Below are 144,179 nucleotides of genomic sequence, written 5' to 3' on the forward strand. Positions count from 1 at the left end.
TATTTGCCTGGACCCTTTTTTGGAGATGCCAGGGATTGAACCTGGGACCTTCTGCTTCCCAAGCAGATGCTCTACCACTGAGCCACCGTCCCTCCCCATGTCTACATGAAATCTTAGGAATCATACTACCAAGGTAATGCAGACAGATTATGAAAGCTAAGAAATGTGAGGCCAGCGAGCCTTTATGTAAAGAACCATTGTGAAGAGTCATTAAGAAAATCAAATTTATTACCCTCCCAAAAAATATTATTACAAAACGGAAGTGGTTAAAATTCTTTTAAATTATCCAGTGCAAAATGGGAGCACTCAAGAGTCTGTCTGATGAAATCTTCTAGAATTGATCTACAATTCTGCTTGTCGCAAAAGTAGTAACACCAGCTTACACCATGTCTGAGTACAGCCAGCATGGAAGCTGAACTGCAGGTATCTATGAAACAGCTACTGGCTCTCCCAACTAAAAGGTGCAAAATCAGGATGAGGCTCAATGAAATATGCATATAAAAACAATATATCTATATACATTAAATACTTTATTTGTAGCCACAGACAGTTAAGTGATAGTTAAAAGGGAAGTGATTTCCCAACATTATTTCTTTTGAGAAGGGAGAAATAGTCCACAAACAATACTTTCATCCTATTTTTCTCTGATTTCTCCACTGGTTATAAATACTAACTGACACAAACGACCTGTATCTACATTTTTCACTTTTACACTTCAATTATGTCTTTTGTTCTTTGCTTTTTGGAGAAAAGGTCACATTATAAGGCTGTCTTCTTTTAGGACGGGAGCAGGGAGCAAAATCCTCTTTTATGTAACCTTTAAAAAATAAAAGAAAAATTTTATCACATGGCTTGCATACAATATAAATTTTTAGCAGAACTTGTTATTTAAAAATAAAGCACATCAACATAGTTAGCTGTTTACACACCATAAGGAGCCTTTTATTCAGTAAGCAGTGTTAACTATGTTGCTTTATTACTCTCCTCCCCCCCCCCATGAAAATAAGCTGTAAACAACTATTACGACAATTTTGACAATGAGTTAAAGGCTGATCAACACAGAAATTATTGGTTCAGACCTAGTAATAAGCCACTACATGAAAAAGCCATATAAGACTGCATGCTTCATGCTTCCTTTGCACACCACAAATCAATTACAATGCAGTCCTAAGTAGTCTCGTATCCTTTGAAGCCCACTGACTCCCATGGTCTTAGAATGGCTAATGCCATTCAGGATTTTGTTGTGAACAACTTTTAACTTTGATTTCTGCCACATCTAAAATGGCCAGCTATGGTTGCGTTTTTCATTCACACCAGGATTTCCAACCTGCTTCAATTAAAATCAAGGAACAAAAGTAAAAATGTAGGTTGCTAGTGGAAATGGAGCAGAAAACTCTGACTGATATGAATCTGAAAGTTACTAATTTATTTTATGGACGTAAGAATGGGTGGCACAGGAGTTGTTCATGTAACACTAGCACATGATTTGGGATTATGGTTAAACCAGCAAGCAATTTAGGTTAAATTTATGAAATTATTTGCAACCTGTGCAAACTCTTTGATTATAAATGGTTTCTTTTAAAACTTTTGCACTTGGTTGTGAGGTGGCTTATATTTATAAAAATAAAGAAAACTTATTATGTGCCAATAGAAAAAAACATTTTTTGATATTACCCTGTCTCAAAATTTCCAGGATTTTGGTAAAACTTTATAGTGTTTTGTGATTAAGAAAAGGAGTTCTAATGATAAGTCCCTGCTTTGATTCTTGCCTCAGCTAGGAGGCACAAAGCTCGGGCATTATTCAGCCTTATCTCTGCATCTGGCAAGATAGTAATACTGTCCCACCTAATAGGGCTGTTGTACGTATTTCAGAGACAATGTTTGTGAAGCCCTTTTAGAGTTAGGAAAAGTGATAAATATTAAGATCACTTCATTTTTATAAAATAACTAGCAGTAAAGCCTGTTGTAGGAAGAAATACAAAGGGCCCTAGAAAAAATATTCGAGAGGGGAGTGATGAATGTGTAGGTGGCAGAAAGGAAGGAAGGTAGACAAACAGAATGAAAGAGAGAGAGAGAGAAAGAGAGAATGGTAGAGAAAAGATGGGGAGAAAAGAGTGAAAGGCCCTTTCTCCATTCAGCTGTGCTCCAGATCTACTGAGCACTGAATCCACCTGCTACAAACTCACATCACTCAAAATTCTTCTACATTTAAAACTATGCTCCTCACCCTTTGCAGAGTTTTACTTCTATATCTGAAAAGAAGGAAGGCCCAGGCAAGAATTCCTGCCCCTTGCGTGGCAGTGCAAACATTGCTGCCATGCATCGCCTTTTTCACCTGCCTGGGATCCAGGCAGCTGAAGGGGATGGCAGGGCACCTCTCCGTCACTTGGAGGTTGCCTTCCTTTGCCACCACCTCTTTTGCCTGCCCAGGACCCTGGCAGACCAAGTGCTAGGGTCTTGGGCACCCCAGGCTGGCACCTGTCCTGTGCTCTGCAACTGCGCCTGCCCTGCTGTTCCACCCATGCCCACTGGGAAAGCAGGCGCAGCCGTGTGGAAGGAGGAGTGGACAGGCTCTGGCCGAGCTGGGCCTGTGCAGTGCATTCTCAGAGGCGCAGAGCACCTCTGAGAATGCACTGTGGAAGTGTTCTCCACCGAGTCATGCTCAGAGAAGCCGCGCTGATGCCCCACCTGGCTGCGTTCACCTTGAAGGCAAGAGCAGCCAGGCGGGGTGTGTTCTCCTCTGAGTTCGGCCACCTTTGCAAGGAAAGCCCAGCTCAGAGAAGCTGCACAGCTGCCTTGAAGGTGACAGCAGCCAGGCAGGGTGCATTCTCCTCTGAGCTGGGCTTTCCTTGTGAGGAGGAGAGCACATGTCAACACAGTTCTGAGCAGCACACCTAGTGACTTTCTGAATCAGTGTTCTCGCAAGTGAACAATGGATGGGGCTTTGGGGAGGAGTTTTAAAACTCGGAGGGGAAGTTCTACAGTTACAAACTTAGATCCACATGTTCAGGAAAACTCCTGTTCAAAAGTACCCTTGAGAACAGAAAAGAGGTATAAAAATGAGGGGGAAAGAAGTGAGAGCAGGAGTCATTTTGTAGAAGAAGAGGTGCCAGAGCTCATTAGCACCACTCATTTGCATAACTCTTTCCATATGCCACACACCCCTGACATTTCCGGAAGGTGTACTAATTTATATCAGCTCAGCACTTCCTTTCAACATGCTTCTTGAATTATAATTGTCATTTTACTCCCATCATACTTTTAAAATTACATTCTGCTATGTGAATACAGTGGCATGATGAAGATTTCCATCTGTCTGTTTTATATGTTTTAGTCATTTCCCTATTTTTTGTGGGGAAAAATATTAGAAAGTTTGTCAAATCTCCAGCACCCAGTTATTCAGTACATATCTAAGACAACAATGATGCAGCACACAAAGACATGATGCTGACATCCATCAGCCATGTTCTTTTATAAGCAATAAGTAGACTAATGGCAAAAAGAACTAAATTTCTAGTGGTTCATCTGCTGGGGATGCATTAAGTACATTTTTATTTTGTTGGAGAAGCTGAGTTTGGACTAGACTCAAGAGTATTTTAAATGCTCTAATGCTTCTTTTACTATCCTACAACTAATACAGCTTATTAGCAGGGTAAAACTAGTGTATATCCTTAATATTTTTATTTTCCCTGCCCACAAAGCTCAGACTGGCTGACATGGTTGGTGGTCTACTTGTGCACTACATGTGGGGAAGGCCTGTGCCTTACCAGGGTAGATAAAGGAGAAGGAGGAGGAGATTGGATTTATACCCTGCCCTTCACTCAGTCTTAAGAGTAGCTTACATTTTCCTTCCCTTCCTCTTTCTGCAGCAGACACCCTGTGAGGTAGGTGGGATTGAGAGAGCAGCTCTGAGAACTGTGGCTTGCTGAAAATCACCCAGCAGCTGCATGTAGAGGAGTGGGGAATCAAACATATGGCATGATGGGAGATAGATCACCTTGCATAGAACAACATCAATGTAAGACCAGCTCTGCAGACAATGTGGATGATGCAATGCTATTTAGGTTGGCATGTCTGAACAGGCAAGAGAGAATCTCTTCCTGACTAGACAAACCTGACTGCTTCCTCTTCTGTGTCTCCTGATAAGTAGCCCATTTTGATTTTAAAGTGGAATAACAGAATATTTTTAAAACAATAGAACAGCATTCTGTCTATATTACTGTCTACTGTTGCTTCCAGTTTAATCAGGCATTTACTATCAGAAGCATCCATGAAACCTTTAAACTGAATATCAGGAAGCTGATGACCCCATATTATTCATAAGAGAATGAAAGCAGTGTAGTACTAATCTGCTGGAAGCTCATTTTGTGCCTGGACTGCATACACATAAATCATCAGTTCATATAATTTCAACTACTCATGTTGTGCAGCAGGTTCTTTATGAGTTATGGACACCATGCAGGTTCGATATTTGTATAACTCCAACTCTTTCGACATGTAGAATTCTCTTTGGATAATAATATGCTTTCTCCCCCCCTTTTATGCAAACTATCAATAAATCTCACATTGATTCTATTTCCCATTCGTTATCTCAGGGGAGCTTTTGTTGCATCTTTGAAGCACATGACACTTGCAGTTGCTATAACTAAAAATGTAAAGCAATTGCTTTCCCATTCACTTAGTAGCAGATAGTTTAACATTTCAGTTTCCTACATCAGTCACGGTCAAACAACTTAACAAACAGCAGACAAAACAGAGCTCTGGATCTGTTAGTTCCCCACTTCACTTTTATACTATACAGCAAGGGGTGGCCAATGGTAGCTTTCCAGATGTTTTTTACCTACAACTCCCATCAGCCCCAGCCATTGGCCATGCTGGCTGGGGCTGATGGGAGTTGTAGACAAAAAACATCTGGAGAACCACAGTTGGCCTCCCCTGCTATATAGAACAGTATATAAACGTGTCCCCTACCTCTTTCAACACACATTTGGGTGGAAGGAAATCCAACCTCCCAGAAGTTCTCTGGTGTGTCAGGAGGAATGTAGCGCGATCGATGCCTTGAACAGGCAGCTAACTTCTTCTCCTTCTCTCCTTCTGGAAAATCTGCATAATACTAAGGTACATTGCAGAATCTTTGTATCAATAAACATATACAAAGCTGAATTCAATTCAATACATTAACAGTTGCTTCCATCAAGAACATATAACAACAAACAAATCACTACAAGTGCTGAACCGTACTTGCGAACTTTTAGGTCTTTGCCTTATGGCTGCTTTGTATATTACATTCTCCCCACCCCCGCCCCCTGATGCAGAATAAATGCTGTGCATAGTTCCATTGTCTGGATCCTTACATATTTTGAAAGAGTTAAGAATAACTTTGAATACTTTAAATTCATATAGTGCTAGTGTACTTGTATCATTCTAGATCTCTTTATCAGGACTAGGATCTGGAGCACATAAAAAAATTGCATGCACCTTCTTCTCATGTGTGAATCCCTCCCCAGATATCATATTGCAGTGTTGTATCTGTCCAATGTCTGCAATATGCTTCAGTTTTAAAAGCAATTTTAAAAGCTAAAAATAGTTAGCGGCATGCTAGCATCCATGAAGATGTACTGCTGCTCCTTAGTCAGCTCCCAAAACCAAAAGACCTAGGTTTTCACATTCAGGAGTGAGGAATGTGTGCAACCCCCTGCCCCCCACACACACTCCAGCTCTCCTAGCCATAGCTAGGAGAATATTGTGTCTGTACCAGATAGTTTCATTCATCTTCTGCTGTTGCAACATGAATAGTCTTGTTTTTAGTACTAATCCTTTAAACCAGATGTGTTGAACTTATTTGTTATGAGGGCCAGATCTGATATAAATATCACTTTGCCAGGCTGGGTCATGTGTGCCATAAAATGAAATGCCAGGCACCAGAGATATTTTACCACTGACCTTGACCTACATTCCTCCTCAGTACCTAACTAACCACCCTTTGCTTAATATGCACAAGACGTTTTGCACAGTACAGAGAGCTATTGTCTGATAATCATAGCACAACAAGCAAGGACACTTGTGGCTCTTTAAAATCTAACAGATGCTTTTGATGAGCAGAAGCATGAAGTGCTGCATTCCATTGCTGCAGGTGCAGCAGCCAAAAACAGGCGGCCAAATGGCATCAACAGGGGAACCCAACAAGCCCTGTCTTAAAGAAACTGCTGCAGGTAACAGATTTTGGGGAGAGGAGTGAGGCAGCCACATAATGCCTCACTTCTCTTTGTCAAAGTCCCAAATTCAGCAATGCGTGTGAACCACAAGGGGAATTGTGATGCTCCCCAGCACTATAAGCAAGCTTCAAACACTGCCACTCTCCAAAGATGCCAGCTTCACTTGAATTGCATTTTGCAGACTTTTATTTCCTGCCAGCTCCATGGCATTATCCAACCACTCAATATATGAATGTGCGTATGCATCCAGCGCCTGCCTCTGCTGTGTACAAACCCAGCACGCTTGTCTGAATGTCTGCTCCCATCCTAATCACTTCCATTCCGACTGTTACATAAATCAGTATTTGCATGAAGAGAGCACAGGGAGTATATGTGCATTTTGGTTTAGCTTATTTAATCCTGCCTGTGCTGCCAAGGGAGGGAAGCAGAAGAGGAGCTTCGTACATTTGGACCAGTGGGCTAGCAGGCTCCAGCTCACTCAACTTGGTGGGCTTTATTCCTTCAACTCTTGGCATTCTGCATGTGCTGCATCCCTTACATAAGTGCTGGGCTTTTCTTTCTTGCCTGGGCTTCTACACACAGTGCACCCAGTTGAGCCAGTCACTCTGTTCACACACTCACATAAGCAGGCACATTTGATGAGCTGGCCAGCGGCTTTCCACAAGTGCTTGCACCTGTGGCTGCCTACAAGTGAGAAGGAGGTGAGGCTAAAGGGATTCTGCCTGAAACACATGAACAGCTGGCCATCTTTCCAGCAGCCCAGGTGGCACAGTCAGGAGGCCAACATGCTCTGGGCTGGAGGAGGAAGTGGTGTAGGAAGGCAGTGCATCCCAGCCCAGTGCCTTGGCCAAGGGCAGCAGGCAGGTCCCGAGGGAACACAGAGCTCAGGACCAAAGCAGTCCTCCTTGCCCCTTATACTTGCCAACTCCAGGTTGGGAAATCCCTGGAGATCAGGAGGAAGACCTCAAGGAGGCCCACATTTGAGGAAAGAAGAGATCCCAGCAGGGGGTATACTACCCTAATATAGGCCCTTCTGATCCACATTCAGACTGATTTCCCTCCAGTTGCTCATGGGCTGGATAAGAGCCCTAGATGGGCTGGTTCTGGCCCCTGGGCCATATGTTTAACATGTTTGCTTTAAACATTAGCAAGTTGATCTGGACTCTAATTTGTTACACTAGGGAAGAGGTCTATACAGTATCTCTGGTATTCATCTTTTAGTTATTCCCTTTTGAGTGTGGTTGACCAAGGTTGTTTTTAGTCAGGCAGAGTGTAATACCTTCATGTTCCCATTGGTATTAAGTTATAGTTAAACCACTGTGATTGGTGTAGGTACATATGAGATAATTTTCATTCATTTGTTGTTGGGAGAGCTCTCATTAACCTGAGATACCTGAGGTTTGTTGATGACATGTATGTAGGCACATAAAGAAAGTGAAATCTGAAAACTTTCAGATGTACTATTAAATCTTTTTATGGACTTACTACCTGCTAAAGTCTCCCATGAATAATTTACAAACTTCAGACTATAACTCTTCAGGGAGACTTAAAGGAGGCAAACATCACATCTCATTTCACATGAAGAGAGTTGCACATATGCACTGGCCCTTAGAACCAATGTTTTCTCTCCTATGATTTATTTAGCACTTCCCCAAATATACAAAGTGCTTTACAATCCTTTATAGAAGTGTCTGTATATGAAATTTTCTGCTTAGGTACAAGGGCTAGATGACTTTGAAACAACAGCTGTGAGGCCCTTAAAATGTATCTTCCCCACGGACCTGAATAACAGCATGTCCCTCCCCCACCCACAGCTTACTATAGAAGCTCCAGAGTACATTAAAGAAAGTATTCTAATCCTCTTTGCTGACGTCTACTGGATAATATGCTGTACTTCTAGCCACAGTCTGTATACCAAGTGTATGATGCAGACATTATACAGTACCACAATATTTATGCATCCAGAAATCTCTTTCTCAAGGGTAAATTCATTTTTTTTAGTTTGACTGGAAACTTGACAAAACTGCAAGCTACATACACTAATTTATCTCAAATAACAGCTAACAAATAATGCCAGAAGAAGATGAGAAAACCAGTCTGGAATAGAATCACACTAAGCAGAAGTATAGTTAGAAAAATATGGGGTGACTGGAGCTAAATTTATATGTGCATGTTCTTCATGTGATGGCTGCAGTATCAAGACAAGTGCAAATTTTATTTATCTTATTGTTATTATATCCTACCTTTTTACTCCATATGGTAAATAATATATAAATTACTATTCAGGGTTTTTTTGGAAGACACACAAGACACATTAAAATAATTAAATCCAGCAGATAGCTAACATATAAGCAACACCAGAAGGACCCTCAGAAACCTGTCATCAAAAGATCTTAAAAACATTGGCTAAGCACTAAACTGAACAAAGAATGGGCACCAAGAGAATATAGTCAGTCACCTATAGGTTAACTATTCCAGGTGCCACTAAGAAACACAGTATGATTCTATATCCAAAGCACCACTTAAGATGACCACTCAGAAAATGGCCAGGCTCGCTATGGGAAAAGACATTAATCTTCTAAGCAAATGACCCCATAGAAAACACATACTAGAGACTGAACTTTCACACTGCTCCCAGCATAGCCCTTTTCTATATGGTTAACTCATACTTTCTGCTTTGTGCAGACATGCATGTCAACTGGCCTTTAAATGATGCTTTTCTCTATTACTATGATGCCATTAACAGAAAATAGCTGACAAAAGAGAATGAAGGGAAAGAAGATGTTCACTTCCTGTAAATTTCTACTGTTTGATGAGTACAGAAGAATATCCAACGTGCTCATCCCTAGGAATAGGATTTGAGGAAAAATTAGGCAATGCCATTTCCTTAGACCTATTTAAAATGAACTGACCTTCTGAAAAAAAAAATGCACGCTCAAACTACCACTATCTCTTTTTAAAAGAAAAAAATAGTTAACAAATTAAAACCCAGACTGCCAGACTCTGACACCCTCTAAATGAAGGTGATGCTGCAAATTAAAAAGAGGGACTGGTAAAAAAAACTAGTTTAAATGGTATCTAGGAACTCTGAAGAAAGAGGAGGTTTTTCTAACATTCTTTTAAGAATATATATTCATAAGGATACACATTTTTTTCTTGTTCCTACAGCAGACTCCTTTACTTGAGACAGAGATCTGTACCATTTTTTAAAAATTTAATTTTATTAGATTTATAATAAAATTTGTCTGCTCAAACGCTCTCCCCTTAACAGGCTCATGAAGGCACTGATGCCAAAGTTCTTTCTGCAGACCATCCTGTAGAAATTCCAGAACACTTAACAGGATCACTTCAATTGGGATTGCCAAACTGTTTGCCTGCTGTGCCATTTCATAGTCATATTCAATATACTGGATACATTTCCGGAGGTAAAGGTGTCCTCCATCCAGGATTGCTAGCCTGCCTGTGAGGCAGTGTTAACAGAGATCTTTGATAATGATTATGTTTACATTAGCTGCCATGCACCCAGTTTTGGACATCTGAGGGCTACCAATTTCTTGAAGTTTGCCTGAGATTCTACCTCAGGTAATTTGTTCCTGAAGGTGGACACTCAGTCAAAGAGACTGAAACCCACATAGATAAGAATCTTTTGTGGTTTCCTGAGAAGTACCCTCTGGGCCTGTAGGTAGCCACCAATCCAGGGATTATGGCCACTTTCTTTGAGTGCAGACTCTGATGTGAGTCCGTGTTTATTTGTGACAGTTTTAGCTCACCTTTCTTCAAACAAATAGTCAAGGTTAATTTAAAAATGATAAAAATAAAAGAATTCTTATATAAACTGAACAAGCCAGAGCATTAATAAATAAGTCCCCCCCCCCCCCCCCGCTCCCCCCCTCAAAAAATTCTAAATTGCTCAGCTTTGCATAGCCTCTGGAAGAGGTTTTGTAGTTACGGAGCGAAAAGATTTCTTGCTCAAAGAACAGTGAAAAACCAATAGGGAGATACAAGGCTGAGCATTACAGCCATTCCTCTAAAAGTCATTTTCTAATTCCTAAGTATAAAGGAAAGGATACTACCACCACACTGAGTGGGTGTGTGTGGGTGTGTGTGTGTGTGGAATAAACAGAATGTAAGGAACTTAATGTAAGGCTCTGTAGAGTTCTGCCAAAACTCTTCTTCCTGCCTAAAAGAGATGGAAGGTCTGGGAATGAATAGAAACTGTTACACAATGAGGGGACAAAAGAGTTCTCTCAGCCCCCCAAATAAGTCCAGCTTACTAAACACTAAAAAAGCTAGAACTTAAGGCTGCCAGACAATCTTCAGATCTCATAGCTATACTATACTACACACATAGTTATACTACTACGTATTATTATTATTCTGTTGTCCTTTTGACTTGGCTTGTAATAATAATAAGTATTATTATTATTACAAGTCAAGTCAAAAGGACAACAGAAGGTAATCAACAGCTGAAAAACAATGACCACACTACATGCTTTCCTCATGAAGTTTAGATATTCTTCTAGAAGCAGAAATGAATCTTGGATTTAAGAACTGTGTCCACAGCATGCCCATCTTGTCTTTAAAGGCATTTAAAAGAGAAATGATTTCACTGGATTCCCCCCCCCACCGCAGTACATCTCCAAATTTCCAGTTTTTTTCCACCAGCAAAACTGAGGGAGAGAGTGTCAGAGGGGGGGGGGGGGGGAACCTTGGGAAAAAAAGTGTTGTTCCCCCCACTCACAAACTTTTCCATTTTTTCCCTGGGCCTCCACAACTACTTATAGCCGGGGGGCAGTGTGCTGGACCACACACAGAGACTGGCGTCTCTATTCCTGGTACAGATGATCAAAGTCAAGCAAAGTGCAACACACTAAATCCAAGCATACAAGCTGAAGCAAACAATGATCTACAGAATCATCATGCTATAAATGGATGTCATTAAAAGAGCACAGAGTAACAATAAGGAACACATAAGTTCAACAAACTTGATATTACACATCCATATTTAATAGGTCACCAATGAATTTGATAGGTACTGGGTTTGGGCAGACAAATGAAGTAGTCTTTCACAAAATGTAAAATTAACTTACAGAATTTACTACTGCAAGTGAATTATGGCCACTGCTGGTTGAAATGCACCTGTCTACCAATGGCTATTTAACTTCAGAAGTAAAATGGAGACAGTATAGTTCTTAATACCACATGTTGAACTCAAACAGGGGAAGGCTGTTTCTTTCATTTTCTGCTTGCAAGCTTTCCAGGGGCAGCTGGGTGACCACTGCTGGAACAGGATGCTAAGCTAGACAGACTGTGGCCTGATACAGCAAGATAGTTTTTAATGATGCAATATAGCTTATCACTTCTATCTATTTCCCCAGATGCTTCCTCATGCTTTGTAGACAACATTCAGAGCCACAAGTGTTAATCAAAATATTTTCATTCTAATTTAACTTTCCCATCTAGCTGGACCCTGATTTAGAAGTCTTCTGTGTCTCATCTCACTGTTTTGGTAAAAATACTTTACTGACATTCCATATATTTTTGTGAAACATTCTTCTTGGATAGTTTATACAAGAAGTTTTTTTATAAACATTTAAAAAATTCTGTCTTTATTGAAACTTTTCCTTATTACAAAAAAAGTCTCAAAATGTTTTTTGACCTCACAGTTGCCAAAATGTAACAAGAACTGAGTTCCTGGAGAGGAAAAGCCCTGTACTGTACACAGACAGGAAATTAAAATTGTTCACACACAACTCTTGGCACAAGACACAGAGCTGCTTTTATGTCCTGTTTTTATTCAAAGCTTCTAAGTTTCACATATTTTGGAACAGAGAATTTAGTTCCACAGTGAGCTATAAATTAAGCTATGTACAATATAAAAAAGTCTAGCTGAGATTTTGTTAAGCTTTTCCTTTTAAAGGTTCCATTTCAGAAATACATTAATGTGCTCATTTTACATGAATAACATGAAAAAAACAAAAATGTTAAAAATGGAAAATTAAAAAGTATTAATGCTTCTCTGAAAGACAGTGTGGTAGAAGACTGATCTACACAAATTGCTCTCACACAGTTATTGGGTGCATTTTATATTAGTTATCTGAAGTAGTGCAATAAGTCAAAGGCAAGAAAAAAACATGCTAAAACAAGGAAAGTATTTGCTAATACATTATTCATATAACTTTACCACCCAAATGAAGAATTACAATTGCCATGAAATACACTGGCAGTTTAAATATGCAAGTACTGTGAACAAAGTACAGATGCAAATCTTTGAGAAAGCAAGATCCAAAATGATCATGCAGCTTGTGTCAGTGCACACACTTTGGACTTCTGAAGTGTCCTTTCTCTTACAGTCAACTTACATCAAGAGACCTTCCATCCAGGATCAGACCATGCAGGTATAGGTTCAGCAAGTATTGTACCCTGAATGCTCACTCCATACTCTGAGACTCTATGGTTCCATTTGGATACAGTCCTCTCTGTATTTTGTCCCATGCAAGAATGGGAGATAATCCTTCAAACGCAAGCCATGTTGCACATGGCAGGTAGAAAATTCTATTGAATTCTACTGAAAAAAACATATTCAGACTCATAAAAGCAGGGGAAATAATTTACTTACTATTTCACATTCCTTACAAGTATGGCCAGGTAATTTTCTTCTCTCATCTCTTTTACGAACAACCTCAACATGAGGAAAATCTAATACAGAATTCTTTCTGGAAGGTAAAAAGAGATATTGCAAGGACTGAAACTTGATGCTGCAAATATTATTATTTTTTATTCTGAAACTATATTTGCTTAATGATGCAACATTAAAAGGAACTCTACCAGAAGTGCCAGCAATCTGATTTAACTATTGCTTTATTATACATATAAGAGAAAAAGGTTAGATCTTATCATCATCATGGCAGTAGCTCTAGTACTGTTCTTCAACTTTGTTTATTGTTATCCTTTAAGTCTATTAAGACAGAAGAATATAAGGTCATCGTTAATTATTATTCAAACTGCATAAACTTCAAGGTGACTTGATCACAACAGGTGTCCAAAGATATTATAAATGCTGCTACTGCATCAACTCCAGTCATTTTAATAGGTTATTAAACAGTTATAATGAACAAAGCTTGAGCAAGTAATCAGCATCCCAAATGATGGTAACAAGAAAAGCACTGCTTTGCTTTTTATCTTTCTCATTCCTCATGTGGAGAGCAACCTCATCTACACAGTCATATTTTCTTAAACTGACAAGTATTCCAGACAGATGTTTGTATTCTTTACTTTCTTTGTAAATGTTTCCCAGGAACAGACTTCCAGTTTTGCAATGTAATAACCTGCACAGAAAAAAACTCAATAGTATTTATAGTGCTGAAACAACATTAAAAATATTTACCTTTCCTCAGTTTTAAAATAGGGCTCAACAAAAGCCTTCTGTTTGGTTTTATCTTTTTTGTCTTCATGTGCTGAAAATACATAAAATATTCCTTAAAGTGAAATATTGATTACAATAACATGATATTGTCATAAATTTATCTGAAGATATTTGATTATAGTTATCTATCAATTTATCCACACAAGATATATAAACTTTTCCATGAATGAAATCATTAGAACATAAAAAGAAAATGTTAAGGATCATCTTCGTGCATTCCAAAAAGAAGTTGTACCATCATGCCATTTATATAGGGTATGCTACAAAATGAAAATAAGTACTTTGTTGGTTTTCCATTAATGCTGATAATGTCTTATTTTCTTCCCCTTGCTCTTGAGACACCTCTTCATTGTTACATGCTGGAAGATTATCATCTTCAAAATAGGAGTTGTATTCTTCATATGATGTCCGATCAAATATTTCTGTTAAGGCACCATTCTTTCTTCTTTCACTTTCTACAAACATAAATATACAGGAATTACTAGCACCATTCTTGACAATTTAGGTTACTAATGCAGCATGGTTATATCAAATATTTGCTTTATTCATCTGCAAACAATCTTGTGCCTGTTTCTCGATTTGCTCTCAGTATGTGATATCATGTTGGATAACATGCATCTATTAATAAAAATGTGCAGAAATTTCAAGTACACAAATTGTTCTTGTAACTAATTCAGGATAGTGATAACGCCTATAGTTCAACATGTGTCAAAAGAAGGGATTTCACTATTATGTTTCTTGAACCTTACTTAATAAGGACATAAAACTATCAGGTAAAGAACATAAAATATTAACTATCAGGTAAAGATAAAGAATAGGTTTGGAAAGGGCAGATTTAGTATGTATACTCAGGACAAATTAACTTTCTTCAGGCTACATGTAAGTGCCACAGATTTAATTTAGAATTTTACTTAGTTTTTTAGCCCAGAAGCCATCACACCTGCTACAATAAAGCATAAAAGTAAAAAAAATTCAAAATATAAAATATCAAGTACAGTTTTATAATCCATAAAATTAAAGGACAGTGCTGTCATTTAAATGACTGACATAAAAGGTTTCAGTAACCATTCATAGATGCCATAGCTTATTGGATCAGAGGGGCATTCCAAAGTGTTGGCAGCATCACTGAAAAGCCTCATACCTAGCAGAAAATATTTTGTTGATGACAGTGATGGTAACTAAATAATCAATATCCAATTTCCTGGGTAGGTGTATACGGGAGAAAGCGCTCCATAAATTATCATAGATCCTACTGCTTAGGACAAGCAGCTTGAGTTAACCGTTAGCCAGTCAAGATTTCTGATAGGGTTATGTGTGTCCAGCAGCAACTAGCTCTAGATAGAAGGAGAGATGTCTTGTTCTGATCTGCTGAAGTACTTTCCAAAGCAACCTGCCATGGACTGTAGTCGTCCAGTTAACAAGTTACTAGGGAATGCAAGCTAGTGGGGTTGGATCAGTTCTATCTAAAAATACATGCAGCTGGTAAATAAGCAAAAGCTGAAACATAAAATCCGGCTACAGCTGTCACTATAATAATAATGCTGGGTTCAAATGCATCTGTAACTGTGAGCCTGCTTCTCATGTGGGGATATGATCCCAAAGCTCATGAACTAATCCATTTTATCTGTTTGCTTGTTTAAAACATTCCGATGCTGCCTTTCCATCCAAGTCAGGCCCCCACATGGCAAACATTAACACATTTCAAACATTAAAGCAGTGTTTAAAATCAACTGTATATGAAATATTTAAAACAAAACATACAAACCCAAACAGGGAGGAGAGCTAATAAAAGCATGGGAACACTGAACCACAAACAGCAACAACAAAAGTCTTTGCACACTGGTAGAAGACAATAACAGAGGGAGATAGATGAATCTCCCTGGCAAGAGAGTTCCAAAGTTTCAGTGCCACAACTGAGAAGGCATTTTCTTGGGTTGCCACCTGTCTAATTTCAGATGGGCAGGGCACCCTAACCAAGGCCTCTAAGGACAACCTGAGTGGTTGGGAAGGTTCTTATGAGAGCAGGCAGTCCTTAAAATATGCTAACCCCAATCTGTATAAGGCTTTAAAGATTAATACCAGCACTTTTTGCGTGTTGCAGTTTCTTCTCACCAATTTTGCACTGACTATGACTTGACAAAATGCTTCAAGGATATTTTCTTTGCCCTTCATTCTCTAAACTGATTGTAACCTGCTGAGTTTTCTCTTTATATCTGCTGTGATCCCTGGGTTCTGGTGATTTTAAACCTAGTGGACTGTTCACACGCTGACCCCTTGTTAAGTACTTAACAAGCTACAAGCAGAGTCACATTTATACAAGTTATTGGTTGATCAAGAGAACTAAATTTCACATACTCTTATGGATTTCAATAAAAACAAAACAACTTACGCTGACTGCTTGCTTTCTGTTCCTGATTTTTCAGTCTTAATAGAATACTTTCACTGACATATGTATGTTCCATATCTACTGTCTCTGCTCCAGTTCTTGATTGGGTACTTTCCTTTTAGACAACACAGTTACAAACCAATTACAGCAGCCACACTTAAAAAAAAGAACACCTTAAAAAAGAGAACTGCTTGACTCCTACCATGTGTCCAAAGTACAAGCACTTAAAAATGTTTAGACTGTTGGTCACATGTAGCACCTGCCCTATGAAACCTACAAGGTTCTCTTGGAATCCTAAACATTTCATAGATTGTTCATATATTATATTTGGTTGCTTCCTTCAACCTTTAATGGAACCTCTGAGATCTCAGCTTCAAATGTCATGATTTCTAGGACCTGGAAACTGGATTGCAACTTTGTCATTATGTTTAAGTACAGTTTGAATTTCAAAATATACTAAATAGGAAATTACATTCCCAATCCTGAATCTTCAAAAATAAAAGACATTAGACACAGTTTCTATCTGCATACATTTTAATTGTAAGAAAGACAGGAGGACTTCAGGTCTAATGTTTCTATTCACACAAACATAAAAGGCTTTCAGTATAGCCTTCAGGATAGAAAATGTTGCCTACTTGTGGCCCACACTACAACATTTCAGCACATTTCCCCATTTAATGGGTCATGGTTTCAGAATAATTTTAGCATGACAGAGGAACAAAAGCTTGCTATTGACCTTAATAATAAAACTGCTTGAGTTTTATTGGGAAAAACTGCAATTTATTAGGAACATTATATTGCTTTTGTAAACTTCCACTATAAGACCATATTTCAAAGTGTTACTTGAAATTTTACAAACATCTGGAGAGACAAGATGATCACATATATGTTTCAAGCAGATAAGAAAGGCAAGCAAGATGTTTGGGCTTTTAAAAAACAACGTCAGCAAAAGTGCAATTCTAAAAATATATTCTTGAGAGCAAGCCCAATTTAACAGGTCTGCTTAAGATTTGTCTCTGAGCTTCTTTCAATGCCATGAAATCTGATATCCCCTTTATAAGATCAGAGGACAGAGGGTGTGTGCTGGAAAATGGAAGTACTGGTTCTCTGACATATTAACTTTCCATAGTTCGAGAAATTTTGATGTAGAAGTGTTTTCAAACAACCAGGTCCCAACAAAAGTTCAGTATCTATATATTGTTACCCAAGAAAACTCTCATAAGTCAGCAGTTGCATATTTGAATTGCTCAAAGTATTTGCATGACCAGTTTAAATTCTCTTCCATCTTCTAAGTTTTGGTTTAGGTATACAGCAACCTGATTTTTGAAAAATGTAGTTTTGCTTTATCTTGAACAAACCTATTTCATGAACAGCAACAACTTTTTTTTCCTGGGTGAAGCAACAATTGAGAACTGCTTACTTTTGTGTCTATCAGAGTTATATCCATTTTATACTGGGAAAGGTCTGCTCCTGGATCTATACTCCACTGCACACTTTCCAAGGATGGCTTATCTTCAAAAGAAAAAGAAACAATGGTAAAAGTAATTAATGTCTTAGCAAGCAAAACACTCTAAACACATACATACACCAATGGCTACTACAGATGGTGGGAGTCACATACAGACAAATTTTAAAAGGAAATTTTAAAGAAGCAAGGAGGGCCAGCCCTGATTAGTACTTGGATGGGAGACCACCAAGGAAATCCAGGGTCGCTATGTGGAAGTAGGCAATGGCAAATCACCTCTGAGTGTCTCTTGCCTTGAAAACCCTACAGCAGGGGTGTTAAACACGCAGTTTGGGAGCCGAATAAAGCCCCCAGAGGGCTATCAGGCCCCTGAGCAACTGGCTGTCATCGGCTTCCTTCTCCCTCTCTCTTGCTTCGTTCTGCATAACAGCATAACAGCTTGCTTTGCAAGGCTTGCTCAATTGCACAGGAGCCACAGAGCAAAACCTCTATTTTCTCCATTGGCTGAGGCGCCTCCCTTGGGGAGGAAGGGGAGAGGAATAGCTTGCTTTGCCAGACTCTCTCAATTGCACAGTGGAGCTACTGAGCCAAGCCTCTCTTCCTTCTATTGGCTGAGGCTCCTCCCTCCCCCCAGTCTCCTGGGGAAGGAAGGAAAGAGCCAGAGCTTCTTTGCCCAGTTCCCAGGATCCCATAGGAGAAATACAAAGAAAGCATCTTTAAGACCATTGAGTGCTAACTTTTTAAGCATGTTTTAAGTTTTTAAAAAAATATATTTGTGCTTGTCTGTGTTCTTTATAAAATTTGTCTCTGCTACCTATTCTTTATAAAATTTGTATCTCTGCTACTTAAACTTAAATAGGTACACACATGGCCTGGCCCGAAATGGCTCAGCCCAACCCGACATGGTACAGCCCGAGAAGGTCTTATTTATGTCAGATCCGGCCCTCATAACAAATGAGTTCGACACACCAGCCCTAAAGTGTCACCATAAGTCAGATGTGACTAGCTGGCACTTTCCATCACCACCAACATCTCAATGGCCAAAGACAGAAAACATAATGCAAAGTAGCAATTTTAACAGACCTTGCTGATTGTATTGCTGCACAGTTTTTGTTAGTCTGCAAGGATTCGGTTGTAGCACTGATGCTGGTTCACCCACTCCAAGCCGTGTTCTTATTTTCTTAGTGGTTGGTTCACAGACCTGAGCAACCTAAAAACATAACCATGGTTTAAATAAATTCAGTTTTATTTCTAACCTGTTCAAAATTCTCTTTAGACACTTCTATCTATCACTTGGCCTCCTAGCCTACATGCCCAAGTAAACTACAGGAAAATTCCTTATACATATGTTTTATGGTCTTCACATCAGAAAAACCCTTGCAAATGCTAGTCCTCACCCAGAACTACAGGGAGAAAAAAGTTCTGACCAGTTAACTTACTGTCATGTCTTCAGAAAGTTCTGACTCAAGGGCATCATTTTGCTGTACATTACAAAATGCAAGGTTTTCTCTTTTAATAGATACTTGAGGTTTAATCTCTGGAGGTGCTTTACTCAGAGATTTCAGGATTGCTTCTTGTACACAGGGATCCTCTTCCAAATCCTTGTTAGCTGTGTCGTTAACACTGATACTTTTAAAAGATGAAGTCTCTTTCCCTAGTGGTTGAAAAACATCATGGAGAGTTGCCTGTCTCAGCCTGGCTTTGGAGAGCTCAGAAGATGCATGACTTTTTTCCTGAGACCGAAAACAAGCAAAACGATCAGACAGATCTAGGGGCTTGTCAGTTGCATTATCTCTGGTGGCAGCAGAAGGAATGTCTATTTGGGCTGGGAGGGCATTTTCTTTTCCACAGCCAATTATGTGCCCATTTTTCTCCTCAGATTTCTTCCTTTTAGTGCTTCTGCTTACTAGTAGTTTCTGTGGTGCAAGAAGGAAATCACGCTTGACATATTCATCTTTATCTGAATGTGTGTTAGTGACACACGTAATGGGCTCATCTGAATTCTGTTTCACAACCCCTTGCCGACTGGTTGGAGCCTGACTGATAACAGAGGCTAATTCAGTTCCAAGGTTAAGTGGAGCAACAAAAGCAACATCTTCAGATTTTGACCTCACTTTCTCAGAGCTCAAGTAAGAAGAACTGTCAATGCAGCTGACTTTCAGATTTGACTTCTGTCCCACTGCTAGTACAGAAGGGGAAAGACTTGTATTCACGCCCAGGCTCTTCTTCATGTTAGCCGATGCCGAAGCCCCCAAAATGGGAGAGAGGGACTTAGAATCCCAATCTGTAGATGGAGGAGTGTTTTCCAATGCATCTGAATACCTGAGCACAAATAGAAGTTTAAAGAAAAAGCACACATACCTTGTGAAAATTGGAAATGTCAAAGGATCGCTTTGCTGAGAGAAGCTACATCAAACATTAAATGAGAAATATTGAAGAACAATTAAACAATGGGCAAGCCTCAGCTTACTGAATGTACAGTCAGTTACTACAATATAAGGTGGTTTGGACGTATTCCTCAGCAAGGGTTAAGGTGATACCTCAAGGCGGGTCCACTAGGGAAAAGACAAGAGCAATGCTGACAAGCAAGGAGCTCCGTTGGACCCAGATGCACAGAATCTACTAGGCATGCATTTCTGACGCCTTAGCAGATGATACTAGGATGTTTTAAACTTTTTGCTCTGCTTACACTGACTTTTTAATAGTTCATGAAATATGAACCCTGATGAAAGGTTCGATTGTATGTAACAATAGTTAATTTTAGTAATGATGAAATGCATCATTGCATTCTCTATATAATATACACACGCCATAGAAATTTATTACTTTTATTTTTACAGTAAGTTAGGGAAGATTCCTATCTCCGGCCATTTTTTTGTGGTTTCTCTATGTGTGATTAATAACAATAAGTTCAGAACTGGCCCTTAAGATGGTATCAAGCAAATTACTAATGAATGTTTGTATTCAGAGGATATACCTATTCACAATAGGATAGAGAAGAATTTTGGAAATGGGAAGAGACTGGTAAATGAGATCTTCCCCATTTTGAGCGGACCCAACGTGTCTCCAATCCTATATCAAAATTCCATCTCCATTTGTGTGGCTCAGCATAAGACTCTGGTGTGCCAGTTTCTCCCTCCCCCCTTTCTTTCCAACACTATTAAAAACTTAGTCATTAGTAGAATGAAAGTAGGGGAGAGAGATAACAGCAGTCAAGGTTGGTTCTAAGCTGTTCCTGTGGACACAAAGTGTGGAAGTGTAGGTTTTCAAAAATTTTCTCCTGACTCATTGACCATGAAAGAAATAAACTAATCCCAAGAGTTAAACCAGTTTCTCAGTTCTTTACTCTGCACTGTAGACATCTGAGCCTGCAGTGCTAAGTCTCTTTTCATCATTCCTAACATTCATCAGAAGGAACAAATTACAATGAATGCCAGAGTTATAGTCCAAATATGCTTGGAAGTCCCTATTAAAGACATTGGGAACCTTAGAAGCAGACTTCAGCTTTTGCAAACCCTTTTTTCTTTTCCGAACTTCTGCAAAATGTGATACAAAAAGATGGATGCACATATACAGAAGGGAGCAGCAAACAAGAGGGCTAGCTCCCTGGGCTGGAAAAAGCCTGAGCTTTTCTTAAGATTCTGGAGTCTTGGGGAGTCATTCACTTTGTATTAGGGATGCGCGTGATGAATCAGCTCGCAAGCCAAAATTCAGCATGAACTTGGGCTGGTTCGGACTCCTAAACCATGTTTCCTGGGCTTTTTTCCAGTTCTGCTGTTCAGGACCATATAAACATTACCCAGGCTTTTGTCCGGTTGTGCTGTTTGGGGCTATTTAAACCAAACAGCTGAGTGATGTGGGTCTGCAGTTGAGTTGTTAGGTTTAAAGGCTGCAAGCCATTTCACCTTAAGAGCTGATGGGCATACCTGCCCTGCTGGTATGTTGAAATGGCTAAAAAATGGGGGGGGGGGAGCCAAATGGGTTAAATGGCTACCAGCCATTAAACCCTTCCTGGGTGATCCCCTCCCTTTCTCTTGGTCCCAGGAGAAAGGGAGAACTGAGCTCACCAGACCAACTTGGGGATACTTTTGACTGATTCTGGTTTCAGCTCCAGTTCTGAGGCCACCCCAAACCCCGAACTGGACTTCTTAGGTTTGTGCCAATCTCTACTTTGAAAGAATGAATTAAACCATTATTCAACCAACCATCCCCCCATACTCCAGAAACCTTGGCTTTTTGATGAGTTATAACAATCCTAAGATCACTCTAGCAATTGCAAAATTTTCTCAGTCCTTTTAGCTCTTGCATCAGAAAAATAAGGAATAATGGTCTTCTGCTGCTCAAGATTTGTGAATCAATGGGTACAGAAGGAGAAGAAAGGAAGAAAGAATGTTTCACCTGTAAATGATAAAACCATTTAAAATATTATGGGTCAGATACAGTTTTTTTCTGAAGTATCATATCTGATTAACCATTTAACCAAGTATAGCATATCTGATTAACCATTTAAACTGAAAATTAGTTTCTCAGAAACTAAAATAAATTTATGCTATGCATGTTCATTTACATTTCTATTCAAAGCCTTCATTTATTAATTTTTTTTTTTTTTAAAATCCAAGACTCACCCCATATTGTCGCCATTGCTTCTTGGTAATCCATGAGCCATCTGCTTTCTAGAATCTCTCTGTTTGTTCTGAATAATATATGCCACAAAAATATTGCATCAGAAAGGAATAGTTTTATTCCTAGTTTGGCACTTTTTGTTTTTTATATACTCCAACTATATAGACCCACTCTGGTTTAGTGGAACGGGATAAGATTCTGCCCAACATGCCCCAGGGCACTACATTTTTCAGGATTTCAGAATACTACCTGAATGGCACACACTGCCCAGGGAGAAGATAAACAAACCAAGGCAGAGAAACAAACCAAAGCAGAAAAACAGACTCCTCCTTTTCCCCACTTACAATCACTAGCCAGTTTGGTGTAGTGGTTAAGTGCGCAAACTCTTATCTGGGCGAACCAGGTTTGATTCCCCACTCCTCCACTTGCAGCTGCTGGAATGGTGTTAGGTCAGCCATAGCTATCTCAAAGCTGTCCTTGAAAGGGCAACTTTTGGGAAAGTTCTCTCAGCCCCACCTACTCCATAGGTTGTCTGTTGTGTGTGTGTGGGGGAGCGGGGTAAGGTAAAGGAGATTGTAACCCGCTCTGAGATTCTGAATGTAGGGTGGGGTATAAATCCAATATCATCTTCTACTACTGCCTTTGTCATCAGTTAGAGGTCAAATGGTGGTAGGTGACAGGAGAATCATAAAAAACATCTGGTAGGTTACAGATGAGTTTAGACCATGTAGGAAAAAGATAATTTTTAATGAGTGTTTTCAAGCATTGCTAATAATTTATTGGACTTTTCCTATTTGATACCTGAGAAAGCCAAACTCTTGCTACTAATTATGTTCTAAATCTATAACCAAAGGATCCAGTTTTAATAATGGTAATTAATTCAAATTGACTCCTAGGAATTTGCTCTTCAGTAAGCCAAGCTTCTGATTTGTTTTCCCTAAAACATGATTTTTATGCAAGTATGGCTTGGAGAAATGAAGCTTTTTTTTTAACCCAGATTTTATTTCTCATAATGAATAACCTCAAGAGGAATGTTTCATTTTCGGTATGTATGTTCTTATTTAATTTCTGAGGCAAGAACTCATAAGCAGTTGCATTATAAACAACCAGTTTCTTTACATGTGGCCATTAACAGCTGGCAGTGCTTTTGTGCAGTATTGTAAAAATAAACAAAAATGAGAGGCTACTTTCCCTAAGACGATTAACTCCCTGAACCAGAATGGCTTTTCTGACAAGACAGAGAAACTCTGCACTTACAGGATTATCAAATCCAAGTGTTTCTGCAACAATGGCAGCCAAGTCAAAAGGTGATGTTGTGGCAGGGACATCTGTTCCTTTTTCATCTGTGCAGATTGAAAACAAAATCAGTAGTTCATACAATGCATGGCAATACTTTTGTTGGTACATTGTATGGACTGAATTAAAATGGAAACGGAATAATAAATTAACAGCTGTTAAATTATAGAAGAATGATTTCCTTTTTGAAGTATAAAATTTTGAAGGCGTTAATTATGAATTCTTGCTTATAATATATGTGTATGTGTATATATGTGTGTGTGTATATATATATATATATATATATGTATATATACACACACACATATATTATAAACAAGAATTCATAATTAACTCCTTCAAAATTTTATAATTCAAAGGGAAATCATTCTATAATTTAACAGCTTTATACAGATATAATTTATATGTGTATATGTATATATATGTATATACACACACACATATATTGGCCACTGTGTGACACAGAGTGTTGGACTGGATGGGCCATTGGCCTGATCCAACATGGCTTCTCTTATGTTCTTAATAATGAAAGAATGAAATAATGTACACATATCCTTTTCACTCTTCTAAAACCAACTCACAGAACATAACATAAGAACATAAGAGAAGCCATGTTGGATCAGGCCAACGGCCCATCAAGTCCAACACTCTGTGTCACACAGTGGCAAAAAATTTTATATACACACATACACTGTGGCTAATAGCCACTGATGGACCTGTGCTCCATATATTTATCTAAACCCTTCTTGAAGGTGGCTATACTTGTGGCCGCCACCACCTCCTGTGGCAGTGAATTCCACATGTTAATCACCCTTTGGGTGAAGAAGTACAGAACATATCTGATAAAACCCATGATCCTTCAGATTTTATGCACTTTAACTGTTACAGGCCTATCATAGAGGAAATTTTGGAATATTCATGATCAACGTTTTTTTAACTGTCCTATTCCTCAAATGTTTAGGCCAGATAACATTTTAGATAAGTACACAGTATTTGAATAGAAAGTTTATAATGAAAAACTAATAAAATTGCCTAGCTAGCTCCTTATGATGCCTTATGAGATGTCAGCTTTCCTGTTAAGAATTCCTGAAACATCCTAGCAAATAATTAGTTTCCTAGTTTTGTGAAGGGAGTCGGATATTAAATGGGCAGGAATCACACAATTCCACATGATGGTGAGGTATTTTGACCCACATGAGATGCTACAGTTCAATTATTTTCAATGCACACCGTAGTAAATATATCTTATATGTTTATTATTTAGCTTATATAAGTCAATCAACTATGAAGCACTTGTTTTATTTTTATTCTTTAGTATTGGAAAGGAAAGGTCTCCTGTGCAAGCACCAGTCGTTTCCGACTCTGGGGTGATGTTGCTTTCACAACGTTTTCATGGCAGACTTTTTACGAAGTGGTTTGCCATTGCCTTCCCCAGTCATCTACACTTCCCCCCCAGCAAGCTGGGTACTCATTTTACCGACCTCAGAAGGATGGAAGGCTGAGTTAACCTTGAGCCAGCTACCTGAAAACCCAGCTTCCACCAGGGATCAAAGTTAGGTTGTGAGCAGAGCTTAGGACTGCAGTACTGCAGCTTTAACACTCTGCACGACAGGGCTCTTTTTTAGTATTGAGAGATAAGCAATTTCTTTTAGAACAAAAGTTAAACGGTTGTGCAAGAATATATAAACTTTACATATTTTACAGTTGAAAAAGTAAATTTTACAATTTAAAATCATATAGTTTCCTTCTGAGTATCCTAGAAGCACATCAACAATTTTGCCTCTAGTCACAAACCCAAACAGAAAAATCATTCCACAGAATGAATGCTAAGCACAACTCCCTTTGCTCCAATTAAATGTATCATGGAAAAACAGATCATATTTACTTGATACTGGTGAACATTGTGGATTGCAGGTATCTGCCACCAATATTTTTTTGTTGGAATGTACATCATTCTGAGTTGATAACAAAGCAACCTTCCCAAGCTCTAGAAAGGAAAAAGAGGCATTTCATTTATAACTGTAATTTGATACAGGTTACAACCTCGATTTGCACTTCTGTGATATCTTGCACTCTGAGCCTAAGGAATTTACTGCTTTTTATACACTTGAATTCTTGTTTGTTTCTACAGAAGCTGATTATTCCATGTCCACATGATAAATGGTGTAGTGCAGTATCCTTATGACCGAGCTAGAATACCACTTGTTCAGCTCCTCTTAGTTACCAACTTACTCATACCCCTTAGACAAGCCATTATTCGCTCTACAATAATGCAGTGTTTTTGTGGGTCTTACAGGACTATTGCTGGGACTGTTGATAAGAGGGAAGCTCTGCAGCACTGTCTTGTGGATGTCTTATGTCATTGAAACTCTTTCCCACCTTAAAGTGAATGTATGACTCTGGCTGACTTTTACTTGCCAGGGTAAGCAGTTGAGAGGTGTAAATTTAATGTGGAAAACAGATTAAAATTAACCACTCAACTGCTTACTCTGGTAACTGAAAGACAACAGAGTTGCATTTTTACTCTAATGGGGCATTTTATTATATTATTATATATATTATGTTGCCTGCTTCAAACAGAGCATGGGAAGAGGTGGTAATAACAAGTAAAGCAAAATATTCTAAATTGAAAACACCTAAATGTTTATTTGATTATATGTAATTCAAACCTAGAAGCTGGAGACAGATCTCAGAATTTAGGATACAGGTATATATTAGCCCTAGGCATTTTTTTTTGTTAAAAGTGCAAATATACAAATATCCAGTGAAGAATATAAAGAGTCCTGCTGGATCAGACCAGCGATCCATCTAATCCAGCATCCTGTTTTGCACAGCAGTCAACCAGTTACCCTGGAGGACCAGCAAACAAAGCAGAGAGGCCAAGCCCTGATGTTGCCTCCTAGAAGTGGGTTTCAGTGGTTTGCTATCTCTGAATATGGAGGTTCCCTTTACAACCATGGCTAGTAGCAGCTGATGGGCCTATCTCCTCCATGAATCTATCAATGAGCAATCACAACCTCCACTGGCAGTGAATTCCTCCATTTAACTACTCATTGATTAAAGAAGTATTTTCTTTTGTCTTTCATGTAGCTATTTATAATCAGTTTCACTTGGTGCCCCTGGTTTTAGTATGAAGGGAGAAAAAGCTCCCTGTATCCATTTTATCCACCCTATGCTTAACTTTATGAACCTACACTATGTTCTACCTTAAGTAATATTTTACCTAAACTGAAGAGTCTCAGACTCTTTCCTCACAGCAAAGATGCTCCAACCCAAGTTTCATTATATAATGAAACACTTATGAACTTCTATCAGATTTAGTTCATGACACTATACAATTTCTCATGTATACACCTAGTTTCACAACATGGATAACTACTGTATAGACTCAGTGCCCAAAACAGTTTTAAAGAACTTATGTAAAGGTTACATTTTTACACAATTAACAATTTGAGAGAGAATCATGAAAATACTGCTATTTTGGCAGATGAAAATATCCATCTAGTGACTGCATATGAAAATATGTTTAGAGGTACTTTGGATACATTAATTCCTTGCTTAGAACAAATGGCAAACCATTTCATCTATATTAATAAATTTCCTCCAATACCACAGCTGGGCAAGTGCAACACAGTAGAGCAAAGATTCTAAGATATGGGATACAAATCATACAATCCATCTTTGAGGACATAGTTGTATCTCTTGAAAGGGATCAGGATGTTATAGATAGCTCTTTCTGCCTCCTCACAAGCCCTTGATGATGGGTGCAGTGTGCTGTTGTTATTGTGCAGCTTTCACATACAACTGCTTAGCTTTTCCTTCCCCTTCCCCTCCCAGATAGGTTCCTTGAATAAACTTGTACTTGCTGACGGGTGGCAAGCAGGAAATGATAGCTGGATGTACACATGGGATGTGCATGCATTTCTTGTTGGTTGGCATGAAGCAGTGCATAAGCATTTCTGGCTAAGGCTGTCTGGAGAATAGACCACTAAGTCCTATGTAGGAAGTGGGGATGGAATGGATACTGGCATTTTAGATTTCATTAGCTGAATAAAGCTTCTTATTTAATATCTATAAACCCAGTTCTAAAGTGTGGCCCCCCATCTGCAGATACCATCTAGGCAACACTTATCCAGGACAGATTTTTCTGCAAACTTTGATAACTCCCCAAGGTTGCAGAAAAATCTGAAATTGTGTGTGTGTGTAGGGGTACAATGGAGGATTTAAACTTAATTTAAATTTCCCCCAAAATTTCCAGCAGTGGCAAAACAGCCTAGAAACTGTCGTGAACCCAACAGCCACAGCAAAAAAGTTTTGGGGGAAATGGGATTCCCCCCATGAGTCTTGCAGGCCCACACTTGTATGTAACAGTTTCCTATTAAATGTATTTGTATTTCTATGTTCTTTTTCAAAGTTTGAGTCCAGTGGCACTTTTAAGACCAACCAAGTTTTATTCAGGGTATAAGCTTCCATATGCATGAATACCTTGAATTAAAACCTTGCTGCTCTTAAAAGGCACCACTGGACTCAAATTTTATTTTGCTGCTTCAGGCCGACATGGCTACCCACTGCTGTTTTCCAAAGTTATAGCCGACATGGCTAACATGGCTAAGGCCGACATGGCTAACTGCTGTTTTCCAAAGTTATAGCCAATATCTTCTTTTAAGATTCAAAGAATTAAAAGACAGCCATATTGGCATTGCTGAAAGTCAAAAAGTTAAAGATTTAATGTATAATTCATATTGTTTTTGTGAATTTTAGTATCATTTCCATACAAATAAGTATTAGGCAGGGCAGAAATCCTTCCATTGCCCACTAGGTGGTGGTATTCAGACAAGGAAGCACCAGTTCAAAATTTTCAAATCTATTTCCTAGAAGAAAGATTCTCAAAGACTGGGGTTTTCATATAAAAAAGATACAGATCACTAGCCAAGCAATAATATAATTTGACCAATGCTTTTTATATATTCATCTTAAAAGATGGACATTTAGAATTGCCTACAGTCTAGCTACCTCCAGTCTTACTTTCAACCAGGGCTTTTTTTGAGCAGGAACGCACAGGAACGGAATTCCAGCTGGCCGAATGTGCAAATGAGTTCCTAATGGGCTTTTATGTGTGAAACAATGGTGATGTCGGGGGGGGGGTGCAGCCTAATATGCAGATGAGTTCCAGCTGGGCTTTTTCTACCCAAAAAGCCCTGCTTTCAACAATCATCATTCCATGCTATTTCAGGGGAAAAATATTTTTAAACAGCTTACCATTAGTTCGTCCTTTCTGTTCTAATTCCGTACACTTCTGTTCTGTGTATCGTACATGCCCATTCTCTCTTTTTCGGCGCATTCGGCTAACCACTGGAAGCTTCTGAACTGGCGTGCCTGGTATAAACCCTTTCATGTCTTCATCATGCTCTCTAAAAAAATAAAAAGAAATAAAATCTAATGTAAAATCTGAATTTCTTTCCCATTCAAGTAGATTTTATCCTCTAGGGTCCAGGGGCCCTGAATCAAAATAGAAGTGGTGTATGTTTATTCCTCTACATGTATGTCAAGGGAAAAAGGGGAAAGGAAATACTGAGATTTTAATAAATGGCCAATAAGCAGGGATGAGAAAATAACATGGTAAGAAGAAATTTTTTAAAAGAGACAGGATGTTAGAATCATCATGACATAAGTGGAATGAATGAAGAAAAAAAATCTTTGAGAAGATGGTAGTAGAGCTGGAAATAGGAGTAAGGTGGAAGGATCTGGAAGAAATGAGAAAAGAGGAAGCTGGACAGAAGTGGTTGATAAAGTGAAGAGCAGCATGGTTGGGAACCTCAGAGTTCAACTAAGACAGTGGAGATGCAATAAGCAATTATGGAGTCACTGGGACCATGTGTAATGGGGGAAAACAACAGGCATGTTCCAATATTTTTCAGCCATTATCAAGAGCCTGTAAGTGTTGCCTAGGAAGCATTCATCTTATCTATCATCCCCTAATCACCAGCTACTAAAGAACCTGACAAAGGATGAAATCTGTAATATTGAAAGACTCACTGCTTACATCTGCTGCAGCTCATGTGGCTTTTCTACCTGCTTCAGATCTCTCCAGTGCAACATTAGAAAACCTTGAGAGAGAATCATGGTCTTCAGGTTGCATACAATGGACGTTTTCATCTATTCTATGCAAATGGACATTGGATGTCCAAGAGGAATGAATATTTGCCTCCGGTGAGTGGATTTATGGAATCTTGGTTATCATCACCAAACACTTTTGGCACAGAACTATATACATCACTGCTTGCTTATGTACACAGAAAATGAAAAATACTTACTCTATCTTTTGCTGCATCTGCTGAAGCTGTTCAGAAATTTTTTTATTTTCATCTTGTAAGTTGTTTCTTTCATTCACTGAAATATGTAACACAATGCAAATATGAAGTAGTTTCCAGTTACATTTTGTTTTTAAATGAAATGATCATCAAACTTGCATGAACCTGTATTCCCATATCTTTTATTTTCAATCTAAACAAAAGTATTCTAGTCAGCCAACAGAGCTGCTTCAGAAAGTAATTTCTACCTTAATTATATTAAAATCTAGTAACAAACAATTTACTAATTTATATTTGCACCACATTATATGTTTTCAGAGAAAGTATAAAAATAATTGCCGTAAAGGAAAAAAAAATGAAAAAATGTATATTTATCCCTCTGACAAATATGCAAGGAGGGGCTCTCACTCTTTCCTGATCAGTGACACTGAAGTGAAACACAGGATGCCATCTTTATTGGTGGGCTTTCTTGAATTGTACTCCTTTTTCAGGCATCCAACTAACACTATTTGAAACTTTTAATTCCATCTTGAAGGCTGCTGATTTTGGGTGTTGCCTCATGGATGACAGTAAAGGTAGTCATATGGAAAACATTACAGAAACCTATTAACTGGAGTGCAAGGCAGCAAAATCTTATCAGAGTTTCAATGAACCCAAAGCACAGATCATGAGGCTCTAGCTGGACATCCTCCTCCATTAGAATACAGAGCAGAACTGAAGGACAGAGAACCTGTACAATGGTATCCAGTATGATCACTACAAGTCCAATTAAAAACAAAAAAGTCAAAAAAGTCACCCATCCGTTTCCTCTGCCTTACAATTTTTATGAACAGGAAGTTGAACCTGGGTTGGGGATTGGATTTTTACCCAAATGTGATAATTAATACTATGTATGAATTAAACCTATCTACCGAGTAAATCAAACTGAAATGTTCTTGGAGAACAATTCAACATCACCCAAATCCTAGCTGAATTTATGCCAATGCATGACAGCTCATATCAACAGGGAAAAAATCTTATTGTGTTTTAGTACTAACAGTTTTGAAAACAACATTCACAAGTTACTTCAAAATTTAACAGGCTCAGCTTGCTTGGGAGATTAAACTACCAGTGGAACTGACAGAATGCTGTGACAAAGCATATATAAGGATTTCATGGCCTGCGGATGAGGAAGAGAAAACTCACTCAGTTCAGTGATCAGTTTAAGATTCTGTTGCCGGATATTTTCAAATTCCTGCTGTTTCTTCTTCATATGCTCTTCAGTTACTGCACAACGATCACATAATCCAGCTCTTAAACTAGGGAAATAGAAAGATGTATTTACCATCTGTTGTTAGATCAGCTTAATAAATAAATACTCAAATACACACTAAATAGTAAATACTCAAATACACACTAAATAATGCACCTTCAATCCACTTTCTAGCTGGATTTTACTGTATGAACTGGCAAAATCCAACTGGAAAGTGCATTGTTTAGTGTGTGTGATCAAAGCCAAAAATTCTAGCCAACATAGAAGAGTTTATGACAAAATTTATGGATTAGTATTTGTTATTCTTCCAGTTATTTAATATATGTAAGTAAAGTTGGTTTGTCAAATATTTCAGCCAATTCCAACTTCTGACTAAAACCACATTTTTTGGGAGGACCATTTTTTCATACATATCCTTAACTAAGGGACTCTGTTTTTCCAGTAAAAATTACTACTACTTGTTTGGAAAGAAACAGCTGCACAAATCAATGCAAATGAGAATATTCAAAAAGTCGTATACAATATTGCAAATTACAGCACAATCGGGTGCTCAGGGAGCTGACTATCCAATGTTCCAGAGTATCTCCAGAATATGCTGGTGTGAGCAGCTTTGAACAGGTCTCTGAAGAATCAATCAATCAACATTTTATTTATATCCCGCCCTCCCCACCGAAGCAGGCTCAGGGCGGCTAACAACATCAAATACAATAGATTATACAATAAATATTTAAAATCAGTATCTAGCTTTAAAACAGTCTAATTTAAAATTAACATTCTGGTGCTATTTCCACTAAGCATGATGGCGAAGATCACTTAGGCGAGTCCCTCTGTCATTTAATCAGTAAAGGCCATCCCAAAAAGGATGGTTTTGCAGGCCCCGCGGAACTGTTCAAGGTTCCGCAGGGCCCGCACTTCTTCTGGGAGCTGGTTCCATAGGTGTGGAGCTACGATAAAGAAGGCCCGCATACGAGTACTCTGCAGTTTTGCCTCCTTCGGCCCGGGGATGGTCAGTTGGTTCTTCCCTGCTGACCTCAGTGCTCTCTGGGGTTCATATGGGAAAAGACGGTCCCTCAGGTAGGCATATAAGTGTTTTAAAGAAGTGGCATATAAGTGTTTTAAAGAATGACAGCTAGATGGCAACTACACCTTGACCGTTTTCGCACACAGCTTACCTCACAGTCACAATCCTGTTCCCTCTGCAGTGTCTGTCGGATTTCCCACCATCTGCGCTGGAGTTACAGGAAGTGCTGCGGCTTTTGCATAGCAAACATAAACTGAGTTTTAGTGGTTTATGTTTGCTACACAAAAGCTGCTGCACTTCCTTTAACTTCGGCGCAGATGGTGGGAAATCTGACCAGACTCTGCGGAGGGAACAAGATTGACTGCGAGGTGAGCTGTGTGCGAAAACAGTCCTTATGTTGCAGAATTAGGGCTGGATTGAGCCTCAGTCATCTGCCTATGCTTACACATATGCTATTTCAGTCTCTATAGTAATTAGCTTCAAGCTGAAACTTTGGTTCTGTTTCCCAGGAGGCTTTAGAACACTTCAGGTGATGTGACAATCCTGGTACATATAATGCATATCATCTTTTGCCTCACATGATTATATACGATCGAATTCTAAACAGAGTATCAGAACTTACCTTCCTGGGACTCTGTTAGTCAACCTGGACTCTTTGAGTCAACTTAAACCCTGCTTTCCTTGGCCTTCTTGACCCCAAGAGATAGAGAGAAAGGGCTGAGCTCTGTTGTGTATGACAGTGGGCCTGACGACTGCAGCCCCAGGGCTGGCAGGGAGGTAGCACCCAATTTGGCCTCCCCCCGCCCCCATGGCACCTCCCCCCCGTGTCCTCCTTTGCCCCCCACGCACAGGCTTGCCACTGGCCCCATGCAGCCTCGCCTCCTCCCGTTTCCTCCTACGCAGACTCACCACCTCTTAAAGGTGCAACTTGATTTCTACTTTCTTCTACTGCTTCAGACCAACACAGCTGCCCACTTGGATATATCCTCTCCACCCCCCATTTTCCTTCCCATTTTCTCCTCCCTCCTTCACCCCACTGCACAGCCTTGCCTCCTCCTCCTCCTCCCGTTTTCACCATTTTAAGGCTGGGGAAGGGGCCATGAAGCTTCTCCCAGGCGGCCCCTCCCAGGGAAGGAGGCAAGGGCAGTGTCCTTTGCCGCCACTGTGGCAGTTTTCCCGGCCAATCAGCTGATCAGCGGGGAGGGGAGAAGGTTGACCTGGGAGGTGCTTCACAGCCCCTTCTCCAGCCTTAAAATTGTGAAAACAGAGGGGGGGGGCACCGCATGGAGGGGACGAGGCTGCACAGTCCATTGCAAACAGGCTGTGACCCAGTACCGGTCCCTGGCCCGGGGATTGGGGACCCCTGGTGTATAACACTGTCAGATGCTTGCCATATAGTTGATTGGCAGTTACACTAGCTCCTATGGATGGAAAAAAGGAACTTGTGTTAATTTAGTCTTGTTCCTGGTTGTTCTGATCAACCACTCTATTATGGGACTTGACAGAATAACCAGGATATATCCTTTTAAAATTCCAGTGCACTCTAATTGGGTATATAATTAATTTTGTATGCTGCATAGCTGATTCCTATAGGTTTTAATGAATTTACATTTGAAATTGAAGTTAAACAAGAGGTTTTTACAGGGGGGATGGAAATGCATGAAAAGGCTTCTGAAGTCATTATTTACCCAACACCTTACGAACAAAAAGGAGTTATTCCCACTTACCGATCTTCTAAAACTGTAATAGTGTCACACAGAGATTTCTGTTGCTCTCTAAGCTGCTGGTTTTTGGTGTAAAACTCTTCAAGCCTCTCTGCATCCCTGAATATAAGGAGAAATTCTTTACACAGAGAAATTGTACATGTGACAGCTGTATTTTCATTAATCTGAAACTGTTAAAGTTAATAAAACAGCTACATTTTTAAAGTTCCTATGTCATAGGAAATGGACTACTGTTTTTACTAATAAACATTTTGCATCTAATCAATTCTTACATGTGACAAGCAAGGCTCTATATTAGAAGTGGGTTCAATAAGAATAGTGTCAGCTTCACGTATTTGAATGAGAAGGTGTTTCTAGCCACACAGAAGCAATGGCAAGAGTAAGAGAGGGAAAACAAGGAACCCCAAAGGAGAACAGCTTCTGTAGAGCATCGCAAACAAAACAGAAGAAAAAAAAATAACATTGTCAGTGCCAAAGTAGATGTGCAAGAAGGGCTGTGTATTTAAAAAACAAAACAAAACTCCCATAATCACATAAATAGAATGGAGTGTGTGAAACTCCAATTCAAATAATCAAGAAGGTCACAGGTACTTGCTGCTTACATCACTGTAAATGATCTCCCCACTGACTTTTTACCCAACTAAGGTGAAAAGCATCACAGCTTGCTAAACAGAAAAGTGCTTGAGCAGAGAAAGGTACGTAATTTATGGGTGGGAGTAGAGTTCTGTACTCCTCTATGTGGCCCTTCCATTATTCCTTAGCCTCAGACAAGCTATTATTTCCCCCTTTCACCAGTTATATATAATAATGGAATAATTATATTGGGTACCTTATAGAAGTGTTGTACCACTAGTGCTTTGTACAATTAACCCACTACACAATACTAAATAGGGTTGTTCTTGTTAATTTCTGGTAAACAGAATGTTAAAGGTTTACTGCTATGCTAGAGAAGGTTTTCTCCAAATTCCTGTGTCTCAGGTTTCTGTTAGAGGCATAAGAGCAAGGCCAGAAATAAAGGTGATCACCCTAGCATTAAGTCAGAAACACTCAAATGGTGACCCACTCAACTGGATCCGCTATGTATAAAAGCATGGCAGATACTTTACAAGTCTCCTGTTACTGCTGTCTACCTAGAACTGCAAGTGACGGTGGGGTCCAGCTTCTGATGCATCATAGTCATGGACTGCATTTCACCAGTGCAATTACAGTCCTGCATAATTTGTGACCAATCACACAAGAGAAAAAACCCCCACATAGCATTCAAATCTTTGTAGTAAAGTTATGTGTCAGTGAAACTAAGGCCTTTCCCTCATGCTTGAGTTACCTCTGATGTGCTTGGGAGTCGATCTGTAAGCACTGGAATCAGTTTGGGCAGGGTTCTTCCGCATGTCTGCCCTCCCTGTGCATTTTTACAGTTGTGAAGTCAGTTTATTTTCTTCTGCATGTGGCTTAAATATTAAGGATTTTCAAGGGAGGGTGCTGTAGTCACATATCACTATTGGTGATGTAATAGCATCTCTGCCCTTATTTTTTTTAAAAAGAGCCCTAAATTATTGTTATAATGACAGTTTAAGCAGGTTCTATGAATTTTCATATTTTATATAAAAAGTAAACATCTAGGAGTTGGGATGGGTTACAGAATTCAGAGAACCTGCTTAAACTACCATCACAACACTAGAACAATATATCAATATTTTAGGACCTTTAAAAATTGAAATCAATCATATTTGGGGTGGGGTGGGGGGTTTAACAATAACAGTAATATGGTGGCTGGAAGTGGATGGGACCAAGAAAACCCAAAGAAACACTAGGAAAAAGCTAATTCAAAATTGGCTTCCAGAAAAAAATCAGGGTAAAAGTGGTCTCAAAAGAGCTGTGGAAAAAAAAGCAGGGCAGGAAGGAACAAAACAAAAATCAAGTGAAAACTAAAGGCACAAAGATGCATACAGAAATTAGGGATAAACTGAAGCGGTGTGGGGCCAGAACGGTTGGGATAAAATGCATTAAAGCGCAAAGGCTGCAACCTTATTCATACCTCTCTAGGAGTAAATCCCACAGAATTTGGTGGTACTTACTCCCAAGTAAATATGCAGGAATATCAGTGCGCAAATGGTTGCAATCTTAAAACACTAGGAAGAGGGAGTAAACAAAGTTATGAACACACTGAAAGTGCACTCAGATTCTAAGTACAGAACAAGGAATAAGAAAGGAAGAAAGGTTTGTTAGTGTCCTGAATATGTTGCTTTACAACACTGTCTGGATTTTTGGCTATGAAAACAGTCCTCCTAATGAATGGTCCCTGACCCTGCATTTACAAGACCATTAGCTTCAGCACTGAACTAGGGTGCAGCATAAGGAGTTCATTGTCTGGCTGGTTATCAGCTCTGAAATATTAAACCTCAGGTATTCAAGAAGAGTTAGTGAGAACAAGAACTCCTATAGAAGACTATTGTATCTACAATACAGTGCTTGTAGGATGATTCCAGCAAATAATAATTAAGTCATTTAGCTTGGTATGTATTAAGTCACAACAGAATGTCATCAATAATACCTATCTACCACTGACTCAGAGCTAACTGTGGATGGAAGCTTTGAAAACATGAACTTGTAATATATGCTTGCATGTTTCTAATAAATCATAACAGGTACCAGATAATCCTATAACATAAAATGAAAGTTCTGAGAAATTTTTTTGTTCTCTAGAAATGAACATTTTTTTTCAAGTTAACAGTAGCAAGCCAAACCTTTGCATAGTTACTTAAAAGTAAAGTCTGCTGAATCTGATGGCACCCATTCCCAAGCAAGTATATTTAACAATGCATTTTTAATGTAACTACAAATTAAACACAGCAAGAAACTACTTCAAATTATAAGAGTCTTATGGTATTAAAAGGTTATAAATGCCTGTTATTACCCACAGCACAGTGCTTAATTTTTAGAAAAGGATGCTAGTGCTCTGTCTGGAAAAGCACCATGTAATCAGGTGCATCCTGACCTGGACAGTTCAGTCTAGCTTGATCTTATCAGATCTCAGAAACTAAGCAGAATCAGCCCTGGTTTATTCCTGGATGGGAGACCACCAAGGAAGTCAAGGGCCATTACACAGAAGCAGACAATGGCAAACCACCTCTGAAAATCTCTTGCCTTGAAAATCCTACAGTCGCCATAAATTGGCTGTGACTTGACTGCACTTTCCACTCACCACCACCAAGCTGGAAGTCCTTATGTAGCCAAGAGGCACTGCCTAACTTATGGAAGCACCCCAACCTCAATAGGGTCCCAAAACAGGCCAAGCGAGGACACTCTGCTTAGGCCTGGAAACTAGCCCAGGCTTGTCCAAAAAGGTCTCTGTGTAAGGCTGCAAAACAGCATCCTCAAGGCTAATTCCAGTCTCCTGCCTCCCCCCCCTCCTACAATGGAATGTCTGAAACAATGGGTTCTCCCAGGTAAGTATCTATATTTCTAAAGGTGTCTGGCAACATCTGCCTAATCCTCTCTTGTCTCCAATACCCCTTCCTGGCACCTTTCGTGTTACCCTATGCTAATGTGCAAACCTATTTGCACAAACCTCCTCTCCTTCCTTCCTCCTCCCTAAGAATACTAAAGTAAAATTAATCTCAAACATTAAACTATTATGGCCCTTCCTGACAGCCATCAGGAACACATTTTCACCTTTTTATTTTAAACTGGAAATCTATTCAGAATACCCAGGAAGGCCCATCAACGATCATTAACTCAATCATATTCCGCCCCTCCAAATACTATATAAACTGAGAGCAAATCACACCCCGTTCAATCTGTGGGCACACAGACAACTCTAGGTAATGGGCCTCTTAGACATGGCACAATAGCTGTGTATGTCCCCATCTTTAATTTCTACATGGACTTCTGCACATCTGGACAGGTAAATATCATTTCTGTAATAATCCCTGAAAGTCTTTATTCTTCACCACTATTTTCCTAGCTTCTTCATTGTGTGTATTCTGTAAACTGTTTTAAATCTGGAGTTTTCTTTCTGATACTGGACATCTGTATTATTGGTGAGAGAACCCCGCTCCTCCTGGTCTGCCTCTGCTAATTCCACCCCCCCCCCCCAAAAAAAAGAAGAGACCCCAGCAATTCTGATAACACGTAGCAATTAAGGTAACAGTCTTCCTGACTGGGGGGAATGCTCAGTAGTTTCTCAGTGGTGGGGAATAAATAGTCGTTCCTGCTTAGCACTGCTATTATTTATTACACTTATGCTCACATACATCTGGCTACTCTATCACACACACTTTCACAGATACATATAGATTTAGGTATTAATATATGTAAATGTGTTCTTTCAAAAAATATTATTGCATACGTGTATATACTTACAAACACCTTTCCTTTTTCAGTTTGGAAACCTTTAACTGTAATCCTATACGGAAAAAGGACAGAAAACAAAGTGTCTTTAAACTTTGGATGGATATGTGAAAATTCAGACTTCCTGTAAGCCCTTGCCCTTACATATCTCTAATACCAAATTATACCTTTCTTCATTAAAGAGCTGGTGCTCACTTTTAATTTGTTACATTCTCAAAGCAGAAGTAACAAAAATGAAATAATTCATAAAATTGCAATAATAAAATGTTAAATATTAATATTGCAAAAGCAAAAACAAACCCCTGTAAAATCACAACACTTCCCAACTTTAATAATAGACCAAGAGCTTAATAAAAAGAAGGCAGACAGACATGATGGCGCATTTTTAACAGAAAATTGTACAGATGAGAACCTATCTCCAGGAAATTATTCTACTTAGAGGTCAGATTTACTTATGAAGGGAGTTTCACAAAGATTTCCTCAGCTGCTTATTGTATTCAGAAACATGGCTACTGTGGGGAGGGGAGATGGGCCGAGCTATATAAGAGTCCAGGGACCAGGAAAACATTATAGGTTTCAGCAGTATACATGTCTCTAAATGTGAAAATATCTGGCTGCCCCATCCAGGGCATTTTTCCAGACCAAAAGATGAACAACCTCTGCTTTGATCCCCCCCCCCCTTCACCCTTATACTGCCCTGCTCCAAGCAAGCACTGAAGGCTGTGATGAGTACACTTGGTTCAGATGAAAGTAGAAACAAAGTGGGCCCATCACCATACTGATGGCATTCCAAACCACTAGACATTGAGGTTTTAAGCAGCTGGGATATAAGACAGATCCCTGCAGGACAATTCATAGGGGAAGATCAGAAACATTCTGGTACATGATGCCATGGGCACTACAAGCTGGACAACTGGAAGAACCAATAGTGTCCATGTCGCCCATTCACACCCTGGTAAGGTATTTAGTCAGGATAACCAAGGCAGGTTCAGTCCTGAATACCAGAAACAGACTGGAATAGGTCCGTGAGTGTCATCCAGGTGTATCTGGTGGTGACCCTTGGCTTCCTTTAAATAAATGCATTTTAACACATTGATTTATTAAGCAACAGTCATACAAAAAATGAAAGTTAGGGGCTTTTGAAAGACTAAAATAAAATAGAAAACTAAGAAAACTACCGGTACTTCACAAGAAAGCTTTTGGGACATTAGATGATTCTAATGTCAGAGAGCCAGTTTGGTGTAGTGGTTAAGTGTGCGGACTCTTATCTGGAAGAACTGGGTTTGATTCCCCACTCCTCCACTTGGATCAGCCATAGCTCTGGCAGAGGTTGTCCTTGAAAGGGCAGCTGCTGTGAGAGCCCTCTCCAGCCCCACCCACCTCACAGGGTGTCTGTTGTGGGGGAGGAAGGTAAAGGAGATTGTGAGCCGCTCTGAGACGCTGAGATTTGGCGAGGAGGGCAGGATATAAATCCAATATCTTCTTCTTCCCTAACTATCACTCAAAAACAGAAAGGCACTATGCTCAGTCAAGTAGATCAGCTGATAAATAAGTTTTCTTTAAAAATGTTTACTATTAGAAAAGTCAATTAGATGTCTGCAATTAAGACCCCTATAAAATGCTCCACTTTAATCCTACTCCACACCCATAAGGAGGAATGAGGCTACACAACAAAGAAGCTCTTGCAAAAAGAAGTCATCTGTTTGGCAAAGTATTTGGCCGTGTAATGCTAGCAAACTAAGCCACTAACAGAAAGTGTGCTTAGAAGGCTGAGCTATAAGTTCCTAAAAATTCCTAAATTCAGGAAGAACTTATCAAAATGCCTCAAAAATCTTTCTAGAGCAACTATCATAAATTAAATCCAAATGGTGGTTTCCAGTTTCTTATATATTATTTAAGGATGTAAGTTTGCTAATGTTACAAAAAAAATTCCTTTTCAAACGAATAGAATCTTTTATCATTCTTCCATTGTTCTCCTTCAGTACAACTGAATTATTCATAAAGCATATTCAAATGGTAGCCTACTTGTCTTTATCACTCCATTAGGACTAATTTTGGGAAACAATTTTCTGGAGGCCACAGCCACTAAAAACATGAGATAAGGACAAGAATTCCATTGATGCATTGTGCAAGTTCACTGTACAAAACAGCTTTCAACAGGGTTAAACAATATAGCCAAGAAAAAAATTTAAACTACTTTTCTTTGTGTAGTCCTACCTAAGCATAACTAGCAGGAATATTTCTAATGCACTACATTGTAGTTTTAATTATCATACTTGCTTGATTATCCCCACTCAATGCATTTGTTATAATATAAGGTTTGTAAGCCACCTTCCAAGGCAGGGAGAGAGACAAAAAATTGTGCTGCTATGAAGCTGGAAAATGGTATCTCAATTTGAATTCAGGACAGGCAGCACCACAGAATATTCTCTGCCTTTTATATGTACTTCCATCTGTCAAATCCTTTAAATTGTTAGGAAAAAGTTACTAAAATATTTTTCTCTGCTAACATTTGGATGATGTGTACAGCAGACACAGAAAAAAATACACAGTGTAACCAAAATAGATTTTGGACACCTTATTTTCTTATGTAAGATATATTTTGCTGACGCCTAAAATTAAACATTCATGAGTCAGTTTTAATTTTTATTTATAGACTTCAGAAACAAGCAAAGTCCAGGCAAGTCTCCGTTTGATGTGTCTTAAACATCATACAAGATTCTAGTAAAGGATCCCCACCTTTAGCAAAATTAGCATCCTTGAGGCATGTCTTTGATGCAATCATACGGGATCTAATTTTATCAAGCCTTGTGTGGGTCATAGTAACAAAAGTTTAGGCATGAAATAATCTGCCTGCAGCAATTCTATATTAACACACCTGTGGCCAATCCAAAACCCATGTTTACTTAGAAGTAACTTACATTGATTCCACAGAGATTTACTTCAATATATATATATATATATATATATATATATATATATATATATATATATATTGTCTTTGATGCAATCATACAGGGTCTAATTTTATCAAGCCTTGTGTGGGTCATAATAACAAAACTTTAGGCATGAAATAATCTGCCTGCGGCAATTCTTTATTAACACACCTGTGGTCACCTGTGGTTACTTAGAAGTAACTTACATTGATTCCACAGAGATTTACTTCAAAATATACTCATACGTTTATGACTGCAGCCCTAATATGTCTTGAAAGTTCCCTAGAAGTTTTTATTTTTCAATCTTCCAGAGAATTTCAGAATTCAGCGCAATCCAAAGACACATCTCAAAGCTTTTTCTTCAAAAATTTAGTTGTTTAATTATTTGACTCCATAAGAGACAGACACTTCTTAGACTCCAAAACTCTGTTGCAAAGGTGCCTGAGCACATACTCTGCTGATGACACCCTGCTCACTATAAAAACTCTCCTGATAAATGAACCAAGCCAAGAAGAATAAGAATTATATTCTAAGGCAGAACAGAGTAAACACTTATATTTCATACCCTGCCCTTCCAGCAGCACACTGGTGTTTCCTCTAGTTTGCTTAGAAGTTTTTGTATCTAATTACAACAGTGATGTTTTCAGAATGTATTATTCCTAGGAACTTTATCACAATTGTGACAGTGAAATAAAATAACAGGGTGGAAAAAAATCTCAGTCCTGAAAATTGTGGGTTCCTGGGTGTTTTGTTTTTTTGTAGTATGAGTTTATTTGGGCTGCTTTGTTTGTCCCTGCCAGGTTACACAGCAATTTCTGCAGTAAACATAAAGGTAACAGAAGCTCCCAAAATCTGGCTGTGCTTGTTCTTTGGGGCTTCTTTTATAGCTTCCAAATAAGTCTGCCTATAAAAGTAAACCTGAGGAAACTGGCTTCTGGTTCTTTTCCTGCCCACTGCATCCTATTATTGTGTCTGAGTACAGCTGCCATTCCTTAGATGTGGGCAAGGCAACAGAAGTTCTCTCTGTGTATAGTAATGCAACTGTATCAACACTCCTTGCTGTTGCTTCCCTACTGTCTTTCTCAAATAAGTGCCTGGGAGATCCTCTACTGGGGACTGTATTAAAGGACTTTTGAATTGAAACAATTATGTCTATTCAATTAAGACTAGTCACCTGGAGTAATCATAAATTATTCATGCCTGTCCATCACCTGATCCCCATCTTGCTTTGTTCTCCCGTACTAGCTGAACACAAAAGGTGCACACACAAAAATCAGCTGATACAGACCAAACTTTGATGCGTTTGCTTGGTAAACAAATGCCAGCCTATTAATATTCTTGGCCCCCATATAATGAACAGAATAAGAAAAGATTCTTAAAATGCTGATTTAGTGAATGGCAGTGGTTAAAAAGGCAAATTCGGTAAAAGTTATTGGGACAGAGGCTGAAAACAGCCAGCCAGTAGCATAACGCTGCTACAGCGCTCTATGGTGCAGCCACATTTATGTACAATCCAGGTCCGTATCTGTTAAAGAATACTGTAGCACTAGAAAAGGGGCAAACTCTCTTACTTCTGTTATAGGATTATAATATATAGGATTATTGCATAAAAACATCCCTACCCTCTAAAGATACTGATTTAAGAATGATCCATAGTTCTTGGCACAGTTTTGTCAATTAACATATGTACAGATCAACAATCCTAGTACTACCTTTCACTTCTTTATCGTGACATTCTTTCAGTTTGGACCACAGTTCCTTGAAGCAGTCTGCAGCAGGTTCTACAGAGCTGGGACTTCCACAGCTACCTCCAGAAGTATTCATCTTGTCTTGCACTTGTCTGTGCTGATTGCTGTATAACCTTCTTTTCAATTTATATCACATAGTTATGAGGCTGTTTCCTAGACAACTGGATTCCTGCAATGACAGGTTCACAAGGTTTACAATTTATCGAAGTATGAGTTACAGCAGCGGATAAAATACATAGCTCTTCCTATGCTATCCTCAAGATTTACAAGTCAAAGGTACATGTTATACAAAGTTCTGTGCAATTCTTTTCCTACACAGTTTTTATTTGATAAAAAGTAGCTCTTAGAGGGTGCAATCAAGAGCAGAAGTGCTTAACCTTTTCACACCTAGCTATTACTCTTTTCAAAACAAATTAGCCTGAGCTAAGTAGCCTTGCACAAACTTACTTTCCTTGCCCTACTTCCAGCATGTGATTGTACACATTGTTTTTAGTACATGATACATAATTACCATTTATAGTTTCCTTATGTAGTATAATTACTTTATATAGTAGACGGTTCAGTGGTCAAGGCAGAAATCAGTTTACACTTTGATGGTGGGCAATCTTCATGTGCTGGTATACTCAAGGGGCTCAGTGACATTCTATGTACATCTAAAGCATTAAGAGCCTCTGAGTATACTACTTATAGAGCTGGGCATTAATGTCAATGTGGGGGCTTTCCACTTTCACTAGATTTCTTCCCAGCTGAAAGGTTTACATTCCTGAGAAAAAGAGAACCAGCTCCTTCTTAACTTGTTTTTTCAATTCCCTCCCCTTTTAAAGAAGATGATGATATTGGATTTATATCCCGCCCTCCACTCCGAAGAGTCTCAGAGTGGCTCACAATCTCCTTTACCTTCCTCCCTCACAACAGACACCCTGTGAGGTGGGTGGGGCTGGAGAGGGCTCTCACAGCAGCTGCCCTTTCAAGGACAACCTCTGCCAGAGCTATGGCTGACCCAAGGCCATGCTAGCGGGTGCAAATGGAGGAGTGGGGAATCAAGCCCAGTTCTCCCAGATAAGAGTCCCCACACTTAACCACTACACCAAACTGGCTCTCCTTTTTAAATGTGATTAGCTGCAGTACTGAAGTCTTCAGCTCTGTTCACGACCTGAGTTTGATCCCAGTGGAAGCTGGGTTCAAGTAGCCAGCTCCAGGTTGACTCAGCCTTCCATCTGCAGAGGGACTCCTGAATAATTATGAATACCCCTATAATAATAATAATTGAAAATATGGTTTTGCCTTTAACAGCAAAGAGAATGTCTGATGCAATATTTGAAGAGCTGTAATTGTTAGACAAGCAGGCAGTCCAAAAGGGTGTAAGACACAGATGGGTACTGATAGAGGCCCTCTGAGGAAGCTCCTTAGAGATAAGCAGACCTGCTGGAATAAGCAGACTACCAGGGAGAAGGGGAGGAGAGAAGTGAATCAGATAACGTGTAAGGCGGGAGGCTGCAGGCTGGCTTTTGCTTAAAGCTGATGTTTTGAGAAGGGTCCAGGGTTCATTATTTTTGGGAGCCTAGATGCTCAAATGAACCTGCTTTGATGTCAAAGTAAAATACCTCGCTTTTCAATCAGTAAGTGTGCGCCTCGCTTATTCTTCTGCTACACATCCTTCAGGGTCGGTAAAATGAGTACCCAGCTTGCTGGGTGGAAAGTGTAGATGACTGGGGAAGGCAATGGCAAACCACCCTGTAAAAAGTCTGCCATGAAAACGTTGTGCAAGCAACCTCACCCCAGAGTTGGAAACCACTGGTGCTTGCACAGGGGTCTACCTTTGCCTTTTTTTTAGTCTGATTACAGTATTTGTAATTGGCTCTTTTTATCTGGCAACGTTCTCGCATCTGTGAGAACTTCTGGGGAAGCAGAAATTCAACTGAGTCTTTCTAATCCAGACACTCAAAGTGCCCTGCAAGGAAAAGCGGTTGAATATTGCCTGTAATGTAGGTGACGAAGACATGGGAGCCGGCCAGAGAAAAGTCAGAGCGCCTAGACGAGCCATTATGTGAACACACCTCCCAAAGCAAACGAACCCTCCCTCAGAGAGTTAGTTGGGAAAGGGCGGCTTTTTCAAAACAGCGAAAGACAAAGGAAGATCATCCTCTTGCGTCTCAGACACAACGGGCGCGGATCCCCCGCTTCCTGACTTTGGGAAAACGGAATGACCAGTCCCCTAAACAAGCTGGAGGAGCAGCTCTTTTCCAAACGGGTGTCGCGTTCGCGTTACCACAGAACGAGGAATTAGAAGGGGGCCAAAGGAATTACCTAAACCCGTGACACGCGGAAGGAGGACCGAGCACTGCGAGAAGCCGAAAAGTCCGCTTACGGCGACCTCCTTCCCCGGCTAAAGAGGGCGAAGGAAGGAAGACGATTCTGTCTCGCTGCCAGAGACGGCGGGGCAGGGAACGCGAGGGGAGGTACATGCAAGTCGAACACATTACTACCTGACGGAAGATTAGTTTCTGTCAGCTCCCTTTAGCCGGCGCCAAAGTGAAAGTGAGAGAAGGGTGTATTTTATTTTCTCCCGCCCGACAAGCATGCTTTCCCAAGCTGCCTGTAACCGGAGAAACAAGCAGCGTGGTCGAAGAGCTTGGCGCTGAGCAGCCCCTGGTGGCCGGAGGCTGTGGTGACTGAGACTCCTCCGCCTCTGGGAATGGGAAAGTTGCTTTTTTTTTTTTTTTTTACCGAAAAAGATTAGTCTGTCTGTCCTCTTTTCTCGTCCTCTTCCGTTTTCTTTTTCCTGCTAGAGTTTAGTGTGAGCCTGTATTTAGAGATGCTATATGCTACTAGTCCGGTGAGGTACTTGTAGGGAGAATAGTTCTTGCCTGGTCTGCTTCCTCTGCATGGCTTGTTTTCTGCTTGTTGGGCGTGACATGCGGGAGCATTCAAACCTGTGAGTTTCTCTCTCTCCCCCCATCCCGCCCCAGTCTGAAGCGGTGCAGTCACCTTTCCTTCAGCTCTCCCTGCGTGCCAAGGAATCTCATAGCCAGCTCTCGCTGGATGGATCATATATGCACAGATACGGGGGAGGGGTTGGTTTCCACCCATACATAGACCCCTTGAAACTGAGCCTTACTTCACTTTCTGTGGGTGCAGTGCATGTGCCCAGAACTGAGGCACCTGGGTGGATCCATGAGGCATAGTCCCAGAACTCTCCAGGCTGAGCAGAACTGTGGCTATGTCACATGTTCTCCAGAGCAATAACCACCCGCACAGGCTGATGGATTGCAAAAATCAGGTACATGTCCTTTGGCAACAAGAGTAAGGGTGCTTAGGCAGGATAAGAAGCCCTTAAATAATGTAAGGTGACAAAAGGGTAGCGGGAGCAGGAAGTACTTCAAGGCATGGGATTTAAATTTTGAAATCAGGAAGTGACCTCAAAGGAGGGATGATGATGATAAGATTTCATTAATCACCCCATCCTAACAAAGGCCGGGCTTTCGGCAATGGGTCGGGGATGTAAGGAAGAAATGACATCACAAGAAGTGACAATTTGGAGTATATGACCCTGAAATGCCACTTTGGAATGTGTGAGCCAGAAATCACATGGTGCTATATACCACTTGACCTTTGAACTAGTAGTGACATCACAGCACATGGAGTCACAATATGATATCACATCCTTGCTAAGCACCATCCCCCCAAATTTCCAGGTATTTCCTGAGTTGGACCTGACAACTCAGTTCTGCATCTCCCCAATTTGTATATTTCCCTTATTAAGAATTACTATGCTAAGGAATCACTTGTCTTCTGTGGGGAAAAAATTCTAATGTTAGTTTGGCCATAACAGGCTATTACTTACCTAACTGGAGATGATTAAAACTATTGAAAAGACTGTTCTGAATGCGTTCAACGGTGACAGCGAAGCTTACTTCAGTCACTTTTCCACAAGCAGTAAACATCCACACCTAGATAATAAACCTGTGGGAAAGGTTATTACATTATTGTGCTTGAAGTCTGTCTCAAACTGTGAACTCATGGCCCAATTTTAATGCAGTATGTAATATATAACAATGATGAATAATGAACAGGGGCTTCAGTTGTCTAGCTATTAATACATAGGATTTAGATACTGCTTCTCACACTTTTTCTTATAATCCTCACAATACAAAACCTGAAGTAGTTGCGTTCAAACATATTTATTTCAGCACTAATTACTACATCAAATTATTGAATTGCACTGAAACATACTACTGTGTAAAATTTAGCAGTGACTTGAAATAGTCACTTGGCACAAGACTGAGGAAATTGGGGGATATATTATAGGTTGTCCTATTGCTCTTTTAAAAACCAAACTAGCATAACTGAAAAGGCTTGTCAGAGCTTACAGGGGCTTCAGCAAACCAGGCCTTTGAGTGATTGTAAAGTTGATCAAACACTTTCACAATGGACTCACAAAAACTTCAGTTTTTGAGCTGTTAATTATGAGCTGTTTCTGGAAGAAATTCGGTTATCTGTCTAAGTAGAAAGAGATGCCCATGAGACATGCACTTTGAAAGAGACACGTGCTGAGGCACGTGCTAAACAGCGCACTGGCTCTTTGCCAGAGAATAAATATGATCAGTAGAATTTTGCATTCCCTAATTCCTCTTCCTGACAATGGCAGCTGTTCATTAAACCTCATTCTTTTGAACGATTGCATCTGTTTCTGGCTCCAAGCTTAAGTGATCAAGTACCTTCTACCCAAAGACTGGCTAACTAACAATTCCTATACAGTCTCAGGGCATATACTATATTATTTTTGTAGATTAGTTTAGCCAGGCACTTGTACTGTGATCCTGTAGGTAGTCTGACTGGATAAATCTCATGGGGAGCTAAACAGTGTGTGTGAGATTAGAGCACCAGCCAGTGGTAACCATAGCTCTGCTCTACAATATTAGGAGGAAATGTTCTTTGTAACTACCAGAAGGGTTACGCAATTGCCACTTGCATTGGGTTGTTCCTTAAGCCAGCCTCCAAAATCAAAAGCATTAACAGTACAATCCCAAGCAGAGCTAAATCCATCCAAACTCCTTGACTTCAATGCACTTAGAAGGGTGTAACTCTGTTTAGGGTTGTATTGCAACTGACAGGGAGCATTGACTTAGTCTATGCATTACAAAGGAAGATTGCAGAAATTCCAAATGAAACAGTCTCTGGTTTGGAGTACCTGCCTATGGCAAATCACTATTCCTATTTTATTATTTTAAAAATGGTTAACTATATAATAAAGCAGATTAATAAAAATCCACCGCCTTTAATGATATCCCAAATTTGCATCCTAAAAGGACTGTCTTATCTCAAAGAAAACCGGTCCTTTGAGGCCATTTATTAATAGATGCTAATTATTTAAATGTTGCATCAAAAATCCATTAACTGTCATCATTTAACATGTAGGAAAATTGGACTGCAGATAACGGACAAGGCTATAGTTCATGTAAACAGCATTCAGAGTCACATTTAGTGCTTTGAGCACAATGAATCAACATGGCTTGCTGAATGACTTGCATCTATTCTAGGCAGCACTGTGGACCAACTCAAGTACAGGGTCATCTCAGCTCAAAATTCTTGCCTCTTACTGCTTGTTTGTTGTAAGCAGTAGAAAACTTATGTGTATGGAACTGACCATCACAACTTTCTGGCACATACATGTGTGTGTTACTCTCCATGTCTATAAATAGTGATATGTGACAATTTCATGAACCATCTGCCAAAAGTCTGCAGCTTTTTCCAATTTTTCAACAGTGAACTATAGTAGAAAAATCTTAGGTTCCATACACCTAATGGTAGTCAAGCTGTTGAAACTACTGGATCAAATTGTGTTTAATGGGATTTAATTCTAATTAATTTACAATGGATTGGTTAACAGGACTATAGTCTCTTACTTGGTGGGAAGAAAAAATTGAATTCAAATTAGATTTACTTTCACCATAAAATGCATAACATTTTAGAAAGTAAAACTGAATTATTCCTTTTGCATGACACATTATACACTAAAAATAGTCATCTGCCTTATTTTTTAAAAAATCCCAGCCTGGATATTCATACTAAGATGATTCATTTCAAATTTAAGATGATGTCTTTCAGATTAGATGAAAATCTCATTTAACATACTCAGTTCAAAAACAGCTCACTAAGTACCAATATTTTATGGTTAGGAAAAAGATTCTACATATGTTGTCTAAAATTCTGCTAAAATTAGCTTAATGAGGGATGGAAACCACTATACAATGTATATTTTTAATCTAGTCAAATAAAGGATAGGAATAGTCACATTCACTTTAAACAAAAGTTATTTTGTCCTAACAGGCATGACAAAACCTGTCTTCATTCCTTTCTATTCAGCTCAGCCAGTACACTGCTTAGCTTCAGTAGTTAATCAGTTACCAGATTCCACAGTCTTTGTTTTCTGATTCTTAGTTGACACTCTACTTGCAAATGTACCAAGATCCATAACCCAAGGAGTAACTTTTAACACATTACGATGGTCTTACAATTTTGCTGAATTCTTCCACCTTCTGGATGCTGCATTAGTACAGCTGCTTTTTTAAATTGCTCAAAACAAATAATGGATTTAGCTTTTAACCTCTTATATGTTAGTAATGGATATGCTGTATCAAAACTTGTGAATGAAATTTACTACCTTAAATAATGTGCATGCTGCAACATTGCTTATGAGCTTGAATTACAATGCAAAAATATCATTTTCCTAAGCACAACTTTTTCCTTTGTCATACTGCTAGTGCCTTCAGTAACTATTACACACACCTATACGCAGAGTTAGGAAAATTAAGTGACTCTCCAAAATTTACAAAGCAAGACAATAACAAAACTCAGGTTAAAAATCAGGGACTCCAACTTCATTCACTGGGCTGTATTTCTAGTCATGCACCTGATGAACAGTTAGTCAAAGAAAGTTCAAAATGATGTCACCAGTAGGATAGGGTACAGCAGTGATAGATAAAACATCAATAAACACTGAAGGAGACAACCATGCATAACATACAAGTTCTGGGACAAGGTCTTAAAAACAAATGATATGTTAAAGGAAACTTCAGAATCTTACCTCTATGTCTAAAGTGTGAAAGGTTAGCTTGCCCTTGATCAGCAGTGGTGATTAGTTCTTGCTGATTCCCCCTCCCCCCTGTCTATAAACAACAAGCATGTATAGGATGAGGAAGCCTCTGTGGACCACACCAGAGAATGCTCAGAAGAGCTCTGCTGCACCTAAGATATATACAATGTGCAATGGATAACCTAATATGTCTTTCATTTAACTGGCTGGGCAGGTTTCTGCATTCTCTGGAACATGGAATCATACCAGAATTTGTTGGCATAACAGGCCTGTCAAACCGGTTCCTCAGTAGATCCGGAACCTGCTCAACCAGTCTGCATCAAAGGGCAGCTCAACATGCTGTGGCTTAGCTCAGCTCTGAAGCTTCCTAAGCAGTGAGTTATTCACGCCTTCACCAACCCCAGCAGCAAATGTTGTAGCCTCCAGCAAAATAATTTACCAAGGGGCTGTATCCATATCAAACACAGCAATATCCTATTGTTCCAAAGACTTCATTATTACATATCTAGATGGAACAGTTGATAAGACTAACATTTCATTAATGAATAGGTTGATGTGGAAGCATGTCCTTTGAAACAACCAGAAAAAGTTGTGATGAAATGACATTTAAACATTATTAAAATGCTACAGACAATATCTGAAGCTCAGTCTATTTTTCCCCAGCTGTGGGTAATGAAAGCGGTGCTAAAGAAGTTTTACTATTACGTATTGATGAAGATGAAGGTTGGAGCTGCACTCAGTATTAATTATAGGGTTTGGTACAGAAAGTTCAGGATGCAGAAGCAGGTAAGAGAGGGATATAGGTTGGTGCATATATACGAAGTAGCAAAACCTGTTGAAACAATATCATATACAGATATACTGGTAAAATATTCTCTCTGCCTTGCAATAGTGCACTGCAAGCTTTGTAAGCAGTTATACCTTATGGCATTAGTGATAATCCATATTCCTTTAATTCTGACTGCAGGTAAGGATCACTTGCAAGTTGCGAACTAAGCACTATTTCCTCATTACCCTATATTATCAGAATTTTAAAATTTGTTGTTGTTTTTTTTAAACTTTGTGTGCATTTGTATGCACGTGTCTGGAAGTCATGGGTGATTGGCCTCTGTATCCTGGCTCTGGTATTTCAAGGAGATCTCCCATCCAAGTACTTGCCAGGGTCAGCTTTGCTTAGTTTCTGAGATCTGATGAGATTGGGCTTGCCTGGTCTATCAAGATCAGGGCATTATCAAAATTTTAAAATGACTACATGATTTTCAGTGATCCCAGTGGTACCCTGCTGCTTCCATTTATGAGACTCCTTGAAATTATCAGTTTATTGAGCAACCAAAGCACCATAATTGTTGTTTGTTATATGCTACCCAGATATCTTTTCTCAAACAAGCACTTTTTTATTCTTTCTGTGTCATTTGAGTTGTAATAAGTGAAACTTCTCCTCCGTTTGGTCTGAAGCAGCAGAACAAAATCTGAATCCAGTGGCACCTTTAAGACCAACAGAATTCTACTGTATGTTTTCATGTGCAAGCACACTTCTTCAGATACATCTGAAGGTGCCACTGGACTCACTTTGTTCTCCCTGCACACAGAGCTATCCGCATGCTGAAATAAGGCTTGCAAATAGATATTAGAAGAATATAAAAGGTTACAAAGCTTGTGTGTGTGTATGGAGAAAACTGTCACTTGTCATTAGCCAGGCATATGCTTGCTTAAGTGTATGCTGAAACACTCAGGCAACCATAATTCAGATAATTCCAAATTGCAATAGTTTCAACTACTGGGGGAAAGAAATACATTTTACCAGAACAATTTTACTTACTATTTAGTTTTATATCCTGTCCCATCCTGACAGCTTATACATGTGATATTGCACAAATTTCCACTCCTGTTTATGCCATTTTACAATCCTTTTTTGTTTTTACAGATAATCTATCTGCTCTCAAATAACATTACAGAATGTGGATAGCTTTGTATGCGGCAAGTCAAGGTTTAGAACTGTGTGAAGGTCTAAGGCATGAATTGAATAAGATCCATGTCAGAACTAATGAGAAGAGACATTCTTCTTCCCACTCTTCCTCTGCCTCCTCTTCTAGGGGTAAGGGAAAAGTAAATTAAAGATTGCCATCCTTCTCTTTTTGGAAAGGCTGCTCTTAGGCAGAGCCATCGCAAATACCTGCCAAATCCCAATCTTGAAGAGAAACACATATGCACTGAAATAAAAGAGAAAGCAGATAATGCAGGAGAAGGGAGAACAGAGAAGGGAGAACCAGTGGCAGGGCAGAATGGAAGAGAATTTCTCATGTGTTCTAACTTGTTCTTTATTTAAATCTGAGCAGTCTCCTGATGTATCATTTTCACTAAGGAATATGCAAGATTCTCTTTAAAAGGGGTAATGTAAAAGTAGCCAATAGCAGCACCTTTGTCTGCCCCGCTACAATTTATGGAAATTTTAACAAGCTTATTTGATTTAAAAATATTTCCTTCAGCCCAGAAATTAAAGCTCACATCTCCCTTGAATTAGAGAATAGGCTACCTGCCATATGTGACCAGAGAATTACACTGTAGGTGCTGAAATAGGACTGGCTCAAGTGTGGGACAAGCGTATCCTTAGCAGAAGGTGATCTGTATTTCCTTAAAGTAACTGAATAATAACCTGAATTAGATTGTATAGCTGGGGATCTTCTTACTGAGAATGGAAATACCGAACTTTAAGTTGTGTTATTTTATGAACCGTATATATTATATATTTAATGGCATAACTTTTTTAAAAAATGGAAATCTTCAAATCTATTCAAACTCTGTTGATTAAGGACTGAGAACTTTGGTCCTAACACACAAGATTCAATGTATGTAAAAGTGAAAAGGTGGTAATTTCTACAGCTTCAAAGCTCAAACAGTATAGAAAATCTGATAACTAGCTAAATTCATTCAAATGCATGTGCAGAAATAGCAGAAAAGATTATACTTTGCCAATAGTTGTCAGAGTAGGAGCAAACTCAGTAGAAATCAGAGAGGCTAAGAACGTTAAGATGGTGCAACAGATGTGCAATGTTTACACTGTAATTGCATCACCTCAGGCTATTGGTTCCTGCAGCTAAACAGGGTTGGGCTTGGTTATTCCTGAATAGAAGATTTCTGGTTAAACACACTGCAGGAAGTGGCTTTGATGATGTAGTTGACAGAATGAGTAGGACTGCCCTCATGCCATCTGTCATAAGGAAGGAGACTGATTTGTGGAGGTGCTGATTCCTGATAAAAAACAATTTATGCCAATTTAGGTTAAAACACTAACATATTGGGCAGCCTATAGCTAAGGCCTGGGCACTAGTACCACTGATTGGTGTTCTATGTTGCTTGCTCAGGAGTGGGACTACCAAAAAAGGTCTGATTCCAAGCTGCAGGGGACATAGTCATTGCCCTGGAATCTGTAGCAATCCCACTGCAGGGCACCAATCACTGAATGGCACACATGGCTGGCAGTGCTGCCAGGTCAACCATGAATGAAGCAGCCAACCAGTGCATGCTGATGCCAGCATGCCTCTTTGGTGTCACCCTGCTCCAATCCTATAAATGTGCAGATGATAACAAGGTGGAGGAATAGACAAAGCTACTGTAAGGTGGAGTGTTTTATGACCATTAGTATCCTTGGAATGAACACAATCCAAGAAGCTCTGTAGACATGAGCTCAGGGTTCCTCCTGTAACCATGTTTGGTTTTCTAAGGTGCCACAAACAGAAGGAACATGACCACTCTGACCTCAATACCCATATGCCTCTGCAACATGCTGTAGAGACATCCCTGAAAGAATATGAGGGTTCTAATAAAATCGGTGTTAGAAATATACTACAACAGTGCTTGTTCTTTTCCTTGGCTGTTTGTGCTTTTTGTAAGGTTTGATTTGCTGTACACTTTGTTACTCCACAAGGCCTGGCTCTAGTGGGAGGGTTTCCTCAGAGGCCATGGTGGCTGCTTCTTTAATGTCACTCTCTCCCTCTCTCCTCCTGTCAGCCTTGCTCCAGGACAGATGAGCATTGGGCCAATGGGGAAGCTGCTAGGCAGTGGCTGTTGCTAGACAACCAAGCTTGGTTCTGTCAGTAAAGGGAGAGGCCTCAGCTGAATATAATGCCATAGAGTCCACCCTCCAAAGCAGTTATTTTCTCCAAGGGGAGAGATATCTGTTGTCTGGAGTTCAGTTGCAATATCAGATCTCCAGGCTCCACCTGAAGGTTGGCTACCGTAGGCCTGGCTGTTTGCTACTGTTCAGCAGCAGCAATGCACTGCAAACAAAAGGAATGCTGAGCTTCAGGATCTGTATGACCGTCATCATGGCCTTCCCATGTTCCCCATAATTATTCTTCCTTATTTCCATTCTGGGCCTCTTTCAGGGCTTTGAGCCACTGCAGACATGGGGAGACACACACACACACAGTGGTGGGGAGCCAGCATCTGTTTCAGCTGTGGGGTGGGTGGGGAGACAGCAAGAGGGGAGGCCAAGGATTGGTGGGTGGGTGGGAAGACAGCAAGGGTGTGGATGAGTGAATGTCAAGGGTAGGGGGAATAGTGAAGTGGCAGGGGTGTGGGAGTAGTTGAGAGGAAGAGTTGGGTGGGATGACACCAAGGGTGTGTGTGGGGGAGTGAATGCCTTCACTTGGGTAGATGGGAATACAGCGAGGGTGGGGGAGGGGCACTCGCCCCATGCCTCTTTCTAGAGCCCATTGTATTTTTTTTCACAACAGGACTTATAATAAATAACAGTTACTTTAAACAAAACAAAAGTATCTGTCTAATTAATCTATCCATTAATATAAATTACCAAGTGGACAACTTTTCATCCCAAAACAAGCCATTACAAACTTTGGAAGTATATTTGTTATGGTGATAGCAGTCGATTGAAGGGGCACAGCTCTACTTAAACAATTTCTAATCTAGTTCAAGATTTCATTCATATTTTTTTCAGAAATACAAATCTTGTTTCTTTTTAAAGGTTTATCAGTCTATTTTTCTATGTGTATTAAATCCATGTATAAAATTATGTTTACCTGTGGGTTTTTTTTAACCCTTCCATTTTATGTAACATCACAAAAGCTCCTACAATGAAAAGAGTTTGAATATCACAATCTTCCTAAAAGAAAATGAAACTAATGGCACTGATGTGGACCTGTTCCCATAGTGAAGGTATGCACAATTATGTCTGTGAAGGCTCACAATACAAAGTTTACAACACACTTTCTGTTATTGTTGTTGTTGTTATTATTATTATTATTAATAATAATTAGATTTATATCCCGCCCTCCCCACCGAAGCAGGCTCAGGGCAGCCACCAAAAACTGCCCAATACTTTTAGGGGGAAGGGAAGTGATTAACATCCCCCATACCTAAGAAAAGCTGAAATATTTATTTTTGCAGTAGAGCTTAGTAGAGAAGGAGCAATGAATTGTTTTATTCAAAGGGATATAAAAAGAACAGGTGAATATTTTCTCAGTGGGACAGATCCTACTTTTGGCTGCCTAGTAGGGCTTGAACAACCAACCCTTCACTTGGACATTGATGGACTAAATTATAATAGGATAATTTAAAGTGATGGCTTGGATCACATCTAGAATTTCCACAACAGCAAGATCTGTGTGTGATTTGTGTCAGTTTTCCCTCCCATGATAGACCTCTGATTCCCCACAAGCTATTCCTGGGAGTCCCCTACCCATTAGCAAAAGCACTTGAAGGGATGTTATGGGCTGCCAAGGGAGGCTGGAGTAGATAAATATAACCTCTCCCTTTTGCATCCTGGGAAATTCTAGATGGAATCCAAGCCATTATCTTTAAAGCTCTGAATGACCTCGGACCAGGATAACAAATGTACTGTCTCTTCTTGATCTCCCCAATTTACTTATAAGATCCTGTCCCAAGTACTTGAGAGGTTGCACTGATGACTATGAACAATTGTGGTTTCACTGTATCCAGCCTTTAAGATCCTGAGGCCAGTAGCTCATTCTTTACTGGCTTTTACTGAACCAATGAATGCCTTTTTGCTTTCATAGAGTTATTTTTATACCAAGTGTACAGCTTATTTCCAGACTACAGAGACCAGTGTCCCTGGAGAAAATGATGCTTTGGAGAATGGCCTCTATGGCACTGTTCCCCACTGAAATCTCCAGGCTCTACCCCCAAATTTCCAGGAGTTTCCCAACCTGGATTTGGCAACCCTGCCTCCCATCTCCCACTGGCTTTCCATATCCTGAGGTTACATTCTTAACAGCCTTTCCCAACACCTGGCCCTTGCTTGGAACTTGGACTTGGGAAAATATGTGCTTTATGGCTGACCCATGACCATGCTTTATTCACCAAGCAGGGTGAAAGATACAAATCCCTGTATCTTTTCACCTGTGGAAGAAAGAGCAGCTTGGAGATTATTTTGAAATACAGCAGTACAGCTAGATGTGAAAGAGTTAAGCACTCCCTCTCTGGTTCTGCTAATTCTGTACTCTCATTTGCAACCCAGTGGCTGCTTTGTTAAAAAAGAAATACTGGAGAAAAGTATTACACACCTGGCATGTAACATCTAGTTTGTGGCATGCAAAGTGGGAGCACACCTCAAAGGTCTATGTGCTATCAAAAAGGCCTCCAGGGCACCGTTCTTGGATGTAGGAGTGCCAGGAAGGTTTGAAGCAGCATGCAGAATTCTCTATTGATGCTTTTTTCCTGTTTCCCGCATGAAGTCATACTGAAATTTGGTAAAAAGCGGTGGCATGCCTTAGACTGTGGAGGGCCCTTCAAGCTATGCTTTCAGTTTGTGCAGAAAGAGGTCCCTGTCAGGAAAGCATCTGTTCAGAGACCCATGACATGCTTCAGGTGTCATGAAAAAAGGGATCATTAGAGAACACAAATCCCACTCAAAGTATAGGAATCCTTTACAAGTTCCCTTTGCTCAGTGGTAGACAAGCCATTTGCATTGTCAGGGTTTATGAGGAAAAGGGAATCCACATTCTTTCCAGTTACTTATGACAAAGCAAGCCTGATCTTGATTAGTGCTTACTTTTCACACCTACTTTTGTGTTAAAGTTCTAAAAATTAGGAAACTAGGTAGCAAAAGAATAATTACTGCCCAAACAATAATTACTGCCTTTTACAGGAATTTCAGCAAGTCTGTGTTACTAGGCTCCAAATTCCCCCCTCCCCCAAGATAACACTGTGCATTGTTACCCATGATTTATGTCCCTGGGATTTGGACTTTAGACTAACAGCAGGTTAAACCCACACTTTTTGATAAGTTAGTTCTACTCATTATAGGAAGTAACAATGTAAACCTACACAAAGAGCTTTGGGCTAGCTTTTAAAAGATGAGCAGCATTTTATTCTGTTTTCCAAGTCTTTTAACAGTTGTTTAAAGGACTAGGTTAATATCTATTTTGCCTCTGCCATAGTAATTATTGAAGCTGGATAGCAGTTTTTTGTGTGTCTCAGGCTACAATCCTAAGGACAACTTCATGGAAGTCAGCCTCCTTGAATTTACTTCTTAGTAGACCTGCTTTGGACTCTAATGGTACCTTAGTACTTAGTAACATTTTATTTTATTACAAGCCTTTGTGGATTGGTAGCTACAGTTTCAAATGCGCGCCATGGTTCCACACCACGGGAAGGTATCTCAGAAAGATATAGAACCTATTATAGGTGCTAACTAGGGTGCCAGTCTGATTTAGGAAATATTTGGGGACTTTGGGGGTGGAGCCAGGAACAAGATTGTGACCAATACAGTTGAATTCTGAAGGGAGTTCTGGCCATCACATTTAAAGTGACTGTGCTTCTTTTAAATGCCTTCCCTCCAATAATGGAGGATGGGCACCTTCTTTTTAGGCTCACAGAATTGGACCCCTTAGATTTGAATATTATATCACTATGTTTTACCCCATACTTCCTGCATTTTTGTGGTCCTTGACATTGCTGGGGGTTTTTATACTTCCTACATCATAGATCTGCCTGGGAAGGAGCCACTATGCTGCATCCAAAGAAGTGAGTGAAAGTTTAGGATGGAATAAAATTCTGTCAGTCTTTACGGTGCTGCAAGGCTTAGATAAGCTTCTTTGTACCTTATTAGTGACCAAGGATGCAAAACAAGGATAAGTACAATATAAACTGTGGTCCTGCTCTGTAAATGGAGTATGCATTGGCACAATTCCTGGTAGATGATTATAAAGAGCTAAGATCTATTCTACTTTGTTTACTTTTTCTATGGTAAATGGTGTGGATCTGAAATTTGATAGCCTTGAACATTGTTAAACAATATCTACAGCAAAGCTACTTTATCCTTCCTATGTTCCATGAAATTATTTGTTTGGCACTTACCTTGACTTAGTGATCTCCCATTATTTTCTTCCCCAAGCTTCACGTACCTAATTAGCCACCTGCAATGTACTTGAGCTGGGAAACACAGCAATAAAGCTTCATAGGAAATTAGATTCCCTTACCAGCAGTGTAATTAAATAAAACGAGATAGAAAATGTGCATCTGAGTGTTTCTAATGTGAGCATAGGATGTGGAACACTGATTTTCATGAAAAGCACAAGATTGACACTTATTGTTGGATCAATAGTTTAGCTTTGTTAAATGTAAGTTCATGAACTTGTAAACCATCATTTGATATTGTTTTCTCTGGAGTGACACTGCTCAAATTACTAGGCAAGCCACATTATTTCCCAACAGGAAAAGCAGGCTTGCCAGGGCAAAGCAGAAGACATACTGAGTGTGAGGTTTACAAGAACACTGAGATCAGATGAATTTCCTTATACTTAGGTGCATCTCCCCTTCGGTATGATGAGAGCACAACCACTGTAGATATTTAGAGAGGCAGACTGGTCATCATACTGAACTGGGTATCAGTTTGACTGAGCATCTGTAGCTCTGTATGCTTACCATGATTGCTAATGTGTCCTTGTAGAATATTTACACTTACTGACTCTGCAGATCAGACCCAGGCGATTTGATCCATTTGAACAGCATCTTTTCCATTTCAGAATAAAGAAAAGGAAAGGGAAATTTACATGGTGGCAGTCTGGTCACTGATACCTGAGAGGTTGCTTGCAAAGTCACTTTGCAGAGAGCAGTGATGAGTGTAGTTTTGGTAGCCTTTTGGCTGGACAGAGAAGCAGCAGTAATGCATTACAGCAAAGGGTAGAAAGAAGTGCATACACTGAGCATGCAACTCCAATATGCCGCCAGAAAGAAGGGGATCAATGCAAGGCAGTATTAAATAGGATAAAGGATGTAATATTCAGGTTTGTTATTTGCTACTGGAATATGAAACAGCTGCAAGCCAGACTTTACTTAACAGCTCCCTGTATTGACTGGAGCTAGGCAAGTTCCTGTGAAGGACTCTGCTAGGCCTAATTTTCTTTTTTCTGTTTCATACTGTTTGTTTTGAATAAAGTTATTCTGTTTACCTGAAAATACCCTCTGCATATTCTTGAGTGACTGTAGCATCTTGATTAAAAATGCCTTGATTAAAAAAATCAAGACCATGATTCAAATTTTTTTTTGCTTAGTAGATCAAGATATTAAAAAATATTTCACATGTATGATGTTTAAAAGGTGTAGGATTTGCCAATTACATGTTCTTTAAGCTATGTGCAGGCAGACTTTATGTTTCTAGGAATTACCTAATATTTTTCAAGAGCCTTGTGAATTACCCGTCACAGCATGGTGACTTAGTGAATGGAGCCAGTCGCAAAATGGCAGCTTGTACATTTCAGAGTTGATTTGCAGTGCTTGAATGGGGAAACCTTTTCTCTGCTGTTTTCTCCAAGGCAGCTCTCCCTACACCCACCACAAGCTGTAACTTGCTCTGCAGGAGGGAAATCTCCAGTTACCTCTGTGTTTTACTTGGAAGAGAAAAATAGCAGCTTTGGTGCAGGGGCAAAGATTCGACACCAGACTTCTTTCCCGTGTGCAAGTGTATAAACAGGCTTTCCATACTCCTACCCCACAACCAGCAGTTCTCCACCACCTGCCAGCCAGTGGAAGGGAAATGATGGCAAAGGTGGGGGGGACGAATGCCTCCAGCATCCTGATGTGATGACTTCATTTCCTGTGCACCAGAAAGTGACATCAGCACATCTCCTGGCAACATGTTATTACCTTTAAAGCTCTATATGGCCGAGGACCTGCCTACCTTAGGGACCGCCTCTCTCCATATGTTCCCCAGGAAGCACTGCGATCTAGTTCACAAAATCTTCTGGAAGTACCTGGGCCAAAGGAGGCCAAATTAAAAACAACTAGAGAACAGGCCTTCTCTATAAAGGCTCCCCAATGGTGGAACCAGCTGCTGGAAGAGGTTCGGGCCCTACGGGATCTTAATCAATTCCGTAGGGCGTGCAAAACCGCCCTCTTCCAACTAGCCTTCTGAGATGGAACCTGGCATAAGCATCACGCCATCTTTAACACAATTGAGATAGTAGCATCACTAAATTATATTGTTTTAGACTGTTTTTAGATTATTTAATGTTTAATTGTGAATTGTATTTAATTGTATTATCCTGTTTTTATTGTTATAACATGGCTTATGCCATGTCCTGTAAGCCGCCCTGAGCCTGCCTTGGCGGGGAGGGTGGGGTATAGATAAAAAAATTATTCATTCATTCATTCATTCATTCATTTATGTTGATGTCACTTCTGGGTGCACAGGAATGATGTCAGCGTGTTGCTGGAAATGTAATTATGAGCTGGGAAAATGTGTGGTTTATCTCATGCCCAGTTCACAAACTATGAAAAGTCATGAAATTTTAGGGGACAAAGGAACTGGTTCAGTTCATGAGGTTTGTTATCTAGTAGAACACACCCCAACTCCCGGCTAGAAGCACCAAACTTTCAGAGAATCATCCACTGACTCTTCTCTGCTTGCCCTCCAAGTTTGGTGAGGATTGAATTTATGGGGTCTGAGTTACGGCCACCCAAAGAAGGTGCCCTGGGAAAGTGTTTTCTGGGGAAATGGCCACCTTCCTGGGGTACCTTCCGGGGGGGGGGCTGTAATTCAGATCCCATAAATCCAGTCCACACAAAACATGGAGGGCAAGGAGATGACAGTCAGCTGGGAATCCCCTGTGAGTTTGGTGTCTCTAGATTGCACAGGATCTGTTCTATACACTCCTGAATCTCCTGAATTTGTGCCTGTCAAAATGACTGCCTGTGACAGGTAGTCATTTTGACAGGTGCATGTTCAGGAGGTTCAAGAGTGTATAGAATGGATCCTGTGCAAGCTGGAGACATTAAATAAACGAGGCCACCCTGGATGCTCCTCTACATGCCCTTCAAGTTCTGCCCCCCCGCCCCGGTTGAAGTTTGGTAAACATTTATTAGAGAGTGACTCGTCGCTCCCCAGTGACCTGTCCACTCCTACTTTAGGTCAGGTTGCCATCTTCAGGTTGGAAAATACCTGGAGATTTTTGGGAGGTGGAGCCTAAGGAAAGCAAGGTTTGGAGAGGGCAGGGGCTTCAATGGATTATGCCATAGAGTCCACCTTCTAAAGTGACCATTTTCTCTGGTGAACTGATCCATCTTGTCTGAAGATAACTAGTAATAGTGGGATTTCTCAAGCCACAACCTGGAAGTTGGCAACCCTGGCTTTAGGACATGTTTACCTTAATAAGTTGTGTAGCAATTTGTAGCTGTATGCAATTTATTAACATAATGTGCTTCTCTTAAGTGGCTTGTGCACGTGTATTCACATACTCAAAAGACTAATTAAGCTTATTATGGGTCTAATTGTTCCCTCACCGGAAGAAAAGCCAGATGGAAGAAACACAAAACCATTCACTTCTGGGGAGATGCAGGGAGAGAATGACTTTGCAGTGACTCCTTGCTATAGTAGTACCAGTTCAGTTCCTCTGTGTTCTCTGATTACAGCAGTATGTGTACTGCCACAGATTAAAAAAAGGGTGGTGGTGGAGAAAATCAACATAGTTTTGTTTTGTTTAAAACAATCCATTCTCTGTTGATAAGCATTCCTACATTCTAAAAAATTCTAGGATTGGTCCGTTCATTTTATTTATTTATTTATTTTGTAAATTTATATTCCGCCCTTTTCCATAACAGGCTTAGGGAAGATTGCAGACATATTGTTGGAACTCTCTGTCTGTGGCAATGATGCTCTGTATTCTTGGTGCTTGTGGGGGGGGGGGCCCAGTGGAAGGGCTTCTAGTGTCCTGACCCTACTGATGGACCTCCTGATGGCGCCTGGTTTTTTGGCCACTGGGTGATGCAGAGTGTTGGACTCAATGGGCCATTGGCCTGATCCAACATGGCTTCTCTTATAGACATAATAACACTTAAATTCCAACAATAAAATAATAATAAAACAATCAGAACAAGCACAACAGGATAAAATATAGCATAGGCAGTGCGGGCACATTTTACAGATTAAAACATAGATGGCCCAAAATTTGCTAGTCAAGATGGTAAGTTGAGGGAGGATAGAGAGATGGTATTAGCTATGAAGTAAGGTCTCCCGCTTGCCTCAACCAAAAGCCTGGCGGAATAGCTCTGTCTTCAGGCGGAATTCTAGTAAATCCAGTAGGGCCCGAATCTCTGTGGGGGGCTGATTCCACCAGGTTGGGGCCAGAGTCGAAAAAAACCCTAGCCCTGATCAAGGCAAGCCGAACGTCCTTTTTATTTATTGCAACTTTATTGTTTCAAGTGTGTGCTGTTTTGCTCAACGAAACAGATTAACCATTGCCATATTTTAAGAGTATTTAACACTAATATTTAGAACAGGGGTGTCAAACATGCAGCCCAGGGGCCAAACTATGCCCCTGGAGGGCTGAGCAACTGGCTGTCGTCTGTTTCCTTCTCCTTCTCTCTTGCTTCCTTCTGCATAACAGCATGTTTTGCAAGGCTTGTTCAATTCCACAGGAGCTACAAAGCAAAACCTCTATTGGCTGAGGCTCCTCCCTTGGGGAGGAAAGGAGGAGGAAAGGTTTGCTTTGCCAGGCTCTTCCAATCACACGGCAGAGCTACTGAGCCAAGCCTCTCTTCCTTCTATTGGCTGAGGCTCCTTCTCCTCCTGGTCGCCTGTGGAAGGAAGGAAAGAGCCAGAGCTTCCTTTGCTCAGTTTTTTTTTATCCCATAGGAGAGATACAAAGAAAGCACTTTCAAGACCAATAAGTGCTAATGTTTTAAGCATGTTTTAAATTTTTCTTAAAGAAAAATCTTTGTGTTAGTCTGTGTCCTTTATAAAATTTATATCTCTGCTAAAAAAAAAAAAGTAGTCCCCTGTGTAAGCACTAGCCATTTTCGACTCTGGGGTGATGTTGCTTTCACAAGATTTGCACAGCAGACTTTTTACGGGGTGGTTTGCCATTGCCTTCACCAGTCACCTACACCTTCCCCCCAGCAAGCTGGGTACTCATTTTACCGACCTTGGAAGGTTGGAAGGCTGAGTCAACCTGGAGCTGGCTACCTGAACTAGCTTCCACTGGGATCGAACTCAGGTCGTGAGCAGAGAGCTCTGACTGCAGTACTGCAGCTTTACCACTCTGTGCCATGGGACTCTCTCTGCTACCTAATCTTAAATAGGAACACACACGGCCCAGCCTGACATGACCCGACCCAACAAGGTCTTATTTATGTCAGATCTTGACCTCATAACAAAATGAGTTTGACACACCTGATTTAGAATAATAGAGGACTGCTTACAAAAAAAATTCTATACAAAATGTATTTTAAACCCAAGATTGTAAGGGAGAAGGGCCATGAGAGCTGTGTATGGATCCTGTGTTGCTACTGGCCTGGCTGAATTCAAAGTTGTGCCAGGATGGCATGCAATGGGACAGGGCAGCCTCCCCCACATTGCTATTGTTGGAATTTGCAATGTTATAAGTTCCAGTCATTATAGGGTTAATACTGTTTACCTGTTCTCTATTGTCTGCATGACCTAGGAAGAGGATCTTGTCTTGCTGCCAATGCAGAAGGAGCCAGGGGCTGGGGGAACAGCTGGGGCTGTTGGTTTGTGCTGTTGGTCAGTTAGTCAGGTGACTTCTTTGTCTAAGTAGGCAGAGGTCAAGAAGAAAGAGGAAGTATCCTCACTCTTAGCCATGTGTCTTTCATAGTGAGAGGATGTAGCTCTTAGTATTTATTGTTTTTCATCCCAGTTCCCCATCCCTATAGAAATAAAGTTATGTTTTTGCTTTTATACTAAAAGGCTCTCAAATCTCATTTCGGTCCAACAATCCAGCGAACTGTTTGGGATATAACATTGATTTTCCAAGCAGAAACTTATAACAGTTATAACAGTATAACAATCTGAATGGGTGTCAAACGCGTAGCCCCATCAGGGCTCGAATCCAGCCCCGAAGCAACCTCCTTCTCCTGCTTCCTTTTCAGAGCTGCTGATGCACCGCACCACACCTTACTTTATCCCAGCCCCATCAATGGCTCTTCGCTTCCTGCTTCCTGCCTCTTTATTCCTTTTTCTCTCTCTCTGTCTCTTTCACACAAAGGCACATGGAAGAGTTCTGTGGCTGCTTCATGCAGGAGAGATACAAAGACAAGTCTGCCTCCCTCACTCCTCTCTCTGCCTCTCTCTCTCTCTTTCTCTCACTCTCACACCCACCCATCTCCCTTCTGTTTGCTTCTCCAGGACTGCTGCTTTTCTTTTGGGGATGAAGAGGGAAGAAAGATACAGAGAGAAAATTCTCATGGCAAATTTAAGGCCAACATTTTATTCCAGGTATAGGCTTTTGCATGCAAGCACACTTCTTCCTTGGAGGGAGGGAGGAAAGCAGGGTGTGTGTGTGTGGAAGGATGGATTCTTCTGACAAGTACAATGTATATTGAGAAAATTATTTTGGCTTATTCTGAAAAATAGGGGTTTTTTTTAAAAAAAATTGATTTCTCTGCTCATATCTGGATTTCTTTCCAAAAAACCCAGATTAGAAATTAGAATTCTTGGATTGGTCTTTATACCTTGGAGAGTGGAGTGATTTCAGATGCCAAATGATAATAGTATACATTGGTAATGAGACAAGAAAACTCAGTTCAGTCCAGGAGGATGCATTATCTTGAACTTTATTATCAATTGCAATTCAGCAGTCTCTCTTTCTAATCTTCCTTTGACATTCCTTTGTAAGAGCACTACTGCTCTTAGGTCAGTAACTGAATGTTGTGATTTCCAATGTCAGACCTAATGCCCATTTATTTGTTGCATCCTTCTGGATGGAATTGAGACCTAGGTTTTCGGTCTCCACACCAAAAGCAACGAAGGCACACAGCCCAAAAACTTGCTGCAAGAACCTTAAAAACTTATAGAAAATCAATTCACACATTTATTTCCACATGCTGACCCACTGAAACAACCCAAACAACCAATAAGCAACACATAAGGAGCACCAACTCCGTTCTATGTTGCATTCTTGAATGAAGACCTGTATCAGTTCCAAGGACTCTGTAGAGTTCCAAAAGTCCAAAGAAAGTCCAAAAGTCCCCATGGGATGTACCTGCGTGACGGTACACCGGTAACTATCCATTTCCCTGTTCGCTTCATCAGGCACATGTGTACTGAAGGGACTGCAACAAAGTGATACAATCACATTACACTCATTGAGTCAAGCATGGATCACTGGTGCTCCCAATCACATTATACTCATTGGTCGTTTTCGCACTTAGCGTTTGCTCCCCTTATTCCGCGGCGCAATTATGTCCGGATCATTTTTCTCGTTTTCCCACTAGTGACTCTTTGCGGAGTCGCCTTCCCTGAAGCCCCGGCTCAAATCGTTTTCCCACTGGCATCGACTTGAGTTCGATGCCCTGTCAATCATTTTTTTTTAAGCGCAAGTCTGGTTGCGTTATGACGTACTAACGTAACATCGAGCTGTTCCCTCCCCCTCTTTTCGTGGACAAACCGCATCATGTGTGCTGCTGCTGCTTATGGATTGGCTGCAGCTGTAGTATCCTCCACAGCCCGAGGAGAGAGAAATCGAGCTTCTTCCTTTCCCAGCCTCGCTCCCTCCCGGGTGGCGACGCTGGGATTTCCTCCGTGCTCTACTTCCCATTTTATACATGGCGATTTTGTGCAGGTCCAGAAATCCTGGTGGCACAGCTGAGGGAGGCATTGCCTTTTTAAAACACACACACACATGAACGCTTTGGCCCGCGCCGGCACTAGATTTCCCCCCCCCAACATTGTATAACGCAACAGCGAAATAACGCAACTAAAGTCAATAATAATAAAAAAATTCTAACGAAACCAATTGAAGTGGCAATTGAGGCTATTCCGATGGCCTGAACGGCAGCTCGACGGGCGGCCGCCTCTCGCAGCTCTCGTCGCTGAACCAAGCGGCGGCCTATTCGTCGGCTCCCCCGCTGTGCCACACGCCCGCCTCGGACTTCCCGCCGCCTTACCCGCAGCCGCCGCTGCCCTACTCGCAGGGCCAGGAGGCCGCCTACCGCACCTGGGCGACCCCTACGGCGCCATCAACCCCATCCACCAGCACCAGCAGGCCGGCTGGCACTCGCAGCGGGCGCGCCAGGAGGAAGCCGCCGCCGGGCTCCTCTCGCAGACGCACCGCAAAGGAGACGGCAAGCGGCGGGAGGTCAACGGGGAAAGCAGCGCCTGCACAGCCCGCCCGGCTCCCTTCCGCGGTTCCCCGAGGGCGCCCGGCCTGCAGGAGAAGCGCTCGGCGCGCCTCTAGGCAGACGCAGCTTCGGGGCCCTGCAGCGCTTCGGGACAGCCCCCCCGGACTGGCTGGAAAGAAAAGGGGCCTCCATAGCGCAGCCGGCCCCGAGGGAGACGCAGCTCCCTTTCCTGCTTGGAAACAAACTTTACTTTTGGCGGGGCTGTGGCGGGGGGGGGGCACCTCAAACCCAGAAGGTGCACCGGCAGACCAAGTTTGGGATGGTGCCGGGCAAAGAGCGAAGGCACAGCGCGGCTCCCCGGGCACGTCAGTGGGGCATCCAGCTCCTCTTTGTTTACTGTATGCCCCCACCCCACCCCACGCACCCTTCTCTCCCACGCCTTGTTTGGTCTCCTTCTGCGCAGGAAACCCAAACAAGTCGACCTCTCCGCACCAAGCAGACGCCTCGTGCCCTGTCCTGGCGGGGCCAAACAGCCCGCGGGATCACCTCGGGAATTGCCCTCGTCGCTTCTTGCAATTCTTTCTCTCCCCCCCCCCTTTGTAATTAACTCGCGCCCAGAAGAAGCCCGAGAAGGAGGGGGAAGCATCTCACCGCCCCCCCCAATTACGCAAGAAATATGAAGTGACGCAACTAAATATGAAATGACGCAACTAAAGTCAATAATAATAAAAAAAAATCTAACGAAACCAATTGAATTGGCAATTGAGGCTATTCCAGGAGGGTTTTTTTTTCTATTTGTTAATTTCGAAATATCGCTATTACGCAAAACTGTGAAGTTTAAAAAAAAAAAATGGCCGTGCCGGCACTTTGGGGAAGCGCCGCGAAAGGCTGATGATTGGCCAAGGGGGTGGATGGGGTGGGAGGACGGAAAGGGAGAGGGTGCCGCCCACACAGCAGTCGATCCGGCGTGGATGGATTTCCCACTGCAAAGTCCGCGGAGTGGATCCGGTGTGGATCCGGAGGTTTTCAAAAACTCCGGCAGCATGCTGAAAAACATACTCCGGTGTAAAACCCCTGAAGCGCCGGAGCAAAGCGCGGCGCCGGAGCAACAGGTGCGAAATCCAGGAAAAGATCCGGAGGTAAATGGGGTGCTACGCCGGAGCAAAGGCTAGTGCGAAAACGGCCATTGAAAACGCCATCTTGTTTTTAAGTGCATGTTTTTTTGTTCGGGTTAAATCTCAGATTAGCTAATTTGTCCCACACTTTGCCTCACTGCTGCTGCTACAGGAAATTAAAAATAAGAGCAAGAAAGGTCCCCATTGTTAAAAGGAAAATTATATGCTAGATTTACTTTGGTCCCAGATTAGATCTGTTTGCCTTGTTGATATTAAGATTCTGGGTTTGCCCAGTGTATTGGTGACAGTTAATCTGCAATTTATAATCAGTGTGAAAGCTGATTAACAAATTTCCCTTTTGGACCAATTAAAAGTCACGGCTGAGTTTGCCTCAGTGGGATAGTGGCTTTCTTGTGACCTCTGTCTCTGTGACTGTCTGGGAATCGTTGTTTTGCAGCTGTTCTATGAAAGGAGCTAGGGGAGATATAACAGCCATCATTTTAAATTGAGAGTTACCCTTGAATTTCACTGACAGTGAGTTGGGATAGGTAGGTTTTATGGTGTATCTTGTGTGTTTCCCAGAATTATTTTGGCTTGACAGTAGTTCTGCAATATTACCAGCCTCAAACTGTCCATTAGGTTTGCCACATGGTCAGCATGGGGACTCACAGCAGGACACCAGCCACTGGTTCCCATAATTGAGAAGTACAGCGGGGGTCCAATTTATGCACCCTTGGAAAAGTGGGGGAAATATTTAAAAATGAAGAAACAAGCAAAGAAACAAATGTTTAGTTGAGAGACCTCACTCCATCAGCATAGAGGCAGCTGTCCTCTGTCACTACCATCACTCAAAATCCTGTACCTTATTTACCTTTAGAAGCACAGTGTTTCTGGAAGAGATCAGGCTTTCAGAGAAACAAAACCATGGCTGCAGCTTCTGTGTAGATGTGCTTTGAAATCAGTTTTAAAATGATCCTTAAATTTAAATCTTAGAGCCACTCTCTGGGGAAAGCACTTATTTAAGCCTGTCATTTGTTTGGCCCTCATTCACACAGTACAGACCACCAGAGTAAAACAATTAATCTTGCTTTACAAGAAAAGAATCATTATCCTTTGCCAAAACTAATTTGATAGCAATCATTCTTCTTAACTGGCATAAAAACAAAATTCTCTCAATTTTCATAGCTGGGCTGACTCATGCCCAGGAAGGCCTAGATAACATGCCTTGCCCAAATAGGGGCCAGCTAGAGGCCAAAACATGCCACTGATTGTGTCCTGATAAAAACTATGAACCCCTCTAACCTGCTTTTACAGATATAGGTAATAAAAACTAACCCATTGCCTGTGTTCGGCTTTCTCTCTTTCTTTCAGTTAAAACATTTAATGACTGGAAGTTCTGCATAATTGCCTCTGAGTGACAAGTATTTATTTATTTTATTTTATTTTATTTATATCCCACCATCCCCGCCAAAGCAGGCTCAGGGCGGCTCATAGCATAAAATCACAACAGACAATTAAAATCAATAAATATTTAAAATTACACATTCAGCAGTTAAAACAGAATATTAATTTAGTGCTATTTCAGTGGTGACTGCATTTTTTCAAATTCCCTGAGATACAGGCATCGTGTCAGTTAAATGCCGGCCAGAAGAGAACAGTCTTGCAGGCCCTGTGGAACTGCGCAAGTTTCCACAAGGCCCTCACTTCCTCTGGCAGTTGATTCCACCAGCAGGGGGCTGCAATCGAGAAGACCCTGTCTCTGGTGGTTTTTAATTTGACCTCCTTCGTCCCGGGGATTACTAGTAGATTTTGTGATACTGATCTAAGTACCCTCTGGGGAACATGTGGGGAGAGACGGTCCCTAAGGTAGGCAGGCAGGTCCTAGGCCATATAGGGCTTTAAAGGTAATAACCAGCACCTTGTAACGAACCCGGTATACTATTGGCAGCCAGTGCAGTTCCCGCAGTCCTGGCTGTATGTGCTCCCACCTGGGGAGCCCCATTAACAGCCTGGTGGCCATGTTCTACACTAGCTACAGCTTCCGGGTTCAGCACAAGGCCAGCCCCATGTAGAGGGCATTACAGTAGTCCAGCCTCGAGGTGTCCGTTGCATGAATCACTGTTGCCAGGTTGCCGCGTTCCAGGAAGGGGACCGACTGCCTTGCCGCCTAAGATGGAAAAAAACGAATTTAGCAGTGACTGCTATCTGGGCCTCCATTGTCAAGGCAGGCTCCAGTGGTACCCCCAAGTTCTTGACCTTGTGTGCCATTGTCAGTGGCACACTGTCAAATGCCGGTAGGAGAATTTCCCTACCCAGACCGCTGTGACTCAGACAAAGGACCTCCGTCTTCGCTGGATTGAAGTATGAAGATACATAAAAATAATTAAGCGCAATAACAAAAATTCAAGCATTTTGGTTTTGATGTGTACTCCAATTGTCTGCAGATACCAATGGTTTAAAGCAGGTGTGTTGAACTCATTTTGTTATGAGGGCCGGATCTAACATAAATGAGACCTTGTTGGACTGGGCCATGTCAGGCTGGGCCGTGTGTGTTACTATTTAAGATTAGGTAGCAGAGATATAAAAAGGACACAGAGTAACACAATTAAAGATTTTCTTTAAGAAAAACTTAAAACATTAGCACTCATTGGTCTTGAAGGTGCTTTCTTTATGTCTCTCCCATGGGATCCAAGGAACTGGGCAAAGAAAGCTCTAGCTTTTTCTTTCCTTCCCCAGGGGACCAGGAGGAGGAGCCTCAGCCAATAGAGGGAAGAGAGGCTTGGCTCAATAGCTCTGCCCTGCAATTGAGAAAGCCCGGCAAAACAAGCAATTCCTCCTCCTTTCCTCCCCAAGGGAGGAGTCTCAGCCAATGGAAAAAATAGAGGTTTTGCTCTGTAGCTCCTGTGGAATTAAACAAGCCTTGCAAAATATGCTGTTATGCAGAAGGAAGCAAGAGAGAGGGAGAAGGAAACAGACGACAGCCAGTTGCTCAGGGGCCTGATAGGAACCCTCTGGGGGCCTGGTTTGGACCCTGGGCCTCATGTTTGACACCCCTGGTTTAAAGTTTCCCATGGTTGGACTGGAGATATGGTACTTGATATGTGTGGAACAGATTACTTAGGATTTATAATTCATGGCAGTTTTATGAAAAATGGTTTAGCAGGAAAAGCAAATAAAATGCACTTTGTTGTTTTAGGCACGCCTTCACTACCTCATCCCTTGCTCATTTGGCCAGTTCACTTTGCAGTTATGGTGAAGGAAGCATAACCTGGTCCACTCATGTCGAGATGCTAATGAGATGGCTGAACAGCGAGATAGTAGAATGGTTTGCAAGTGGACATTTGGAGATGCTCTCCTACGATAAAAGCTCCCTGAAAATAGGAAGCAAGAACAATAGGCAAAGAGAGAAGACGCATGATTTTCCCCTGCTGTGGTAGTCTTGTATTCACACCAAATTGTTTGTGCAAAGAAATATTCAAAAGTGGAACCCATCCCTTCCAATCTGTTCTACTATCTCAAAGTTCTGACTTCATTCATAGACCAGGCCTGCCTCTCTGGAGTTCTTCATCCACTGCTGTGATATATATGAGTGAGGTGGAAGACTGAGAACTGTAAGAACTCTCCTTATCCCTTGCTCATATCACCATGGTGGTGGCAACTGCTTGTGTGTGGGGTGCGGTGGGGAATCTGTGTCCAATTCTCCAACAAAGGGTTCCAGGAAAGGAAGTACAAAAAGAGACCTTTGTCCTCCTTATGACCCATTGGTTTTTCATCTATTTCTGTCTTCATCACCAAACTCTTGTTCATATAAGACTTGTATTCTTTATTTGCTGTGTTCCCTTATATTTGAGGTTGTATTCTTCTCAGGGAATGACACAAAAAGTTACTTCATAAATATGAATCTGTGAAGCCATTCTGTAATTCAAATTCCAAAGTGAATAAACCTGTGGGGAACACTGTGTAGCAGATTATTAATCCTTTGGAGGAACTTCCTAACAGAAAACTGACAAAGACATCTAAAATGAAATTCTAAGAGAGAGGTGTCTTTTAATAATCTCTTGCTTGGAGGAGGCATCAAGTGTTTAATGAAGTCCCTAAGGGCAAAACAGGAGGATAACACAGCACTGAAATAATGTTTAACTGTTATAATCATAAAGTAGTTTACTCCACCCAGGATAATTTGCACTTTGGAAGGAAGAAATATAGCAACCTGTGGACAGATGGGCATAAATTATGTTTTAAGTATTTTCAGTGTTGCCTTACTTTAGATGGGTGTTGGGAAGATCTAAGCCCAGCTAACTCTATGAGAAATGATTCAGATCATTGTTCAACCACTAACTTATTCCATGGTCAAGTTTCATTGTTGTTTTCCAACTGATAAAACCGAAAGAATAAGTAGATGCCTACTTCACAGTCTTCTTCTGAAGCTGAATAAGGCAACATAAACTATGCAATAAGTGCCACAGAAACTATTAATAAGTTTCCTCATAATTTCTTCACTTGTGACTATTGTGATTTGAAGTCTTTGTGCAAACTTTCCTCAGTAGCTGCAATATGGGTAGAACTGAGTAGTCATGACACTTGCCACCAGACTTACCTTTGAGAAGTGGGAGCGGCAGTCTGGCAATACTGTATCAATATATCTGCATTGTACACTCATTAGTTCAGCTCTTTGCCCTGCATTGGAAATTTCCAACTATTCAAGGTCTTGCATTTTTTGTTTTATTTCTTAGTAGCTATAGGAACAGAACTGGGACCAGGAAAACGGAAAGGGGCTCCACAGATAAGGTTACACAGCCAAAATGATCCTCTTTCTGATAACTAGCAACTTACCAAGTGGGCCACATGAGGACCTTAAGGACTGAGCAGGTTCTTTTGGAAGCAGGTGCATCAAGAGACGTACACTTTTCAGAAGCTTTGAAGGCATGAGTGGAACAAATACCCTGTTTTCTCCCCTTTTTTTTGAAAAAATGAAAATTTTCTGGGAAAATTGAAAAATGTACAATATTTACTTTCTTACTGAACCTAAACTTGTTTTACTGCATTAACAGTAGAAAAGCATCATTTGTAATTTAAGAGCATATTTATGGAAAGGAATTTAAAATTATAAATGCTTCACCATGCCATCTTAAGTAGAGTTACATACTTCTAAATTCATTGAAGTCAGTGAGCTTAGAATGATTAACTTGTTTAGGATTGCAGGGCCGGATCTACATATTTTTTGAGGGGGGGGGGCAAAAGTAAAAAATGGCACCCCTTAATTTTTTTCCCTTTTGTATATGTATATAATCAATGTTTTTGAAATAGATACATAATAAACAACTCCAGCGTTGCTGGCCACTGGACAAATGAGGGGGTGGAACAAATGCAAAGACTTAAACTAAATTTTAGGAGACAAAAATTACTGGCTACTTAGTAAGAAGCATAAAAATATGCTTTTAAAACCTGATTTTTTTCCCTATCAGCATTACTTTGAGAAGGAGATCAGATCAGAGTTTCAAGTGGAAACACTGGCAAGGGGGAAATGAATGAAGTTGCCTCTGCCTCTTCCAAGTCTGCTGGTTGAACACAGAGAAGGGTAGAGTTTGCCAGGGAAAGAAAATAAGGGGCAAGCACAGACAAAAGCTAAAAGGGAGCCCAGCTCCCCCCCTTCACCCAGGTTCCCCACCCTCTCTCCCTGTGAATGAGGAAGGAGAGGACACCTCAAGGCTTCTCCTGAGGGATTACTTGACATGTCAGTTCAGCAAATTTATTTATTTCCCTTTGCCTAAGGAATGAGGAATGAGCAGAAATATGGCCAAGCATCCTTAATCGTTCACCCCATACACACACACACCTTGCCACAAGTGCAAAGGATTCTTCACAGTGCACAGGAAGCTAGCATACCAGGGCAATGTCCCCCCTCCGCATCAAAGCACACTGTAGTTGGGTAAACATTTTTCCTCCTTGCCTTTCCCTATCCCTGCCCATTTGCAAAAAATTCTGCACAGGAAGTTGATGCACTATAGGCAGGAGTAGAAGCATGAATAATCATCCCAATGCAAGGGGCTTTGCACAGGAAGTTGAATGCACCAAAGCAGCAGCCTCACAAGCATCCTTCACCTAATTGTGGGATTGGAGGGAAAGGGGTGTGAGAAAGAAAAAGAATAATCACCATCCTAAAGCTTTTCACAGGAAGATCCAGGTGGGCAGTCATGTTGGTCTGAAGCAATAGAACTAAGTAGGAGTCCAGTAGCACCTTTAAGACCAATAAAGTTTTATTCAGAATGTAAGCTTTTGTGTGCAGGCACACTTCTTCAGATGAGAAATGAGGGGCAGTGGAATGAGCTAGATATAGCTGGTGGTCAGTGGTTTTCACAGGAAGTTGATGCAACAGGGCAGCAAACGGGTGGGGGAGGACCAAAATAACTATACATACCATCCTCATGATAAGAAGAGCTTTTCCAACATGGCAGAACTTCAGAGGAAAGCTACTTAGTGGAAATGTAAACATCACTAAAATTAATGGAACTTGCCATGTGGAGAAGGTGCTTGCAAAGGTAAAGCAGGGGGTGGGATCAGAAGTATCATCTCAAACCAATGCGAAGTAGTTTTCTCTAAGGTGAAAGGAAGGAAAGGAGAGAAACAAAGGAAAGGAAACAGACAGAGAGAAAGAGAAGGGGGGAAGAGAGGCCTTCCTTACTGGTTGGCGTGTCAGGAGGAAGGAGAAGGAAGTGGAGAAGAAGAAAGGAACAGTTGTCCCCCCCCTCCCGGCAAGCTTTTGCAAGGCACAAGTCCTGCACAGAGGAGAGGAAAGGAAAAGCCCCAGAGAAAGTAAAGGAGTCTAACCAGGAGTGGAAACCAGAACCAAACAGGACAGTTCTAAAGAGTGACAAGGGAAAGGAAGGGGGGGGGGGTTGATGCAGCTCTGGGGGAGAAGAGACACTGGGAGGTGAAAGGGGTGAGGTGGGAAAACTACTTTGGAAAAAAGAAGAGAGGGGAGAGAGAGGAAGGTCATCATGGTGCTGAGCAGCCAAGTCCAGGGAAGAAGACACAGTGTGTAGTGTATCGGCAGCCACAAGCGCCATGCGCAGAGGCGACTGGGCCGTCCCAGGTGCCTCCAGCGCGGGGCACGTAATCCCCGCCAATCAACAGCTGCGGCGGGAAGTTTAACAGGTCAGGATTGGCCCGACCTGTCCAGTAGGCTGTACCGGAGATTGTACATAAGCGGGACCCAGCCCGCGAGCTCTCCCTCTTTGCAACGTGCTCCTAATAAACTATGTTGCCCTACTCTCGTCTCCGCTTCGAGTACGTTACACTGGCGACGAAGGTGGGATCCTAGCCTCATCGGCTACATCGGAGACCAAGGGCACCACCAGGCCACGACTGCCGCCGCAGCCACCATGGCCAACCAGGGCGGAACCACCAGTCACGTCGAGCCGTTCGACCCCGCGAATCCAGAGGCCTGGGAATCCTACCTGGAACGGGTCGAATGCTACCTGAGGGCCAACAAGGTCACGGAGGACAGCATGAAGAGGGACGTTCTCCTGAGCGTCTGCGGGGCGGCCACATTCGAGATCGCCAAGGGTCTCTCGGCCCCCGCCCGCCTCACGGAGAAGTCCTTCACCGAGGTCAGCAGACTCCTCACCGGCCACTTCTTACCTCAGCCTTCACGGGTGGCCCGCCGGTTCCTGTTCCACAGAAGGGACCAGGCGCCAGAGAATCGGCCGCCGACTGCTTGGCGGCCCTCCGCAGGATCGCCGGGAACTGCAACTTCCCCCAGCTGGAAGACACCCTGGCCGATCGCTTCACGTGGGGCCTCCGCGACGAGAGGCTCCAGCAGAAGCTCTTCGCCAAGGAAGAGCTCACCCTCCAGAGCGCTTTCAACGAAGCAGTGGCGTTCGAGAGGACCTCCAGGACCTTTCCCAAGGCCCGGACAGACGCCGTCCACCATGAGGAGCTGGACCACGACCGCCCGGAGGAGGGAGAAGCCTACCAGCTGCGTCACCCAGCCGGGCCACCCAACAGAGCAGCCCAACGCCCCCGAGCACCCGATCGACCACCAGCGTCGGAGAGGGTTCCTGCCACCAAGTGCGCCAGCTGCGGCGACCCCCACGACCGGAGAGACTGCCAGTACCGGACCTGGGACTGCCGGAGCTGCGGGAAGACCGGCCACATAGCCAGGGCTTGCCGAGCCAAGCCCAACCGCCGGAGGCTGACCACGCATCACGAGTCGGCGGAGTTCCACTCCACAGACTCCACATCCCTTCAGGTACTGAACTTGCCCCTCGCCACCCCCGACAAAATTAAAATGGCGGTCCTCATCGAAGGGAACCCCTGCCAAATGGAGGTGGACTCAGGTCCCTCCATTTCCATTATAGCGGAGGAGACTCTGAGGAAGCTGTGCCCCCGCCAGCGGCTTCAACTAAGGCCGGCGGACTTCATACTCCGGGACTTTCAGAAGAACCCGGTGCAAATTGCGGGGTGGGCGCGGGTGCAAGTCGAGCAGGGGCCCTTCTACGGCCCGCTGGACATCCTGGTGGTAAAGCGCCAACTTACCACCCTGCTAGGACTGGCGTGGTTCAAACCCTTGGGGATCCGCTTGGAGGGGGTGGGGCAAACCCTAACGCCCAGAGGGTTCGGGGGAATATGCCGAGAGTTCCCAGACGTGTTCGATGGGTCCCTAGGGAGCTACAAAGGGCCGGCCATTTCCCTACCACTAGACCCCACGGTCAGGCCGATTAGGCTCAAGGCGAGGAGGGTCCCGTTCGCCTTGAAGCCTAAAATAGAGGCAGAGCTAGACCGCCTCACGGCCCAAGGTGTCCTCGAGCCGGTGGACTACGCCACCTGGGAAACCCCCATCGTAACCCCCATCAAGCCAAACGGGGAGGTGCGGATCTGTGCCGATTATAAATGCACCATTAATAAGGCACTACAGGACAACCCCTACCCAGTGCCGGTGGTGAGCCACGTCCTGGCCGCCCTAGCAGGATCTAAGATATTTGGGAAGCTAGACCTGGCACAGGCCTACCAGCAGCTCCCAGTGGACAACAAGACGGCGGAGGCCCAAACGATCGTGACGCACAGGGGGGCCTTCCGGGTGAAGAGGCTACAGTTTGGGGTTAGCGTCGCTCCGGGGATTTTCCAGAGCATAATGGACGCTCTCCTTAAAGGGATCCCAGGAGTCCAGCCGTTCTTCGATGACATTTTAGTCGCCGCCCCGGACCCCGAAGAATTCGGCAACCGCCTTCGAGAGGTGCTCCGCCGGTTCCAGGCAGCGGGGCTCAAGGTTAAGAGGGAGAAATGCTTGCTGGGGGTCCCACGAGTTCCTGGGGTTCGCCGTCGACGCGGCAGGAATCCACCCAACGGAAGAAAAGACCTGAGCCATCGTGCAAGCCCCGGCCCCCACGTGTAAAGCGGAGCTACAAAGCTTCTTGGGGGTGCTCAACTTTTACCATTCATTCCTCCCCCACAAGGCAGCCCTGGCAGAGCCCCTTCACCGGCTGCTGGACAAAAAAGCCCCTTGGGTTTGGGGCAAACGACAGGCCGCCGCGTTTCAGGCGGTCAAGGATGTCCTGGTGTCCAATGCGGTGCTCCACCATTTTGACGAGGGCCTCCCCGTCATCCTGGCCTGCGATGCGTCACCTTATGGGGTGGGAGCAGTCCTGGGGCACCAGCTTCCGGACGGGAGGGAGGTACTGGTCGCTTACTACTCCCGCACACTCACTCCAGCCGAGCGCAACTACGCGCAGATAGATAAGGAGGCCCTGGCAATCGTGGCGGGGGTCCGCAAGTTCCATGAGTATCTATACGGGAGAAGGTTCACCATTGCCACGGACCACAAGCCCCTCTTAGGTCTACTGGCCCCAGACCGACAAACCCCCCAAATACTCTCACAGCGCGTGTTGAGGTGGAACCAATTCCTCAACTCATACACGTACACACTGGTCCACCGGGCCGGCAAGGCTATGGGTCACGCAGACGCGCTCAGCCGCTTGCCGCTTCCTGAAACGGGTCCAGACCCCGCCCCCGCACACCAGGTCATGCTGATGGAGAGCCTCCCGGAGCAGCCCCTCCACGCAGCGGATGTAGCCAAGGCCACACAGAAACACAAGACACTGGTGCGGGTGCTCGACTGGGTGGTGAGGGGTTGCCCAGAAGGGAACATGGGGGAAGAATTCAAGCCATATAAGACCAGGCGGGAGGAACTAGCAGCCCACAAAGGGTGCCTATTATGGGGAAGCGGGTCCTGGAATCCCTACACGAGACCCATCCCAGCATAGTCCGAATGAAGGCGTTAGCCAGGAGCTACGTCTGGTGGCCGGGAATGGACGGGGAGATTGAGACCTGGGTTCGGAGGTGCCAGACATGCCAGGAAACGCGGCCCGAGCCTCCCAGCGCCCCCACGACACGGTGGGAGTCTACCAGGAAGCCATGGTCGAGACTCCACCTCGACTTCGCGGGGCCATTCCAGGGGCAGATCTTCATGATAATCGTGGACGCCTACACCAAATGGCTGGAGGTCATTCCCGTAGGGTCCACCTCGTCAGCCGCCGCAATCAAGGCGCTGCGCAGGGTCTTATGTACACACGGTATCCCGGACACCATAGTCTCCGATAACGGGACCGCGTTCACCTCAGCCGACTTCCAGGCGTTCCTCCAGCGATATCTGATTAGGCACATAAGGTCGGCCCCCTTCCACCCGGCCACCAATGGCCAGGCAGAGCGGATGGTCCGCACAACAAAGGAAGCCCTGAGCCGAATTGTACAGGGCGACTGGGACCACAGGTTGGCCGCATTCCTCTTCGATAATAGGATCACACCCAACCCGGTCACAGGGGTTAGTCCGGCAGAGCTCCTCATGGGGCGCAAGCTCATAACCCGACTGGACAGACTACATCCCGACCGGGCTTCAGACACCCGCGAGAGTCCAGAGGTCCGGGACGCGGCCAGAGGTTTCTTTGCGGGCGATCACGTATACGCCCGGAACTACGCGAGGGGCCCCGACTGGGTGGCGGGCCGAGTGCTACGAGTAACTGGGTCCCACCACTATGATATATCCACGGAGGGGGGTCAAGTATTACGGCGGCACATAGACCAGTTGCGCCGCCGCACGCTACCAGAGGAACCAGCAGACACTGAGGGGGAGAGAGCAGGGGTGGAACCGACTGGAGACTGATCAGAGGACGCGGCCCCAACACCAGTTATACCCCCGCTAGAAGCGCCGGGGCCAACAGAGCCCGAGGGACCAGCAGAACCAAACCCGCAGCCCCCGTCCGCACCACGATCCACAGATGCACCGACAGCGGCGACCGCGCCCCCTCCACAGGACCTCCCCAGACGGTCCACCAGGGAGCGCCGGCCTCCCGCGTATCTTAAAGACTATGTTCATTAACCAGGGGGGGAGGGGTGTAGTGTATCGGCAGCCACAAGCGCCATGCGCAGAGGCGACTGGGCCGTCCCAGGTGCCTCCAGCGCGGGGCGCGTAATCCCCGCCAATCAACAGCTGCGGCGGGAAGTTTAACAGGTCAGGATTGGCCCGACCTGTCCAGTAGGCTGTACCGGAGATTGTACATAAGCGGGACCCGGCCCGCGAGCTCTCCCTCTTTGCAACGTGCTCCTAATAAACTATGTTGCCCTACTCTCGTCTCCGCTTCGAGTACGTTACACAGTGGCTGCCGAGGGGGCTGGTGAGCGATGGCAGGGAAAGAGGAGATTTTGCAGACCTTTCCCTGAGCAGCAGCGGTGGCAAGAACAGGGAGGTTGGAGCGTTGAGGGAAAGGGGGCGGTAGGCTTGCCAGTCCCAGTGGGAGTTCTTCCGCTTTCCCAGGCTCCTTCCTGCCCCCAATCAGCTGGCTGGCGGGGGGAGGAAGCCCCACACCCAATGGACCATGTGACTTCCCCCCTCTGAGGCTCCAGTTTCCGATTGAAAGGCCTCCTCTTGGGATGGGGTGTCTATGTTACTTTGAAGAAGTTGGCTGCAACTCGTGAGTAGAGAGGCCACTCCCTCGTTTCAGAGTCGCCAGAAACGGGGGGGGGAGGAGGGAAACGTCTGCTGAGCACTTCATAATTCCCTAGGTGGCGATCAATTCTCATAGGGTATAATGGGGAATTGATCTGGAAGTTTCGGGGGCTCTGGGGGAGCTGTTTTTTGAGGTAGAGGCACCACATTTTCAGTACAGCATCTACTGCCTCTCCCCAAAGTACCCCCCAGGTTTCAAAATGATTGGACCAAGGGGTCCAATTCTATGAGCCCCAAAATAGGTGCCCCTATCCTTCATTATTTCCTATGGAAGGAAGACATTTTAAAAGTTGTGCTGTCTCTTTAAATGTGATGGCCAGAACTTCCTTGGAGTTCAATTATGCTTGTCACACCTTTGTTCCTGGCTCCGCCCCCAATGTCTCCTGGCTCCACCCCCAAAGACCTCAAATATTTCTTGAATTGGACTTGGCAACCCTAGGGGGCGGGCAGGTCAGAGGGAAGGAGCGAGAACAGGGAGACTTAAAGGAAGCGTTGCTGGCTCCCTCTCTCCATCTCTCACCACAGGGTCCTTAAAGGGGGAGGGGGCAGATGGGGGAATGCGAGGCAGTTTTGTATTGTAATGCTTGAGTAAGTAAAAGTAACCAATCTGTGGAGCTGCTGGCTTGCTCCACCCGCTCCCCAAGGAGCGCCAAATTTGATACCCCCCTCCCCAGGCACCGCCCAGGGCAAGCACCCCCCTCTGCCCCCTGCCAGACCCAGCCCTGTAGGATTGTATTGTTAATGTTTTGAAAACAGAATTGCAAGTATATCCAATCTGCAGGGGAACTGAAAGCTTTCAGGTATTGAGATCCTGCTCTTAATAACACTTGGATTGTGTCCAGAAATAGATTTTAAAAAACAGTGAAGTTTATTAATTGCTGGTGACACATGTTCTCAGTAACTTAGCAAGATTGCAGTTGCATTCTAAACAAGCAGAGGTTTCTGAAAAGTCTTCAAATGTAGACCCACACAGAGCAAATTGCAATAATTTAGGCAGAATGTGGTTGGAGCATAGATAGCTGTGGCCACATAAATTGGATGCTTAAAGCTTCTATGCTTCACAGATAAGGGTGTAGCATCCACCTGTAGACACACACAGACTGTTTTAGGGAAAGTGCAAATCCATTCAAGACAAGTTAACACTTTAATCCTTTGTCAGTGATATTATCAAGTAGCAACACATCAGTCTTGGTTGAATTGACCTTCACTTTATAGACGTTTCTAGATGTTAACTGAAAATATGGGCTTTAATTTGCCCTAGTAGGTAAACGTTAACCTGTAAGAAACACACAGAACCATGAATTTGACTAAAGTGAAATTGAATAGTTTACTAGGCACACTATGCCGAAGCAGGCTCAGGGCGGCTCATAACAGTGAAAACATTTACAGGTTAAACATTAACTAATTAAAATCTTACAATAATACAATTAAAACATTTTAAAAACAGTTTGGTGCTAATAATGGTAATACATCCCAGTAATTTCAGTCTTCTTGAGTACCCTCATATGTGGCTATTCATTAAAAGCAAGTTGAAATAAAGCTGTCTTGCAAGCCTTGCGGAACTGAACAAGGTCCCGCAAGGCTCTTGTTTCTTCTGGCAGCTGGTTCCACCAATAGGGGGCCGCTATAGAGAAGGTTTATCTAATTTTCAGAGTGTACTATTCAGTTTTCTTATATCTTTCAATAAAGTTCCTTCTTTGTCCATCATGTTCTCATCAAAAGAACCTTCTTAATTGTCTTAATTATCTTCACAAGGTACAGGTGCATGCTTGGTCATTTACGGTAGTTCATTATACAGTCAACTGTGTTTTGGGCTGTTCTTCATTATACTTAAGCATAATTATACAATAAAATATGCCACCTCTGTCATTTTACCAGAAAAAGTACTGAATTACAGTATTGCCATGGCCTTCACTACATTTCTGATAAACTACCTTCTTCAGTGTTCAGAGACACGTTTGGGTATCGGATTAACAAACAGCTATTCTAAAGTTGTGCCAAAGGATATCACAGAAATAATTTCTGTCCACACAGGTGTACATGAAATAATGCCAACATGTACTGTGACATACTGAAGCAGAGCATGATCAGGGTCATCTAGTCTAACCCCTTCACAAATACCTTTCCTTGGAGAGCCAGTTTGGTGTAGTGGTTAAGTGTGCGGACTCTTATCTGGGAGAACCGGGTTTGATTCCCCTCTCCTCCACTTGCACCTGCTAGCATGGCCTTGGGTCAGCCATAGCTCTGGCAGAGGTTGTCCTTGAAAGGGCAGCTGCTGTGAGAGCCCTCTCCAGCCCCTACAACTCCCATCAGACCCAGCCATTGGCATTGGCCATGCTGGCTGGGGCTGATGGGAGTTGTAGGCAAAAAAACTTCTGGAGAGCTACCGTTGGCCACCCCTGCCTCAGGGTGCCTCAGGACTGGTGTTTCATTTGGTACAAGAGTTTCACCAGGCAATCTTGCGCTCCCACTTGCCACTTTTTATCTCTGCTTGGGTCTTGGGTCTTGCTTTCATCCTCCTCCCCCACATAGCGACCAGCATTCCATTCTTACACACACCCCTGTGCCTGCACTTTTCAGGCTGAATTAGAACTTGGGAGCAGTCAATAGCCTCTCACTTCTCCCCTTCCATGACACGTGTGGTGAGGGGGGGGGGTATTTTTCCTGCTTATGTCCCAAAGTCCCAAATTTCCTGCTTATGTCCCAAAGTGCAAAAGCAAGAAGGCGGCACCTAGTGACTTCCTGAATCAGTGCTCTCACAAGCAAACAATGAAAAGTGGAATGGAGCTTTGGAGAGGAGTTTGAAAACTCGGAGTTCTATAATCACAGCCTTAGATCCAGATGTTCAGAAAACTCCTGGTCAAAACTACTCTTGAGAATTGTGGGGCAACTCCAGCATGGAAGCAGTTTTGGTGCACATTCAATGAAACAAATGTAGAAGATTTAAGATTCTATGAGGCAAGAGAGAAGTGACAGTGATATGCCGTGTAGAATGTGGCTTTGAAATTCACACAGAGAGGCTTTTATGGTAAGTGTAGAAAGAGCCATAAATACACATAAAATACTCCAAAGCACAACTGGTGAGGATCTAATGGCAAGTTCCATTACAGTATTTCATCCAATATGAAGGTCTTCCAGAAAAGAACACTTTATAATCTGGTTGGGAAAGTCTATAAATATACCATCCATCTCATCTCTGGGGGCGGGGGAGGATTCCGTGAACCAGGAGCAGCAGACAAACTAGCTCTCTCATGGGTCCAAACTAACCTGGCCTGTGCTTAGGCTGGTTATTTCAGGAAAGCACCGTGTATGGATCTTAAATCTTTGTCAGGTTGAACTTCAAAGGTAAAAAGCAGCAACTTGAATGAGGCTCAGAAACTATGGGAAGGTATAATTGCAATGATATTTGTTTAATGTGCTCACTCTGGCAAAGAAGAAGAGGAGGAGGAGGAGGAGGAAGAGATTGGATTTATACCATGTCCTTAACTGGACTCTCAAAGCCCTGGAAGAACTTGTGACTGACTCTGGGAGTCCATGCTCTAAACCATTACCTAAACTAACCACATGTGTAAGAACCTTTACAAATGTGCTTTGAACCCACTAAACCCATGTGACAGTAATCCAACAGGAATGTTTCCAAGGAATGTGTGACTATGACCAAATCAGCTTTCTCTCTAAGAGTAGCAGCAGTTGGTGAATTTGCCAAAATTTGTAAAAAGTGTTCTTAGCAACTTCTTATACCTGTCCATCCAAGGACAAAAAGTCTAGAAGAATCTGCATATGAGAACAGGTTTGCTAACCAATAGTTCAAGCTTGATATCCATTTCTTGTTATTAATCTCTAAGGGCAAATGACACAGGAGCCAGACAGTTTACATAGTTAAAACTCCCACAATGATTGTTTTTTGTTTGTTTTTAAATCTATTACATTTTTCCCTACAGTAAATTGAAGGAAACAACATCATTGAATTAGTCTATTTAATACCATTTCAGTTGAAGTCATGAATCAAATTTGGCTATGGTCCACTGAACTCCATAGATATCAATCCCCTCATGGTTCTTTAATAGTTCCTACCTTTTACATTTTGTACTCAAGAGCCACTGAGTTTTGGATACATGATATTGTACATAATCACAGCCTTGCAAACAGTGCACTCTCTATGAGTTTAATGAATCTGATAGGCCGCCAGACTGAAACACATACAACAGTTCAGGTGGTTCATTGTTTGCTGGAAGAAAAAAGGACTTGCCATGGCATCAGGACTGGGAAGAAGGAAATGTGTGGGCAGATGTTAGGAAGGATTGGTTTGGACAAATGAATAGTCTGAACTATTGTCGTTCCATCTGGCATGTGACCTAGAAGGGCTTGGCTCCAGGTTCTTTGCTCTTTCTCATGGCCCTTTGTTCATTGTGGCACATAAGAGACTGAGGTTTGGAAACCTATAAATGACGCAGAGTTTCTCTCAGTCAGAGAGAAACAGCATACTGGATTACCTAGTACCCTAAACATGCTGTACCATAGAACCCATCTAGACTCCTATTTTGGCTCAGCTATCTGAGAGTTGCTTTGCATAGAAAACTTTCTCCTTCTCACTATGAATTCCTTTAAATTTTTCAATAATACAGAACATAGCAGCTATTGTCTTTCACAATACCAGTGGCTGTATTTTAGATGTGATTTTATGCCAGTGGCCTGCATAAAAATCTTAATGGCTGTAATGCTTTAGGAAAGTGGTATATTTCCAGTGTGAGCATGAAAGGATGCTTGTCTGTGAATTTTTATAAGATTGCTTTGGTTGTTTGCCACAGTAAATATAGGCCAATAAATGTTTTATTCAAAGAAATATAATCACCCAGAATATAACTTGACAGGGGCCTCTACCACATTATTTAATCCATAAATTACAAAGCAATATTGGAGAAAATGTTTAAAAGTAAACATAGTTATTTCCTGATCTTTCCCTACTGAAGACCCCAAATGGCTTACAACATCATTCACTACGCCTTCATTTTATCCTTACAACAACAACAACCTTGTGAAGTAGATTAGGTTGGATCAATTTCCCATTATTCCCTATGGGAGTCATTTTCCATAGGGAATAAATGTCAAGCATGCAGTTTTCAATGACGAGTCAAGTGGATACAAAACTACGTTTATTGATAGACTGATATGCTCTCAATACAGGTTCTTGAGAGTGATGCCAAAAATACATTGCTACATTACTTTTAAGACATACTTCAAAGGATTCTCAAATGTGGGGGCAAGTGGGGCACTCTAACACATAAACTATCATAAATGTCTACATTCCCACAATGTTATCAGTATCTTGTCCTTGCTTTCCCCAGATGTTTCACACTCCCAAAGAGGAATGTATGGGAAGGTGCCGATTGCTTCTTCTCAAGTCAGTTTCATTTCTCTCTATTCTACTTCACAAGCAATAAAGCAAGAAGGGGGAGGGGGAAAGAATAACAGAGCCAACATACCTTGGTCCCCCTGATATTTTACAGACCAGCTTTATGGGGGACCCTAAAACAATTAATTATCAGTGGAATTTTACCATGTTTGACAATAATAGAGTGCCCAGTAGACATTTCCCTCTCCCCTCCACCCTTTCTATAGTGGGGGGGGAGGGCCTCCAAACCAGGGAATCCCCTGCCCCCTCCCTCTCTCTCTCACACAAATACTTACTGGGTCTTGTTCCTGCAGAACTTTACTTGATCTGAAAACGAAAGCAAAACAAAGGGAGGGGCTGTTCTCCAAGGAAACTGTTACTGACCCTTTCCCATGAAGCCCTTCCTGTTTCCTGCTTCCTGCTCAGCCTTAAAGGCACATATTTTAAAAATGGACCTGCAGGAGCTCTAAAACTACATGGTGATTGTGTGGAGTGGGGCTTCCCCCACTGACCAACTGGCTGGGGGAGGGGGGAAGCCTGTAAAAATGGGGGATCCCTCTCTGGGACCTGGGGATTGGGAAGCCTGTTATCTACTATTGTAGTCACATGTTTCCCCAGTGGCAAACCAGGATCTATTATTTATTTATTACTTTGCATTTATATCCCGCCCTCTCCGCAAGCTTCTAATACTCTTGTATGCTGGATTCTGGATTCCTGTCTAACTCATATTTTAATGTCTTAATTCTGTGACTTGCGTAATTTAAAAATAACTATAAAAGGCAAATGGATTTAAACATCTTTCTTTAAAAATGACATTCTACATCAAATGTTTTGGGAATCTAGCAGAACAGATATACTGGAAAAAAACATTTATGTTATTTGGTATAGATCTTTTAGAACAGAGAATTCGTTCTTAAAGGAGAAGGTTGGTTTAGATGGCCTAGGGCCAAACTGAAAAGAGAAAAAGTTAGGAAAATCTGTGTGATTTTTTTTTTAAATGGTACTGATAAATATTTACCTTGTGGTGCATGTAGTGGCATATATTTCCCTCTCTGTGTGTGCATGCCCTCATGTGCATTTGCATCACGGGATGTGTCAAAGCCAGAGTTCATGACGGTCACATAGGTTCTTTCCTCCAATGTCTCCATCCACTCCCCCCCCCCCAAATATTTTCATCAAACCCCACGAAAATGAAACAAAAAGAGAATGGGACCATCCCATTACAAAGATCTAATTAAAAGCATTGAATGCATATAACAAACAATTTATGAAAATGGTACATATTATGCTAGGTATTAAGAATTCAAAAATAGCCTATAATCCATTCTATTAGGCAAAAAATATATATTTTTTCCAAATAATTTCAAAACCAGGGCCCAAAGTAGATTGTAATCTATAACCAAATCTGTATCATTATTGAAAAAAAGGGTTATCCATTGTCTTTCCCATTACATACTGATTCCATAACTTATCATACTACATATCAATCAAAGGGGTGTGCTGGGGTTTCCAATTTTTAGCAATTGTCATGTGAGCTTTCACCAGCATTATACAGATTAAAGATTTCTGATCTTTACTCATCACCTTATCCAGTCAGATATCAAGTAAAAGAAGCCTAATGTCTACTGGAATGGATAGGTCAAATATAAGTTTTTTTTTGCTCTACCACTTAGTTCCCAAAAATTGACACTGTTGGACATCCCCACCCACATATGATATGGGGAGCCTTTAGTTTTACTATTTCTTCAATAATCTGGGTTTGAGACCCTAGAGATTTTACTAATCGTGACAGGGTTTAAATATCAAAGTGAAGACATTTTAAAAAATTGGAGTTGAATACTAAAGCTTTCAGCCTTAATGGAAGGGGGGTTCCAGATCGTTTCCCAGTCACTTTCATCTAGCCTTTGAGGTAGCATTAAGTTCCAACATTTAATATAAGAGGGTGGGTTCGAGTAGAGAGAATTAAATAGTGATATATTTTAGAGAGCAGACCTTTCTTGCCTTCCCCCTTTAAGAAGGACCTCAGAAGGCATAAGTTGATACCTACAGTATGTCACCCCCTCACATTTTGTAAATATTTAAGTATACATTGTAGCCAAGTGTCATTTCTTCAGTGTTGTCACATGAAAAGATTTAGTATTGAAGTATATTTAAATATTTAAGTATATCTTTAAGTATTTAAGTATATCTTTTCATGTGACAACACTGAAGAAATGACACCTGGCTCAATGTAAAGTAGTGAGTGTACAGCTTGTATAACAGTGTAAATGTTCTGTCCCTTCAAAATTACGTAACACACAGCCATTAATGTCTAGACTGCTGGCAACAAAAATGAGTACACCCCTAAGTGACAATGTCCAAAGTGTCAAAATTTTGTGTGGCCACCATTATTTTCCAGCACTGCCTTAACCCTCTTGGGCCTAGAGTTCACCAGAGCTTCACAGGTTGCCACTGGAGTCCTCTTCCACTCCTCCATGCCGACGTCACGTAGCTGGTGAATGTTAGAGACCTTGTGCACCTTCACTTTCCGTTTCAGGATGCCCCACAGATGCTCAATAGTGTTTAGGTCTGGATACATGCTTGGCCAGTCCATCACCTTTACCCTCAGCTTCTTTAGCAAGGCAGTGGTCATTTTGGAGGTGTGTTTGGGATTGTTATCATGTTGGAATACTGCCCTGCAGCCAAGTCTCCGAAGGGAGGGGATCATGCTCTACTTCAGTATGTCACAGTACATGTTGGCATTTATGGTTCCCTCAATGAACTGTAGATCCCCAGTGCCGGCAGCACTCATGCAGCCCCAGACCATGACATTCCCACCATTATGCTTGACTGTAGGCAAGACACACTTGTCTTTGTACTCCTCACCAGGTTGCTGCCGCACACGCTTGACACTATCTGAACCAAATTGGTCTGCAGGGCTGTCATCCCAGAAGGAAGCCTCGTCTAAAGATGATGCACAAGAAAGCCCGCAAACGGTTTGCTGCAGACAAGCAGACTAAGGACATGGATTTCTGGGACCACGTCCTGTGGTCTGATGAGACCAAGATAAACTTATTTGATTCAGATGGCGTCAAGCATGTGTGGCAGCAACCAGGTGAGGAGTACAAAGACAAGTGTGTCTTGCCTACAGCCAAGCATGTTGGTGGGAATGTCATGGTCTGGGGCTGCATGAGTGCTGCTGGCACTGGGGAGCTACAGTTCATTGAGGGAACCATAATGCCAACATGTACTGTGACATACTGAAGCAGAGCATGATCAGGGTCATCTAGTCTAACCCCTTCACAAATACCTTTCCTTGGAGAGCCAGTTTGGTGCAGTGGTTAAGTGTGCAGATTCTTATCTGGGAGAACCGGGTTTGATTCCCCACTCCTCCACTTGCACCTGTTAGCATAGCTCTGGCAGAGGTCGTCCTTGAAATGGCAGCTGCTGTGAGAGCCCTCTCCAGCCCCACCCACCTTACAGGGTGTCTGCTGTTGTGGAGGACGAAGGTAAGGAGATCGTGAGCCGCTCTGAGACTCTTTGGATTGGAGGGCGGGATATAAATCCAATATCTTCTTCTTCACACATACATCCCCAGAGATCCCTGCTCCATGCCAAGAAGATGGCAAAAACCTCCAGGATCCCTTGCCAAACTGGCCTGGATAAAAATTGCTGACTGACCCCAAAGTGTCAATCAGCATTTCCCTGGGCATGAACAAGAATTATAGCATGGAACAAAATTAGTAATAGATATAGGTAATGTTTAGATTAGTATAGTTAGATTAAGTAGACAAATACAGGATAGCTGAACAGTTTAATAGACTAGTTTAACTTAGATCTGAAAGATAAGACAGAAGTATATTTAGAACATATCACTTAAAATTTGTAAAACAATAGCATTGTTTTGGCCTCTTTTTCACAATGGTGTTGTTATGATATTAGAACTCTTAATGTAAAAGGTTTAAATAATAGAATTAAATGAAAGAGGATTGAAATAGTTATTTTGAATGACAAACCTGACTTTTAAATGTTGCAGGAGACTGTTAGTTAAGGAATCTATCTTAACCCAGCTTTGACAGCTCTGTAATGACAGCTGGTGATCTAGCCGGCATGCTAGGTCACAGTGACCTTATCAACAGGCTGGTTTGAGCCGGCTGAAGACAAGTGAAGGAACCTGCTGAGTCAGCATGAGAGTGGACTGCCAGGATTGGCTGACTGAACTATAAGTGGACTGTGTTTGCAATGCACAAGTCTCTCTTTGAGAGTGGACTTGCTGGCGAAGGATTTTGTTCCTGTGATCAATGTATTGGACTGCACTAGTGAGCACGAGTTGTATATACTGTAAATACACTACTTTGGCACTAGCTGCAGGTGTCTGGCTGATTTCTTTCCTGGAGCTCAGTGTCGGGCTCATCACACAGCTCTCTCTGCTAGCACCCGCACCGACAGGGTTATGGGCCCAGAGCGGTTCCGCTGCGCGGAGGAGCACCGTGAGAGTTGAGCTGACCAGGAGTTGTGAAGGAGCCGGAGGCGAGGAATGCCGGTTGAAGGACAAAGAAGCACCAGCTATCTCATTTTGAGAGCCGGAGGGAGGACGGCAGCCAGCTGTGTGGAGGAGTCGGCATCATGGCTCAGCAGCAGCTTGCAGTGGCCGTCGAGAAGCTTAACTCAGCCAACTACGCGGTGTGGAGCCTAAGAATGGAACACTACCTTAAGTGTGAGGGGCAATGGCTGTTTGTAAGTAATCCCCCTGCCGTGTTATCTCCTGCCAAGACTGTGTTAGCCAATAAGGCGCTGGTAAACATCGTGCTAGCAGTAGGAGATGACCAGTTAATTTATGTGCGAGGGAAGGACACTCCCAAGGCTGCCTGGGACGCGCTCAGTGGGGTTTATGTTAGTACCACTGCTGGCTCCCTTATGGCCTTGACTAGGAAGATGTTCCGCACTTTAATGCCAGCTGGAGGGTGTGTAAGGCAGCACATCAGGAAGCTAACGGACTGCTTCGTTGAGCTTGAAGCCAGGGGCAAAACTGTAGCTCCTGATGACAGAGTTTACATTTTACTGTCTTCGTTGCCGCCTGAGTTTACTCCCTTAATTACATCCCTGGAGACGGTCGATGTGGTGACTCTGACAATGGAGTACGTGTGTGCCCACCTGGTTGATTTCCAAGAGAGGATTGCAGCAGTGAGCTGTCCGGGGGTGTCGGCTGAGGGGCGTGTGGCTATCGGCTCGTCTGGGAAGGCGTCCAAGAGCAAGCCAGCTTCTGCTGCTGGCAGGCAACCAAAAGCTGAAGTGGAGCCGACTGCACTGTCTGTCCGACGTTGCTATGGCTGTGGATCATCCTTGCACCTGCTACGCGTTTGCCCAGAGAAAGGGAAGCGGCGTGGACGGAGGCAGCGAGGGCAGAGGACCACCAGCCGATGTGAGGAAGAAGCCCGGCTGGTCACGTCTGCAGGAGAGAGCACCGGGTCTGCCTGGATTTTAGACTCTGGTGCAACGAGCCATCTCTGCTGCGACAAGGAGCTGTTGAGAAATGTTGACATTCCTGAGCACAGTCATGTCAGATTAGCTGACGGTACCTCCGCAGCTGTTACTTGTTCTGGCTGTGTTGAATTTCCTGTGTTAGATTGCACTTTGCAGCATGTTTTGTGTGTACCCTCACTAAGGTCGAACTTGCTAAGTGTGAGCATGCTAATTGACCATGGATATCAGGTGAAGTTTGAAAAAGCCTGTTGTAAAATCTTAGGAGGTGGGGGGAAGCTGCTTGCAACTGGGAAAAGAGAGGGAAATATATATCTGGTTCAGAGTCATTGTGCCCAGGTGGCACAGGTGTCAAATGTGCCAGTGCACGATCAGTGTATACATCTGCTCCACAGAAGACTCGGGCACTGTGGGTTTAGTGCGTTGAAAAAGACCCTACAGTTGGTGCCAAGTCTGAAGGTAAAGCCCTGCAGGTGTTATCTAGACTGCCAGGTCTGCAAAAAGACTAAGAGCAGGGCTTGTGCAGTTGCTAAGCAAAGCAACAGAGAGAGTAAACGTGCCCTAGAACTCATCCATTTAGATGTTATTGGCCCATTGCCAAAAAGTCTGTCGGGGAGGCAGTATTGCCTAGTGGCCACCGACGACTATACAAGGTATTTCTGGGTGTTTGTGCTATGATGCATAAATCCAAGGTGTACAAGGTGTTCACCAAATGGGCAAAAGCGGTGGAAAGGGAGTTGGATACTCATATTAAATCTATTCAGACCGACCGCGGGGGGGAATTCTTGTCTAATGAATTAAAACGTTGGCTGGAAAATAAGGGCATTGCCCACCGATTAGCGAACCCAGCCACGCCCCAGGAGAATGGGTTAGCAGAGAGGCACGGAGCTACACTGCAGACTTTGATATACTGTATGTTGGAAGATGCAAAGCTGCCAATTTCTTATTGGGCCGAGGCCATGTATTCAGCAGTTTACGTGCATAATCGAATTTGGTGCAAAGCTGTGAATGACTTGCCCTACAGAAGGCTATACAATAAGGTTCCAGACTTAAGGTTTTTAAGAGTCTTTGGGACAAAAGCTTGGGTTGGCATCCCCTCCGAGAACAGGAGGGAGGGGGCTGGCCGGGCAGTGAGCCTAACTTTTCTGGGCTACAAGCCAGAAGCTAGGTGTTATCGCTTTTGCGATAAGAGGGCCAAGATAACTCTCAGTAAAACAGCCAAGTTTAATGAGAGCGCCAGGTGGCCTCAATTACATTCTACTGAGAAATAACTTGTGCTGCTGCCAAGCACTGATAACGGTGCTGGAGTCCTGCCAAGGGTAATTAAGCAGGAGCAACAATCTCCCGACCGGGAACTGGTAAGCAAACAAGCAGAGCAAGGTGAGCCCAAAGTTGGCACAGAGTCTCAGGCACAAAGTCAGGAGGTGCAACCTCTGATTCAAGAGGCAGAACCAGCCCAGGAGGTGGCAACCAATGAGCTCAAAGGAGACGAGCCCGGTCCGAGCACAGGGCCACGAGTATCTGCCAGAGCCACAAAGGGCATCCCTCCTGCCAGGTACAAGGTGCCTTATGTTACACTGGTAGTTAAACCAGACCCACCAGGGTTCCAGGAAACGCTCAGGAAAAAGGCTGAGGCGTGGAAGGTCTGGGTGGCAGAGTGCGAGGCACGGAACAGGGAGGCTGAAGCCAAACGCCAGAGGGAACTGGCTGACCAGGACAGTGATAATGAGTTCCTGGATAGGAAATTGTAAACTTGTAAATATGATAAGTATGTAATACTGCTGTCTGTGAACCAATGTGAAGGCATGTGTGCATAACAATGCAGAACATTGTGAGTGATGCACAGTTATCAGATATGAATGTAAACTGTAGTCAATGCTGAAATTCACTGTGGTTGGGTGCACTGGGTTCGATAGATTAGGAGGTGTGTTAGTTAAGGAATCTATCTTAACTCAGCTTTGACAGCTCTGTAATGACAGCTGGTGATCTAGCCGGCATGCTAGGTCACAGTGACCTTATCAACAGGCTGGTTTGAGCCGGCTGAAGACAAGTGAAGGAACCTGCTGAGTCAGCATGAGAGTGGACTGACAGGATTGGCTGACTGAACTATAAGTGGACTGTGTTTGCAATGCACAGGTCTCTCTTTGAGAGTAAACTTGCTGGCGAAGGATTTTGTTCCTGTGATCAATGTATTGGACTGCACTAGTGAGCACGAGTTGTATATACTGTAAATACACTACTTTGGCACTAGCTGCAGGTGTCTGGCTGATTTCTTTCCTGGAGCTCAGTGTCGGGCTCATCACACAGCTCTCTCTGCTAGCATCCGCACCGACAGAGACTCACTTGAAAAATGAATTTTTTTCACTACTTAAATCTTCATGGTTTCACACTCTTATTAGGCACCTAGTACTTCAAAGTCCAGAGGGATGGCACTCTTAATTGCTAAATCCATCAACTTAATCTAGAAGGATAAAATTTCAGACTCATCAGGTAGGTATGTAGCAAGCAAAAGGAGGTTAGATGGTCAATAGGTAATGATAGCTTCAGAATATGTACTAATGTAGGTCAGGTTCAATTCTTAAATGACACTTTTAGTTTAAATACAATCATTTCAAGAAGGTACCTTGATAATTGGAAAAGATTTTGATTGTAGATCACCATTTAGACAGATCACATTTTATAAATACCTTAATGAAAAAGGGAACAAAAAAGGTGACCTCAAAGAGATATTAGACAAATTTCATCTATCAATTATGCCAAATCTAAAGTAGTTGTCTTTTCAAATTGCTGCCCCCCACAGAGATGGTTTATTGGCAACTCAACAATTGAGCAAACAAAAAATTGTAAATACCTGGGGATCACTTTTAATCACAAGTTAAGCTGGGTTTCACATCGTAACAACACCGTCAACTTGGCTAAATGTTCAGTTGCTCAAATTAAAGTTTTTCTTTGCAAGGGGCAACCAATTAGTTCCGGCAGCATTTAAGGTGTTCAAAGCTAAAACGCTAGCTCAAATTCTCTATGGTATCCCTATATGGATCTCAGCATTTACCAGGAAAGTGGAGGGCACTCAAGCCTCATTCTTTAGCCAAATTCTTGGTATGCCAAAATGTGTGTCCTACTTTGTTCTTTGCTCTGAAGTAGGTCAGTCTTTGGTGGAGACAAAAGCCTGGATTGCAGTGTTTAAATTCTGGCTCAAAATTCACTTTAGACCAGATCCTAACAGCCTTCTTGATTCTATTAAAAGAGACCCAAATATTTCATCCTGGTCAGCAGTTCTTATGTTCAAACTTAACCAGTTGGGGATAGAGATTGAGGATTTTTTTTACTTCTGATGAGTCATATATCTTCAGATGTATTAAATTGAGACTGTTGGAGTTGGAGGAAACGAAACTACGTCCAACAGACCCTTATATTTATTCCCCACCTTAGGTCTTTATGCTTTCTGTGGCAAAATGCCCCATTATATATCAGATTTAACTATAAATGCAGGGCATTTATGTTGGCTAAACTAAATGCATTTCCCTCCAAAGTTTTACAAGGGAGATATCATCAAGTCCCTTTAGGCGACAGACTCTGTTCCTGTAGAGCGAATATTCCCAACTCAATTCAGCATATATTGCTTGATTGTTCCTTTTATCATAATCTCCGTAAAGATTTATTTTGCAAGCTTTCTTTCTCCCCAGATTTGTCTATTCTGCCACCCTGTTATTATTTATTGAACAATACTGAAGGGGAGGTTAGCAAGGCTGTGGCAAAAATTTTGGCTGACATCGTTAAATTTAAATCTGACCATGTATGAATGCATCTGTAACTCAGTTTCATTTTGATTTTATCTCCAATGTTTAAATTTGTATATTTTGTGTATTTTTATTTGCAACTGTTATGCCATTAAAGGTTTGGTATGGTATGATTCATCTTAATGACTGTTGAAGAAGGATTACACATCCTAAGGAGAAGGATTACACTTTTTATTCAGCCAGATTTGTCTCTTACTCATGACTGGACTATGTTTTGGTATAGGTGTATTCAGATGCACCTGTAGATTATATACTCCAAGGTTTAGATCATGTGGCAAAAGACAGACTGGACATTAAATAATTTGATTTTATTACAGGGAAATATTTAACAAGAAATCAAAAAAGCAAATCATTGATTATTTTGACATTAATGGAAAATCAGAGATGGAGCTGGTAATTGTTTGGGATGGCTTTAAGGCAGCATTGAGAGGCAAGTTCATAGCAGTCACAGCACATCTGAAAAAACAAAAAAAATAAACTGCAGAATTACAACACAAAGAAACAAGCAACAAAAAAGCTTACAAAAAATGCTTGCAGAATGGAAAACTCTGGAAGCAAAAGAAGCCTCTTCAATACAAAACAACAGTATTGGCAGAAAACTAATAGAACATTAAAAATTCTCTCCTGGTGGGCAAAAACACACAAAAATGCCAAAAGAATTATATCAATCAGGGCAAACAAGAAAAAGTTCATTTTAATTCAGCAAAAATATTTAATAGCATGGCAGAATTTTATCGCACCCTATACTTGGTATCTTCACCAGATATAGTTAGCATTACATGATATTTAAGGAAACATAAACTTCTTAAGACATTATATAAACATAAACAATTTTTATAAAAGCAAATTACTTTTCAGGAGATCTTAGAAATGATAAGACAGCTAGAACTGAATAAAGCAACAGGAAAAGATGGCTTTAGCTCTGAATTTTTCAAAACATTTCACAATATCCTATTGACACCATTAAGAAAACTATTTAATTATATTATGGATAAGGTTACTATGCCTCCTACATGGTCAGAGGCTGAAATAATTACAATCCCAAAGAAAAACAAAGACTTAAGTAACCTGGTCTCATACCAACCCATTTCTTTACTAAATAGTGATGCAAAGATTTTATTCCAAAACACTGGCAGACAGACTTCAAAAGCTAATTTCTGAGTATATTTTAGATGATTAAACAGATTTTATCCCCAAATGTTCTCTTACTGACAATATAAGGCATACTTTGAATTTGACTTCTTACGGCAAAAAAGAAAAAATAGAATCAATCCTCCTCTCAGTTGATAAAATATGCATTTACATCAGGAACAAAGGTTACTATCTTCCAGGTAGGACTTGGAAAGCTCCCAGAATTACAACTGATCTTCACACTACAGAGCTCTGTTATCCTGGATAAAATGGCTGCTTTTGACTATATGGCGTTTTATCCCCCTGAAGTCCCTCTCTTCTCCCAAAACTCCAGGAATTTCCCAACCCAGAGTTGACAATCCTATAAGGAGCACAGCATGGCAAAAGAGGGAAGACCTCTTGTCCCATCAGCTACTGCCTATTATATAACTCTAAGCCTCCCCCCACCCCAACAACAAACAGGAACGGACCTTTAAGAAAAGACATGAAGGTCTTTATTTTCTGTTTCATATTGCTTTTATTGCCCCATCTGTGGAAAACATGACAGAAATAAAATGTCAATTTAATGATATTTATGTTTTATGATTGTAGTAACCATGTGTTAATACCAACGTATTAGCACAGTTCCTCCCTGGTTAATTAGATTTGGCCTTACAAGTGTTGGCTGAATGGGACAGTGAAAAATCTCAGTGTTTTACTCTAAGTGCTTCATACAGCCCCGTTCATTTTTTTCAGAGGATGTTAACTGTTACAAACCTTGCAGGACTGGCTTTTTTCCCCCCTAGAGACCCATTTTCAAAATCAAGTAACAGAAATAACCCATTACTTAGGCTTGCCAATCCCCAGGTCCCAGTCTCCAATTGGAAAGGCTTCCTCTTGGGATGGGATGTCTGTGTTACTTGGAAGAAGTTGGCTGCAACTCATGAGTAGAAAGGCCAATCCCTCACTTCAGAGTCACCAGAAACGGGGCAGGGGGGGGGACATCTGCTGAGCACTTCATTATTCCCTATGTGGAGATTGATTCTCATAGGGTATAATAGGGAATTGATCTGGAGGTTTCGGGGGCTCTAGGGGAGCTGTTTTTTTAGATAGAGGCACCAAATTTCCAGTATAGTATCTAGTGCCTCTCCCCAAAGTACCCCCCAAGTTTCAAAATGATTGGACCAGGGGGTCCAATTCTATGAGCCCCAAAAGAAGGTGCTCCTATCCATTATTTCCTATGGAAGGAAGACATTTAAAAAGGTGTGCTGTTCCTTTAAATATGATGGCCAGAACTCCCTTGGAGTTCAATTATGCTTGTCACACCCTTGCTCCTGGCTCTGCCCCCAATGTCTCCTGGCTCCACCCCCAAAGTCCCCAGGTATTTCTTGAACTGGACTTGGCAACCCTACCATTACTACATGCAGTCAAGTTTACCTCTTCACATATTTGTTACTCTAGAAAACATTTGCAGATTTATACCCTTCTGAAATGTAGAAAATAGCACATCTCTTCCTTTCCATTTCTGATACTTAAATAGGTCTTAAGAAACCATGAAGACACATCACCCTGAAAAATAATTGCATTAATGTGCACATAGATAAGGAATCAGCATGTTATAGCTACCATAGAGTGAGTTGTCCTATCCTGAATTGATTGTCAGTCATATTTTAGTTCCTGTAACCTCTGTAGCACGTGCAAGGAACACTAGCAATCTCCAAAAAACCATTTCCTGTATGAAAAGTAGGATGGCTTCTAATTATTATGGTTTTACACATCTGTGATTCTAAAAATCTCCTTCCTAAAATGTCCTTGCTTTAAAGGTCTATGTAAGATGGGAACCATGATTTTTTTTATTACTATGTCCATTACTGTATCTTGAGAGCTGAACATTTGGACCCAATGAAATGTATGATCTAAACTAGAATCCTTGGCTGCTCTCATATTAAGTATCTGGGTTTGCCTTCTCCAGGGCTTTTTTTTGAGCAGGAATGCACAAGAATGCAGTTCCAGTTGGCTTGGCATCATGGGATGTCGTCTAATATATGCAAAAGAGTTCCTGCTGGGCTTTTTATATATATAAAAAAGGCTTGGCCTTTCCAGTAGCAAAGATGGTTCTGCAAGTGATAGGACAGTTTTTATAAACACAGACACAACAGAAGAGTAAATATTCCATCAGGAGAGCAAATTTTCAATATTGCTCTCAATATTTCAATATTTCCATTTCAATACTTTTTACATATTAAGAGTACTGCTAATGTCTATTATTGTTTCCTTGTACAGTCTATGGTCTTACTATGGAAAGGTGAGGAAACACAACTGAAAACCGGAGAAAAGAACACTATGTTGTCTGAGGTTGGCAGATCACCCAACATCTCCTCCCAATTTAACAAGCTTTAAGCTTCAACTAGACACAAGATACTGCAGGGGGGAAAATATAGCCACAGGGCTAATGATGACAACAGCTGCCAGCAAACTTTCCACTGTGAACAAGTAAAGACTTGATACGTATTTTAGCTCAGTTTTTGTTGTAGTAGCATCAGTGACAAGTCTATGCTGGTAGAAACTCATACTGCATTCCTTAACATTAGGACTTAAGACTTGCCTTTGAAAATTAACTTGGTTCAGTTGCAGCTGCAAAGTAGTTTTTTTTTTAAAGCACTAAATTCATTAATGTATAAAAAACATACAAATTCACTTACATAATTTATTTTGCCCCCAATAGCTTAGATGAGGCGAGAAGTTCCACATACTATAAAAGCATCATATTTTATGGGCTGACACCTGCCTGATTGCTTGAACTCCATCTCTCTGCTTCAGAAATTCACTGCTATTGCTCATTTCCATTTTTCCTTTTAAAAAGAGTGAATGTGGAATTCTGCATCTGATGCCAAGTTCTTGAAACTACAATCTTACATATGCCTTGGGTATGACAGGAAAATGATTATTTTTTAAAAGGACTCATCATTTTTGTTGGACAAATTGGGCAAGGACAACTTTTTGCTACATGTCAAAAGTTATGCGTGTGTGTGTATATAATAGGTGATTTTAACTACCCGCAGATTGATTGGGTCAATATGTGTTCTGGTCGAGAGAAAAAGATTGAGTTTCTTGATGCTCTCAATGACTGTGCTGTGGAGCAGATGGTCTCAGAACCTACCAGGGGTGGGTTGATCCTGGATTTGGTCCTAAGTTATGCCCAAGACTTGGTGAGAGATGTAAAAGCGATCGCACCGCTTGGGAGCAGTGACCATAATGTTATTGATTTCACCATTTGTATAAATAGAGAGTTGCCCCAAAAGACCAGCACAACCATGTTTAACTTTAAAAGGGGTAAATTCTCTGAGATGAGGAGACATGTGAAGAGGAAACCGAAAGGAAAGGGAAATTCAGTCCAAACCCTTGGGGAAGCTTGGAGACTATTTAAAACCAGAACCCTAGAAGCTCAGATAAAATATATACCACAAGTTAAGAAAGGCACAAACAGGTATAAGAAAAGGCCTGCATGGTTAACAAACAAAGTAATGGAAGCTGTAAAAGGTAAGAAGGACTCCTTTAAGCAGTGGAAAGCTAGTCCAAGTGAGATTAATAAAAAGGAGCACAGGCTGTGGCAAATCAAATGCAAAACTGTGATCAGGCAGGCAAAAAGGGACTATGAGGAGCATATTGCAAAAAACATAAAGACCAACAATAACAATTTCTTCAAATATATTAGAAGCAGGAAACCAGCCAGGGAGGCAGTGGGGCCCTTGGATGACCAAGGGGTAAAGGATTACTGAAGGAGGATAGGGAAATGGCTGAGAAGCTGAATGCATTTTTTCCCGTGTCTTCACTGTGGAAAATGAGAAGTGTTTGCCTGCTCCAGAACCACTAATTCTGGAAGGGGTGTTGAAAGACCTGAGTCAGATTGAGGTGACAAGAGAGGAGGTTCTACAACTGATAGACGAATTAAAAACTAATAAGTCACCAGGTCTGGATGGCATACATCCAAGAGTTCTGAAAGAACTCAAAGTTGAACTTGTGGATCTTCTGACAAAAATATGTAATCTTTCATTGATATCTGCCTCCGTTCCTGAGGACTGGAAGGTAGCAAATGTCACCCCCACCTTTAAAAAGGGTTCCAGAGGAGATCTGGGAAATTACAGGCCAGTCAGTCTGACTTCAATACCGGGAAAGTTGGTAGAAACCATTATCAAGGACAGAATGAGTAGGCACATTGATGAACACGGGTTATTGAGGAAGACTCAGCATGGGTTCTGTAAGGGAAGATCTTGCCTCACTAACCTGTTACATTTCTTTGAGAGGGTGAGCAAACATGTGGACAAAGGAGACCCAATAGATGTTGTTTACCTTGACTTCCAGAAAGCTTTTGATAAAGTTCCTCATCAAAGGCTCCTTAGAAAGCTTGAGAGTCATGGAGTAAAAGGACAGGTCCTCTTGTGGATCAAAAACTGGCTGATTAATAGGAAGCAGGGAGTGAGTATAAATGGGCAGTCTTTGCAGTGGGGGACGGTAAGCAGTGGTGTGTCACAGGGCTCAGTACTGGGTCCCATGCTCTTTAACTTGTTCATAAATGATTTGGAGTTGGGAGTAAACAGTGAAGTGGCCAAGTTTGCAGATGACACTAAATTGTTCAGGGTGGTGAGAACCAGAGAGGAGGCACTCCAAAGGGATCTATTGTGAGGCACTCCAAAGGGATCTATTGAGGCTGGGTGAGTGGGCGTTAACGTGGCAGATGAGGTTCAATGTGGCCAAGTGCAAAGTAATGCACATTGGGGCGAAGAATCCCAGCTACAAATACAAGTTGATGGGATGTGAACTGGCAGAGACTGACCAAGAGAGAGATCTTGGGGTCATGGTAGATAACTCACTGAAAATGTCAAGACTGTGCGATTGCAATAAAAAAGACCAATGCCATGCTGGGAATTATTAGGAAGGGAATTGAAAACAAATCAGCCAGTATCATAATGCCCCTGTATAAATCGATGGTGCGGTCTCATTTGGAATACTATGTGCAATTCTGGTCACCACACCTCAAAAAGGATATTATAGCATTGGAAAAAGTCCAGAAAAGGGCAACTGGAATGATTAAAGGTTTGGAACACTTTCTCTATGAAGAAAGGTTAAAATGCTTGGGGCTCTTTAGCTTGGAGAAACGTTGACTGCGGGGTGACATGATAGAGGTTTACAAGATAATGCATGGGATGGAGAAAGTAGAGAAAGAAGTACTTTTCTCCCTTTCTCACAATACAAGAACTCGTGGGCATTCGATGAAATTGCTGAGTAGTCAGGTTAAAATGGATAAAAGGAAGTACTTCTTCACCCAAAGGGTGATTAACATGTGGAATTCACTGCCACAGGAGGTGGTGGCAGCTACAAGCATAGACAGCTTCAAGTGGGGGTTAGATAAAAATATGGAGCAGAGGTCCATCAGTGGCTATTAGCCACAGTGTGTATATATATATATATATATATATATATATGTGTGTGTGTGTGTGTGTGTGTATATATATATATATATATATATATATGTGTGTGTGTGTGTGTGTGTGTGTGTATATATATATATATATAAAATTTGGCCACTGTGTGACACAGAGTGTTGGACTGGATGGGCCATTGGCCTGATCCAACATGGCTTCTCTTATGTTCTTATATACACATATTGTGTGTGTATAATGAGAGGGATCATATTAAACAGGTGTTGTTGCAATTACACTGTTTTCCTATTGTAACTGCTTTGCAGCATTTCAAGATATGATATGGCCAGTCTAACCCTGCCAGCCACTCAGCGTTTGGAATAAACACATACTGCCCTTTAAAAAGGAATAAGAGAACACTCAGATCCAGCTGCATTGTAGTGGTGTATGCTGCAAACTTAGGAGGCCACCACTGAATATCAACTGAAGAAAGAAAAGTGGTTTTTCTGAGGAAGTTTGCCTCCCCATGAACTCTTGATGCTATCAGCCTGCAGAAGTTGTTGCAGTTCTCTGGAGAGGCTCAGCAGAGCAGTGCTAGAAGTACTCAAGAGACTCCTATTGCATCCCTTAACACTAAGGGTCGGATGCTATGACTCTCTTCTTCTAAAAGACAATGTTAAATTCATGAATTTTAATTAGTGGTGTTGGGAAGTAAACAAATGATCATGCAAACTTTGTTGTTCTTATTCTCATACACCATAGCATTTGGGTTCTGAAGAGCAAAAGAAGACTGCTTTAGTAATGAGTGAGGATTTTAAAATAAAGAAAATAACATTTAAAATATAAAAGAGGTAGATATCATCTGTTCCACTGCTAGAGCACTTCCAAATGTATATCTTTTTCTGACGTGGAAGGGGTTAAACATTCGTACGAACATATGAAGCTGCCTTATACTGAATCAGACCCTCGGTCCATCAAAGTCAGTATTGTCTACTCAGACTGGCAGCGGCTCTCCAGGGTCTCAAGCTGAGGTTTTTCATGCCTACTTGCCTGGACCCTTTTTAGTTGAAGATGCCAGGGACTGAACCTGGGACCTTCTGCTTACCAAGCAGATGCTCTACCACTGAGCCACCATCCCTTCCCAAATTTCTGCTTGAGTGGGGTCAGTCAGCTGCCTCCTATTGCTTGACTCCTGGGAGTGGAGCTACTGCTCTCAGGTGTAAAGCAGAACTCATTAGAGGGCTGACCCTGTAAAAGACACTCAGGATCCCTCTGGGGCTTGATCCTGGGGAATCAAACAAAGAAGTTGAACTTAGGAGATCAGCATGGGAGGTTGAGAGGGAGCAGGAAAGCTGTGCTTAGGATATCAGTGTGTGAGGTCAAGGAGGAGGAGTAGAAAACCCCTCTAGTTGAGTTTTCCAAGAATGGAAGTACAAACTCCACATCAGCAAGGAGGGTGGTATGCTGCTGTATCCTTCCTGCTACAGGTATCTGCACAAGTTACAGTAAGCACCCTATTTCATTTTAAATGGCTAACCAGTTGTTTAGCAATAGAAGTGCTCAACCTTTGGTTTAAATTCTGTTGTTTAAGTCCTTGCAGTTCAGAGATATAATTTTAAGCTTGATACCCATAATATGTCAGTAGATGGAGAAGTAATATATTAAGCCTATCAAAAAATAGCCATATTACCTGAGGTCTCCAGAATACAGGTGAGCTAGGTGTCTCATACCGCATTGTCCACAATCTTAAGTTAGGAAAAAATAGAAAAGATATAACCAGCCAGATTGTATACTTCAAGAAGGATTCCCAAAACAATGTTGTTACAATATACAAAGGCCACAACAAGGAGGTTACCAGAAACAAAGCCATCCTAGAAAAAAGGAATAAAAACCATTAAAAATCAATGTACAAACTTTTATAAACATGGTCCTTCCACTGGACCCAACTTTAGAAGCCAGTCCAATAAACAGGACTGAAGCTTGCTTTGGAGGTTTCCTGTTGAACCTTTGCCACTTGTTGATATGGCTTTAAGGAGGAAATTTAGAAGGAGAGCTGTGTGGGGATTCGGGATGTTCAAAATCTGGAGAGCAGAAAGCATAACATAGCCTGAATCCAAATCATTAGCCACTAGTCTCTTCCTTGATGTATCACAGTAAAGTCACTTGGGGGGGACCAGTAGAATTTATAGTTGTTTTCCAATAGGTTACTGAGAATGGGTTTCATTTCATGCCTATGCTGGAGCATTTCTGGCGACAAATCCAGTAAAATCCAGAGCCTCCCTGAGTCCGCTTGCGAAGAGGGCGGGATATAAACTTAATGTAAGTAAGTAAGTAATAAATAAATAAATACATAAATAATAAAAAAAAACTAGGACATAATTGTCATGGTAAATTAAGCCCTTTTCAGACCTGGAGAGCTTTAAGATGGTGTCCCATGTTCTATGGTCTGGAATGCTCACTATAATCCCTGAAGAAATTGCCCACTTTTTGGGTGGGGGACCCACTCTTGTTGCAAAGTCTATGAATGGAGCAACTCCCTCCTCCAAAGTTAATGTATTAGCCAGCCAAGAGACAAGAAAATTTTAAAAATCTGTTTCCACTTCCACATGCTCTGGAATGCCATGTAATTTAATATTTTTTCCTCTGTTTATTTTCCAGGAGTATGATTTTGTACTGTGCCCATTTCTCAGAGGCTTGCAAGTCTCTTACCTCCTCTTGCATAGTCGGCGTAGATTCCATGGCTGATTCAGCCATTTTAGAGACTTCTGTTGGGGTAGCAGGCAAAGCTTGCAGCTGTGAGGTGACTGGTGGGATTGCAGTTTGAATTTTGGCAGCAATATTTTCTTCCAGTTTTAAGACTGAATCAAAGAATTCTTAGTGAGTTACAGTTAAGCCTCCTGCTGCCTCATTAGGTGCTCCACTGGCCATTTTATCTGGTGTGTCTTCGTCCTAGCCAGCCCAGGCCATCTCATCGGTGCACTGGAAGAAGGCATTTTGAGGCTGCGGGGTAATGTCTTTTGGCTTGGTTTTGGTTACAGTCTGCTTCCCCATGGCAAAACTGGTCACGGGTGTGATGCGAGTGGAAGTGGAGCAGTGAAAAGTAGAGGTGGGGTGAGAGCCATGGTTCTAGGCATCTGCCATAAACTGGAGCTACACCACGCCCCCCTCCCCCCGCTAACCAGTTGTGAAGGTAGAAAGACAGTGGGCAGTAATTCTTAGAGAACTCAAATGTGAGATAGTTGATGTACTAACCTGTATATGTTACTTATCACTAAATTCAGCCATTGTACCAAAAGACTGGAGAGCAGCAAATGTTATACCAATTTTTAAAAAGGAGTCCAGAGGGAAACCAGGAAATTGGAGGCACTGAGTTGGTCACTGTGTGAGAAAGGATGCTATACTAGATGAATCCCACTTGGCTGTTCTTATGTTCTTGTACAGATATAGCCTATTTCTCTGATTTGCATTTGACAATGAAAACAGACTAAAGAGAACAATGCAAGTATTAACTGTGATGGTGACCTCTGACAGACATTGGCTTTGAACCAAATTCCTTTGGATTTAAATGCTGACAAGTCATCAAGTATAATATGGCTGGCTCATCAGACATGATTCTATAAGCTGCCACAAGAAATGGAAAAACACTGACTCCATCTTCCTCAAAAGGAAGACCAAATTATTAATTACAGTAATTCACAGCTAATAAGTTCACATGTTTATTCTTGTATAATGTGACAGTAAAGGTTAGCTTGCTTTCATTACTAATACTGTTACAACTTTCTCATTTAGAAACAAAAAGAGAGGGCACAATTCACTGAAACCTCATCCTACCTAAGCTTTATTGTAATGGAAAAGAGGTGCCTCAAAGGATCCTGAGAAACATTCCCATAAGCAGGGCTGGCACATCTGAGTAGGTAGGTGGCCGTCCAAGGTGCCACCTGTCCACAGGGGTGCATGCGCCCCTTGGAGCCTCTCTTCCCTTGCTTTGGAAGTCTTCTGTGGCAAGAGAGGACAAGCTCCGAGCACTTCCAAGTGCCTGCCCCATCCTGTCTGTGAGACCCAGGAAGAAGAAAGTGGCAGGGCAGGGCAGCAGGGTGTGTACTCCTTGAAGCCTGCCTTCCCTTGCTACCCCCCATCTGGAAATAGACAGTTTTGTGCCCAGCTGGCATTTATTTGTTTATTTATTTATGATACATACATGAAGCTATCTGTGCAGTCTGCTTCACCCTTCTCCAACTGGTACTGCAAGAAAGAGACCATGAAATAGCAAAGGCAGTTGGAGTTGAGGAGCTTGGCAAAATGGTAAGGCTGCCAAGTCCAACTCAGGAAATATCTGGGGACTTTGAGGGTGAAGCCAGAAGAACAAGGTTGTGACAAGCATGACTAAACTCTGAAGGAAGTTCTGGCTACCACTTTAGAAGGACCACACTCTTTTAAACAACTTCTTTTCATTGGAAATTATGGAGGATAGGGGCAACTTCTTTTTGGGCTCATAGAATTGTACCCTGGTCCAATCTTTTTGAAACATGGAGACTTTTTAAAAGAGAGGCACCAGACACTAGAAAATTTTGTGCTTCTACCTGAAAAAAGAGGCCCCCAGAGCCCCAGATACTTACAGATCGATTCTCCATCATACACTATGGGGACCAGTCTCCACAGGGTATAATGAAGTCCCCAGCAGGCATTCAACCCTGTCCCTACTTTCTGATAATGAGGGGAGGGCCTCCAAACCAGGGCATCCCCTGCCCCAAACTGGGGATTGGCAATCCCACAAAATGACAACTAACACATCAACAACAAACACCTGCTGCCAAGCAAGAACTGGCCCACCTACATTTCAGAGAGCAAAGAGGAAGAGTAAAAGAGGCAAAGAACAAGAAGAGAAGGGCCAGAATCACTGTGATGTTATCAGCCATATGAAAGAGAAAGGCAGAGAGACTAGACAGAGTTCTATCTTCCATCATCAATGGAGCACTGCTGTGAAGCAGCCTGCTTGGACACTCCTTGAATAAAACTAGGTTTGGCCAATCTAGCTGTTATGGGCCAGCCAGCTGCCACCTCCCTCATGGAGAAGCAATCAGAAGAGTAAGGGCTGCACCTGTGGAATACCCACCTAAGCATCTGGGGTAAGAAGTAGACCCAATGGTGGGAGCATTGGGAAGAGAAAGCTTCCAAGCCATTACCAGGCTGTTATGTTAATTCAGGAGATGACAGAAAGGACACAGAAGCCAGGGCCTCAGGCTCTGCCAGGATTGCCTGAACCAGCAAAACTTGGAAAAAGGAAGGTTTGACAGCTTTGGAGACAAGATGGAGTGCTTGCCTGATCATGCAGCAGTGATCAATGTTAATTCCTGGGGTGGAGTCTTTACAGAATCAGGATTGACAGGCTGATAGGAAGCAGTAAGGATTTACTCCTGGAGGATGATGAATCCACTGGGAAGAAGCAACAGCTGGGTTTGGGGGAATGATTCAGCAAAAGGAGGTAGATAAAAGGAACATGCTGAGCAAGCCTTGATGTGGAAGCAACATTGCTTGCCATACCGTCTGTGAGCTGACCTGCTTAGCAAACAGAGTGCTACTTCGACTTGCTGCCTTTTACTCTGTCCTTGTTAACCTTTGCTTGCTTTACAGCTAGAGACCCCAACCTTGTATCCTGTCGTAGTTCCCAAGCCCTGGACCTTGGATGCTCTTTTCCCTTGACCCCGGATTGGTTTGTAGACTGTGCTCTTGCATCCTGCATTACTTTTTATTGTTGTAGTGCGTATCTTGAAAACCCTGGGTAGAGTAAAAGTGCCAGGCTTTGCCCTGAACATGACATGAGCTTTGGGGTAACTTGTGAACTGTAAATGAGGTTAGCATATGATGCAAAACTGTTTTCAATAAATCCCTGGCCTGTTCCACCTATGTAGTTTACCTTGGATATACAATTGCATTACAACATTTCTAATTTTTGGTTCTGCAACTTGTTTTCTCCATATCAGTTCAATGTCAGAGTTTGATCAGGTTTTTGGCAATTTTTTTCACAGCACTTATGGGGCAGTTTTATTTTTAAGCTGATTGCAAGTCAGCTTGTTTTCATGTGTGAAAGACTTGAATCATTATTTTTCAGAGCAGTGATCTACACCCCCTTTGAACATTCTCTCCTCTATCCATGCTCCCTTCTACTTTTTATATCCCCCTTTCCCTCCCCCCACCCCAGGTGTGTGCACGCTCTCTCTCTGTTATAATGGAGATTAGCAATAGTGCATTAATGATATGTTCAAAAAGTTCCTACTTTACTGCCATTTTGCTAATTTCTTTAGCAGTACACACAGTTTCATGTCCCTCACCCTTGCCTTTTCCTGCCTTTGGTTTTAATAATCCCATTCACTTCAGGCTACTTTTACTGTTCCCTTCACCAAGGTAATATGTAAGTTTAGTATTTAGCAGTGTGGAAATAATTACTTATTATTTTGCTGTTCATATCACTTTTATATGTCTTTATAGTGATTACATTTCATTAGCATGCTGCTCAAAATGGCACAGGATAACACATGATCAGTAGCCATGTTATAGTGGTCTTCTTAAAAAACAACTTTGTGTTGGGTAATTTATCTCACTTTAGCACTAGTGCACATGTAATGTACTGAAGTTGGAGACGTTCAGATGGCAACATGCATTATTAGGAGTACATCACAAAGACAACACGGCGGGTCCGGGTCCCCCATTATATACATTTCCCGGAACAACCTTCTTCCTGGTCAGGTCCAATCCTGGCCAGTTAAACTTCCCGCCACTGATCATCATAGGCGGGCTGCATTTTCCCTTCCAGGCATTGCCCACAGGTGCGCTGTGCTGTACTTTCTGGGATGTACAGAAAGGGGAGGGCGGGGTATAAATAAAATATTATTATTATTATTATTATTATTATTATTATGAATGGCAGACACAACAGTACAATATAACTAGCACATCTGTGCAAATTAAAAAAAAAATAGATGATCTGGCAGCAGTGATGATGAGATTGCAGACATATGCAGCCTTCAGATTTTAAAACTGGATTGTGACCCAGTGTGAACACAAAAACAACGAATTTAAAGCATCGCCCCTTTATTTGCAAGACACAACTCCAGGAAGCAACAGCTTCAGCTGGCCATAGGAATGCTGGGAAGGAAAACTGACTTCCACTCCATTGAAACATATTGCAGCACAGACAAAGTTGCAAGGAAAACATCACATTTTCTTTGCAGCTTTGCAAATCCAGAAGAAATTCCTGCTGCAGCTGGCAAAGACAAGGCAGAAGAAGCTGGGAATGTTGGCAGCTTTGGAGCTTCAAAGGGTAAGGACAGGAGAGGGGAGAAAAGTCATGGGCCTGATTATAGCCCTGGGCAGGCCAGTTCTGGTTTGTGGGCTGGACATTTGACACCCCTGTCAGAGGGTATAATGGAGCAAGTTGTACAGAAAATACCAATATTTTGGGGGCTCACTATACCCAAATCTGAACAATGCCATTTTTTAAAAAGGTAAAGGTAGTCTCCTGTCCAAGCACCAGTTGTTTTCAACTCTGGGATGACATCGCATCACAACATTTTCATGGCAGACTTTTTATGGGATGGTTTGCCATTGCCTTCCCCAGTCATCTACACTTCCCCCCCAGCAAGCTGGGTACTCATTTTACCAATCTTGGAAGAATGGAAGGCTGGCTCAACCTTGAGCCGGCTACCTGAACCCAGCTTTCTCTGGGATCAAACTCAGGTCATGAGCAGAGAGCTCGGACTGCAGTACTGCAGCTTTACCACTCTTTGCCATGGGGCTCTTTTTTTTTTGCACACCCCTAATTTGTATCTGCTTTTTTAACACTTTGGTTAACATGCATAGCTTCTTGCATTCATTTTGTCATATAACCTAGTTGGATGAACCTGAAATAAACCAAAGTTCTCCTTATATATGTAGTAATTTCTAAGCTGCCTTCCAGAGAATTGATTGGTGCAGCTTACAAGAGATTCCAAACAACATAAAACATTGCAACACTCAATCAACAATTTAATATAACCATGAATCATAATCATAAATCATTAAAAGGTAAAATTGGGACTTTATGTTTGCAGTAATGGAGAAAATAAAGTTGGGGGAAAACTTTATAAGAATGATAAAAGCAATTTATACTGAACAAAGTGCAAGGTTATGTATAAATGCAGATCTTACAGAAGAAATGACAATCAGCAAAGGTACAAGGCAAGGTTATCCGCTTTCACCATTGTTGTTTATAATGACTCTCGAAATCTTATTGCTGCAAATACAAGATGATGAAGAAATTGAAGGAACGAGAATTAAAGGATTTTCCTATAAATATAGAGCATTTGCAGATGATATAATGTTTATAAATGAAAATCCTATGCAAGTAACACCTTTGTTGTTAGCCAAAATACAAGATTTTGGAGAATTGGCGGGACTTTATGTTAATAAAGAAAAGTCAAAAATTTGGTGTAAAAATATGCAAGTAAGTAAACAAAAGGAATTGCAGAGATTAATGGGATGTGAAGTTACCCCTAAAATAAAATATTTGGGCGTGGAAATAACAATGAAGAATATTGATCTGTTTAAAAACAATTATGAAAAGTAAAAAACATGAAGGTTTTTTCTACCATATGTGGTGGACTTGTGAAAGAGCAAAAAAGTATTGGCAGATGATTCAACAAGAGATTTCTAAGATCTTGGGATACGAATTTAACAAAGTTGCAGAGACTTTTCTGTTGGGATTACAAATGGAAAAATTTCCAAAAGAAGATAGAACTTTAATTTGGTACTTGCTCACAGCTGCTAGGACATTGTATGCACAGTTGTGGAAGCAAGAAAAAAATACCAGAGAAATGGGATTGGATTGTAAAAGTTATGACATGGAGTGAAATGGACAAGTTAACAAGAAAAGAGACTATGATTTAGAAGTATTTAAGATAGAGTGGAAAAAGTTCAGAAGATACGTAGAAAAAGAGTGGAAAATAAAAGGACATTGGACAATTTTTGATAATGACTAAGTCTAAGAGGGAGGAGGATATTAATTTTGGTTCTTATTAATTAAGGGTACCTTTAATATTAAGATTTTAAGTATATAACACCAGCGGGGGTCAAGTAACGGGGGGAGGGGTGGGTAGAAAGTAATATATGGGATAGATAAAAAAGCAATTATTAATGATGTAAGAAATTGAAATTTATTACCATATGTTACTAATAAAATTGTTTGAAACAACAGTTTAAAATAACCAGGAATCATAATCATAAATCATTAAAAGGTAAAAATAATAAATCATAAGAGAAAAAACAAAAGCAACAAAGCAAGGGAAAAACCAAATAAAAGGCAGAGGACAAAAAAACCCCACAACAGTTGCAGCTAAATAAAACAAGATATATAGACCACTAAAAACAGGTGGCAAAATGTCCAGGAACCTGTCACTTAAACAGCAGCAAAGGAGGCGGCAGGTGAATTTCAAGAGTTAGAGCATTCCATAGGCAGGGCACTTGTACCAGGAAAGCACTATATCAGTATTGAGACATGTGGAGTAAGGGATGAGATGAGAACTTGAGGACAGGATACTAAAGAAAAAGACATCTATCAAAATTAATGGGATTCTCTTATAAAGTTTCTTATAAAATTTGCCCCTAATCTTTTTGAGCCTGGGGGGACCTTTGGAATTCTAACACCAAGTGGCAGGGACAGCCACAAAATGACTGCTGCAGGAGCCTGAGCCACCACAAAATGCCAGGAAGTTGAGTTACACATAACTCTAAATAGAATCTCTTCAGTCCTTCATGCAGAAGCTCTGTTTAACAGGATGCCTTTCAAGATGGAAGTATTGTTTTAAAATATTTTCTTGCATACTCACACATGATACGTTCAGTTGCCCAGTGAAGATCCTTGAGCTGTGATGAGAGCTGCTGCCAAAGAAATGCTCTTTAAAATGTACACAGCTGAGCAGATCTCCAGTGGCCAGCCAGAAGCCCTCCTGGACAAATGCTGATATGGCCCCTCCTGCTTTGCCAAGAAAGGTGTCCATATGGCACTGCCCACAGGCACCATGTTGGGGACTCCTGATTTAAGCGATGTATGAATCAGATTGCTAGCGTCATTTCCAGTTTTTCACAGGAAGTTGATTGTTGATCCCTGGAGGGTAATAAAAGTCTCCAGAGATTATATGACAGGTCCAGGAAGGATTTTAATACACGTCTCATATCTGTTTTGCAAACTCACTTCCTCTTGCTCACCTTTTTGAATACTTGAAGCTGCCTTATAGTGAGTCAGATCATTTGTGGATCAAGCACAGTCTTGTCTACTCTGACTGGCAGCTGCTATCCCAGTTCTCAGGCAGTGAAGGATGAAGATGTTCATCCTGGGATGTTCTGCAAAGAGAGCTTACTGCCACTGAGCTGTGGACCTTAACAAATCACTGAATTTCAGGTGTCACACGATGGCCATTTTGCTGCAGTTCCATTACTGTTCTGGAATTTTTATCTGATAAACAATTAGGCACTCTGGAACACTGGGAAATCTCTTTAGCAGTCTGGACTTTTATGACTGCCTTTAATGAAGTTCCCCTGCCCATTACTATAGAAATTATTTTTTTTCAAAACTCTTAAAATAACATAGATGTTTTACCCTTAACCTTCTTATTCAGCCTCTGCATATATAATCCAAATGATTATATTATTATTGTCATCTTAATTTTAATAGGCAGCACTACTGTTCTTCAGATTATATCTAATCCATCTGCCAGTATGTCACTGATGTTACTAGAACCTATAAGGGACATACAACTAGTTGTATAAGTTATCATCTTAAGAATAGTAATACTGCTATTAAAATAATTTATTTATTTATTACTTTCAACTTTTATCCCACCCTCTCCACAAGCGGACTCAGGGCAGCTAACAATCAGTTCAGACATTTACAACTATAGTTTTCAAAATGATAAAATACAATTTAAAACATTAAATTAAGACGGCAATGTCACCACCACCACTGATGCAATTAGTTAATACTGGCAATAATGACCTCCCAGTGATTATTTTTACCTTAATAAGCTACAGTGCTGTGGAAGACCATGTTAAATGTTATATTTAGGCTTGCCAATCCCCAGGTCCCAGTGGGGGTTCTTCTGCTTTCCCAGGCTCTTTCCTGCCCCCAGTCAGCTGGCCGGCGGGGGGGAGGGCAAGCCTGCCCCCACAGCCACCATGTGACTTTCCACTTCCAGAGGCTTCAGTCTCCGATTGGAAAGGCTTCCTCTTGTGATGGTGTGTCTGTATTACTTTGAAGAAGTTGGCAGCAACTCGTGAGTAGAGATAGCAATCCCTCGCTTCAGAGTTGCCCGAAACGGGGGGAGGGGAGGGAGGGAAATGTCTGCTGGGCACTTTATTATTCCCTATGTGCAGATCGATTCTCATAGGTATAATGGGGAATTGATCTGGAGGTATCGGGGGCTCTAAGGGGGCAGTCTTTTGTGGTAGAGGCACCAAATTTTCAGTATAATATCTAGTGCCTCTCCCCAAAATACCCCCCAAGTTTCAAAACGATTGGACCCCAAAAGAGGATGCCCTATCCTTCATTATTTCATATGGAAGGAAGGCATTTTAAAAGGTGTGCTGTTCCTTTAAATGTGATGGCAGGAACTCCCTTGGAGTTCAATTATGTTTGTCACACCCTTGCTTGTGGCTCCGCCCCAATGTCTCCTGGCTCCACCCCCAAAGTTTCCTGGCTCCACCCCCAAAGTCCCTAGATATTTCTTGAATTGGACTTGGCAACCCTCGTTATATTGAATTTTCATCTGGATCAACTGGGTTGTGCAGTGAATAAATCCTGTAAGTAAATCCTGAAATTAGAGATTTGCCTTCAGAGATAAATATGTCAGTTCTGTATACATATCCTATGTTCCCATGGAAATTGTAGTATGTTTATTTTTAATTCCTGCACTTGCAATTCTGGCTAGAACTTTAAAAATAAACATTTTCTAAATTTGGTTTCAAAATCATTCCATTTAAAAAAATGTATAATATGTATAAGTCTTCAAGAAGTTCAGGTTGTTATTCTGGTGTTATAAATGCATTCTTAATTTTTTTAAAAACAATTGTTTCCATAGCAGATTATCACAAAAAGAAATGAATCTGATAGTATTTTAAAATTTTCTTCACATAAGAGGGACACTTACACCCCCTAGTGTACTAAAGAAAAAAAACTCTTCTTTCTGGACCAGAGTTCAGAGACAGAATGCAGATCTTCACTGATCCTCCCTGGTGGTTTAGTAAGAATGGATGGCTTTTATTGAATTATGAATCAAGAAACATTGCAAGTGGATACAGAAATATAACAGGGACACCTTGTAATATTTATGCTTTCAGAGAATGGCAGATGGTGATATTATGGAGGATCTGAGCCACTGTCTGACTGATGTGGTTAAATGGCCAAGGAAGAACAAGTTGAAACTGAATCCTGTCAGAATGGAAGTAATGCTGGTTGGGAAAGCTGAGGTCTTGGAGGTTACTATTTCCCACTTTTGATGGGATCCAGCTGACACTCACTGACTCATTTGAGAGCTCTGAGGTTATATTGGATCCAGCATTATTGCTGAAGAAACAAGTCAACAATGCTGCTAAAATGCAGGACTGGATCGATATGTTTTTTGAGGGGGGCAAAATTAAAAAATGGCGCCCCCTTATGGGCCATTCTATTTTATGGTCCCATAGAATACAATGGACTCCATACTCAATTTGGCACCCCCCCCCTCCATCAGCGCCTGGGGCAAGCACCCCCCTCTGTCCCTCCCAGATCCCGCCCTGCTAAAATGATATTCTTCCAGCTTTGTTTAGCCCAGAAGACTTGGCTAATCTAGGCACATGGATCCATCCTATGGTTACCCAGAGATTAAACTATTGTAATATACATGGGTCATGGTTCTGCCCTTAAAGTCACCTTGGAAAATCCAGTTGGCGTTGAAAGATACAGGTCAGCTGCTATCTGGACCTAGGCAGAGTATGCATATCACTCCCATTCTGCAATCATTCCATTGGTTACTAATCAAATCTAGGTATTGATTATTACCTAGAAAGCTGAACATCAAGACCCTGGACACACAAACCTGCAGAACAGCCTTTCCTACCATGCTGTGTGATGCATGGGCTTCACTCATCTGAATGAAGTCCTCGCTTATCTGAACAAAGCCATGCTGTACTGCATGGGCTTGACTGGATGGGATGGGTGTCCCCTAGTTCATCCCAGGGACAAGTTGCCATTTTAAGGAGTGAGATCCCACTTGGGAACGCCTTTAAATTGAGCTCTGGGGGGTGATTTTCATTGGGACCACCATAGAGAGTGAGTGGGGGGAGAGGGGGTTCTGCCTTCCTCTTTGCCATTTTTCTGACCTGAAGCAGTGCCAGGGGGACATGCAGGCACATAACACCAATAGTGTAATATCAATATTGTAATGCCCTTGCAGAGATATATAGTGCTGCTTCATTTGGAATACTGTGCACAGTTCAGGATATTGCAGAGCTAAATAAAGTACAAAAGAAGGCAATTAAAATGAGCAAGGAGTTGGAGCACCTTTTCTGTGATGAAATTCTGGAGAGTCTGGGCCTTTTTAGTCTAGAGAAAAGATAGCGAAGGGGAGACATGATAGTTGATATTCATGGGGTGGAGAAAAGACACAGAGGAGCTTTCCCCGCTCTCCTTAGACTAGAACATTGATTAATTGTGAGATTAATTTTACCTCGGTACTCTGAGGGAGGAGGGAGGAAAGAGAGGGGGTTTGTGCAAAGGATTTGCACATTAGCATAAGACAACACAATAGGTACCAGGAAGGGGTTTCGGAGACAAGAGAGGATTAGGCAGCAGTTGCCAGTCAAGGTTTAAGATACGTAGATACTGTACCTGGATAGAACCCAGTCTTCTTATGCTCCATTGTAGGGGAGGAAAGCAGGAGACTGGAATTAGCCTGGAGGATGCTGTTTTGCAACTTTATGCAGAGACCCTTTAGACAAGCATAGGCAAGTTTTCAGGGCGGGGTATAAATAAAGTTTATAAGCTGAGTGTTTTCACTTGGCCTGTCTTGTAGGATCTCTGGTTCAGGTGCAAGTATGGGGACCCCATTAGCAGGGGCGTAGCTAGGGCTTTGGGGGCCTGGGGCCCAAGATTTATGTGGGCCCCCCTATGTGTGTGGCTGAGGGGAGGGGAGGGGCTTCCCTGCCTTAAGACGCCGAGCGGCGTCTTTTCTAATGAAATAGAGACTGTTTGTAATTGTTTTTGGCACAATTGTTTTTGTTTTGGTCTGTTGCTGTGCAGCCACTCTTATTTTGTGGCTACCTGAACCCAGCTTCCGCCAGGATCGAACTCAGGTCATGAGCAGAGAGCTTTGCAGTACTGCAGCTTTAGCAGCATTTCAACGACTTCAATGCTCACTCTCTCATAAAGAACGCAAGAGCAATGTAACTCAGTTTGGCAGCATTTTTTCACTGGGAACTGCATCTACATTTTCAACAGTAACCTGACAGGAGAAATATAGCAGCCAGGTTTCTTTTTTTTTTTCAAACAGTCGCAAAAGGGCACAAAATATGTGGGTTCCCATGGCAGAAAATTTAAATGAGGACATCCCATGTCTTGGACCCTATTTTTTTCCTTCCAAGCTCTTTTGCTCAAAAGTCTGTACATCTTACTTAGGAATAAGTTTCAGAGACATCCATGGGATTTGCTTTGGAGGAAGCACAAAGAGTGGGATTCAAACCCTGATCGCCAAGATCCTAGTTCAACACTCTAGCACAGGGGTGGCCAAACTGTGGCTCAGGAGCCATGTGCGGCTCTTTTACACATGATATTGGTGATATTGGATGATATTGGATTTATATTCCCGCCCTATATTCTGAATCTCAGAGCGGCTCACTCCTTTACTGCCCCCCCCCCACAAGACACCTTGTGGGGTACCTGGGGCTAAGAGAGCTCTCACAGCAGCTGCCCTTTCAAGGACAACTCCTACGAGAGCTATGGCTGACCCAAGGCCATTCCAGCAGCTGCAAGAGGAGGAATGGGGACTCCAACCCGGTTCTCCCAGATAAGAATCCGCACACTTAACCACTACACCAAACATATTATGTGGCTTCCAAAGCCCCTACCACCCCATTGGCTGGCTTGGAGAAATCATTTCTCTCTTGAAATCACTTCTCCAAACCAGCCAGCAGCTTGAATAATGCATTTAAAGTTAAAGTTGCTTTCTTTCAATCCCTCTCTCCTCCCTGCTCTCAAACATCTGATGTTCATTCTGTGCTGCTCTTACGTGAAGCAAGTCTGGCCACCCCATGGGACTTCTCAGTAATCATGAAGCCGGATCGGGGCTGGAGCTCTCTAATGATATGCAACCCACGTGCTTTGCAGAGCCAGGCCGCCTTCCCACCGTTCCGAGCGACTCTGCCTGGCCCCTTGCTCAAGGCTGATGCAAATAGCGTGGAAAGTCCTGCCGCGGCGGCAGCTGCGCCTTCCGAGGAGTCCTGCTTTCTGCTAACGAGGGCTGGAAGGCGCCTTTCCTCCGCTGCCTGTGATTGGCCCAGGGGCTCCCATTATGCTGATGACCCGCTCGCTCCTCCTCCTGCAGCCCTGGCCATCTGCCTCGCTTCGCAACGGGGTCTCTTGTGAGCGCCTAAGTTGCAACTCCAGGAAACTGACTAAGAAGGGCGAGAAGGAGGGCTTGTCTTTTTTTTCTTTAGTTTTGCTTTGCTTTGCTGCATCTCGGTTGAAGTTGAGGCTGGAGTGCGCGTGCCGCTTGACACACGCGCGCACGCACGCTCACCTCTTCCTCAGAACTTCCTTCTGTGGCGGCGGCGGGGACGCCAGGCAGCCGGCTTCTGAGGGGCCCCTTGGCATTGCCAAGGGGCCCCCCAGAGCCCCCAGACCTGGGGCGACCCGCCCCTCCCACACCCCCCTTCCTACGCCACTGCCCATTAGGTATTGGGGTGCTTCCACGATCAGGCAGCGCCTCTTGGCAACAACAGCACTTTGCTTTCTGGATGGTCTTCCACATGATTCTTTTCTCTGTCTGGGAATCCTGAGGCTTTCCCCTTTAAGCTAGAGCAAAGGAAAAATTGCCTTTGCTCCAAATTAGAGGGCAATAGTGACATGGTTGAAGGCAGTGTCTCTGTGTGGCAGCTCTACCTGCAAACAGTTTGTGGAGGACAGGGGAGTGAAGTGAAGCTTTCCCTTCAAAATGGTGGAGCTAAGCTCCATTTTTCTCTCCCACATTTCACTATTTTAAAGGGCTTTTTCTACCATTCATAGCTCAGCTATGAAAGTTTAGTGTGAATGGGGGAATTGTAAGGCCAAAGGGGACCACAGTAAGATACTCACCTTGTTAGTATTCCTGCACTGACACGATGGAGTTAGGGGCAGGATTGTCTTATCCACCTTCATCCTACTTGCTGCTACTTGCACATCTGGGTGGTTTCCCCATTCCTATGGATGCAGCTGATGAGTGATGAGAGGAACAGAACAATACGACCTATAAAGAAAGAAGATACAGGATTGCCTTGTCAAAGAAATCCCTGTGAAATATATATTAAAAAATTTACAAATATATATAATAAAATTACTCTTAAAATAAATATGAGGCCATCTTCCAATGCATGCTTAAGGAAACTTTGCTAGTCATTGTGGATGAAATGGCTTAATTTTGAATTTTTCTGCTTTTTTGCTGTTCACATGGAATTCCCCCTCTCTTAACTCTGTTACATGCACAGTTACTTGTAGAGTCCCTCCCCGCAATTGCACATCATATAAAGCCTTCTCCACTGGCGTCAGATGGGGGCAAATGTACTGTATTCTGATACCTTTGGCTCCAATTCGTTGTGTAGGAATCCATGAGTTCAACTCTGCAGCCCCAGCAGCCCATAAAACAGGCATAACCTTGTGTGACATATCAGTAAACCTGATTTATTGGTTAATATCACCCAAGTTCAAAGCAGCACGTCCTGCTAAGACAAGTGCTATTTTCTGTAGTAATTTACCACTTCCTTCTTCCTCAAATCCAGTAGACAAAATAACAATGAGATAGTGTAGGGGGTCAGATTGCTCCAATAATTTTAAGAAACAAGAGCATTTGGGCATAAAGTAAGTTGAACTTGTTACTATAAACATCGGCAGCCCTGTCACTGTCTAGATCCACATAAAGACATTAGTGCTGCCCCACCTAAGCAATGAAATATGCACATAGTTCAGACATACAAGTTAAATCCCAGGCTGCAACAATAAAGTGTAGGAACCTGAAGCTTTTTCCCAGGTTTATCTAGGGCAGGCATCAGTGCTGAGAGTGTAGCAATTCAGCCACTAATTTAGTCTCTGAAAGGACTGAGCTTCCTCTGTTTGTATAGAACTTCCTTCAAGTGTTAGTAATCAGACCATCATAATATGGTTCAAATTCAATAGCCCTATGCTTTGACTATTGTCACCTGAACTATCTCATCCTCTCAGTTGTAGACAAGCACATTTAGGCCAGGACAGAAAGTCGTAAATGCTATCTTAATTAATTAAAATATTTATATCATGCCTTTCCATAATGCCCAAAGTGGCTTACAAAATAGAAACACACACAGAAAGTACATCAGGTTAACTGCAACTAAAGCAACATGCTCCAGCTGCCCATCAACCATTCATTAGTTATTTCTGCCAAAATAATTCTATGTTGCTTCTTTCATGTAAGAAAGAATGTATGGGAGTTTTCCAAATTATGTCTAGTAGGCTGTTTAAGATGGTACAGCCACTGAAAATCTGTGCATACGGGCAGCAGATGAATGAATGTTATCTGCAGGACCTTATCTTTAATAACCTTTAAATACTTCATCTTTAATGTTAAGAGGGGGAGACAGCTAGTGTCTGTTCTTTTCCTCGTAAAAATCATGTATCAAATCTCTGCTTTTAAAAAGAAGAATAAATTGTACTAGAAAGAATGTTTAGAAATGTTGGCTTTTCTTTGGATTATTAGTGAAGAGTATTGCTATGTACTTCCCTACTTCTTCGAGTGATCAAATGTTCCAAGACAGTGTCTACCAAAATCAATTCCCTTTGGAAGAAAAAAAACCCTGGAGACTTCTGATGTCAAACTCATTTGTTACCATGGGTGGATCTGACATATATGTCACTTTGTTAGGCTAGGCCATGTGTGCCATAAAATGTAACATGAGGTACTGGAGATATAAACTTCTTGCAGATGATTTCAGATGCTGAATGGCAATAGCAGATGTGATTGGATTAAGTGTGATAAGCAGAGAGATAATAGGTGTGGAGATATCAGCACTTGTAATGAGACAGGAAACCTAAGTCTCAGTTTGGTATAGAAGGACTCAGTCCAGGATAATGCAAAGAATAAATGGAAATAAGCCTAAACAAGTGAACAGTGACTCAAGAAAGCACATACCCTACCACAAATTTTGTTAGGCTTTAAGGCAGGGGTGTCAAACATGTGGCCTGGGGGCTGGATCAGGCCCTCAGAGGGCTCCTATCAGGCCCATAAGCAAATCTGCTTCCTTTTCCCTCCATCTTGCTTCCTTCTATGTTACAGCTTATTTTGCCAGGCTTGTTCAATCGTACAGGAGCTACAAAGCAAAGCCTCTGTTTTCTCCATTGGCTGAGGCTCCTCCCTTGGAGGGGGAGAACTTGCTTTGCCAGGATGTCTCAATTGCACAGCAGAGCTACTGAATGAAGTCTCTTTTACTTCTATTGGCTGAGGCTCCTTCCCATCCCTTGGGAAAGAGCCAGAGCTTCCTTTGCCCAGTTCCCTCAATGACATGGGAAAGATACAAAGCACCTTTAAGAACAACAAAGTATTAAAGGTATGAGCTTTTTGGCATGCTACAGAGAGAGAGTGGGGGGGGAGGGATGGAGGGAGAGAGAGTGTGTGTGTTTGGCTCATTATGCTGGGACTCTCCTGGGTGAAACTGGATTTGCCAACCCCCTTTCACTGTATTCATGCCTTCATGATCCAGTCTTTCTCAATAGGAAAGCAATGTGAACTATTTAGCTGAAGAATAATAACAAGCCTGTGAGGTGGATTAGGCTGAGACTGTGTGTCCAGACCAAGTTCACCCAGCACATTTCCTTTTATAGACTGGGGATTTTTAACTGAGCCTTCCCAGATAAGTAGGCTGATACCACTATACATTGCTGACTCTCTATCACTGCCTCATAGGTGTTGTAGTTATTTTTCTGGGGAAGACCATGGTTTTGTAGACAAACACATAACTCTCAGTCTGTGTCATGATGCCTTCACATATTCTTGACCAACACACAAAGCAGTTTATGTATAAAAGCTTACAATGTCCAGTCATTTCATGTTGTCTTCTGGGTGTTAGGCTCAAATCGCTGACAATGAGATTTCTGTAATTTATGTCAATCAAAAGTAGATTTGCAACTTACAGATACACACCTGAACTGCATACTCAAAATTGGCAAGGGAAGGTAGGCTTTGAGGAGTGCACAAATGCCACCACACTGCTCTGCCACTCTCCCATTCCTGGGTCTGTTTCAAGCACAGATCTGGGAAGGCAGGAATAGCAAGGTGGCTCTTTCTGAGGAGAAACAAGAAGTAGTAAGCAGCAGACCATATTGACAGTCTGTTCCTGGGCCTGATTGGACCCCTGCAGGGGCTGGATCTGTCCCACGGGTTGCATGTTTGACACCCCTGATTAATTTGCTTAATTTGCAGAGGTACAAATGATGCACAGTTAAAGGCAAAGAGGTCTCCCTTCAGATCTCCTAGCCTACATCAAATGCCCAGACAGAGATATCCAAAACCTTTAAGGCTTAATCAATCTGATTAAAGTGTAGATAAAGCTTTATTCAGGAACTAACATACTTAATAGTGAAGAGAGGAGAGAAAGAGATAGTGTCCTCCTAACAACATCACTGATTGAAAGAGAGAGACTAAATATGTGACTCTGGAGAAGAAACAGGAGATTGCCCTAAGAGAAGCAATCTGGAGACAGACAAGGAATGGCATTTAACAGGAGAGAAGGTGCTGACCTCACTGTCCTATCTAATTGTCTTTTTGCTGCTCCCCTGCAGGGTTGTCTTTTTTTCTTTGTACACCAGACATTGCCTATTTTAACTGCTAGCTCATGGAAGCTTATGCTGGAATACACTTCGTTAGCCTTTTAGGTTCCAATGGATTTTAATGCCAATTTAGTTAACATGTGAAATTTAATATCAACATTCTTAATGAGATCACCCATGTTCTAAGCTTATAAGTGACCAAAAGAAAATGGGGTGAGCGGATAAAAGATAAGTATGTAGGTTGGTTGGTGGGTGGGAAGGAAAGAAGGAAGGAAGAAGAGAGAGGTATAGGGAATGCCAGGAGGCGAGAAAGAGGAAGCTGTACAGGGGGGATAAGATACTCCCTGCAAGTCTTTGCAGGTCCTCAACTTGTAACACTAAAAACTAGTAGCCACCAAAAGTCTTACATTTAGTTTTTAAGAATGTATTTTATATAGTTTATATGTTGCTCTTCTCCTGTTTTGGAGGCTCAGTATGGCAAAAAGATTAGAAAAGTGATTTTAAATAATACATAATATCAGCAACATCAATTAAAAGTTATTAACAGTGATAGACCCAATGTCTTAAATTTTTGCAATTTGACCACTTATTGACTTCCCCAATAGTCTAAATGATAATTTCAAAAGTCTTGTTTTGTGCAATATTCTAGCAGAAAGGCAATAGCTTCAAGCAATTATGCCAAGTGTGGTTGGAATTACATGAATTGCTTTAAGATATTGGAGTTATTATTGCTTCTGTTCTGATAACAGACAGTGTTATAGCATCTCCCAAAGGTCTCTTTATAGGATAATAATGTCCTTTTGAGAACCATAGGACTGTAACATTTTTCAGTCCAAGAATTTAATGGATTATATCCCCCTCCCACATTTGGGACTTGCATGCTATGTCAGGAGTCAGCCTAGGTTCTCTGGTGCCAGAAAGCTTAGCACTGAATTACAAGGGCCATGCCTAATAAATCCAGTTCAGAGTGAACATAGCCAAAGGTAAGCAACATAGTTCCCAAACTTATGCTTTGGTCACATGTTATAATTTTTCAAGGATATGGCTATAGGCAGCAATCCAAGACCAGACATCCTGAACTTCCCCACAACAGTCTATGTTGTTTTCCATGGATTCATTGCTGCAGCTGGCCAGACTACAGCTATGTCTAGCTACAGAAAATTGCTCTTTTTCTCAAACTGGCAAAAGTGTTTGGGCAGTTCTTCTGCCTCAGCTGGAAATGATTCAAGATGAGTCTACTGCTGATACATGTCTTTGGAGTCTTCAGAAAAACAAGGTACAAAGTTGTAGTTTTACAATCCCAGTTATCAAGTAGTGGCTAGGCCAGATTGAAAGGGTTATAATCCCCCCCCAACCCCCCCCCCCATTTTCTGTGCACTGGCTACTGTTTCTGAGTATATTGAGCATATAGCTGCACTGGCTACTGTTTCTGAGTATATCGTTACATATATTCTTCCTAACCAGAGCTTCTTCCCTGTATAGTTTTTTAAAAAACATATGATTCCAAATTAAGTCACAGTGGCAGCAAACATTCCTGTCAAAGGGAGTATATGATTTTTTTTAAAGTGCAAAATTGCAAAACAATTGAAAATGAAGTAATCAGAACAATATGCGAAGAAAGAAACTTGGAAAATTTGCAACAAAGACCTGCTTAGGCATTCCTAGGACCACAGGCATTCCTAGAAATCATGTTGTCACAGCTTAATGTACTCCAAACATTTTCAAAATGTTCATTTAAAAACTTCCATGACTGGGTCCCTGAGAGAAAAAAAATGGTATTCATAGCATGAAAGTAAGGGATCCAGGTACCTTCCACCAAAGCCCGCATGCTTTGTTCCTGTTTTCATACATGCTCGTTCACTGCCTAAACTTTTTAGGTAGTTATGCTTGCTAAACCTTAATATCACCTTTTTAGATCATATTAAATTTGAGACATACTTTTTTTGTGAAGAGACTTTTTAAATTTTGTTTTCAGCTGTGCAAGTTGCATGTGTACTTCAGAGGCTGTGGTCTCCCGAAGATTCCCCCCTGACCACCCGCTACAGACTGTGTGCTAAGGATGATCAGCTACAATGGACTGTATTCCATGTGAACAAACATGTGGACAAGGAGGACCCAATAGATGTTGTTTACCTTGACTTCCAGAAAGTTTTTGATAAAGTTCCTCATCAAAGGCTCCTTAGTAAGCTCGAGAGTCATGGAGTAAAAGGACAAGTCCTCTTGTGGATCAAAAACTGACTAATTAATAGGAAACAGAGAGTGAGTATAAATGGGCAATCTCTGCAGTGGAAGGTGGTAAGCAGTGGGGTGCCGCAGGGCTCAGTACTGGGTCCCTTGCTCTTTAACTTGTTAATGATTTGGAATTGGGAGTAAACAGTGAAGTGGCCAAGTTTGCAGATGACACTAAATTGTTCAGGGTGGTGAAAACCAGAGAGGATTGTGAGCTACTCCAAAGGGATCTGTTGAGGCTGGGTGAGTGGGCGTCAACGTGGCAGATGAGGTTCAATGTGGCCAAGTGCAAAGTAATGCACATTGGGGCCAAAAATCCCGGCTACAAATACAAGTTGATGGAGTGTGAACTGGCAGAGACTGACCAAGAGAGAGATCTTGAGGTCATTGTAGATAACTCACTGAAAATGACAACAGTGTGCAATTGCAATAAAAAAGGCCAATGCCATGCTGGGAATTATTAGGAAGGGAATTGAAAACAAATCAGCCAGTATCATAATGCCCCTGTATAAATAGATGGTGCGGTCTCATTTGGAATACTATGTAATTCTGGTCACCGCACCTCAAAAAGGACATTATAGCATTGGAAAAAGTGCAGAAAAGGGTAACTAGAATGATTAAAAGTTTGGAACACTTTCCCTATGAAGAAAGGTTAAAATGCTTGGGTCTCTTTAGCTTGGAGAAATGTCGACTGCGGGGTGACATGATAGAGGTTTACAAGATTATGCATGGGATAGAGAAAGTAGAGAAAGAAGTACTTTTCTCCCTTTCTCACAATACAAGAACTCGTGGGCATTCAATGAAATTGCTGAGCAGTTGGGTTAGAATGGATAAAAGGACGTACTTCTTCACCCAAAGGGTGCTTAACATGTGGAATTCACTGCCACAGGAGGTAGTGGCGATTACAAGCATAGCCAGCTTCAAGAGGGGATTGGATAAAAATATGGAGCAGAGGTCCATCAGTAGCTATTAGCCACAGCATATTGTTGGAACTGTCTGGGGCAGTGATGCTCTGTATTCTTGGTGCTTGGAGGGGGGGGCAAAGTGGAAGGGCTTCTAGCCCCACTTGTGAACCTCCTGATGGCACTTGGGGATTTTTTGGCCACTGTGTGACACAGAGTGTTTGACTGGATGGGCCATTGGCCTGATCCAACATGGCTTCTCTTATGTTCTTATTCCAACTCCAAGCAGTTAGCCAAAGGCTGCCAGGAGTGAGAAGTCTTTACCCCAGAGACTTATATAAAGCCATACACAAGCTTAAGATACACATCTCCACATACACAGTAATAGGCAGGAACAGGTAACTGCTGTACCAGCCATCCCTCATTGCTAATTCAACTTCACCATGCCAGGAAGCCAAAAGGAAAAGCCATTTTTTTTATTTATTTCACATTTATATTCCACCCTCCCCACCAAAGCAGGCTCAGGACGACTAACAACATTGGATATCAACAATAGAACAATTAAACCATAAAACAATAAAAACAGTTACAATAATCAGTTAAAATTAAAGAATTTGCAATTTAAATTATTAATACAATTTTAAAACAACAGTTTTGGTGCTAGTTCCGTACTACGATGTTAAACACTATATACTATATACTTTGGTTGAAGGCCATTTGAAATAATGTTGTTTTGCAAGCCTTGCGGAATTGGGCTAAGTCACACAAGGCTCTAACATCATCTGGGAGCTGGTTTCACCAGTGGGGAGCCGCAATGGAGAAGGCTCTTTCCCTGGTAGCCTTCAATCTCGGCTCCCTTGGCCCGGGGATTTCTAACAGGTTTTGTGATCCAGATCTAAGTACCCTCTGGGGAATATATGGGGAGAGACAGTCCCTAAGGTAGACAGGTCCTTGGCCATATAGGGCTTTAAAGGTAATAACCAGCACCTTGTAGCAAATCCGGAATACTATTGTCAGCCAATGCAGTCTCCGCAGCCCTGGCTGCACATGGTCCCGCTTAGAGAGGCCCAGTAGCAACCTGGCTGCAGCATTCTGCACCAGCTGCAGCTTCTGGATTCGAGCCATGGGCAGCCCCATGTAGAGGGCATTACAGTAGTCTAGTCTCGAGGTGCCTGTAGCATGAATCACTGTTGCTAAGTCGCCGTGCTCCAGGAAGGGTGCCAACTGTCGTGCCCGCCTAAGATGGAAAAAGGAGGATCTCGCTGTGGCTGCTATCTGGGCCTCCATAGCCAATGTGGGCTCCAGTAGCACCCCCAAGCTCTTGACTTTAGGCGCCGATATCAGTGGTGCCCCATCAAAGGCTGGTAGAGGGATTTCCCTTCCCAGGCCACCGCGACCTAGACAAAGGACTTCTGTTTTCATTGGATTCAGCTTCAGACGACTCAGCCTGAGCCACTCCGTCATGGCTTGTAACGCCGGAGCCAATTTTTCTGGGGTGGAGGCAGGCCGGCCATCCATCAGCAGATAGAGCTGGGTGTCATCTGCATACTGATGACAACCCAGCCCAAATCTCCTGACAATCTGGGCAAGGGGGCGCATATAGATATTAAACAGCATCAGGGAAAGCACCGCCCCCTGAGGCACCCCACAATTAAGCAGATGCCTCTGGGACAATCGTCCCCCAATTGCCACCCTTTGTTCCCGATCACAGAGAAAGGAGGAAAGCCATTGTAAAGCCAACCCCTGAATCCCCACATTGGCAAGGTGGTGAACCAGCAACTGATGGTCGACCATGTCGAACGCCGCTGACAGATCCAACAACAACAGTACTGCTGACCCACCTCGATCCAGTTGTCATTGGAGATAATCTACTAAGGTGACAAACACCATCCCATGGCCCAGGTGAAAGCCAGACTGGTGTGGGTCAAGGGCGGAAGCATCCTCCATAAAGCTCTGCAACTGTAGCACTACTGCCCTCTCGATAATTTTACCCCAAAGGGTAAATTTGAGACGGGCCGATAGTGTGCCAATTTGGCCGGGTCTAATGTTGGTTTTTTCAAGAGGGGATGGACTATTGCCTCTTTAAGAGGTGTTGGAAAGAGCCCATCCGAGAGGGACCTATTTACAATATCCTGTACAGGATATCGAAGCTCCATCTGGGAAGGTTTAATCAACCAGCATGGGCAAGGGTCCAAATCGCATGTTGTTGGGCATACAGTTGCGAGATTTTGGCGGGGGAGGGCGGGATATAAGAATAAATTTATTATTATTATTATTATTATTATTATTATTATTATTATTATTATTATTATTATTATTATTATTATTATTATTTCTGTTGACTTCCTCCAAGTTGAGTGTTGTAAAGCTGTCTAAAGCCAATCCCGAAAACAGGCACGGAGCCTCGAGTTCACTTACTGTTTCAATTGTGGTAGGGAGATCATGGCGGAGCAATGAGACTTTATCTGTGAAAAATGTTGCAAAAGCCTCATAGCCTATTTCCAATGCCCTATGGTTTGGTCCGCCTTGTGGCAGAGTTGTAAGTCTGAATAATACTAAATAAATGTGCCAGGCGTGAATTCACGGATGCAATCTTGGCCGCAAAGTAAACTTTCTTTGTGGCCTTGACTGCCATCTCATAGGATCTCATATACTCTCTATAAGATGTTCTCGTTGCTTCATTGTGAGCCTGCCGCCATTGCCTTTCTAGTCGTCTGAGCCTCCGTTTCATTGATCGCAAATCCGTGTTATACCATGGTGCCATCTTTCCACTGGGGCGCAGAGGGCGCCAAGGAGCAATCTCATCAATGGCCATGGTGAGCCGATTTTGCCGTAACCCAACCAGGTCATCGAACGAGTCGCCAGGGGACCAGGGGTCCCGCAATTCCCTCTGGAACCGTATTGGGTCCATTAGGTTCCTTGGGCGAGCTAAAATCCACTCGTCGCCTAAACAGGGTTGGGGTGGCACATCCATATGGGCTTTCAGGGCATAGTGGTCCGACCATGGCACTGCATCTGCAGTAATTCGGGTCACTGTAACTTCCGACGCAAAGATCAGATCCAGCATGTGCCCGACCTGATGTGTGGGTGTAGCAACAAACTGAGAGAATCCTAGCATAGCCATGGATGTCACTAGGTCCGTCGCCCGATTGGAGTTCGCGTCATCTGCCAGTGACGGAGGTGGGTAGTTCAATCTGTCTCCACCCCCTGTCACCATTGGGATGGGACACAGACTGGAAGGTGGCCGAGAACCCACATGTCTCCGCCGCCTTTCGTTACATTTCTGTAATGTATTAATGGATTAAAAGCCTTGGGTGTTCCAACGCCCATCCTGCTGTGGCATCCATCAGGGATGGTATGGCGCTGGTCGGTGCATTAGGTGATCGGTACACCAGCCAGATCACCAAAGCCTCTCCCACATCCCACTTCAGACCTGCACATTCAGTGCTGTCAATCTTTGGTGTCGGTAGTGCCCAGAAGGAGTAAACCTCCCGTATGAATAGTGCCACTCCTCCCCCCCCTGCCCACTAGTCCGTGACTGGTGAAAGACTGAGTATTCTGGGGGAGCTACCTGGGAGAGGGCTACCATCTCCCCATCGCATACCCAGGACTCAGTCATGCATGCCAGGTCCATATCCTGTTCACACAGGAAGTCCCGAAGGATCGAGGTCTTATTATTTATTGACCTGGCATTGCATAACACCAGTGACGGAGGTGGGTAGTTCAACCTGTCTCCACCCCCTGTCACCATTGGGATGGGACACAGACTGGAAGGGGGCCGAGCACCCACATGTCTCCGCCGCCTTTCGTTACATTTCTGTTTGTTCCCACCATCATATCTTCCCCTCCCCAGGAGTACTGGAATCCCCAGGCCAGTCATCCCCCCACTGGTCTCCACAATCACCTCCAACCAATATCAGATAACCTGCAGTAATCCTATTCTAGTTCTTCCATTGTCACCACTGCCCTTGCTAACTAAGAGCCCCTCCCCCAATCACTTAATCAACCCTGCCAATTTAACCTCCCCTAAATGGCCGATTAATTCTAAAACCCTTAATCTAGTCCATTAATCAATTAGCTAATAATTGTCTCTTATTCTAGTTAAGTTCTGAAACCTCTTTACTTCCAATTATACTCCTAATTCAATCAGCCAATAAATCAATTTCCTAATAGCTAATTAATTCAATGTTAAAAATTATACCCAAATTTGATTCCCCCTAGATTAATACATTCCCCAATTTTATTCACCCCACATCAATCAACCACTAATAAATTTAGCAGCTAACCATAAAATAGATAATAAATAACTCATTATCAGCAATAAGGCAATAGTGTTGAATAGTACTAGGAGTAAAGTGCTTATAGTTAAAGTGCTACAGTGTATGCCTGTGTGCAGTCTATATATAGACCCTTCTTCAGAGCTAGGCTAAGTCCGTTCTACTAATCAGCAGCACCAGTGATCACGAAGTGGAGAGAGATCCCCTCCGTGCTCCCTAGGCACTGAGGTCCCCTTGAAGGAGCACACACCACAGCTCCAAATCAGCCTCGCCCAAACCGTCCCTGTCCAGGAGCCACTGCTGCCGCCAGACGACGCCTCAGGGGCCACCAGCCGCCAGTCCAACACCACGCCAATCCAAGCTGATATAGGCCAATGCCGCGGCCGGAGTTCAGATGTATCAAATGTCCCAGATGTACCCGGAGAAAATCGCTGCCACAGCAGACAGGATCCAGGACGCGCCAGACACGGCTCAGTTAAGCTGGGGGAGCAAGTTGGGGCGGATTCAGGATTGAGGGCGATTCCTCGTCGGCTGAAGAGGGGGGAAGGGGGATTGGAAGCCCCTCCCGGCCACCGTGAGCACTCCACTGTTGCGACTAGTGCCGTCGGCTCCGCCATTTTCAGAGGGAGGGTGGAAAAGGACTACACATCTTCCTCCCAGCCACCATTACTGTGAGGCAGCCACATCACATCAGTAGCTGTAGTCATATCTATACATATGAAGAACTTCTGGCCCAGATAAAAGACAGTCACACCAGTGAGATCAGGAAACTCACCAACAAGTTAATGCCAACCATCAAGACCTGGCAGCCAACAGGCCACATCCATCATTCTTTCTTTCCTCCTTTTTGTCTTGCTAAAAGTTTCCAAGAGGTGTCACAGGTAGTTATCACATGATAACAAAATCCTAACCTTCATTGGCCCTCCATGAGAACCAGTCAGCAGGACAAAAGTCAGTGTCCACTCCAATCAGGGTTACTGCCCAAATGGTCACTGCCCCTTTTGTCCCAGGTCATATACCCAACTATTTAATATCATTAGGGTTTGTAGAATCTTTCGGGCTCAAGTGCCGTGTTCTACTGGAGAAAGTTTTTCTTCCAGACATTTTGTTCTCGGCTGGAAGAAAGGCTTTCTCCAGTAGAACACGGCACTTGAGCCCGAAAAATTCTACAAACCCTAATGATGTTACCAGCCATGAAAACCTGAAATCTTTGATATTTAATGTCAGGTAAGTGGGTGTTCATTGTTCTCCTGATGATATTTCCCCTACTATTGCCAGCAGTGCTAGCCCTCATACCCTGATCAGGTATGAGCCCATTATTGTAAGATCTGCTGGCATTTCCCCATTTTCTCCTGTCCATTGCTGTTGAGATCTCTGTTCTTTGGACAGGTAATTGTATAACCCATGATCATTGCCTCAAACCTGCTAATGCAAATGTCCCTATCTAATTCCACCTCTATATACTCCTAGTTCTTTAGTGATTGTGAGTGTGTTAGTGTAACTGTATGATTGTGTAATCTCTCTTTTCCAATAAAAGCATATTGAATTTTAGCTATCAGTTTCGAAATATCTCATTTGGGTATCTGGAGGAAGTCCGACTCCCGTAAGCACAGGTTGTTGATCCTGTTCTTGCCATTTGCCTATTAATTCAATTCCCCAACCTGATCTCAGAGGCAATTTGGCTAACACATGGTGTGCAGAAAAAAGATACAATCATGCAAATGCATCAATTTGCATAAAACTTGTTTCTCTCTAGGCAAAAGATGTGGCAAAGGAACAAGGAAATGGGAACAAAAATAAGTGTTTATTTCATATATGGCTATGTCATTGCACTAGTTTATGCTCATTTGCATAGCTCAGAATACAATATGACAGGGCTTTTTCTGTAGCAGGAACTCCTTTGCATATTAGGCCACACATCCCTGATGTAGCCAATCCTACCAGAGCTTACAGGGCTCTTATTACAGGGCCTACTGTAAGCTCCAGGAGGACTGGCTACATCAGGGCAGTGTACTCTAATATGCAAAGGAGTTCCTGCTACAAAAAAAAGCCCTGCAATATGGTATATCTAGCTCATTTTCTTTTTAGAGCAACCCTATGAGGAAAGTAAGGTACCATTTAAAAGAGATTGTCTAGAATTACCACATGCAGTCCACAGCTCTCCTTCTCCAAGTGCAAGCTCTAACCACTCACATCTGAGCATGGATTTATGGACCTGCCTCATGCTGAGCAGAACCATTCATCCATGTAGTCCAATATGATTTACTTGGACAGTAGCTCCCTAGAGGAGTTACTAGAAATGCTAGCAAATGAGATCTGAACAATAGAACTTCTTTCTATGATCCTTCTATTGAGTTCATTGGAATAAACAATGTGACACTTCCCTTCTCTTATTAAACAATTTGTCATATTATTTGCAGCAATAACCACTGTTCCCTTCTTCTGTTCATTTCTGTAGATCTGTCACTTTAAGCAAATAAAAATAGACTTGTACTGAATACAAAAAGAAAAACTGCACATAGTCACTACTTAAGAAGCTAACAGTGCCTCGCTCAATGTCCTTTCTCCCTTCTGGTGTGTCATAAAAGAGAACGCCTGGTGTGACATCACATTCCATATTTTTTTTGTGCTCAATCTAATAAATTGGCTGAATAGGAACAGGAGCCAGGGAGGGCAGTGACCTCTTGTATTCTTGTTACCACAACATTGCTAGAGTATAGTACATTGCAAGGAAAAAATGCAACCTACATGTCCTCTTTATCATGTACTCTCTGATTCTGTATCTAAGGAAATCTAAGATCCTGTTAAGGTTCCTCACTTTGGAAAGTTCAGTATTTATTTAGTTAAACATTGCAGAGCAGTTGAATGACCCCACCCATGTCATGTCTAGTTCCAGCTGACTATAAACCTTTATTATTTGTGGGATGTTCCTGGCAGAGAGGGGGGCAACAGCTTTCCAGAGGGAGTAAGCAGACTCCATTGGCTTACTTGCAGTATCAGCCAGTCACTGTTTGATGGGAGTAGTTTAGGGTGCCTGGCACCAGCTGGAGCAGGAAGGCTGGCCAGCAACAATACCCCAGTAATCAAGCTTCATGACAGCCCTAACAGCAGACTGTAAATAATAAAGACATTCTCTCCCCCGCCCCCATTGGGCAGGGAACTATATGTGAGACTAAACGCAAAAACTGCAACAGTCCCTGTTTTGCAAATAGATGGGGGCATGTCTCCTGGGTTATTTGCGCACTTTGTTCCTGCTTTTATATATAGCAATTCACAGCTGCAACTTTATTCACTGTCTAATCACCTTACCTAGTTTTTGTTACTAAAACATGCCACTTGCACATACATGAAGGTCAATTCTCAACAGCCTAGAGAAGAGAATGGCACCCATTATCTTTCAGTGTGTATACACAGTAATTGTCAATGAGTTTCCAATATAGAAATACATGGAATTGAACATGCACATTCATTATGCATGATGGTAGATGTATGGGATACATTGCACATATTTGTTAAAATAATTTCCAATCTTCAAAGTTGCCTGTAGTCTGGAAGACAAAGGATGAAAGACTGAAACTGGTTTCCAGAAGGAATCTAATGAAAGTGAGGGTGTGGTGGGGGGGAACCTGAAAGGACAAAAACCAGTAAGCTACAGTTGTGATGAATGCACTGAGCAATATGACTGTAGCTTTTTTGACAATTATTTATTATTAGATAAGGAACTTTCCAACCAAATTGAACGCGAAATTAACGAATTTTTCAATCATAACCTTTCCGGTGACACCCCCCCCCCAAACAGTCTGGGATGCTTGCAAAGCTGTCCTAAGAGGTAAGATTATTGCATTAACCATGGCCCAGAGAAAGAAAAAGCAACATCTTATTACTGCCCTGACCGGAAAAATCAGAGATCTTGAATTTCAACACAAATGTACATGCAACAAAAAAGTTTATCAACACTTGCAAGAGGAAAGAAAGAGATTAGAAGCCTTAGAAACACAAAAAATCAAATGCAATTTGCTATTTACTAAACAGGCATATTGCTATCGAAGCCCTAAATTTCACAGGCTCCTGGCATGGAAAGCCAAACAACAAGCTGGCAACCTGAATGTAAAAGGTCTCAGAGACTGCAAAGGTACTTTATGCACTTCTTCTAAATCTATTTTAGCTGCTTTTAGCCAATTTTACTCCTCTTTATACCAATCCAAAAACCCATCACCGGATCTAATCTCTAATTTCTTTCAATCTATCACTTCTCTTCCCACTTTGTCAGAAACTCACAGAAAGTACCTTGACCACCCCATTGATGAGCTGGAACTTGCTGCAGCCATCAAGTCATTGCGCACTAACAAATCTCCGGGTCTTGATGGCTTCACCTCTGAATTCTACAAAGCTTATAGTTCCTCACTATCCTCGTATTTATTAACTCTTTTTAATCATATTCTTGACTCTGGCTCTATCCCCCAGTCCTGGAGTCTTGCCAAGATTATTGTTTTGCATAAGAAAGAAAGAGATGAACTAGACCCCAAATCCTATCGACCGATATCACTCTTAAACACTGACTACAAGCTCTTTGCCAGCATTCTAACTAAGCGATTAAGTAGTTTTATAGAAAAGTATATTGCCCCAGATCAGGCGGGTTTCATCCCTGGTCGTGATCTAACTGATGTCACTCAAAAAACATTGAACCTGATCCATCACTGTACATCCAAGGCCGTTCAAGATGCCTGTATTCTATTCATAGACATAGAGAAAGCCTTTGACTCGGTCGAACCTCTTTATTTGCACTCTTTGCTCGAAAGAATGGATTTTGGTCCTAAATTTCTCAATCTTATAGATTCCTTATATTTCTCCCCTTCAGCGCTACTTCGGATTAACAACTTAAATTCAGCTATCTTCAACTTGTCTAGAGGCACTCGACAAGGGTGCCCTCTCTCACCCCTTTTATTTGCTCTTGCAATTGAGCCTCTTGCCATCAAAATCAGGAATGATACTCGCATCCAGGGTGTCCCTGTGGAGACTGAAGTTTTTAAGGTAAGTCTCTTCGCGGACGACATAACTTTGTATCTTACTAATCCCTCCTTGTCACTTCCAGCAATTTATTCTCACCTCTCTGAATTTGCCAATGCTTCAGGCCTTACCATAAACTTTGATAAATCTCTCTTGCATTCTATTACTCTATCCCCAGCCTCCATCTCCTTTATCAGAAAGCACTATCGCTATAAGTGGGTTAACAAATCTTGGAAACACCTTGGCGTTCACGTCCCACTTGACTTTAATACTCTCCCAGCTGTCAATCAGGCGGAAATCTCCAAATCTATCAAGTCACTCCTAACTTACTCCGGCAAACAACAATTTTTCACCCTTTTGGAACGCATTTACTTAATTAAATCTTTGATCCTTCCCAAGATAGTGTTCTACTTACGCGCTGTCCCTCTGTGTGTCCCGGCCTACTTGCTACATAAGTGGCAATCCCAAATGAATGAATTCATTTGGCAACATCAGAAACCAAGGCTCAACTTTGCATCGAGCAGACGGTCTATTTCAATGGGTGGACTGGGGATCCCAGATATTTTTAGATACCATGATGCTATTATTCTTTCTAACTTGGTGAAATATTATAGGTCCTCTTATGTGGCGGACTGGAAGTTGATTGAAAATTCTTATCTTAAGGCCCCTTCTTTTCAAGAAGAGCTCTGGAATGTTCCCAAACAAGTTAAATCTTCTCTCTCTCCAAATCCTTTTTTAGCTTCCTTGTTGCAGGTTTGGCGTAAACATCATATTAAGATAGCTCCTCCAACCTCTCTCTTAACCACGTTTGTTGGTCAGCACTGGTTTGCTCCGGGACTGCGTAAAAACTCATTTGTGAAATGGAGACGATTGGAGCTGATTCGCTTTGTCGATGTCCTTCTTAATGGGGTAGTAAAAGACAAAGGGACTCTGGAGGCTGACTCCAACCTTCGGCTCCCTTGGTTTGAGTATCTAAAACTTCGGCATTTACTTGACTTGCATCTCTTTACCCCTCCTTTACGCATTCACCTTACTGATTTTGAAAAGATTTTATTTTGTGACTCAATCCCGATCAAAGGATTGATATCAAAGATTTATAAAATACTACTCCGCCCCCTTAACGCAGTGCCACACTTTTACCAAGGTGCCTGGGTCCGAGACCTGCACATGGAGCTGACTGAGGAGCAGTGGCAGGCTATTTGGTGTTCTTCCATATACAAAACAAAAGCAATGAACGTTCAACTTCAAGCCTTAAAAGTCCTTACGCGATGGTACAGGACTCCGGTGCAGTTAGCACACTCATCCTCTATCTCGCCTCTCTGTTTTAAGAATTGTGGCCAGAAGGGCACATTTTTTCACTCTTGGTGGCTATGCCCAGTCATAAATAGCTTTTGGAGGCAAATCTACCAAGAAGTACTAGCTCTCACTTCACACTCTCCACCATTTACGCCTGAATACGCTCTTTTGAATCTTATAGGCACCTCAAACACTTCCGAACCTGTAGAGGAATTGATCTCGCATATGTTTGTGGCTGCTAAATTTGCAATAGCCCTAGTCTGGAAGCAGCAATCTCCTCCCTCACGACGGACTTGGTGGTTGAAATTGTGGGATTATTTTGTTTTGGATAAGCTTACTTATGATTTAGACCCCCATCGTTCTCAACAAATTGCTTCCCTGAGTTTTATAGAAAAATGGCGTCCCTTTATAGACAAAGTGTTAGCTGATAACAATATTCCTACTAACTCATACCATGCTATACTGATGTCATGTCAATTGTTGTTGTAATTTTGCTCTAAGATGGCCTATGGTGTACGCACCTACTTCCCTGTTCTGTATTGGTACTTGGTGCACACTTACTGATTTGTTGATGTATTTGTACCATGTTTCTCAATTCAATAAAGCATTTTAAAAAAAAAATTAAAAAATGAATGCACACTGATGTGTTAATTTGCCCCATTCCACAACACTGGTGATTTGTGAGACTAGGCAGGAAAGGTAGGAAACAAACCATAAACAAGCCACAAGCCACCATGACTACTTGGACGGAAACTGAACAAGAGTTGGCTTTCCAGGCTCACTAGCTTAAAGTGGGGGTAATGCTTCTCCCTCTAATGCTCTGGTCATGGGAACTCTCTGCTAGCATGCCTCCTTCCAAAACATGTTTTGGAACTTTGGAAGTTTTGTATTCTGTTCTTTATCCAAGAGGCATATGGTAGTAAATATCTCCTTTATTCCATTTATCCTCACAGCCCCTTATCTGGCAAGTTAGCAAAGGCTATAGCAGTCTTCTTAGTGGTTTTATCTGCTTTGCCCTTCCAAACCATTTGGCTATGGGGAAGGTCATATAATTCTGAGGAATAGCAGGAAAAGAATATCCACAAATATGAAAAGTTTTAGAATGATGATCCTGCAACTTGCTTCCGAGGAATGAAGAAAAGCAGTATTGAAACCCTTGAGAAGCCCTTTGTTAGATCCACAGACTGGCAGGTGTGTTAAAAATTAACATGATGCAACTAAGAATAAAAATCTGACAGGTATGAATATCCATCACTCCTTTCAAAGTGTTCAAGACACCAAGAGTTGCAGGGGAAGGATGGGAGGCAGTCCATTTGATGACAAAGTCAGCCCTGGAGATTTAACGCTGAGCAGCTGGATGCAATGGAAGACTCTGAGTGATATACAAGAAAGGGAACAAAACAGCTGAGAATGAAACACCCGAGCTGAACTTCAAAAAACATTTGTAAATGAGAAAACAAGTCTTCTGGTAAACTTTTATTTTGCCAGGCAGATTGGATTTTGAGGTTGCCAAATCAAAACTTAACTCAGCCATGGATCCTCCAGAGGTACTAAGTGTAAATTGAATATTATAGCAGATTCCACCCCCCCCCCCCCGCCCCAGACTTGGCACTGTAAATAGCTTTAAGTTCTTGCTTGTTAAGTCAGCTTTAATGTGCTTCCTGGATGACTTTTCCCTTTGAGCAATAGCTCCAAATGATAGCTATGTAAAAAGCTTCAGTTCACAAACTGCTTACTCAAACAACATTTCCTTGACATTCTATTGAAGTATATGGGAATTTTCCAGAAGTGCTCCAGTACAAGCAGATAGTGGATTGAAAACCAAACTAAACACAACACATCAAGTTCCAGCAGTGCCTTCTGAGAAAATAACCCTTTGAAACTACTCTTATAGTATCATAGGGAAAATGAAGTCTGTTGTACATCACCTGTCAAAGCTGACTTGTCTACAACACAAGCTTATTGTTCGCTGCAATGTTATGTTAGATACTGAAGTGGTGGACCTGTACTGCATCACACAACAGAGGCTTAATAGCAGAGATCACCAGTGAACATATGAGTTGTTTTACATTCCACCATGACTGAGAAAAAAAACAGCTGAAAAGCCTTTGGAGGCAAATCAATGAGATCAGAACTATTTTAAAAATCAGTCTTCAGCATTACATCACTGATTTACACTACTGCTAAGTCTAAACCACATTCGAGTGTTTCATTTCAGATGTTCACCTTGGGTAGACTGAATGCATAGAAGAAAGAGCAGAGTTAGAGCAATACTCAATCTATTGTATATCCACAACCATATCAGTATAAATGGGACGCATGATTTATCCAAATGATTATGAACCTTTTTTCTAGGAGAGGGAAGATTTCTGATTTTGCATGTCAAGCCATTTAACTTCCTGGAGTGTTCTGTAGCCTTGGATCAGTTGTTGGCTGGTTTGCACAAATTTGAAATGAATTGATCCTTCATTTGTGTAATCTGTTATGTACATAGGGTTGGCACATAATTCATTTCCAGGCATTCCAACTAGATAGACAGGGGTGTGTGGGGTGGATTTAGGTAGGAGGTTCACTCTCCAGCTATGTGTGCACCAGTCCTTCATGAATAAGAGCCTACATGTGCAGGAACCTAGCAAAAACAGCCTATATGCATAGTTTGGTGCTTGGTGCTTGAGGGGAGGCAACACTGGGAGGGATTTTAGGTCCTGGCCCCACTGATGGACCTCCTGATGGCACCTGGGTTTTTTTGGCCACTGTGTGACAAAGAGTGTTGGACTGGATGGGCCATTGGCCTGATCCAGCATGACTTCTCTTATGTTCTTACGTTTGTATGAATTTAAAATCCATATACACACTGTCACACAGTAGATGGAATATGCATTGTGTCTGTCCATCTTACTGCTCCCTCCATGTGGGTTAAATCTACCCATTTTGGCCATCTGGAAATGGCTATACAATAGACTGGATATGTAAATTAAGGACAGGTGCTATTCCCTGCCCACTAAATGTGTTCAGTTTATCCGTTATGAATTTCTGTAAAGGGGTCTTAAAAATTCTGAATCAGGGTTTTCTTGTTTTATGTAAATGAGTTGGCAGATCTGTGCATCTGTCCAGAGTCGGCTCTGCCACTAGGCAAACTAGGCAATTGCCTAGGAATCTGTCCTTCTGGCGGTGCTGAGTTGTGCTTTTCATTTCCCCCACAATTCATCTGTTTTGAAAATTGGTTAACAGTGTGAGAGGAGAGCACCAGAAGTTAGCCTTGCCTAGGGTGCCAGATAGTCTACAGCTGGCCTTGCATCTATATGTACCACAGATGGAGACAAAATGTCTACTGCTCTGTAAAGTACTGCTGTGCTTAAGTAGTTGGTAAAAAATTAGACCAAATTTATTCCCTGTTTTGTTGTTGTTCAGTCACACAGTTGAGTCTGACTCTTTGTGACTGCATGGACAAAGTCATGCCAGGCCCTTCTGTCTTCCGCCATCCTCTGAAGTCTGTTCAAATTCATGCTAGTTACATCAGTAACTCTTTCCAGCCATCTCATCTTTTGCCATCTCCTTCTTCTTTTGCCTTCTGTCTTTCCCAGCATCAGGGTCTTCTCCAGTGAGTGCTCCCTTCTCATTTGGTGGCCAAGGTATTTGAGCTTCAGTGTCAGCATCTGACCTTCCAGGAAACAGTCAGAGTTGATTTCCCTTAGGACTGACTGATTTGATATTCTTGCAGAGCAAGGGATTCTCAAGAGTTTTCTCTAGCACCACAGCTCAAAAGCATCTATTCTTCTGTGCTCTGCCTTCCTTATGGTCCAACTCTCATAGTCATACTGTACTGGCAGCCTTTTTCATCCTAGTTCCTTTTCATATAATATGGGAGATTCCCAAATTGGAAAAGGTAGATCTAGCAGAATATAAAATAGAGAAGACCAACACATACAAAAAGCTTGGTTGGGCTGATGGACTGGGAGTGGTCACATTCCTATTTGCTTTTTAAGACCCAATCATTATAAGTGGAATTTAGCCTTTAATGTCAAGCCAGTTAACTTCTTGAAATATTCTGTGGCCTTGGGTCGGTGGTTGGCTACTTTACACGAGTTTGAAATGAAGTGGGCCTTGCTGGCAGTCTGTTGTGTGCTGCCATAGATGTGGGGGGAGCGGGGAGAAAAAGTAATTTCCCCCTAAAGTTTAACTTGGGAATTTGTTGTGCTGCAGTCACCCATTTTGAATTTCCCCAGCCTGTAAAAATCAAACAAACCCAAAACTTTTCAGTCAAAAAATTCAGGAAATCTCCTCGTTCTTATGTTATTCTCCAAGATATGTACTGAGAAAACAAGACAATAAAAATACATTGGCCACTCCAAAGCAAAACTGTCAGATACTACCACCAATTTTTGTTGGGCAGAAGTCTCAAAGAGGAACCCAGTAACCTCTGAGTTTCAGTTATAACGAAATCTTACACAGTCTTGTATGACAAATGACTTGGGGGATTAGCAGCAGGCTGTGGGAGAATAACCTCATGACTTATTTTGTTTTCAGTTCAATGTTTATCTTTTTTTGCCTTTTTTTTAAAAAAAGTCTCTGAATTAGCTTCAATAAAAGTTGCAAGACTGCAAAAGGACTGGTGGAGCTCCTCAATAAAGAAGTCACTTTTGTGTTATATAATAACACTGAACGGAGTCCAGACGTTCCATTCTCTTATCTTAAATATACAGTGAAGCATAATTTGGCCAAAAGTAGGGAATCAAATGCATCAATATGGCTAGGCAACGGTAGCAACAGTAGCACATTAGCCTACTAATCATTTCTATATGTGGAATATCTCAAGATGTCTTTTATTGAATTCAGTTTATTTAACTGAGTTAAACCCTGAAGATATGAATCTCATTTACAAGATAGTGCAGGGGAGGAAACAGATTATTACAAGCCTACAGAGAAGATAAGAATGAAAGGAAAAGTGAAAGAGCTGCTTACATTTTTATGCAATCCTTTCATCAAACATGTATACACAAATGAGGAACACTAAAGGACAGTTCACACCTTATGTTGTGATATCAGATAAGCAATAAGCTGGTTTCACAGAAAGGGGGGGACACAGACAAATTATTGAGGTAACTCAGAATGCTCTTCAGGTATCTCAAATATAATTTCAAAACAAGGGCAGAAATAATTCTCTTCATACCACAGCATGGATTGTTATTATACTCCTACTTTTTTATATTGAGGTGTTTCCTATACCAGTAATACAGGTGTATGAACAATATGTAGGTTATATTATAACATCGACACAGTAGAACCATTCATAATTCTTATTTAGCAAAACTTCCAGTTTGTGAACTATGTAGTCTTGATTTCATTGGAGGTGTTACACTCACAGACAATCGTACATATGCTTCAATAAACTGCTGTATCTATGGTCTGATGCTCTTGAAAACCAAGGATGTTTTTTAATGTTTAATATTTGTCCTGTGTGTATATATACACATACTGGAATTTGAACTGACTAGTGTTCTTTTAAAAATCTCACTGCAGAACTCTGACAGAACTATGAATGGATACTCATTATTTAAATACTGTCGGGATGCCACTAGAGACCATTAAATCCTCTATGGCCATTTAAACAGGAAATAGAACAGGAAGTAGGTGAAAGAAAAGGTACTTCCTGGCTTGAAGATTTTATATGAGAGTGACTGGTGAGGGACTGCTCCTATTGCAGTGTCTGTGCTGATTCCAAATTCAGGTGGATAGCAATCTTATGACAGTCACAGAACCTTTATTGGCATAACAACAACAGTATCAAATCAAGGAAGCAGGGGGGAAAAGGTGGTTAATTAAACATTCTAAACAGACTTCTCTTATAAGCACAGTAAAGGAAGTTTGCCACCACTTTGATGGTTTCAGCCTAATTTGAGGCTAGTAAGCCTACTATCTTATTTTCATCAGATTTACCCTCCAGGGATTGCAGTATAGGATCCAGATAGGATGCACGTAAATCACAGTAGAATCTAGAGGATAAAACTACATGGTCTGTTCCTTCAGCCCACAGAGACATAACCTATCAAGGAATGGTATTTTTTTAAACCTCCCATATAGCACGGCAGAAGGAAGCACATTAAAACGGGCTAACATAAACACCCTTCGAATATGGGGGTCAACCAAACAAGATAAATACTCTGTAAGTGAACCACTAAAAGGAATTCCCCCATTGCATGGGAGAAGGTGGGTAGCTATGTTGGTCTGAAGCAACAGAATAAAGGTTGAGTCCAGTGGCACCTTTAAGACCAACGAAGTTTTATTCAAGGTATCAGCTTTCATGTGCATGCACACTTCATCAGATGTATCTGAAGAAGGTGAATACACATGAAAGCTTATACCCAGAATTAAACTTTGTTGGTCTTAAAGGTGCCATTGGACTCAAACTTTGTTACATACTAATCCTGTTAGTGATGTAAATTAAAAGCACTCATCCTTGCCTCTGTGCAGTCCCTGTATGGCTTGTAGCTGACAAAAGGGCAGTTCCATATAATTGATACACATTCTTAGACTGGGCATATTCTCCAAAGTAATAAATTGTCCCAAATCCGGAGATGTTATAATACATTTCCCTTTGAATCATAGAATCATAGAGTTGGAAGGGACCTCCAGGGTCATCTAGTCCACCCCCCTGCACAATGTAGGAAACTCACAAATACCTCCCCCTAAATTCACAGGATCTTCATTACTGTCAGATGGTCATCTAGCCTCTGTTTAAAAACCTCCAAGGAAGGAGAAGGTACAGTATTACCTTGAGCTGCCTGTAGCATTACCTGTAACCAGGCCTCAGATTCAGTGGGAGCTCACAGGACTGCAGCTCCTAAACCTTTCTTAGAGTTCCACCTCCTCCTTCTGAGAGTTCCACCTCCTTCTCCATTGAATAGTATGTGTAGCTGCATAACAATCCCTGGATGAGCTCCACCACCAATTTTTCTACAAAACGACCCTGCCTGTAACATTTGATTTCAAAAGAGGGAACTTTACAGAAATTACGACAAAACCGGTGAGTGCCATAGAGCAGCTGCAGAGATTGACCACACCCCATTTCATCAAATGAAACCACAAGGGGTTGAATGAGCCTATTCAGATACAGTCTGGGAGATCTAGCCAATCCAGGAGGTGACTGGCTGGCCAGGTAGGGTGGCAAACGCCATTACCGGATCAGTCTCTCCTCATCCATGCCTATCTCTCAACGGGAGCGGCTCCCTGGATCGTGGTTGTACATTTGGGTGAAAATGATCTGGGCACTAGGATGGCTGTCTCCTTGTTGGCCGAGGTCTTGAAGGATTTCGAGACTCTGCAACAGTGGTCCCCTGATACAGTATGGGTCTGGTCCACCATGTTGCCACTAAGGTTTTGGAGGGGGGTGTATAACCCGGCCCATGTGGACAAAGCATGATGCTGGCTGAACAATATCATAGGTAGGTCAGTGATCTTGGGTGGTGGAAGTATTATTCCACATCCCAGGATCCATTTCTTGTTGCTGCATCTTTTCAGAGCCGGTGGAGTGCACCTTTCTGAGGTGGGGACAGACATTTTCTTAGCTGATCTGCAGGGTGGTCTGCATGACCTGGTGGTCCCTGGTTGGTGGGAGGGGAGTTAAGCCAAGGCTAACCCCCTCTGTGGTGGGAAAAGCATGAGTTAAAAGAATTTGGAACTTACAAGCACCCTGAGATATCAGCGATGGAGGAGGGTCCTCAATTAAGCTACCTAGAGGCTTGGCAATCCGGGTGGCTTGGTTGGGGGCCTCTTTGGGGTTGGGGGAGCATACAACTGGCTCTAAGGCTTTGCAGACATGGACCAGGGGTATGTGCACCCATCCCCTCTACGCATTGGTGTGAGGGCCGTGACGGGTAGGGGTCGGAAGTTTCCAGACTGGCCCGAGCCGGGGTGGATTTGCCCTGTCAGAAAGCTTGCTTTGCAAGCTCAAGGCAACCCGTGCTTTATGATGTATGTAATGGTGCAGATCAGCTTTCGTGTAAATAAAGTCCCAGTTTAACCCATAACTTGTATGGTGTTTCATTTGAGTGGGCAATAGTAAAAAAGAAGCTGAAGGAGAAACAAAAGAGAGTCAAATCCCTAGAGGATGCTTGGAAGCTATTTAAAACACACTACTTGAAGCCCAAATAGAATGCATTCCACAAGTTAGGAAAGGCACTGTCAAGTAAAAAAGAAGGTGTGCATGGTTAACAACGCAAATGATGGAAGCTATAAAAAGTCAAGAGGCTTCTTTTAAAAAGTGGAAAGTCTGCCCAAATGAATTGGACAGGAGGGACCACAGGCTCTGGCAGAAGAAATGGTAGTCAATAATTATATACCTGGACTTTCCAAAGGCTTTTGACAAGGACTCCAAAGACTCCAAAGTAAACTTAGCAGCTATGGGATAAGAGAATGGGTTCTCTTATGGATTAAAAAGTGCTTAAGTGACAGGAAGCAAAGAATAAAAATCAATGGACCTCACAATGGGGTCCTACAAGGATAAGTATTGGGGTGGCACTATTTAATATATTCATAAATGATCTGGAACTAGGAGTGGTATTGTAGTGGCCAAGTTTGCAGATGCCACCAAATTATTCTGGATGGTGAAAACCAAGGCTGACTGTGAAGAGCTCCAAGATGACCTCCACAAATGGGGTGAGTGGATAACAATGTGGCAAATGAAGTTCATTGTTGGTAAGTGTAAGGTCATGCACATTGTGAAAAAATCCCAAGTTTAAGTATAGGTTAATGGAGTCTGAACTTATTGAGAGTGAGGGAAAAAAGATATTGGGGCCACAGAGGATAGATCAATAAATGGGTCAACCCAGTGTGCTTCAGTGGTGAAAAAGGCAAACTCTATGTTAGTGATTTATTAGGAGAGGGACTGAGAATATTTTATTGTAATGGCCCTATGTAGCTCTATGGTGTGGCTTCATTTGGAATACTGTATGCAGTTCTGGTCACCATATCTCAAAAAAGATGTTGCAGACCTGGAAAAAGTACAGAAGGAGGCAACCAAGATGATTAGGAGGTTGGAGGCTGGACCACCTTGCCAATGAGTAAAGGCTGAAGAGTCTGGGACTTTTCAGTTTAGAAGAAATATGACCAAGGATAGAGGTTTATAAAAGGATAGAGGTTTATAAAATTATGCAAGGAGTGGAGAGAGTTGGCAAATACATTTTTTTCTTCCTTTCCTAAAATTCTAGATGTGTGTCAAGATCTGTAACTGTAGTATAGTGACTGGGCATGGAAATCTGCTTTCACTAGCAAAGTGCTTTTCCTTGATTAGAGTAGCAATTCTGAATTGTTGGTGTTTCATTACTGCAGGGACAGTGTGGCAGTGTAGATAAAAATGGCCATTAATAATCAATAATTAGCCTGGTAGGAATGTAGTTAATAAGAATTATATGAAAACTGAAATGAGGTGCAAATTAGAATCTTAATTGGAACAAAAAGGTCTTTAATGTGGTGGCTGCAAAAGACTTTATCTGAGTTTAATTTCCAGTTTTTCCAGAAGATGGTGCTATGAACTTCATTAAGGTTCCCGAATATGCCTTTAAGGGCTTTAGACAGAATCTCTTTAGAAAGGACAACACACACACAGGAGATTTCTCTCTGTCTTTCTCTCACACTTATTTCTTTCTAAGTAGTTTTGTCACATTTCCTGGCAAGTCTCCTGTTCCTTTATTTCTCTCCCAGGCAGGGAACTCAACATGT

At 42.1% G+C, this 144,179-nt stretch overlaps 1 protein-coding gene across 1 annotated transcript; it reads right to left on the bottom strand.

Annotated features, from left to right (window-relative positions):
* Window positions 1–206: 206 nt before the first annotated feature.
* On the bottom strand, window positions 207–45,438 carry RBBP8 (RB binding protein 8, endonuclease). Its single transcript, XM_060243902.1, has 19 exons — window positions 45,240–45,438; window positions 42,718–42,922; window positions 38,082–38,124; window positions 33,723–33,818; window positions 30,908–31,020; window positions 29,726–29,801; window positions 28,671–28,822; window positions 25,297–25,398; window positions 23,373–23,458; window positions 22,118–22,185; window positions 18,932–19,814; window positions 18,576–18,702; window positions 17,448–17,539; window positions 16,031–16,142; window positions 13,923–14,096; window positions 13,603–13,672; window positions 12,835–12,931; window positions 4,972–5,113; window positions 207–817 (listed from the first exon to the last, which is right to left on the bottom strand). The coding sequence occupies exons 2-19, from the start codon at window positions 42,827–42,829 to the stop codon at window positions 720–722; spliced, it is 2,643 nt and encodes an 880-aa protein (XP_060099885.1). The 5' UTR covers window positions 42,830–42,922; window positions 45,240–45,438; the 3' UTR covers window positions 207–719.
* Between the last annotated feature and the right edge of the window lie 98,741 nt (window positions 45,439–144,179).

The sequence above is a fragment of the Heteronotia binoei genome, chromosome 7 (assembly GCF_032191835.1).
Source record: "Heteronotia binoei isolate CCM8104 ecotype False Entrance Well chromosome 7, APGP_CSIRO_Hbin_v1, whole genome shotgun sequence".
Taxonomy (NCBI): Eukaryota; Metazoa; Chordata; class Lepidosauria; order Squamata; family Gekkonidae; genus Heteronotia; species Heteronotia binoei.

Coding starts and splice junctions, on each gene's coding strand:
- RBBP8 (XM_060243902.1), bottom strand. CDS start 42,829: ATGAATACTTCTGGAGGTAGCTGTGGAAGTCCCAGCTCTGTAGAACCT. Junction 19,815..22,117: donor AGCAATGGCGACAATATGGG/GTGAGTCTTGGA, acceptor ATTTGTGCTCAG/GTATTCAGATGCATTGGAAA. Junction 14,097..16,030: donor ACAGAAAGCAAGCAGTCAGC/GTAAGTTGTTTT, acceptor TTATGTTTGTAG/AAAGTGAAAGAAGAAAGAAT.